Source organism: Pelophylax lessonae, assembly GCF_965119305.1.
Source record: "Pelophylax lessonae genome assembly, chromosome: 7".
Classification (NCBI taxonomy): Eukaryota; Metazoa; Chordata; class Amphibia; order Anura; family Ranidae; genus Pelophylax; species Pelophylax lessonae.
Window position 1 is genome coordinate 291,901,633 of NC_138774.1, and position 120,095 is coordinate 292,021,727.

The 120,095-nt window shown below is 45.8% G+C and overlaps 3 protein-coding genes across 7 annotated transcripts; 2 read left to right on the top strand and 1 right to left on the bottom strand.

Annotated features, from left to right (window-relative positions):
* The first annotated feature begins 4,608 nt into the window (after positions 1 to 4,608).
* On the top strand, positions 4,609 to 68,212 carry ARL13A (ARF like GTPase 13A). 4 transcript variants are annotated; one of them, XM_082263351.1, is made up of 11 exons: positions 25,853 to 25,933; positions 27,585 to 27,687; positions 30,950 to 31,018; positions 33,583 to 33,653; positions 36,067 to 36,316; positions 38,992 to 39,097; positions 40,226 to 40,410; positions 41,523 to 41,637; positions 54,976 to 55,195; positions 62,354 to 62,449; positions 67,986 to 68,212. In XM_082263351.1, coding segments are annotated over exons 2-11 (1,182 nt in total). In that variant the 5' UTR covers positions 25,853 to 25,933; positions 27,585 to 27,685; the 3' UTR covers positions 68,054 to 68,212. The 4 variants fall into 4 exon arrangements, with proteins under 4 accessions (XP_082119478.1, XP_082119476.1, XP_082119479.1 ...); XM_082263352.1 differs by lacking the exons at positions 25,853 to 25,933; positions 27,585 to 27,687 and adding an exon at positions 4,609 to 4,666; XM_082263350.1 differs by lacking the exon at positions 27,585 to 27,687 and having other exon boundaries at positions 25,690 to 25,933.
* Positions 68,213 to 73,312: 5,100 nt separating this feature from the next.
* ZBTB26 (zinc finger and BTB domain containing 26) lies at positions 73,313 to 74,730 on the bottom strand. Its single transcript, XM_082264341.1, has one exon. It carries the CDS (start codon positions 74,666 to 74,668, stop codon positions 73,442 to 73,444), a length of 1,227 nt encoding a protein of 408 aa, XP_082120467.1. The 5' UTR covers positions 74,669 to 74,730; the 3' UTR covers positions 73,313 to 73,441.
* A 7,442-nt stretch (positions 74,731 to 82,172) lies between these two features.
* Positions 82,173 to 104,655, top strand: ZBTB6 (zinc finger and BTB domain containing 6). Of its 2 annotated transcripts, XM_082264667.1 has the most exons (4): positions 82,236 to 82,392; positions 92,698 to 93,021; positions 97,134 to 97,328; positions 100,164 to 100,341. In XM_082264667.1, the coding sequence occupies exons 2-4, from the start codon at positions 92,721 to 92,723 to the stop codon at positions 100,319 to 100,321; spliced, it is 654 nt and encodes a 217-aa protein (XP_082120793.1). In that variant the 5' UTR covers positions 82,236 to 82,392; positions 92,698 to 92,720; the 3' UTR covers positions 100,322 to 100,341. The 2 variants fall into 2 exon arrangements, with proteins under 2 accessions (XP_082120792.1, XP_082120793.1); XM_082264666.1 differs by lacking the exons at positions 92,698 to 93,021; positions 97,134 to 97,328; positions 100,164 to 100,341 and adding an exon at positions 103,321 to 104,655 and having other exon boundaries at positions 82,173 to 82,392.
* Positions 104,656 to 120,095: the final 15,440 nt, after the last annotated feature.

Consider the following 120,095-nt stretch of genomic DNA (forward strand, 5'->3'; position numbering starts at 1 on the left):
GACAGCCGAGCGGCTGCTCAGCCACATCGGTTGTCATTACAAGACAGCCCACCGTTGGCTATGGACGCCGGTACCGGGGTGATGCCTCTAGCTGCAGGAATCACTCCGGTACAGCACTTTCCTGAAATATCAGCAATATCGGTAACCTCAGTGGCCGATTCCGATATATCAGGGAAAGTGCATAGCGGCCCCCCGATATATTGGCTTTGCCGATAATCGACCGATCCCTACTATGAACCCCTGCCTGTAAAATAGTTACCTATTGATTCTCAACTTTCTAAAACAGGGTGACAACATTGTTTGTTTTTCAGTAAAATGTCTGCAACGTTGTCCATGCACACATAGGCTTTTATCAGCGTGGTTTGGCTGGGCCGTTTTCTGGCTGTAAAAAAAAAAAAAAAAAACCCAGAATTAGTGGGGTTTGAGAGGAGTTTTTGAGCAATAAAAATGCTCCAACACCGATAAACGTAGTAAACCGCGGCTAACTGGCATTTGTGAGCGTTTTTAATCCCGTAGCTTTTTTTTTAATAGAAATATTATATTACCGGAGACTGACAAATTTCTACATTAAATTCCCACATTTCCCAGTCTGCTTTGCTGACTGACAGCGGCCCTTTACCATGTGATCAGCTGTGTCCAATCACAGCTAATCACAGTGTAAAACAGAATTGTTCAGAATTGATCCTAACACATTACCCAGTCCATACCAGTATAGATCCTAACATATTACCCAGTCCATACCAGTATAGATCCTAACACATTACCCAGTCCATACCAGTATAGATCCTAACATATTACCCAGTCCATACCAGTATAGATCCTAACATATTACCCAGTCCACACCAGTATAGATCCTAACATATTACCCAGTCCACACCAGTATAGATCCTAACACATTACCCAGTCCATACCAGTATAGATCCTAACACATTACCCAGTCCATACCAGTATAGATCCTAACACATTACCCAGTCCATACCAGTATAGTTCCTAACACATTACCCAGTCCACACCAGTATAGATCCTAACACATTACCCAGTCCATACCAGTATAGATCCTAACACATTACCCAGTCCATACCAGTATAGATCCTAACACATTACCCAGTCCATACCAGTATAGATCCTAACACATTACCCAGTCCATACCAGTATAGATATCCAGCATGATATTTTTCCCCATTGAGATCTGATGTGTTTTCAAAGTGTTCCTTTCATTTTTTTGAGCAGTGTATTTATTTAAAACACATATAATGTGGTCATTAATGGTTTGGTGACAGGGTCTCTTTAAAACAGTGTTGTAGTAACTGTTGATGGCTACCTGGTAATAATAAAAGGCATAGTAGTTGGAGCAGTCAGAGCTGCTAATTAGGATAACAAGGTTTTCTGATGTATTTATGTGCCGCAAACCTGAAAATCAAGTTTTCTTTGTTTACCTAAACGCTTTCCTATGTAACCCGTGATTAATCCCCACCGATCCCTAAACAGCATGAATACCTTCTTTCTTCTTCCAACCTTTCTTTCGATTTTCTTTTTTCAAATAAAAAAGAAATATATAAAAACATAACATATATATATATATATATATATATATATATATATATATATTTTTTTTTTTAAAAAACAGGAGTGCTTTATTTAATTATAAAAACATTACATAAAGAACCAGAAACGTATTATATTTACATTATATAATATATATTTACAGTATATACCCACATTCTATAATATATATATTTACACTATAATATAATGTATTTATTTTTATTTATAATTATAAAATGATATAATATGTAAATAAAAATATTTAATTTATATATGTAATATAAGGCTGCATTCACATGTCAGTTTATAATCGCGGGCAGAACCGCCGCGGTTCCGCTCGCGATTCGGAGATTTATTGCAAATCGCGGGACGCCTAGCGTTGCCCGTTGATTTGCAATAGCCCCCCAAACGCCGAGCGATGTTGCCGCGATTTACGCCCGCCGAATCGCGGCAACATCGCGCAAACAAAATCGCGGGACGCAATACGCTCCAAAAAAGTACAAGAGCTTCTTTGGTGCGTATTGTGTCCCGCGATTTTGTTTGCGCGATGTTGCCGCGATTCGGCGGGCGTAAATCGCGGCAACATCGCTCGGCGTTTGGGGGGCTATTGCAAATCAACGGGCAACGCTAGGCGTCCCGCGATTTGCAATAAATCTCCGAATCGCGGGCGGAACCGCGGCGGTTCTGCCCCGCGATTATAAGCTGACATGTGAATGCAGCCTAAATGTATCAGGGCCAGATTAGGAGCCTCGTGGGCCTCGTGTTGAGGATTTTGGTGGGTCTTTTTATGAAAATAAATAAAATGAAAAACGCAAACAATTTGTTAAAACAAATTAAATTAAAGAGAGAGGGGGGAGAGAGAGGGGAGGGTGAGAGAGAAAGAGGGGGGTGAGAGAGAGAGAAAAAGAGGGGGCTGAAGGAGGGGGTGAGAGAGAGGGAGCAGGATGAGAAAGGGAGAGGAGGGCGAGAGAGAAAGGGGGCAAAAAGAGGTAGTGAGAGAGAGAGGGAGCTGAAAGAGAGGGGGGTGAGAGAGAGAGAGAGGGGGCTGAAAGAGAGAGGGGTGAGAGAGAGAGGGCTGAAAGAGGGGGGTGAGAGAGAGAGAGAGGGCTGAAAGAGAGAGGGGTGAGAGAGAGAGGGGTGAGAGAGAGAGGGGGGCTGAAAGAGAGGGAGGTGAGAGAGAGAGAGGGAGGTGAGAGAGAGAGAGGGAGGTGAGAGAGTGGGGGTGAGAGAAATGGGGCTGAAAGAGAGGGGATGAGAGAGAGTGGGGTGAGAGACGGAGACGGGGATGAGAGAGAAGGGGATAAAAGAGAGGGTGAGAGAGAGGGGGGCTGAAAGAGAGGGGGTGAGAGCAAAGGGAGGTGAGAGAGTGGGGGTGAGAGAGAGAGGGGGCTGAAAGAGAGAGGGGTGAGAGAGAGAGAGGGGGCTGAAAGAGAGGGGGGTGAGAGAGAGAGGGGGCTGAAAGAGAAGTGGATGAGAGAGAGAGGGGGCTGAAAGAGAGGGATGAGAGAGAGGGGGCTAAGGGAGGGGGGGGAGAGAGAGAAATGGGGCTGAAAGAGAGGGGGTGAGAGAGAGTGGGGTGAGAGACAGAAACGGGGATGAGAGAGAAGGGGCTGAAAGAGAGGGGGAGGGGGAGAGAGAGAGAGAGAGAGAGAAAGGGGGGGCTGAAAGAGAGGGGGAGGGGGTGAGAAAAATTGAGATAGAGAGAGGGTGTGAGAGAGAGAAGGGGATGAGAGAGCGCATGGTAAGAGAGGGGGGTGAAATGAGTGAGAGAGTGGAGGGTGAAGGGGCTGGAAGAGAGAGAAGTGGGTGAAAGAGAGGGGGGGGGTGAGTCTATGGGGTGTAACAGCGTAGTATATTACATTGGGGGGGGGGTAATAACACAATACATTACATGGGTGGCACAGCAGATTATGTTACATAGGGGAAGTGGGGTGAGGGGGGGCAAAGCACAAAACATTACATGGTGGGTACTGCACTGCACATTACATGGTGGGTACTGCACTGCACATTACATGGTGGGTACAGCACTGCACATTACATGGTGGGTACTGCACTGCACATGACATGGTGGGCACAGTACATGATATGGTGGGCAAAGCACAGCAAAATACATGGTGGGCACAGCACCTTCCATTACACTGCCACCGTTACAGTGCAGCACGGCAGATATTATACCACAGGCCTTATGCGGCGGGCATCACTGTCGCCAGATGCACCCTATTAAAGTGCGCGGGCACCACAACAACGGCGTGGTTGTGGTATTGCAGGTTTTTCAGGGGCTACAGGTGGCGGGGAAGCCAGTCTATGTGTCAAAAAAAACCCCACAGCCAGCGCGTCCACGAGCAGCAGCGCTTTGGCTGAAAAAACGCTTGATGCGTGAAAAACGCGCGTTAACTCTAGATGCGTTTAGCGCTTGAGCGTTAATTCATTTTAATGGCCAAAATAAAGTAACATTTTGGCAAACAAAATGAATTAACGTCCAAAAAAACGTCTAAATGCGTTACCCGTGCTTACAAGCGTCAAGCGTTTTTTTTCTGACGAAATACTGTTCCCGGGAAAAAGGGCGTCTATAAAAGATAAAGCGCACACACCAGCGAGCATTCTGCACACATTAATGCATGCGCTGTGATTGGGCCTATAAATATGTATAATGTCATAAAGCTTAAGATAATTTTTAATTAAAAACCTGATTATTATCAGATGATCGCTATTATTCCCATCAGACGTGGAAGGTGAAGTGGTGTCACGGTGATACACTCACACATTTGAATACTGGTAGAACTGATCAGGTGGCGTCTAGCTGGTGTGAATCACTTTTGCATTATGCAAAACTACCAACTTCTATTAACCCTTCTCCTGCTGGGTGCTGCCTCCTGATTGGAGGAACCCTTGAAACAACTTTCCGGTCTAAGGAAATCCCCGCTGGAAATTACTAAAACTACAACTCATGGTACATTAGTATAATGGTAAGTGGGAAGAATGCTCCTTACATTGGTGGTCAGTGGGAAGAATGTCCCTTACGTTGGTGGTCAGTGAGAAGAATGTCCCTTACATTGGTGGTCAGTGGGAAGAACGTTCCTTACATTGGTGGTCAGTGGGAAGAATGTTCCTTACATTGGAGGTCAGTGGGAAGAAGGAGGAGGACACACCCAAAGAGCTCTCTGTGAGAACCAGCCCTTTTCAAGCCTGGGCCTTGCTTGCTAGCTTGGCCCAGGAACAATGCCTGATCCTGGGGGAGGCCCTGGGAGGGATCCCCCTGATGACACGGGGCCTAGTGAGGAGGAGGTGGAGGACCTGTCTGTGGGTCCAGGCCCTGGTGAGAATGCAGATGTCTTCAGCCAGAAGATTATCAATCGTTTTAGGGCGATTGGGAGAGCGGAAGAAAAGAAAGTTTTGAAGGCTGAACACAAATCCTTCAAAACCAAGTATTTCCAGGCCTGGAGTAAAAATCCCACAGCCATGAAGCCTGAGTTACAGGAATTGGAAGAAAAGGTAAAGGAACAATCTTTATTACTGGAAAGGCTGAAAGACAGAAGTGGAGCATTTAAAGAAAAGTTTGACAATGAGAGGCGTTTTACCAGCCAAGCATCAGCAAGTTCTGTGGATCAGCAGCCTCAGTTAATGGATGACCCGGCTCCATCTGCCTCTGCACCTCTCCCCCCATGCCAGAACTGGGAATCACCAGCGGCAACCAGCCAGGGGGTTGAGAGTGGACATGGATCCCTGACATTCATCCAGCAGATGGAGTCACCCCTGAAAGCAATATTGCCTACCAGCATTTGCGGAGGAAGCTTGATCGTCTTGTCTCGTATGGAGGAGATCCAGGGGAGATCTCGGAGGTAAAGCTTCTTCTTAGGAAGTGTCAATACGACCGGCATGCCTCCTTGGTTCTGGAGAGAGATTATGGGAAATATCACTCGCCTGATCCTTACCAGAACTGTAAGCAAGGCATAGCAGTTAAGACGGTCATAGGTCTGAGGGATAGTACGGGTTCCCTGGTGAAGTCCAGATCAGGGATCCTGGAGATCTTCAGGTCATATTACGCAGACCTTCTGGGAAGAAAGGACCTTAGTCGGGACAGGATGGAAAGCTTTCTGGATTCTACTCCAGGATTGGGAAATGATACATTGCCTTTGATGGATTTGACAGAACCAATTTCAGCGGATGAGGTAGTTCGTGCTATAGAGAAGCTGGCTACCAAAAAGTCGCCTGGGCCAGATGGGTTGACAGCTGAATTTTACAAGTGTTTTAAGTCCATTCTGGCTCCCTTTTTAGCGGAGGTTTATAACAGCTGTTTAGAAGAGGGTTCTCTCCCTCCCTCCATGAGGCAATCCGCTGTGATTCTTCTGTCAAAAGGTAAAGACCCCTCAATAATTGAGAACTGGCGCCCCATCAGTCTTCTCAATGTTGATAGAAAGATCTTGGCGAAGATTCTTTTTTGGCGCTTGTCGTCAGTAGCAGGCGATTTGTTGTCCAATCATCAGCACTGCTCGGTCCAGGGCAGAAGTACCTTTTCAGCAATTTTAGCTGTCCGGGAGGCTTTGGAGCGATGCAGGGCTGCTGGATGGAGAAAGTACTTGCTGGCATTGGATCAGGCGAAGGCTTTTGATCGAGTCAATCATGAGTACCTGTATTTGCTACTTGGTAGATACGGCCTGCAGGGGAGGTTTATTGATTGGCTGAAAACATTATATAAAGGGGCTGAGAGCTTCCCACTTGTTAATGGTTGGGTTGGACGGCCTTTTGAGGTTGGCTCTGGTGTGCGCCAGGGGTGTCCTTTGAGCCCCCTGCTATATGTATTCGCAATCGACCCCTTCATAAGAAGGTTAGAGAGTGGATCGTTGTGTGGGGTGCCTTTGGGCATTGCTGGTGTGCCGCCTTTGAAGGTCGTGGCCTATGCCGATGATGTGTCTGTTATTATCTCTGGGATGGAGGAGGCGCAGGAGGTGGTCTCTGTGATAGAGCAGTACACTGAGGCTTCTGGCTCTAAGATCAATCATGAAAAGAGTGAAGTTTTCTGGATGGGCGAGGAGGGTGAAAGCTTCGAACTTCCGGATGCCTTCCCAGAGCCCCAGCAGGAAATTAAAGTGTTGGGCATCAAATTTGGTCCTGGTGACTATGGTCATCGAAATTGGGAAAGCAGGTTGTTGAATGCCAATGCCAAGGTGGCAAGCTGGAAGAAATGGAAACTTTCCTTGAGGGAAAGGGTTGACTTGATTAAAACTTACCTGATCCCAATCTTTTTATATGTCAGCTTTGTCTGTATCTTGCCGGAATCTCTCTATGCAAGGGTGTACAGCTGCTTTTTCCAACTGTTATGGGGAAATAGGCTGAACCTGATCAAACGCAATGTAACTTACCTGTCCAGGCGGGAGGGTGGTCTAGGAATGGTCAACCCTATAGTTTTCTTTTCTCTGCTTTTTTTAAAGTATAATCTTGGTAATATGTTAGCAGAGACCCCGCCGGGATGGGTGGGTATTTTTCAATCTTGGTTTAGGCCTTTTCTGCGGTGCTGGGAAGATGGCGGGCCAGTGAAAAGTCTGAGAGTCCGACATGGCAAGCTTCCGGCTTATGTTGCCCCGTGTCTGAAAATACTTAGGCAGTGGCAGGTGACAGTGGGGGATATCAAGTCCCTCCCCAGAAAGCTTCTGGAGAAGAGGATTTTGGGCTCTGCTTTCAGTGTGTCGCTGACCTTAAGGGATTGCCCAGGCCCCGTAATGAGGGAGGGGTTGCGTTTAATTAACTTAGGAAGAATCCCTTTGAAGTTTAGGGATCAAGCCTGGCTCGCTTTCCATGGAAGGCTCTATGTGAGAGGGAACCTGAAGCATCGCCCTGTGGATGATCGGGATTGTCCTAGAGCGGAGTGTGTTGGTAAAGTGGAGTCTATGGACCACTTTTTGCTCCAGTGTCCCTTTAACATAGAGGTGTATAAAAGGGTGGGGAGGGCTCTAGGCATCCCCTTTCTCTATCACATGAGTTATGCGGAGTGGGTGTACGGGGCATTCCCGACTCGCTGGGATTTTGATTTGGATACACTTTTTCTAGTTAGTATAGTTGTCCGTTACTTCACGTGGAATGCACGGTGCCAGATTACCCTGCGGAAGAAAGTTCTCCCTGTCGAGGTGGTGGTGTACGATATTCTGGGTGAGGTTGGGAAGATTCGGGGTCTTGAGAAGGGCAGGGAGCCTCTAGCGGTCTGGATAAGGGCGTGGAGGAATATCAGACCTGCTTTTGGGGAACTGTCCATCTCTGGGTGAAAAGCTTTTTTCCTATGCTATTTCTTTCACACCCTTAGCTTTTGTTAGTTAATATCTTCATTTTTGAAGAAGGGCTGCATGCATAATGGGAGTGGTTTTTGTTTCTTGACCTCGCAGGTTTGATGTCTGGTGTGGTGGTGTGAGTCTTTTAAGATTATTTTTCCCGGTAATGATGTGTTTCATGATGTGAGTTTTGTTTTTGCTGTAAAGCCATTCTTTATTTGAGAGCAGAAGTTGCTATGTATTTTTTTCCCTTTTCATGTAAATATGTATATATTTATTTATATATATTGTTTTTATGCTTATTGATTGCAAGACTTTTAATAAACAAAAATTGGGAAGAATGTCCCTTACATTGGTGGTCAGTGGGAAGAATGTCCCTTACATTGGTGGTCAGTGGGAAGAATGTTCCTTACATTGGTAGTCAGTGGGAAGAATGTCCCTTACATTGGTGATCAGTGGGAAGAACGTTCCTTACATTGGTGGTCAGTGGGAAGAATGTCTCTTACATTGGTGGTCAGTGGGAAGAATGTCCCTTACATTGGTGATCAGTGGGAAGAATGTTCCTTACATTGGTGGTCAGTGGGAAGAATGCAAGCAGGCCTGGTAGATGTGCACATTGAGCACTGCCCTGGCAGCACGGGATTCACGTTTCAGAGAGGGAATAGTCAGAGTAGGATAGATAGTTTTTTTTTAAAGGAGAACTCTGCTTTCTCGGCTCCTGAGTTGAGGGCGGTGGAGTTTTCTGACCACTGTATGCTGTCTGTGACTCTGAATGCCTCAGACACTCCACCCAGGGGAAGGGTTTCTATTCTGGACTTTTGCAGCAGTAAGTCAGAGTGGTGGGAGCTTGTGAAACAAAGGGCGATTGGACTTTTCAAGGCCATAAGTAAGAAGAAGCAGCTTGGTATGTATATTGCCTACCAGCATTTGCGGAGGAAGCTTGATTGTCCTGTCTCGTATGGAGGAGATCCAGGGGAGATCTCTGAGATAAAGCTTCTTCTTAGGAAGTGTCAATACGACCGGCATGCCTCCTTGGTTCTGGAGAGAGATTATGGGAAATATCACTCGCCTGATCCTTACCAGAACTGTAAGCAAGGCATAGCAGTTAAGACGGTCATAGGTCTGAGGGATAGTACGGGTTCCCTGGTGAAGTCCAGATCAGGGATCCTGGAGATCTTCAGGTCATATTACGCAGACCTTCTGGGAAGAAAGGACCTTAGTCGGGACAGGATGGAAAGCTTTCTGGATTCTACTCCAGGATTGGAAAATGGTACTTTGCCATTTGATGGATTTGACAGAACCAATTTCAGCGGATGAGGTAGTTCGTGCTATAGAGAAGCTGGATGCCAAAAATCGCCTGGGCCAGATGGGTTGACAGCTGAATTTTACAAGTGTTTTAAGTCCATTCTGGCTCCCTTTTTAGCGGAGGTTTATAACAGCTGTTTAGAAGAGGGTTCTCTCCCTCCCTCCATGAGGCAATCCGCTGTGATTCTTCTGTCAAAAGGTAAACACCCCTCAATAATTGGGAACCGGCGCCCCATCAGTCTTCTCAATGTTGATAGAAAGATCTTGGCGAAGATTCTTTTTTGGCGCTTGTCGTCCAATCATCAGCACTGCTCGGTCCAAGGCAGAAGTACCTTTTCAGCAGTTTTAACTGTCCGGGAGGCTTTGGAGCGATGCAGGGCTGCTGGATGGAGAAAGTACTTGCTGGCATTGGATCAGGTGAAGGCTTTTGATCGAGTCAATCATGAGTACCTGTATTTGCTACTTGGTAGATACAGCCTGCAGGGGAGGTTTATAGCTTGGCTGAAAACTTTATATAAAGGGGCTGAGAGCTTCCCACTTGTTAATGGTTGGGTTGGAGGGCCTTTTGAGGTTGGCTCTGGTGTGCACCAGGGGTGTCCTTTGAGCCCCCTGCTATATGTATTCGCAATCGACCCCTTCATTAGAAGGTTAGAGGGTCGATTGTTGTGCGGGTTGCCTTTGGGCATTGCTGGTGTGCCACCTTTGAAGGTCGTGGCCTATGCCGATGATGTGTCTGTTATTATCTCTGGGATGGAGGAGGCGCAGGAGGTGGTCTCTGTGATAGAGCAGTACACTGAGGCTTCTGGCTCTAAAATCAATCATGAAAAGAGTGGAGTTTTCTGGATGGGTGAGGAGGGTGAAAGCTTCGAACTTCCGGATGCCTTCCCAGAGCCCCAGCAGGAAATTAAAATGTTAGGCATCAAATTTGGTCCTGGTGACTATGGTCATCGAAATTGGGAAAGCAGGTTGTTGAATGCCAATGCCAAGGTGGCAAGCTGGAAGAAATGGAAACTTTCCTTGAGGGAAAGGGTTGACTTGATTAAAACTTACCTGATCCCAATCTTTTTATATGTCAGCTTTGTCTGTATCTTGCCGGAATCTCTCTATGCAAGGGTGTACAGCTGCTTTTTCCAACTGTTATGGGGAAATAGGCTGAACCTGATCCCTGATTGATGTCTGGTGTGGTGGTGTGAGTCCTACTAAGATTATTTTCCCTGGTAATGACATGTTCATGATGTGAGTTTTGTTTTTGCTGTAAAGGCAGTCTTTATTTGAGAGCAGAATTTGCTATGTATTTTTTTTCCCTTTTCATGTAAACATATATATATTTATTTACGTATATTGATTATATGCTTATTGATTGCAAGACTTTTAATAAACAAAAATTGGGAAGAATGCTCCTTATAGATAACTGAAAAGATCATTGGTGTCAGTGGGAACTTATTTGAGAGGCAGAAATTGTTCACGGAACCCCTAGTAACCTCTGGAGAAACCTTAGAGTTCCATAGAACCCTGGCTGAGAAACCCTGTACTATATAACAGCTACATATAAAAGCAAACTGCAGCACCGCAGATGGAAAAATATTTGCTCATGGCTGTGTAAACATAAAACTGGAACGTGGTTTATTTTGGTTTCCATGGTTTTAAAAACAATTATGGCGATTTCTATTTGTGCGCACTTAATAGCAGGATGCCCGATCGTCTTCTGTCCTATAAGACTTGGATATCTGAGCATTACCCCAATGTATGTAGTCACAAAAAATCAAGGGCGGATAGGAAAAAACAATATTGGGGAGTGGAGTATGTTCTCCTTAAAGAGGATGTAAACCTCCAAAAAAAATAAATAAAACCTAAAAGACAAAGGCATAATGAGCTGGTATGTATCACATACTAGCTCATTATGAAATACTTACCTTGGAAAGAAGCCCCCGCAGCGCCACCCGCTCACCGCTGGCACGGCTAACATGTTAACCCGTCTTCCTTCTGGGTTCGCGTCCTCCATCTATCTGATTGGCCTGAGCCGCGATGACGTCACTCCCGCGCATGCGCACGGGAGCTGCCAATTACTGCACAGGGCTCTGAAGGAACGGCACGGGCGGCCATTGCTTCAGAGCGCATGCGCCAGGGAGGTCACTGGCTGAATGCAAAGGAAATATCTCCTACACCAGCCTTTCTCAACCTTTTCAACACAGAGGAACCCTTGAAATTAATTTCTGGTCTCGGGGGAACCCCTGCTAAAAATTTAAAATCTACAACTCATAACACATTAGTGTGACAGTCAGTGGGAAGAATGCTCCTTACTCTTGTCATCATTGGGAAGAATTACCCCCTTACAAATAGCTAAAAGGAACAATGGTGTCATTAGGAACTTATTTGAGAGGCAGAAATTGCCCATTGCACAAGGAACCCCTAGCAACCTCAGGAGGAACCCCGGTTGAGGAACCCTGTCCTACCAGGAGCATGTTTAGGAGATACACTACCTATAGGTAAGCCTTATCATAGGCTTGCCTATAGGTACAAGTTACAGAGGAGGGTTTACTTCCTCTTTAAATGTATGGTGACACAATGGTGTGTAGGACCTGGTACAGATCCTAGGCTGCTGTGTCAACGAGTCTGTGGTAGTGAGCCCTTATAGATCCCCAACTCAGGATTCCCCAGGGCGCGGAGTCTAAGCCCCAGCCTGCTTCTTCACCAGGGCCCCTGATGGTGGGGATGGACTTGCAGCAGACTGGAACCAGGTCACGGCCCCCAGGTAGGCCCAGCTGAGGATGTGGAGACCGCTGGCGTGTGCAGGGTAAACAGGAGACTATAAGGAGATCCAAGAGACAAGCCGAGGTCAGGACAGGCAGCAGACGAACCTAGACGGAGAAACAAAGCCGGGTCGGTACACAGGAGATCAGATACAATAGCCAAGGGATACACGGGTAGGAGCTCAGAGAACAGCGATGTTGCTCAAGCAAGGAACAGTGCACTGAGCATGTGTATATATAGGGAAGCATACAGGGAGGTGACCCAGGAAGTAATTGACAGGAACAGGATATAACCCACAGTGGAGCAGGCGACGCCCATAGAAGCCCAAACACCACATGTGAAGGGAAGCAAGACAGAAGCACTGCAGCAAGGAGGTAAGAATATACAGACAAAACTATAGGCTAACTTGTGACATGCTGTCTCTAAACAGGATGAACAAATTGCTCAACAAATGCCCAACTCTTGGATGTGTGTTAAGGAAGGTCTAGCACCTCTTCTGCAGCTGCACCCCCCCCCCCCCTTTCATCTCTGCCCCCACCTCGTCTCAGCAGTTGGAAGCAGAGGGAACAACAGAACTCCCTCCACCAGATCCAGACGAGGGAGGCTCGTTTCTGGCCCGTGTCTCAGCAGTCAACAGCAAAAAAGAGGACAGAACTTCTCCTACAGTTCCTGCACCTCTCTGTGCAGTTGCAGCACCACCTTGTCTCCGCCTCACCGGTCTCAGCATTCAGCAGAATCCTGCCCTCCTCCGATCCTCAAGACCCTGCACTTTCTGCTGTCTAGCTCCAGACCAGCGTCTTCCCAGCAGCAGCACAAAGTATTGGGGGGGACTCTTGGCTTCTGACCGTGGGGCAGCTTGCTCTGGACATCCAGCCTCATGGAGTTCAACCGGTTCATTGAGGTCAACCGTAATGCTGATGTGGCCCACGATTAAATAGAGTTCGACACCCCTGGTCTAGTCTATTTGTACTTGGAACATTTTAGGGTAGCCTAAGGAGTTTTCACTGATAAACCTTTTTAAAAGATTTTGTACTAGGCGCTCATTACTACATATCATTGTATTGGAATGCAGAAACTGCCTGATGAGAAAAAGAAAGCCCGTCAACACATTGCTGCACCTTTTCTCGGAGTTGGGTGGAGTGATCTTAGTAGGTCAGCTCAGAAATTGTTGCTCACGTGCTTTTTGAGCCATCTATGGAAGCCTAGAATTGTCTATCAACATACAAGCAGTACAGGATGAGTCGGGGCAGCAGGAACATGGAGGAGATACCAGATGCAGATCAGTGCAGGTTTCATGGTGACTTCGGGGAAGGCGGCTGAAGGCCTTGTAAACCAGATTTTCATTAAGCTTCCTCTCCAGAAAAGAAAATATGTTCAGATCTTTAAATTCAATCATTCTTTAGATTGGTCCCTTCTTTTGAAGACCGCACACTTGTAAATAGGCTTACGGTGCCTTTTGCTGACGAAACGCGCCCGGATTAGCCTCTATGTGACGTCATCATGCACCGGAATGGAGTCAGAAATACGATCGGATTGTCGGCTGGGATTTTTTTACAATGCGCATTGTTCACCTATTCATGCATGTGGTATTTTAATACAATACATTTGGATTTTAACCATTTGACGACCAGCCGCTGCCTATGTACGGTGGTTCGCGGGAGCGATTCTGGGGGCGTGCTCGCGCGGTCACCTACCAACGGGGAAGCCGATCCATGGGGCAGATTCACGATTGCCGCCAGGCACCCGGCAAAGAGAGAACAGCGGTTTGCTGTTGTAAACACAGCAGACCGTTGTTCTCTCAGGAATCAATAGAGAGCTCCTTTGATCCTCCTATTTAGGATCACAGGTCTTTGTGTTGATCTCACAACAGTAGTGACGTCACGTGCCGCGCGGAGTAACGTGGCGCCGATGCGCTGTGGCCACGACCGAGCCCCCCGCCCTCACCCAGACTCAAGGCCGAGGCAGGGGGGGAAGGAGACGGGAGAGGACGAGGCGCATTGCAGTTCCCAAAATGGACAGTCCGGGAAATGCAGCGCAGCCCCAGTAGCAGTGAAACTAGAAAAACATATAATATTAATTGGATCCAAGGTAATGGGAAAACCCCAGTTATATAAATGATGTAAACATTGAGAGTAGAAATAAATGAATTGGGATAGACATATTACGAAAGAACGCTGGTTCTGAGATTGTCAATGGACAATTTATTTCACCTTTTATTCATATTTATATGCGTTTTTTGCACTTTACATACATTTTTTAATGATTTAAGAAGAATTTTTATCTCCTTTGGTTTTTAGCGCAACACTTTCACAATAGAGGTAAGTGTTCCAATGGGGAGAGAGAGGTTTCCTCACTTTGGAAGGGATTTCCTTTCACTTCCTGTTTTGGCTATGGGACAGGAAGTTAAGGGAAATCTCCCCAATGGGGCATGGATGGAAAAAAAACTGAAATGGGCTACAACCCTATCTTACTCTACCCTAAATGAAGAAAAAAAGTTTTGCTTTTAAGTATAGGGTATAAGGAAAAGCCAGTAGTTCTTACCTTATTCCACCTTATTGGAGTCCACCTGTGGTCAATTCAGTTGATTGGACATGATTTGGAAAGGCACACACCTGTCTATATAAGGTCCCACAGTTACCAGTGCATGTCAGAGCACAAACCAAGCCATGAAGTACGATGAATTGTCTGTAGACCTCCGAGACAGGATTGTATGGAGGCACAGATCTGGGGAAGGGTACAGAAAAATGTCTGCAGCATTGAAGGTCCCAATGAGCACAGTGACCTCCATCATCCATAAATGGAAGAAGTTTGGAACCACCAGGACTCTTCCTAGAGTGGGCTGCCCGGCCAAACTGAGCGATCGAGGGAGAAGGGCTTTAGTCAGGGAGGTGACCAAGAACCCGATGGTCACTCTGACAGAGCTCCAGCATTTCTCTGTGGAGAGGAGAACATTCCAGAAGAGCAACCATCTCTGATGCACTCCACCAATCAGGCCTGTATGGGTGTGGTCAGACGGAAGCCACTCCTCAGTAAAAGGCACATGACAGCCCGCCTGGAGTTTACCAAAAAGCACCTGAAGGACTCTCAGACCATGAGAAACAAAATTCTCTGGTCTGATAAAACAAAGATTGAACTCTTTGGCATGAATGGCAAGCTTCATGTCTGGAGGAAACCAGGCACCGCTCATCACCTGGCCAAAACCATCCCTACAGTGAAGCATGGTGGTGGCAGCATCATGCTGTGGGGATGTTTTTCAGCGGCAGGAACTGGGAGACTAGTCAGGATGGAGGGAAAGATGAATGCAGCAATGTACAGAGACATCCTTGATGAAAACCTGTTCCAGAGCGCTCTGGACCTGGTAATGATTAAGCATAGTTGCACTGTGTGAAACGCGTCTACCTGAACTGCTTGGTGTTTTGTTGTGCCACCTTGGAAATCACAATAAAGGCATTTGGAACTCCAGTGATGTGCAGCCATTTCTTATCTTTATATCGCTCTGGACCTCAGACTGAAGCGAAGGTTCATCTTCCAACAGGACAAAGGACCCTAAGCACACAGCCAAGATAACAAAGTAGTGGCTATGGGACAACTCTGAGTGGCCCAGCCAGAGCCCAGACTTGAACTCAATAGAACATCTCTGCAGAGATCTGAAAATGGCTGTGCACCGACCCTCCCCCATCCAACCTGATGGAGCTGGAGAGGTCCTACAAAGAAGAATGGGAGAAACTGTCCAAAAATAGGAGTGCCAAGCTTGTAGCATCATACTCAGAAAGACTGGAGGCTGTAATTGGTGCCAAAGGTGCTTCACCAAAGTATTGAGCAAAGGGTGTGAATACTTATGAACATGGGATTTTTTTTTTCTATTTTTTAATAAATTTGCAAAGATTTCAAACAAACTTCTTTCACGTTGTCATTATGGGGGATTGTTTGTAGAATTTTGAGAAAAATAATTAATTTAATCAATTTTGAAATAAGGCTGTAACATAAATGGTGGAAAAAGAATACTTTCCGGATGCACTGTAAACCCCCCTCCGAAAAACATAATATACATAATTGCAGCTTCCCAGTCCTGCATTCCCACATGGAAGAGAAATACGTTTCCAAAATATTTAGAAAAACAAATAAAAAAAATATATATATATATATATATATATATATATATATATATGTGTCACATATATAATTGTTTTTCTAATTATAATGCAAATATATTTCTCTTCCATGCGGGTAGTTTTGTCTCAGCTACATCTTAATTTCTTTTTAACAATGGTAATAAAACCATAAAACTTGTCCTGTGCGATAAGGTTGACCATATTGGATTGTTAAACTGACTATGCAAACCTACAAATGAATCATTGACGCGCGTTGTTGATCAGATGCAGATACAGTCTGGATATGAGTCACCGCTGCCGCCGATCGAGATAAAGTAGGCGACGGAGGAAACGTCTGATTATTATTGCTCACGTTGGTAAATACCGTCATTGGGTGTATGTTATGGTGAAGTACGGTTTAGGGGAAGGGAGTTGTCTGTCCTCATATGCCCTACACCAGGGGTCTCCAAACTACGGCCCTCCGGTTGTTGCCCTACACCAGGGGTCTCCAAACTACGGCCCTCCGGTTGTTGCCCTACACCAGGGGTCTCCAAACTACGGCCCTCCGGTTGTTGCCCTACACCAAGGGTCTCCAAACTACGACCCTCCGGTTGTTGCCCTACACCAGGGGTCTCCAAACTACGGCCCTCCGGTTGTTGCCCTACACCAGGGGTCTCCAAACTACGGCCCTCCGGTTGTTGCGGAACTACACATCCCATGAGGCATTGTAAAACTCTGAAATTCACAGACATGACCAGGCATGATGGGAATTGTAGTTCCTGAACAACTGGAGGGCCATAGTTTGAAGACCCCTGCCCTACACATTGATCAATCATGACTTTAACCACTTAAGCCCCGGAAGATTTTACCCCTTTCCTGACCATGGCCTATTTTGCGATTCGGCACTGCGTGAATTTAACGGACAATTGCGCGGTCGTGCGACGCTGTACCTAAACAAATTTGATGTCCTTTTTTTCCCACAAACAGAACTTTCTTTTGGTGGTATTTCATCACCTGTGCGATTTTTACTTTTTGCGCTATAAACAAAAAAAAGAGCGTCAATTTTGCAAAAATAACAATATTTTCCACATTTTTTTATATGAAATTCACAAAAAAAAAAAATGTAAAAATCTAAATTTTTTAACATTTTAGGCCAATTTGTTTTATGCTACATATGTTTGGTAAAAAAAAATTGCAAAAAGTGTATTTTGATTGGTTTGCGCAAAAGTTATTGCGTTTACTAATTAAGGGAAAGATTTTTGTCATTTTTGTTGTTTTTTTTTTTTTTAACGCGTAATGGCGGCGATTTGCGATTTTTTTTGCAGGACTGCGACATTGCGGCGGACAGATCGGACCCTTGACTGACATTTTTGACACTTTTGGGGTCACCAGTGACATTTCTACAGTAATCAGTGTTATACATATGCACTGTTACTGTAAAATGACACTGGCAGTGAAGGGGGTTAACTTTTTTTGAGAGGGAGGGGTTATGTGTGTCCCTAGGGGTGTGATTCTAACGGTGATTGGCTGTGGCTTGAGGTGTAGGAACAGTGATCAACGGTCCTACATAGTAGAACCGTATGATCACTATTCTTACACAGGGGAGAATGACAGGTGGCTTGTTTACATTAGCCGCCTGCCTTTCTCCTGCTCTAACGGACAATCGCGAGTGACCGGCGGACATCGGGTCCGCCGGGCACATGCGCGGGGGGGGGGGTCCGTGACCGCGTGGGAGCGCGCCCGCTCCCTAGACCCTCACAGGCTAGTGATGTAGCCCTACGTCGCTTTGCCTGTAAAGGGCTGACTGCCGACGTAAATAGTCGTGCGGCGGTCGGCAAGCGGTTAAGGGCCTATTCAAATATACGGGGTGTGGCAACATGTGCCAAACATGTGCATTAATGTGCACTACCATAATCCATGGGAAGTTGGCAATGCACCTGCACTTTGTTGGGTGCAAGTCCTCATATTGGTTCCCCCAGGGTTACCTGCTTGTCTTTTCTAGAGGATGATGTATAAGAAGATTTACTTACCTTATTCTTTGTTACTGCAGGTTTCCTCCTCCTCCCCAGGCGACTGGTCGCCCGAATCATCTTCCCTTCCTTGTCCAACAGGTCCTAGCTCTCTGACGTCTCAGTTAAGACTGAGTGGGCCCTCAGGCATATCATTTTGAAAAAAAAAAATTGGTTTTGGCTTAAAGTAATTATTAAAAAGTTAAAAAAAAAAACTTTGTCTGGCACGTGTTGGGCACCGATGGCAATGATCTCTATTATCTGGATGAAGGAACTACAGAAGTACGTTTTGGACATTGTACGTACCAGCTTGGATCATTGTGTAGACCTACGTTTCTCTACCTCTTTTACAGTGGTGGCACTCATTAAAATGTATGCAAAATTTGGAGGCACCCCCGGTCTAAAATGTAAAAAATTAAAATGTTACTTATTAATGGGAAACCTGAGCCTGGCATGATGCACGCAACACAACACACCCCCTTCATATTAGAGGTCTACCCGTCACATCGGAGGTCCACCCATCACATCAGAAGTCCACCCATCACATCAGAGCTCTACTCATCACATCATAGATCCACCCATCACATCAGAGGTCTACTCATCACATCAGAGGTCCACCCATCACTTCAGAGGTCCACCCATCACATCGGAGGTCCACCCATCACATCGGAGGTCCTCCTTCACATCAGAGATCCATCCATCACATCAGAGGTCCACCCATCACATCAGAGGTCCACCCATCACATCAGAGGTCCACCCATCACATCAGAGGTGCACCCATCACATCAGAGGTGCACCCATCACATCAGAGGTCCTCCCATCACTTCAGAGGTCCTCCCATCACTTCAGAGGTCCTCCCATCACTTCAGAGGTCCATTCATCACTTCAGAGGTCCCCCATCACTTCAGAGGTCCACCCATCACTTCAGAGGTCCCCCCACCACATCGGAGGTCCTCCCATCACTTCAGAGGTCCACCCATCACTTCAGAGGTCCTCCCATCACTTCAGAGGTCCACCCATCACTTCAGAGGTCCCCCCACCACATCGGAGGTCCTCCCATCACTTCAGAGGTCCACCCATCACTTCAGAGGTCCACCCATCACTTCAGAGGTCCTCCCATCACTTCAGAGGTCCACCCATCTCTTCAGAGGTCCCCCATCACTTCAGAGGTCCACCCATCACTTCAGAGGTCCACCCATCACTTCAGAGGTCCCCCCACCACATCGGAGGTCCACCCATCACTTCAGAGGTCCACCCATCACATCGGAGGTCCTCCCATCACATCAGAGGTCCTCCCATCACTTCAGAGGTCCACCCATCACTTCAGAGGTCCACCCATCACTTCAGAGGTCCACCCATCACATCAGAGGTGCACCCATCTCATACTGAGCACAATGAGCAGACCTCACTAACAGATCCTGCTCTCTGGTAGGCAGAGAACAATATAGATTTACCTGCAGCCCCTCTGGTAAGCAGACAGAGCTCCAAACTATACTCTCTCACTAGTACCTACCTAGGAGGTTACTACATTAGAAATCAGGGACAGCCCCTAGAAATCAGGGACAGCCCCTAGAAATCAGGGACAGCCCATAGAAATCAGGGACAGTTCTTAGAAATCAGGGAGAGCCCCTAGAAATCAGGGGCAACCCCTCGAAATCAGGGACAGCCCCTAGAAATCGGGGATGGTTCCTAGAAATCAAGGGCGTTCCCTAGAAATCAAGGGTGGCCCCTAGAAAATTGGGGGCAGCCCCTAGAAATGGGGACAGCCCCTCGAAATTGGGGGAAGTACCTAGAAATCAGAGACAGTTCTTAGAAATCAGAGAGAGTCCCTAGAAATCGGGGGCAGCCCCTAGAAATCAGGGCAGTCCCTAGAAATCAAGGGCAGCCCCTAGAAATCAGGGCAGTCCCTAGAAATCAAGGGCAGCCCCTAGAAATCAGGGACAGCCCCTAGAAATCAGGGAGAGCCCCCTAGAAATCAGGGACAGCCCCCTAGAAATCAGGGACAGCCCCTAGAAATCAGGGACAGTCCCATAAAATCAGGGACAGCCCCTAGAAATCAGGGACAGCCCCTAGAAATCAGGGAGAGTCTCTAGAAATCAGGGAGAGCCCCTAGAAATCAGGGAGAGTCTCTAGAAATCAGGGAGAGCCCCTCGAAATCAGGGGCAGCCCCTAGAAATCAGGAACAGCCCATCCCCTAGAAATCAGGGACAGTCCCTCAAAATCAGGGACAGCCCCTCGAAATCAGAGATAGTTTGGAGCTAGGCATTCTGCCTCTCCTGAGAACAATCGACGGGTCCCAGCGGACATTGTGTCTGCCGGACCTGCCGATATGACACGGTATATCTGCGTAGGGCAGTCCATAACAGGTTATAGTGTATTTTTTAATTTAAAAAAAAAATGCGTTTGCAAATACCGCGTGACATAAAAATTGCAACAAATTGCCATTTTATTCTCTAGGGTCTCTGCTAAAAAAAAAAAAAAAAAAGTATAATTTTTGGGGGTTCTAAGTAATTTTCTAGCAAAACATGGATTTACACTTATAAATAAAAAGCTCCAGAAAAAGCCGGGTTCTCAAGTGGTATCAAGATATTAAAAATTAATTTTAAAGAGACATTACCGTAATAAAGTTGTTGTTTTTTTAAATAATAAAGTATTTTTTTTAGATTTTAGTGATTTTGTTGACATCTACTTTAAGGGTCTCTTTTACCGGAGTGCGATATTTCTTCATAGCTATGAAAATAAAATTCCTTCTAGCAAACTGGGAGCTCCTTCTGTGCCGGTTGTTGTGTTCTGAGATCCTGCAGACAAAAGAGACTTCTATAATAGGATTGGTGTGCAGCTGCCGGCTGACTATATTAGGACACGACGTGAACGGCGAATCAGAGGCCAGGTCACCGCGCCTGGGAAATATTCCAAGCCAAGGCAGCAGAATGGCGAGGAGAGTGACTACACTGGATAAACAGGGAGGCTCTGCAGGCTTTGTGAATGTTTAACCGCTTCTGGACCGCAAGATTTTCCCCCTTAACCATTTGTAGACCAGAAGGATTTGCCCCCCTTAATGACCAGGCCATTTTTTGCGATTCGGCACTGCGTTACTCTAACGGAAAAGTGCGCGGTCGTGCGAGCGTTAATTTAACTGAAAATTGCGCAGTTGTGCAACGCTGTACCCAAATAAAATTTATGTCCTTTTTTTCCCCCAAATAGAGCTTTCTTTTGGTGGTATTTTATCACTTCTGCAATTTTGTTTTTTTTGCACTATAAACAAAAAAAAAAAAAAGTGACAATTCTGAAAAAAAGAAAAATGTATTTTATATATATATATATATATATATATACAGTGGGTACGGAAAGTATTCAGACCCCCTTAAATTTTTCACTCTTTGTTATATTGCAGCCATTTGCTAAAATCATTTAAGTTCATTCTTCTTCCTCATGAATGTACACATAGCACCCCATACTGACAGAAAAACACAGAATTGTTGACATTGTTGCAGATTTATTAAAAAAGAAAAACTGAAATATCACATGGTCCTAAGTATTCAGACCCTTTGCTGTGACACTCATATATTTAACTCAGGTGCTTTCCATTTCTTCTGATCATCCTTGAGATGGTTCTACACCTTAATTTGAGTCCAGCTGTGTTTGATTATACTGATTGGACTTAATTAGGAAAGCCACACACCTGTCTATATAAGACCTTCCAGATCACAATGCATGTCAGAGCAAATGAGAATCATGAGGTCAAAGGAACTGTCTGAAGAGCTCAGAGACAGAATTGTGGCAAGGCACAGATCTGGCCAAGGTTACAAAAAGATTTCTGCTGCACTTAAGGTTCCTAAGAGCACAGTGGCCTCCATAATCCTCAAATGGAAGACGTTTGGGACGACCAGAACCCTTCCTAGAGCTGGCCGTCCGGCCAAACTGAGCTATCGGGGGAGAAGAGCCTTGGTGAGAGAGGTAAAGAAGAACCCAAAGATCACTGTGGCTGAGCTCCAGAGATGCAGTCAGGAGATGGGAGAAAGTTGTAGAAAGTCAAACCATCACTGCAGCCCTCCACCAGTCGGGGCTTTATGGCAGAGTGGCCCGACGGAAGACTCTCCTCAGTGTAAGATACATGAAAGCCCGCATGGAGTTTGCTAAAAAAACACCTGAAGTACTGCAAGATGGTGAGAAATAAGATTCTCTGGTCTGATGAGACCAAAATAGAACTTTTTGGCCTTAATTCTAAGCGGTATGTGTGGAGAAAAACAGGCATTGCTCATCACCTGTCCAATACAGTCCCAACAGTGAAGCATGGTGGTGGCAGCATCATGCTGTGGGGGTGTTTTTCAGCTGCAGGGACAGGACGACTGGTTGCAATCGAGGGAAAGATGAATGCGGCCAAGTACAGGGATATCCTGGACAAAAACCTTCTCCAGAGTGCTCTGGACCTCAGACTGGGCCAAAGGTTTACCTTCCAACAAGACAATGACCCTAAGCACACAGCTAAAATAACGAAGGAGTGGCTTCACAACAACTCCGTGACTGTTCTTGAATGGCCCAGCCAGAGCCCTGACTTAAACCCAATTGAGCATCTCTGGAGAGACCTAAAAATGGCTGTCCACCAACGTTTACCATCCAACCTGACAGAACTGGAGAGGATCTGCAAGGAGGAATGACAGAGGATCCCCAAATCCAGGTGTGAAAGACTTGTTGCATCTTTCCCAAAAAGACTCCTGGCTGTATTAAATCAAAAGGGGGCTTCTACTAAATACTGAGCAAAGGGTCTGAATACTTAGAACCATGTGATATTTCAGTTTTTCTTTTTTAATAAATCTGCAACAATGTCAACAATTCTGTGTTTTTCTGTCAGTATGGGGTGCTATGTGTACATTCATGAGGAAGAAGAATGAACCTAAATGATTTTAGCAAATGGCTGCAATATAACAAAGAGTGAAAAATTTAAGGGGGTCTGAATACTTTCCGTACCCACTGTATATATATATATATATATATATATATATATATATATATATTTTTTTTTTTTTTTCCCCCACTTTCTGCTATATAACATTCCCAATAAAAAAAAAAAGGGAAAAATGTAATTTTCTTTTATCATTTTTTATTTATTGTGCAATAAACAAAAAAAAAAAAAAACACAACAATTCTGAAAAAAAAAATAATATATATATTTATATATATATATAATTTTTTTTCCACTTTCTGCTATATAACATTCCCAATAAAAAAAAAAAGGGAAAAATGTAATTTTCTTTTATCATTTTTTATTTATTGTGCAATAAACAAAAAAAAAAACCACAACAATTCTGAAAAAAAAAAAATTATATATTTATATATATATATATATATATATATATATATATATATATATATATATATATATATATATATAATTTTTTTCCACTTTCTGCTATATAACATTCCCAATAAAAAAAAAAGGAAAAATGTAATTTTCTTTTATCATTTTTTATTTATTGTGCAATAAACAAAAAAAAACACAACAATTCTGAAAAAAAAAAAAAAATTATATATTTATATATATATATATATATATATAATTTTTTTCTCCACTTTCTGCTATATAATATTCCCAAAAAAAAAAAAAAGGTAAAAATGTAATTTTTTTTTCATAATTTTTTATTTTTTGTGCTATAAACAAAAAAAGAGCGACAATTCTGAAAAAAATATATATATTCTTATATATATATATATATATATATTTTTTTTTTCACTTTCTGCTACATAACATTCCCAATAAAAAAAAAAAAAGGTAAAAATGTAATTTTTTTTCATAATTTTTTATTTTTTTGTGCTATAAACAAAAAAAGAGCGACAATTGTGAAAAAAATATATATATTCTTTTATATATATTTTATTTATTTTTTTCACTTTCTGCTATATAAAACATTCCCAATAAAAAAATTTAAAAAAGTAAAAATTTTATTTTTCAACCTTATTTTTTGTGCTATAAAAAAAAAAAAAAAAAAAAAAGCGACAATTCTGAAAAAAAAAAAAAAAACAATATTTCTCACATTCTGCTATAAAAAAAAAAATTCTAAATCAAATGTATTCATCATTTTAGGCAAATTTATATTCTGCTACATATTTTTGGTAAAAAAAAAATAAAAAAATAATAAAAAGCGTATTTTGATTGGTTTGTGCAAAAGTTATCGCACCTTCAAACTAGAGGAAAGATTTATGGCATTTTTATTTATTTATGTTTTTTTACTAGTAATGGCGGTAATCAGCGATTTTATTGCAGGACTGCGGCGGACAGATCGGACCCCTAACTGACATTTTTGACAGTTTTGGGGGGACCGGTGATATTACTACAGTAATCAGTGCTAAAAATATGCACTGTTACTGTAATAATAACACTGACAGGGAAGAAGTTAACACAAGGGCAATCAAAAGGTTAAGTATGAGCCTAGGGGGTATTTTCTAACTGTATGGGGGGATGGGCTTGTAAAAAAAACACAGAGACCTGTGTTTCTAAGTAGCACATAACACTGTGTTAGGAATGACACAATGACACTGGCAGGGAAGGGGTTAACCTAGGGGTGATCAAAGGGTTAAGTGTGAGCCTAGGGGGTGTTAACTAACTATATGGGGGCGGGGCTTGTGAAATGACCATAGAGACATGTGATCCTATATAGAAGGATCACAGGAGCACTGTGATCATTCAAGAGAGAAGAACGGTCAGCTGTGTTTACAAAAGATGACCATCCTTCTCTCTTAGCGGGGAGCAATTTGCGGCTGCCAGCCCCATGCATTGGCATCCCCGCTGTCTAGTGGGGGTGGGAGGGCAGTGGCGGCGCGCACTCGCTCCCCAGCACCATGCGTGCGCGCGTCCGACGTAGGGCTATGTTGGTTCGCCCAGCAGAGGCAGCCTGCCACAGTAAATGTGCGGCGGGTGGTCTTAATGTGGTTAAACAGGTTTCACGACATGTAGACATGTGCGACGCGTTTCGTTACAAATCAAAAAACGTCCGGCATTCTGAGATTCGGTTGTATTCGAATTTCTGAATCACAATAGTAACAAATTTAAACGAATCTGAAATTATAACAAAATTAATTATTTGAATTCTAATTTGAAATTGAATTTGAAATGGAAACATATTGGAAGAAATGCAGGAAGGTATAAAAGTGAAATAAGAGGATGATTCCACCTTAGGCTGCTGAAAAGAATAGAATAAAATAGAATAAAACAGAATAGAAAAAAAAATAGAATAGAATAGAAAATAAAAGAATAGAACAGAACTGAGTAGAAAATAAAGGAATTTAAAAAAAAAGAAGAGGTCTTATAAAATTCAAATTTCATATAAACTCAAATTTTGAATTATTAAATTAAATTTAAATTACATGAAAAATGAATTATATTATTAAATTTAAACATTTTAAATTAAAATGATTATTATTAAAAAATTATAAATTCAAAAATTCATATTTTGAATAGAAAATTTAAAATAACTAAATATATAAAATAAATCTGAATATACAAAACAAATTCTGAAAATGAATCATTCTAACATAACAAATATGACGAAACGAAAAAATTAACTTAATGAAGGAATCTGAAAGGAATTTTTTTTCCGTTATGCACATCTCTAATTACAATATTTAATAATTTCGTTTTAGGAACTCCCCCCGCCACCAACTATTAGAAAATCCAACTTTCGGAAGATGAAAATGTGTGCAGGAAATTCTCCCGGTGTGGGGCGGCTCCTCCTTGTGTGGAGTTCCGTTGCTCTCTAGAACGGAGCTGAGCAGATGTTGTTTAGGAGACTAATTAGGTCACCCATTGGCAGCCAGGTAAACCAACACATTACCTCCCCCCTTCTTCAGACCTTGGAGCGCCCATGATCCTCTTATCTCCTTCTGCCAGATTATCTGTAAACTAAAGGAATCAGGATTCCGGATTACAGGGAGACGCCATGGAGGGAGCCGAGTGGACGGCAGCAACACAATTCAAGTAAGTTACATTGTAGATCTTTTCTTGAGTTACGTTATAACCGTCCATCCAACGGTCAATGTCATAACTGTCCATCCATCCAACTATCGATGTCATACCCATCCAACCATTGATGTCATACCCTCCATCCAACCATCGATGTCATACCCTCCATCCAACCATCGATGTCATACCCTCCATCCAACCATCGATGTCATACCCTCCATCCAACCATCGATGTCATACCCTCCATCCAACCATCAATGTCACACCCTCCATCCAACCATCAATGTCACAACCGTCCATCCATCCAACTATTGATGCCATATCCATCCATCGATGTCATACCCTCCATCCAACCATTGATGTCATACCGGTCCATCCATCCAACCATCAATGTCATAACCGTCCATCCATCTAACCAACCATCGAGGTGATAACCGTCCAGCTATCAAACCATTGATGTCATACCCATCCAGCCAACCATTGATGTCATAACTGTCCATCCATCCAAACAAACATCGATGTCATGACCATCCATCCATCTAACCATCAACGTCCTAACCCTCCATCCAACCACTGATGTCATAACCGTCCAAACATCAAAGTGATAAACCTCCATCCAACCATTGATGTCATAACCATCCATAAATCCAACCATCAATGGCATAACCGTTCATCCATCCAACCATCGATGTGATAACCATCCATCCATCTAACCAATGATGTCATAATGGTCCATCCATCCAATCATTGATGTCATAGGAATCGATTCACCCAACCATCAATGTCATAACATCCATCCATCAATGTTATACCCGTCTATCCATCGATGTCATAACCATCCATCCATCCATCCATCATAACCGTCAAGCCATCCAACCATCAATGTCATAACCGTCCATCCATCCATCCAATCATTGATGTCATAACCATCCATCCAGCCAACCAACCATCAATGTCATAACTGTCCATCCATCCAGCCTTCAATGTCATACCCGTCCATCCATCCAACCATCGATGTCATAACTGTCCATCCAGCCAAACAACCATTGATGTCATAACCATCCATCTATCGACGTCATAACCGTCCATCCAGCCTTCAATGTCATACCTGTCCATCCATCCAACCATCTAGGTCAGGGGTCTTTAAACTATGGCCCTCCAGTTGTTTAGGAACTACAAATCCCATCATGCCTAGTCATGTCTGTGAATGTCAGAGTTTTACAATGCCTCATGGGATGTGTAGTTCCGCAACAGCTGGAGGGCCGTAGTTTGAGGATCCCTGATATAGGTCATAACCCTCCAGCTATCAAACCATTGATGTCATACCCATCCATCCACCCAACCATTGAGGTCATACCCATCCATCCACCCAACCATTGATGTCATACCCATCCATCCACCCAACCATTGATGTCATACCCATCCATCCACCCAACCATTGATGTCATACCCATCCATCCACCCAACCATTGATGTCATACCCATCCATCCACCCAACCATTGAGGTCATACCCATCCATCCATCCACTGATGTCATAACCGTCAATCCATCGATGTCATAACTGTCCATTCATCTTTTGATCTCGTTGACGTGTCCTTCTGATGGTTTGGGGGGTTTAATTGTTTGATTGTAGAAGAATGAATATGGGAATATCCTTTTATACAGGACACGACTTCCTCCCGAAACTGGGGAGTGGATTCTTCAAATGACGGTTAAAGAAGTGCAAGGAGCAACTCTTGTGTGAACATCTCCCTCATAACTACCAAATGTATGCAAGTTACCGTATCTGCGCTGTGTATAATATTGTGTTATAATGGAATTCTGCAGCTGATGCATAAGGCCTCTCTAGGGGGGCAGTAAAGTCACGAGGTTGAGCTGCGGTTTTACTGCCCCCTGGCCCCTCATCTAAACTCTACTATACAGCCGGAGGTGGCTAGTGACATGCCATAGCCGTATTGCCTATGCCACAAATTTTTCATGTTGAGAGACGGCAATGCCTGTCCAGCTAGGTTCACATCTATGCGTGTCAGGAAAATCGCACAGAAACGCGTTACTCTTTGGCAGACGTGCGGTGGTGCCATTAATTGTTATAGTGATTACGTGCCCGCACTTGATCACCCTTGTAGGGGGTAACCCAAGCCTCAAACTCACCCATGCAACCCCATAAGTGCCCCTTTTCTGAGATAGCATTGCGGGAAACAAGCGTTCCTGGTTGCGATTCTGAAAGCCTGATTTACACGCGTTACGGCGCGTCACGCATAAGGCAGCCAGTTCACTTCAATGGGGTTCAATGGGCTGCCTGATGTGTGCTTGTCGCCCAAAAGATGCTCCTGCTCCTTTTGAGGTGGCGAGCTTGGCGCGATTTTTCAAAACGCGTTTTGCTGCGACTGCCGGGTAATTATAACGAGCGGCAATCGCTGCAGGGTCGCACTGCATTTGGGAGGTGCCATTCAGCAGATTTGCACCCAAACGTGTGTCATGCCTTTTGGCGTGATTCTGCCGGCTACAGGGATCCAAAGAGATTATTTGTTTCCTGCCTAAATTATACCCAGGATATGTATGTGAGATGGAGACCTTAGATTGTAAGCTCCTAGGAGCAGGAATGTACAATATGTAAAGTTCTGTAAATTGTCGCCGCCATATAATTTACCTGGAATAATAATCACGGTGTCAGTCGCATTGTAAAATCAAATTATTTGGGTGCATCAGTCATAAGCTTTTACTAAAATTTGATAGAGAATAATAATAATAATATTATGAATCATAAAAATAAAATACAAAAAAAATGATAATAATAATAATATTATGCATAATATTACAAATAATGAAAATGTTGATAAGAATATTAATTTAAAAATAAATAAATAATATTAATAATAATAAAAATAATAATAATGATATCGATAATAATAGTAATAATAAGAAAATTAATAAACTGAATAATAATAAAAAAAACAACAGCAATATTAATAATAATGCAAAATAATATTAATGCAAAAAATAAAAATGCAAAATAATGCAATATATTGTAATGCAATACTATAATATTATCATTATTAATATTAATACCAATAACAATAAAAATACTAAAGCAAAATAATGTGAAAAAATAATGAGAAAATAATGCAATATACTATAATGCAATACTAAAATAATCCGAAATAATGCGAAAAAAATAATGCATAATAATATTAATAATAATAATGCGAAAAAAATTATGTGAAATACTTATAATGCAAAAAGATAATATGAAATGTTGCAATATACTATAACGCAATACTATAATAATAATAATAATAATAATGATAATATGAATGTAAGAAATTGCGAAAAAAAATGATGCAAAAAAGTAAGAATTGCAAAATAATGCAAAAAAATGCTAAATATTTATACAAAATAATGCGAAAAAATGATGTGAAATATATTGCGAAATAATGCAATACTATTATAATAATAAAGCGAAAAAAAATGCAAAATAATAATAATAATGCAAAATAATGCAAAAAAATGCTAAATATTAATAATATGAAAAAGAATGATGAGAAAAATAATGATAAATGATGCAATATACTATAATGCAATACTAAAATAATCAGAAATAACGCAAAAAAAAATAATGCATAATAAAAATAATAATAATGCAAAAAAATAATATGAAATGTTGCAATATACTATAATGCAATATTATAATAATAATAATATGAATGTAAAAAAATGCGATAAAATAAGAATTGCAAAATAACGCAAAAAAATGCAAAATATTTATGATGATAGATAGAAATGATGTGAAAATATATTGCGAAATAATGCAATATACTATAATGCAATACTATAATAAAAATAATATAATAATAATAATAATGCAATATACTATAATGCAACCCTATAATGATAATAAAAATACTAATGCAAATATTAGTAATGTGAAATAATGCAAAAAAAATAATGCAAACAATAATGCAATATACTAGAATACAATACTATAATAATGCGAAAAAATGTGAAAAAAATAATGCATAATAAAAATAATAATAATGCAAAAAAATAATATGAAATGTTGCAATATACTATAATGCAATATTATAATAAAAATAATATGAATGTAAAAAATTGCGAAAAAATAAGAATTGCAAAATAACGCAAAAAAATGCAAAATATTTATATAAAATAATGCGAAGAAATGATGTGAAATATATTGCGAAATAATGCAATATACTATAATGCAATACTATAATAATAATAATATAATAATAATAATGCAATATACTATAATGCAACACTATAATGATAATAAAAATACTAATGCAAATATTAGTAATGTGAAATAATGCAAAAAAAATAATGCGAACAATAATGCAATATACTAGAATGCAATACTATAATAATAATAATATAATAATAATAATAATAATGCAATATACTATAATGCAACACTATAATGATAATAAAAATACTAATGCAAATATTAGTAATGCGAAAAAATGTGAAAAAAATAATGCATAATGATAATATTAATAATAATGCAAAAAAATAATGTGAAATACTAATATTGCAAAGAAAAAAAAAATAAGATGAAATAATGCAATATACTATAAAGCAATACTATAATAATAATAATAATAATAATAATAATAATGCAAAATAATTATACAAAATAATGCGAAAAAAATCATGTGAAAAATATTGCAAAATAATGAAATACCGGTATACTATAATGCAATACTATATCAAAAATAACGCCGGGAAAAAAATGCAAAATAATAATAATAATAATAATATGAAATAATGTGGAAAAAAATGATGATGAAAATAATGCTAAAGCGGGGGGAATGCAATAAGAAAATAAAGAGAAAAATAATGTTAAATAATGCAAAATATTTTAATGCAATACTATAATAATAATAATAATAATAATGTGAAAAAAATAATGTAAAGTAATAATAATACAAAATGTGAAAAATAATGGTGAATGATGCGATGTGCTCTATGCAGCACTCTAATGATTATAATTTGTTGCTTTCTCTGATCAGGTATTGGAAGATGTTCCATCTCTTCTCCCATTGCTGGCACTGTATACAGAAGAAGCAAGAACCAATCAGGTGAGGCCAACACCAGGATAGGACCCGCCTTTTATATGACCCCATCTGAGACTCCTAAATCCCACACCCTCCCCATGAGGTCTCCTGAGTGAGACTGGGGGTCCCATAATAAAATGACTGGCCATGATCACGACTCCTGTCACCATAAATACAGAGATGGCTTCAGATGGGCCGTCAACTTTCTTGATAAGGAAGGCCTCAGGTGTGGCCCCTGACACCCCCAAGGGCCACCTGTTCTCATTGCGTGTCTCCTCTGCAATCACGAGTCTACCTGTTCACAGTTCTATTATTTATTACATTTGGTTGCACATGGAGGGGGGGGGGAAGGGCTGCCTAATCATGTGACCACATTTTGGGTTGCCCCCAGCTGACTAGCTCTGGAATTCCCTCACTTTAGAAGGATTTCCTCTCACTTCCTGTTTTGGCCATGGGGCAGGAAGTGAAGGGAATTCTCCCCTAATGGGGACATTAATGGCAAAAAAAACAAAAAAACAGACAGGGGTTATAACCACAGCAGACATGGCTGTGTAGCAGAGCTTTGCAAATCTCAGGACTGGATGAGAAAAACAAAAGAAAAAAAAAATATATATATATATATAGCTTTTTACTTACCTGTTGCCATAGTGATGTGGTATTTAGGCCTGAAGTCTTTCATATTCTGTTTACTTCCTGGTTAGGGTCCTTTTTCAGATGCCTGCCTGACATAGACGCTTCCTCTTCTGGGTCCTTCTTCAGGTCTTTATTTCAGTGCCTGCCTGACATTGACACTTCCTGGTTTGGGTCCTTCTTTGGGTGACCATATCATTGCCTGCCTGACATTGACACTTCCTGGTTTGGGTCCTTCTTTCAGGGGCTCTGTCAGTGCTTATGTGACATAGACACTTCCTGGTTTGGGTCCTTATTTGGGTGACCATATCAGTGCCTGCCTGACAGACACTTCCTGGTTTGTGTCCTTCTTTGGGTGTCCATATGAGTGCCTGCCTGACAGACGCTTCTTGTTTGGGTCCTTCTTTGTGTGTCCATATCAGTGCCTGCCTGACAGACGTTTCCAGTTCTGGGTCCGTTTTCGGGGTTTCCATATCAGTGCCTGCCTGACAGACGTTTCCCGTTCTGGGTCCTTCTTCGGGTGTCCATATCAGTGCCTGCCTGACAGACGTTTCCCGTTCTGGGTCCTTCTTCGGGTGTCCATATCAGTGCCTGCCTGACATAGACACTTCCTGGTTTGGGTTCCTCTTTGGGTGTCCATATCAGTGCCTGCCTGACATAGACGCTTCCTGTTCTGGGTCCTTCTTCGGGTGTCCATATCAGTGCCTGCCTGACAGACGCTTCTTGTTTGGGTCATTCTTTGGGAGTCCATATCAGTGCCTGCCTGACATACGCTTCTTGTTTGGGTCCTTCGCCGGGTGTTCATATCAGTGCCTGCCTGACATAGCCGCCTCCTGGTTTGGGTCCTTCTTCAGATATGTATATCAGTGCCTGCCTGACATAGACGTTTCCCGTTCTGGGTCCTTTTTTTAGGTGTTCATATCAGTGCCTGCCTGACATAGACACTTCCTGGTTTGTGTCCTTCTTGGGGTGTTCATATCAGTGCCTGCCTGACATAGACGCTTCCTGGTTTGGGTCCTTCTTTGTCTGTCCATATCAGTGCCTGTGTCTAACATGGAAGCTTCCTGTTCTGGGTCCTTCTTCAGGTGTCCATATCAGTGAATGCCTGACATAGACACTTCCTGTTTTGGGTCCTTCTTCGGGTGTTCATATCAGGGCCTGCCTGACATAGATGCTCCCTTTTTAGGGTCCTTCTTTGGGTGTCCATGTCAGTGCCTGCCTGGCATTCATAGTTCCTATTGGATGAGGCCCAGCACACCTCCCCATTTTTCAAACTTGCCAAAGAGGGACATGCTTTAAGTGGGCAAAACGTGGCGGGCTATGCGGTGAAGAGTGGGTGTGACCTTTAAAAAATGGGTGTGGTCTAACCCATTTTGCTGCCAATGTGTGTAAGTCTGACAAGCTGGCTGTCATCTGTCAGATGGAAGCGATCCAGTGGGCCAAATAGCCACCCGATCGCTTCCACACACCCAGGCAGCAGCTCATATCCTAACTCCACCCCTCTGGTGTGCCAAGTCTCACTTTTGCTGTGGAAAGCTACAGGATTAGAACCCCTGTCAGGTTTTTATTGCTTTCTGTGCCCCAGTTAGGGTGATGCACCCCCTCTATTTGTCATGTTTACCACTGCCACTGAGAGCAAAAGAACATTTTAGGGTGTCACCAGAACAGGAAGAGAGGGGAAATCTACCAATGGGGACACTAGTTCCGGGATTCCCTCACCTTAAAGGTATCTTCTCTCACTTCCTGTTTTGGCTATTGGACAGGAAATGAAGGGAACTCTTCCCAATGGGGACACACATGGCAAATAAAACCTGACTGGGGTTAAAAGCCTCAGAAAACTGATTTTGCTAAATGTGGTGTTTTTGGTTGCTGTGAGTGATAATCACCAATAGGGGTCTATGATGAATGCTCTGATCCATAGAATGTGCTGTATGTAATGGGGTGACTTTGTCTTGCAGGAATGTGACGATTCTCTTCATGGGGCTGGAAGGTGCTGGAAAAACATCGGTGATCAGAGTCATCAAGAGAGGTGAGAGTATAGAATTCTCCAATCAGAGAAGAGCTTGCCTTTCCCGAAAATCCATCCAATAGATTTCCTACTTAGCACAGCCGGTATAATACAGATTGGAATTGTATCTGATATTTTTGGGTCTGGTGTCAGGGATGGTTGGTATGTACCATGCAGGGACTGTGGGGGGGATCAATTGCCCTGAGGTCAGTGTGTGTGTGTGTGTGTGGGTGGGGGGCAATTGCCCTGGGTTCAGTGTCTGTGTGTGTGTGTGTGGGGGGGGGGGGCAGGAGGGGAAGTTGCCCTTGGTTGAGTTTCTTTATATGTGTGTGTGTATGTGGTAGAGGGGCAATTGCCCTGGGTTCAGTGTGTGTGGGGGGGGCATGAGGGGAAGTTGCCCTTGGTTCAGAGTCTTTATATGTGTGTGTGTGTATATGTGGTAGAGGGGCAATTGCCCTGGGTTCAGTGTCTGTGTGTGTGTGTGGGGGGGGGGGCAGGAGGGGAAGTTGCCCTTGGTTGAGTGTTTTTATATGTGTGTGTGTATGTGGTAGAGGGGCAATTGCCCTGGGTTCAGTGTGTGTGTGTGTGTGTGTGGGGGGGGGGGGGGCAGGAGGAAAAGTTGCCCTGGGTTCAGTGCCTTTTTGTGTGTGTATGGGAGGGGAGCAGGAGAGGCAGTTGTCCTGGGTTCAGTGTCTGTGTGTGTGAGGGAGGGGGGGGCATGAGGGGAAGTTGCCCCTGGGTTCAGTGTCTTTGTGTGTGAGGGGGGCATGAGGGGAAGTTGCCCTGGGTTCAGTGTCTTTATATGTGTGTGTGTGTATGTGGTGGTGGGGCAATTGCCCTGGGTTCAGTGTCTGTGTGTGTGTAGGGGGAGAGAGCAGGCGGGGCAGTTGCCCTGGGTTCAGGGCAGGGCTGGACTGGCCTACCCGGAAATTTCCCGGTAGAACGGCAAGTTCCCCCTGCCCTGGGGCTGCTAATTAAGTACCTGTAAAAATAAATGGCCGCGGCCGGCCCGACATGCGCTCTGCACATGCGCTGCCGCTGCTCGGGCCAGACCGTGCACATTCGGCTATTCCCGGGCAGACGGCGCATGCGCGGTGACGGATTTTTAAATGTAAGGCGCCTCACCAAAAGGTAAGTGAGACTCCTCCGCAGCCCCTGCATCACCTCAGGAGATGCAGTGCTGCGGGCATGGTACAGGAGATTCTCCTGTACCATGCCCACAGCACTGCATCTCCTGCACTATACCCGCAGCCCTGCATCTCCTGTACTATGCCCACAGCCCTGCATCTCCTGTACCATGTCTGCAGCCCCTGCATCTCCTGCATCATGCCCGCAGCCCCTGCATCTTTTGTACCATGTCCGCAGCCCCTGCACCATGCCCACAGCCCCTGCACCATGTCCACAGCCCAGCCCCTGCACCATGCCCACAGCCCTGCATCTCCTGCACCATGCCCGCAGCCACTGCATCTCCTGTACTATGCCCACCGCCCTGCATCTCCTGTACCATGTCTGCAGCCCCTGCACCATGCCCACAGCCCCTGCATCTCCTGTACCATGTCTGCAGCCCCTGCACCATGCCCACAGCCCCTGCATCTCCTGTACCATGTCTGCAGCCCCTGCACCATGCCCACAGCCCCTGCATCTCCTGTACCATGTCTGCAGCCCCTGCACCATGCCCACAGCCCCTGCATCTCCTGTACCATGTCTGCAGCCCCTGCACCATGCCCACAGCCCCTGCATCTCCTGTACCATGTCTGCAGCCCCTGCACCATGCCCACATCCCCTGCATCTCCTGCACCATGCCCGCAGCCCCTGCATCTCCTGTACTATGCCCACAGTCCTGCATCTCCTGTACCATATCTGCAGCCCCTGCATCTCCTGCACCATGCCGGCAACCCTGCATCTCTTGTACTATGCCCACAGCCCTGCATCTCCTGTACAATGTCTGTAGCCCCTGCACCATGCCCGCAGCCCCTGCATCTCCTGTACTATGCCCACAGCCCTGCATCTCCTGTACCATGTCTGCGGCCCCTGCATCTCCTGCACCATGCCGGCAACCCTGCATCTCTTGTACTATGCCCACAGCCCTGCATCTCCTGTACCATGTCTGCAGCCCCTGCACCATGCCCACAGCCCCTGCATCTCCTGTACCATGTCCGCAGCCCCTGCACCATGCCCGCAGCCCCTGCATCTCCTGTACCATGTCCGCAGCCCCTGCACCATGCCCACAGCCCCTGCATCTCCTGTACCATGTCTGCAGCAACTGCACCATGCCAACAGCCTGTCAAAGACTGTCAGGTAGAGGAGAAAAGATCTAGATGATGCTGGTTGCACTGCCCTAGGTAAGGCTCATATGCAAAGCTGAGCTGCTATGTTTGAGAGAAATGAAATCCAATGGAAAGGGGCAACCTGAATTAATTTTTTTCTTTTCTAGTGTACCCATCTCAGGTCTTTCCTTCATCTGATCCTCTGAAGACTCGCCTTCGACTTGACCACTTTGATCTCACTCTTCTCGAGCTGCCCAGTGGACAAAAGGCGAGAGCCAATTGGAGATTATATTATCCCCAAGCCCACGCATTTGTCTTTTTAGTGGATTCTAGCGACCCAGGAAGCTTACAGGAGGTGGCGAGTGTCCTCCCGTGTATCCTTAAACACCCGAAGGTGGCTGGGAAGCCACTTTTAATGTAAGTTCTTCAAACCTGTAACGCTGTTATGTATTATGTACACTGTATGGGCAAACGTTTGTGAAAACCTGACCATCGCACCCTATCTGAGCTTGTTGAACATCCCATTCCCAAACCATGGGCAATTAATATGGAGTTGGTCCCTCTTTATAACTATGACATCCCCCACCCTTCGGGGAAGGCTTTGCACAAGATTGGAGGGTGTCTGTGAAAATTTGTGCCAAATTGTGAGGTCAGGTACTGATGTTGGATAAGAAGATCTGATTCACCATCAGTGTTTAGTAGGGTTAAGTTCAGGATTTTTTTGTGGGACATTCGAGTTCCTGCACACCAAACTGGTCAAACCATGTCTTTAAGGAGCTGTCTTTGTACACAGTGGCACAGTCATGTTGGAACAGAAAAGGGTGTTTAGTAGGGTTAAGGTCCATAGATATTCAGTAGGGTTGAGGTCCAAAGGTGTTTAGTAGGGCTGAGGTCCAAAGATGTTTAGTAGGGCTGAGGTCCAAAGGTGTTTAGTAGGGCTGAGGTCCAAAGGTGTTCAGTAGGGCTGAGGTCCATAGGTGTTTGGTGGGAATGAGGTCCAAAGGTGTTTAGTAGGGCTGAGGTCCAAAGGTGTTCAGTAGAGTGAAGGTCCAAAGATGTTCAGTAAGGTGGAGGTTCAAAGGTGTTCAGTAGGGCTGAGGTCCAAAGGTGTTTAGTAAACTTTGGATCCATAGATGTTCAATAGGGTTAAGAACTAAACATGTTTAGTAGGGTTGAGGTCCAAACATGTTCAGTAGGTTTGAGGTCCGAAGGTGCTCCCTAGGGCTGAGATCCAAAGGTGTTCAATAGGGTTGAAATCCAAAAGTGTTCAGTAGAACTAAGGTCCAAATATGTTCAGTAGGGTTAAGGTCCAAAGGTGTTCAAAAGAGTTGAGATCCAAAAGTGTTAAGTAGGGTTGAAGCTCAAAAAGGTGTTCATTAGGGTTAAGTTCAGGATTTTTTTGTGGGACATTCGAGTTCCTGCACACCAAACTGGTCAAACCATGTCTTTAAGGAGCTGTCTTTGTACACAGGGGCACAGTCATGTTGGAACAGAAAAGGGTGTTTAGTAGGGTTAAGGTCCAAAGATGTTTAGTAGGGTTGAGGTCCAAAGGTGTTTAGTAGGGTTGAGGTTCAAACGCGTTTAGTAGGGTTGAGGCCCAAAGGTGTTTAGTGGGAATGAGGTCCAAAGGTGTTTAGTTGGAATGAGGTCCAAAGGTGTTTAGTGGGAATGAGGTCCAAAGGTGTTCAGTAGGGCTGAGGTCCAAAGGTGTTCAGTAGGGCTGAGGTCCATAGGGCTGAGGTCCAAAGGTGTTTAGTGGGAATGAGGTCCAAAGGTGTTTAGTAGAGCTGAGGTCCAAAGGTGTTCAGTAGGGCTGAGGTCCAAAGGCATTTTATTAGGGCTGAGGTCCATAGATTTTCAGTAGGGTTGAGGTCTATAGATTTTCAGTAGGGCTGAGGTCCAAAGGTGTTCATTAGGGCTGAGGTCCAAAGGTGTTCATTAGGGCTGAGGTCCAAAGGTGTTCATTAGGGCTGAGGTCCAAAGGTGTTCATTAGGGCTGAGGTCCAAAGGTGTCCATTAGGGCTGAGGTCCAAAGGTGTTCAGTAGGGTTAAGGACCATAGATTTTCAGTAGGGCTGAAGTCCAAAGGTGTTCAGTAGGGCTAAGGTCCATAGAGTTTCAGTAGGGCTGAGGCCGATAGATTTTCAGTAGGGTTGAGGTCCATAGATGTTCAGTAGGGTTGAGATCCAAAGATGTTGAGTAAGATTGAGGTCCGAAGGTGCTCAGTAGGGTTAAGGTCCAAAGATGTTCAGTAGGGTTGAGATCCAAAGGTGTTTAATAGGGTTGAAATCCAAAGATGTTCAGTAGAACTGAGGTCCAAATATGTTCAGTGGGGTTAAGGTCCAAAGGTGTTCAAAAGGGCTGAGGTCCAAAGGTGTTTAGTAGGGTTGGGGTCCAAAGATGTTTAGTAGGGCTAAAGTCCAAAGGTGTTCAGTAGGGCTGAGATCCAAAAGGTGTTCAGTAGGGCTGAGGTCCATAGATTTTCAGTAGGGTCGAGGTCGATAGATTTTCAGTAGGGTTGAGGTCGATAGATTTTCAGTAGGGTTGAGGTCGATAGATTTTCAGTAGGGTTGAGGTCGATAGATTTTCAGTAGGGCTGAGGTCTAATGGTGCTTCGTAGGGCTAAAGGCCAAAGGTGCTCAGTCCATAGATTTTCAGTAGGGCTGAGGTCCATAGATGTTCAGTAGAGTTGAGATCCAAAGATGTTCAGTAGGGCTGAGGTCCAAAGATGTTCAGTTCAGTAGGGTTGAGGTCCAATAGTGCTTAGTAGGGCTAAAGGTGTTTAGAAGTGATGAGGTCAGGGCTCTGCTCAGGACACTGAAGTTCCTCCACACCAAACTGGTCACACCGTGTCTTTATGAAGCTGGCTTTGTACACAGGGGCACAGTCATGCTGGAACAGAAAAGGGTCTTCACCATACCAGAAGGTTGGAATTGTCTACAATGTCTTTGTATGCTTTAGCAGAGGGGTAGAACAAGGGTCGGTAACCCGTGTGAGTTGGCACCTCAGTTAAAAAAAACATTAAAATTATTGTAATTTCTAAACCCCACATTTTTTCACTGCCTATACTAAATCCGTTTTATTTTTTTGCAGATTCGCTAATAAACAGGACAAAGCATACACGCTTCTACCCAGTGAAATTATTGAACTGCTGTCGCTGGAAAAACTGGTGAATGAGAATAAGACGCTTTGCAAAATTGTACGTCATTTTTTTATTTCATTGGAAGTGTACAGGATTTGAGTTCTTAATGGCTATGATGTGGTCGCGTTTTAAGGGCCTGTGGAATTTTTATTTCAAGGAGCACTTGACAATAAGTGGTAGCCTAGTGCCAAGATCAAATAGACTGAGCACATCGACCTACACTATATATCCAAAAGTATTGGGACGCCTGCCTTTACACACACATGAACTTTAATGGCATCCCAGTCTTAGTCCGTAGGGTTCAGTATTGAGTTGGTCCACCCTTTGCAGCTATAACAGCTTCAACTCTTCTGGGAAGGCTGCCCACAAGGTTTAGGAGTGTCTATGGGAATGTTTGACCAATCTTCCAGAAGCGCATTTGTGAGGTCAGGTAGGGAGGGCAATGTACTGGGGGTTGCATAGAGACGATTGGGTGCCTGTACAGCCGACAGTTGGCTTGCCAGATTTGTGTGTGAAATAGCCCACTGCTGCCAACATATGACATACGTCGGTGGCGGTGAAAGGGTTAAAGGAAAGAAAAACTCAATAAAAAAAAATATGTATATATATATATATATATATATATATATACTAGACCCTGTTCTACTAATTTAAATTGATTCCATTTTTTTTTTTTTTTTTAAGAACTGTATATTGTCATTTTCAATTCTTCAGCCAAATGTTGTGGCCCCCACGTTGTTAAATGCATTCTCACCTAAAATATAAAAAAAAAAAAAAAAAAATATATAATATTATTATTATTAATAATAATAATAATAATTATATATATATATATATATATATATATATATATATATATATATATATATATAAAGGCTATAAAATTGGCACACAAGACACTTTTAATTTATTACAATTTCGCTTTTCATTTCAATCTGCTGCCACTGTAATTTTTAAAAAATTTAAATTTTAGAAAACTGAAAAAAAAAAAATAAAAAAAATAAATAAAAATAAAAAAATAAAAAAAAATTAAAAATTGAAAAAAATTAGCAGGTACGCGTTTGTAAAAAAAGAAAAGAAAAAGAATACAAAAAAATTCAATAATACATTTTAAATAATATTTAATAATCTTTAAATAATAGAACCCCCATTGATTGATAATCTCCTGTGTCTTTCATTGGACAGGAACCGTGCTCCGCAACTACAGACCTCCGTTCCCATTACGACTGGGCGATTCTGAAGGGACTGCGGTGGATTTTAAAGTCTGTAACCCTCAGCTACTCTACGCTCAACGCTAGCGTATTACAGGAGACCACAGAACAGAAAGAGAGTGTACATTACAGAACTGCTGTAAAACCGTGGAATAACAGGTATTAATTTTTAAAAAATCAGTCTAATTAGAGGAATTGAACTAAGAAATTGAGAGTCCTAGAGACATAGCAAGCTTGAAAGGTGGGACAATGTGAGAAGCAACCTGACCCTGGGTCAAGCGGTCCTTAAGTGGAGGACCCTGAAGGAGGAACAGAACCTGAATATGGGCCCATTAAGAAATAGCAAGCTTGACAGGTGGGGCAATGTGAGAAGCAACCTGACCACAGGCCAAGTGCTCCTCAAGTGAAGGACCCCGTAGGAGGAACAGACCTGAATATTGGCCTATAAAGACATAGGAAGCTTGACAGGTGGGGCAATGTGAGTAGCAACCTGAGCAAAGGTCAAGTGGTCCTCAAGTGGAGGACCCTGAAGGATGGGTAGAACCAGAAAATTGGCCTATTAAGACATAGCAAGCTTGACAGGTGTGGCAACGTGAGAAGCAACCTTTACACAGGTCAAGTGATCCTCAAGTGGAGGACCCTGAAGGATGGACATAACCTGAATATGGGCCTATGAAGACACCACAAGCTTGACAGGTGGGGCAATGCGAGTAGCAACTTGTACATAGCTCAAAAAACGTTATTCTTTATTCTGGAAAGCCAGGACATTTATTGCCTGTGTCAACCTTTGTAGTATGAACCTGGAAGTTCTCAGCTCTGAGCACTTCAAGGTTCAGTGCTGTAAAACACTGGCCAGCGTTGCTGGGAAAAAAGCAGATTGGGCACAATTGCTGCTCGATCAACTTCAACATTTAACAGAGTGCTGGGATGACATTAGGGGTCTAAGAAACCCTTGATCTCTTCCTAAGGAGAACCTGTTATCTGCACTATACTATCACATGTGATAGCAATAAAATCGAAATCTAAAGGACTAAAATCTGAGGACTGCAGACATAGTGGGTAGTTTAGTTATGGATACCGGATACTGTAGCATTACTAATTATCTCAATGTAAATACCGACCACTAGAGGGAATGTTTGCCCTTTCCAACCACCCCTCTGTATAAGAGTAAAAGAAATAAGAAGAGTAATTGAATAATATTATGGGACATAAATACTAGAATGTAGATATCATGGGACACCTTATTTCAATAGATAAGTTTTGTTTTGCAGTGATCTGCCAAAATGGAAGGTGACCGATGAGGAAATCACAAACCTCGTAGAGTACAAACCATTCCCGTGTGGCAAAAAAAGAGCCCTGAAGCCCATCCAGAATATACTGACACAGGTAATATATAGCCAAAAAAATTACATTATTATTCCCCATTATATGAAGGGAAAATGTCTTCTAGTAGTTTAGATCAGTGGTCTCCAAACTACGGCCTGCATGTCATTTGAGGCCCTTTGCTTGCCTATATCTGGCCCTTGATTGGGGCACTATTCCTCCCACTGACACCAATGATGGGGCACTATTCCTCCTACTGATACCAATGATGGGGCACTATTCCTCTCACTGATACCAATGATGGGACACTATTCCTCCCACTGATACCAATGATGGGGCACTATTCCTCCCACTGACACCAATGATGGGACACTATTCCTCCCACTGACACCAATGATGGGACACTATTCCTCCAACTGACGCCAATGATGGGACACTATTTCTCCCACTGATACCAATGATGGGGCACTATTCCTCCTACTGACACCAATGATGGGACACCATTCCTCCCACTGATACCAATGATGGGGCACTATTTCTCCCACTGATACCAATGATGGGACACTATTCCTCCCACTGATACCAATGATGGGACACTATTCCTCCCACTGATACCAATGATGGGACACTATTCCTCCCACTGACACCAATGATGGGACACTATTCCTCCCACTGATACCAATGATGGGGCACTATTCCTCCCACTGATACCAATGATGGGGCACTATTTCTCCCACTGATACCAATGATGGGACACTATTCCTCCCACTGATACCAATGATGGGGCACTATTCCTCCCACTGATACCAATGATGGGACACTATTCCTCCCACTGATACCAATGATGGGACACTATTCCTCCCACTGACACCAATGATGGGACACTATTCCTACCACTGATACCAATGATGGGACACTATTCCTCCCACTGACACCAATGATGGGACACTATTCCTCCCACTGACACCAATGATGGGACACTATTCCTCCCACTGATACCAATTATGGGGCACTTTTCCTCCCACTGACACCAATGATGGAGCACTATTCCTCCCACTGATACCAATGATGGGACACTATTCCTCCCACTGATACCAATGATGGGGCACTATTCCTCCCACTGACACCAATGATGGGACACTATTCCTCCCACTGACACCAATGATGGGACACTATTCCTCCAACTGACGCCAATGATGGGACACTATTCCTCCCACTGATACCAATGATGGGGCACTATTCCTCCCACTGACACCAATGATGGGACACTATTCCTCCCACTGATACCAATGATGGGGCACTATTTCTCCCACTGATACCAATGATGGGACACTATTCCTCCCACTGATACCAATGATGGGACACTATTCCTCCCACTGATACCAATGATGGGACACTATTCCTCCCACTGACACCAATGATGGGACACTATTCCTCCCACTGATACCAATGATGGGGCACTATTCCTCCCACTGATACCAATGATGGGGCACTATTCCTCCCACTGATACCAATGATGGGGCACTATTCCTTCCACTGATACCAATGATGGGACACTATTCCTCCCACTGATACCAATAATGGGGCACTATTTCACCCACTGATACCAATGATGGGACACTATTCCTCCCACTGATACCAATGATGGGGCACTATTCCTCCCACTGATACCAATGATGGGACACTATTCCTCCCACTGACACCAATGATGGGGCACTATTCCTTCCACTGATACCAATGATGGGACACTATTCCTCCCACTGATACCAATAATGGGGCACTATTTCACCCACTGATACCAATGATGGGACACTATTCCTCCCACTGATACCAATGATGGGGCACTATTCCTCCCACTGATACCAATGATGGGACACTATTCCTCCCACTGATACCAATGATGGGACACTATTCCTCCCACTGACACCAATGATGGGACACTATTCCTCCCACTGATACCAATGATGGGACACTATTCCTCCCACTGACACCAATGATGGGACACTATTCCTCCAACTGACGCCAATGATGGGACACTATTCCTCCCACTGATACCAATGATGGGGCACTATTCCTCCCACTGACACCAATGATGGGACACTATTCCTCCCACTGATACCAATGATGGGGCACTATTTCTCCCACTGATACCAATGATGGGACACTATTCCTCCCACTGATACCAATGATGGGACACTATTCCTCCCACTGATACCACTATTCCTCCCACTGACACCAATGATGGGACACTATTCCTCCCACTGATACCAATGATGGGGCACTATTCCTCCCACTGATACCAATGATGGGGCACTATTCCTCCCACTGATACCAATGATGGGACACTATTCCTCCCACTGATACCAATGATGGGACACTATTCCTCCCACTGACACCAATGATGGGGCACTATTCCTTCCACTGATACCAATGATGGGACACTATTCCTCCCACTGATACCAATAATGGGGCACTATTTCACCCACTGATACCAATGATGGGACACTATTCCTCCCACTGATACCAATGATGGGGCACTATTCCTCCCACTGATACCAATGATGGGGCACTATTCCTCCCACTGATACCAATGATGGGACACTATTCCTCCCACTGATACCAATAATGGGGCACTATTTCACCCACTGATACCAATGATGGGACACTATTCCTCCCACTGATACCAATGATGGGACACTATTCCTCCCACTGATACCAATGATGGGGCACTATTCCTCCCACTGATACCAATGATGGGACACTATTCCTCCCACTGACACCAATGATGGGGCACTATTCCTTCCACTGATACCAATGATGGGACACTATTCCTCCCACTGATACCAATAATGGGGCACTATTTCACCCACTGATACCAATGATGGGACACTATTCCTCCCACTGATACCAATGATGGGGCACTATTCCTCCCACTGATACCAATGATGGGACACTATTCCTCCCACTGATACCAATGATGGGACACTATTCCTCCCACTGACACCAATGATGGGACACTATTCCTCCCACTGATACCAATGATGGGACACTATTCCTCCCACTGACACCAATGATGGGACACTATTCCTCCAACTGACGCCAATGATGGGACACTATTCCTCCCACTGATACCAATGATGGGGCACTATTCCTCCCACTGACACCAATGATGGGACACTATTCCTCCCACTGATACCAATGATGGGGCACTATTTCTCCCACTGATACCAATGATGGGACACTATTCCTCCCACTGATACCAATGATGGGACACTATTCCTCCCACTGATACCACTATTCCTCCCACTGACACCAATGATGGGACACTATTCCTCCCACTGATACCAATGATGGGGCACTATTCCTCCCACTGATACCAATGATGGGGCACTATTCCTCCCACTGATACCAATGATGGGACACTATTCCTCCCACTGATACCAATGATGGGACACTATTCCTCCCACTGACACCAATGATGGGGCACTATTCCTTCCACTGATACCAATGATGGGACACTATTCCTCCCACTGATACCAATAATGGGGCACTATTTCACCCACTGATACCAATGATGGGACACTATTCCTCCCACTGATACCAATGATGGGGCACTATTCCTCCCACTGATACCAATGATGGGGCACTATTCCTCCCACTGATACCAATGATGGGACACTATTCCTCCCACTGATACCAATAATGGGGCACTATTTCACCCACTGATACCAATGATGGGACACTATTCCTCCCACTGATACCAATGATGGGACACTATTCCTCCCACTGATACCAATGATGGGGCACTATTCCTCCCACTGATACCAATGATGGGACACTATTCCTCCCACTGACACCAATGATGGGGCACTATTCCTTCCACTGATACCAATGATGGGACACTATTCCTCCCACTGATACCAATAATGGGGCACTATTTCACCCACTGATACCAATGATGGGACACTATTCCTCCCACTGATACCAATGATGGGGCACTATTCCTCCCACTGATACCAATGATGGGACACTATTCCTCCCACTGATACCAATGATGGGACACTATTCCTCCCACTGACACCAATGATGGGACACTATTCCTCCCACTGATACCAATGATGGGACACTATTCCTCCCACTGACACCAATGATGGGACACTATTCCTCCAACTGACGCCAATGATGGGACACTATTCCTCCCACTGATACCAATGATGGGGCACTATTCCTCCCACTGACACCAATGATGGGACACTATTCCTCCCACTGATACCAATGATGGGGCACTATTTCTCCCACTGATACCAATGATGGGACACTATTCCTCCCACTGATACCAATGATGGGACACTATTCCTCCCACTGATACCACTATTCCTCCCACTGACACCAATGATGGGACACTATTCCTCCCACTGATACCAATGATGGGGCACTATTCCTCCCACTGATACCAATGATGGGGCACTATTCCTCCCACTGATACCAATGATGGGACACTATTCCTCCCACTGATACCAATGATGGGACACTATTCCTCCCACTGACACCAATGATGGGGCACTATTCCTTCCACTGATACCAATGATGGGACACTATTCCTCCCACTGATACCAATAATGGGGCACTATTTCACCCACTGATACCAATGATGGGACACTATTCCTCCCACTGATACCAATGATGGGGCACTATTCCTCCCACTGATACCAATGATGGGACACTATTCCTCCCACTGATACCAATGATGGGACACTATTCCTCCCACTGACACCAATGATGGGACACTATTCCTCCCACTGATACCAATGATGGGACACTATTCCTCCCACTGACACCAATGATGGGACACTATTCCTCCCACTGACACCAATGATGGGACACTATTCCTCCCACTGATACCAATGATGGGACACTATTCCTCCCACTGACACCAATGATGGGACACTATTCCTCCCACTGACACCAATGATGGGACACTATTCCTCCCACTGATACCAATGATGGGGCACTATTCCTCCCACTGATACCAATGATGGGGCACTATTCCTCCCACTGATACCAATGATGGGACACTATTCCTCCCACTGATACCAATGATGGGACACTATTCCTCCCACTGACACCAATGATGGGGCACTATTCCTTCCACTGATACCAATGATGGGACACTATTCCTCCCACTGATACCAATAATGGGGCACTATTTCACCCACTGATACCAATGATGGGACACTATTCCTCCCACTGATACCAATGATGGGGCACTATTCCTCCCACTGATACCAATGATGGGACACTATTCCTCCCACTGATACCAATGATGGGACACTATTCCTCCCACTGACACCAATGATGGGACACTATTCCTCCCACTGATACCAATGATGGGACACTATTCCTCCCACTGACACCAATGATGGGACACTATTCCTCCCACTGACACCAATGATGGGACACTATTCCTCCCACTGATACCAATGATGGGACACTATTCCTCCCACTGATACCAATGATGGGGCACTATTCCTCCCACTGATACCAATGATGGGACACTATTCCTCCCACTGACACCAATGATGGGGCACTATTCCTTCCACTGATACCAATGATGGGACACTATTCCTCCCACTGATACCAATAATGGGGCACTATTTCACCCACTGATACCAATGATGGGACACTATTCCTCCCACTGATACCAATGATGGGGCACTATTCCTCCCACTGATACCAATGATGGGACACTATTCCTCCCACTGATACCAATGATGGGACACTATTCCTCCCACTGACACCAATGATGGGACACTATTCCTCCCACTGATACCAATGATGGGACACTATTCCTCCCACTGACACCAATGATGGGACACTATTCCTCCAACTGACGCCAATGATGGGACACTATTCCTCCCACTGATACCAATGATGGGGCACTATTCCTCCCACTGACACCAATGATGGGACACTATTCCTACCACTGATACCAATGATGGGGCACTATTTCTCCCACTGATACCAATGATGGGACACTATTCCTCCCACTGATACCAATGATGGGACACTATTCCTCCCACTGATACCACTATTCCTCCCACTGACACCAATGATGGGACACTATTCCTCCCACTGATACCAATGATGGGGCACTATTCCTCCCACTGATACCAATGATGGGGCACTATTCCTCCCACTGATACCAATGATGGGACACTATTCCTCCCACTGATACCAATGATGGGACACTATTCCTCCCACTGACACCAATGATGGGGCACTATTCCTTCCACTGATACCAATGATGGGACACTATTCCTCCCACTGATACCAATAATGGGGCACTATTTCACCCACTGATACCAATGATGGGACACTATTCCTCCCACTGATACCAATGATGGGGCACTATTCCTCCCACTGATACCAATGATGGGACACTATTCCTCCCACTGATACCAATGATGGGACACTATTGATCTTTTATTGAAAAGAATCAAGCAACATATTTTATACAAAAGTAAAAAACAGAACTATAGTACAATATTCCAACAAAAAAAACAAAGGAATTCACATCCATGTGCAGAATATATACAATATATACATAATCCACTTCCAACATTCTTAGAAAACTATTTACATAAAGCAGCAGAGAGGGCCTAAGAGGCACAACCCATCACCTATGTATGCAGCCATTTATCAAAAACTGAGCATTAAGAAAAAATCTAGGGTGATAAGAGACAGAAAGCCACACCCGGGAAAGAGACTCCTGGCAGTCAGGGAGGCTTGAAACCCCTCCACGCCTTCAGCCAAGCCCTCTGACCCCACTTGTCTCTCTCAAGCGCCCGAATCTTCCCCACCTCATGCAGAATGTCACACACCACCACCTGAACAGGAAGGATTTTACGCCGAAGGGTGACCTGACACCGTGCGTTCCATGTGTAATAACGGACTACTAAACTAACTAAAAAAAGTGTATCCAAACAAAAGCCCCCACCAGTATTGAATGCTCCGTACACCCACTCAGCATAACCCAGCCTGGAGAGGAAAGGAACACCGAGGGCCCGCCCAACCTGTTTGTATACCTCTATGTTAAAAGGGCAACGAAGCAGAAAATGGTCCATAGTCTCCTCCTCACCTGCACATTCCTCCCGAGGACAACCACGATCCATCCCACTGCGGAATTTCAAATTGCCCCGAACATAGAGCCTCCCGTGGAAGCACAACCAGGCCAGATCCCTGAATTTAAGGGGGACTCTAGCCAAATTAATCAATCTTAACCCTTCCCTCAAAATTGGGCCTGGGCAATCCCTTAAGGCCAGTGGGTCATGAAAGACTTCACTCAAGACTCGGCTCATAAGGACTTTCCTCGGAGCGGATCTGAGATCTTCAGCCGACAGTCGCCACTGCCGCAGCAACTTCAGACACGGAGCGACATAGGCTGGGAGCTGACCACGATGACCCCTGAGATTCTTCACTTGGCCACCTTCTTCCCAAAGTCGCAGAAAAGGCCTAAACCAAGATCTAAACATGCCTGCCCATCCAGGAGGTTCCACTGCAAGCATACTACCAATGTTAAACTTGAGAAATAGCAGTGAAAAGAAAAGAACGGGGTTGACCATACCTAAGCCACCCTCCCTCCTGGATAGATAGGTGACATTCCTCTTGATGGGGTTCAGTCTGTTCCCCCACAGCATCTGGAAGAACACACTATAGATCCTAGCATAGAGAGACACTGGCAAGATGCAGACAGGGCTGACATACAAGAAGATCGGTATCAGGTAAGTCTTAATCAGATCAACCCTTTCCCTCAGAGATAACTTCCATCTCTTCCAGCTGACCACCTTAGTATTGGCAACTTCCAGCCTGCCCTCCCAGTTTTTGAGGCCATAATCGCCAGGTCCAAATTCAATGCCTAATATCTTAATTTTTTCCTGGGGCACTGGAAAAGTGTCCGGGAGATCAAACCCCTCACCTTCCTTTCCCATCCAAAAAACTTCACTCTTTTCCTGATTGATCTTGGAGCCTGATGCTTCAGAGTACCGTGATGTCAGAGAGACCACCTCCTCCGCTTCATCTGTCCCAGTGACAATCACTGACACATCATCCGCATAGGCAACAACCCTCAAAGGCGGCTCACCCGGGATTCCCACTGGTACCCCACACAACATGCTGCTCTCTAGCCTCCTGATGAAGGGGTCGATTGCAAACACATAGAGCAGGGGACTCAGCGGACAACCCTGGCGCACCCCAGAACCAACCTCAAAGGACTGTCCAACCCAACCATTAACAAGAGGGAAGCTTTCTGCCCCCTTATACAAAACTTTTAACCAATCGACAAAACCACCCGGCAGACCGTACTTACTAAAGAGCAACCACAGGTACTCATGGTTGACACGATCGAAAGCCTTTGCCTGATCCAATGCCAGTAGATACTTTCCCCAGCCTGCAGCCCTGCACTGCTCCAAGGCCTCCCGGACAGCTAAAACCGCTGTGAAGGTGCTCCTACCCTGGATCGAACAGTGCTGATGGCGAGAAAGCAAAGACTCTGCTACTGCCGATAGGCGCCAGAAAAGTATCTTCGCCAGCACCTTTCTATCGACATTGAGAAGGCTGATGGGGCGCCAATTCTCAATCATCGAAGGATCTTTACCTTTTGAAAGAAGAATCACAGCTGAGTGTCTCATGGAAGGGGGAAGCACCCCCTCAGCAAGACAACTGTTAAAAATCTCTACCAAATGTGGGGCCAGAATAGACTTAAAGGCTTTGTAAAACTCAGCCGTCAGACCATCCGGTCCAGGTGACTTCTTGATGGCAAGCTGTTCAATTGCCCTCGTCACCTCTTCAACTGTGATCTCTTCTGTCAAATTTATCAAAGGGACATCTCCACCATTTAGACCTGGAATAGAGTCCAAAAAGCTTTCCATCTTGTCTCGGTCAAGCTCCTTCCTCCCAAGAAGTTCAGCATAAAAAGACCTCACGACCTCCAGGATCCCTGACCTGGACTTTGTCAAGGAACCTGTACTATCCTTAAGGCCAACGACCATCTTAACAGCTACACCCTGTTTGCAGTTCTGGTAAGGGTCAGGCGAGTGGTATTTCCCATAGTCCCGCTCCAGAACCAAAGAGGTATGCCGGTCATATTGACACTTCCTGAGGAGGATTTTCACTTCAGAGATTGCCCCAGGATCTCCTCCTCTCGAGACAAGAATATCCAGCTTCCTCCGCAAACGTTGGTAGGTCATGTATCTATTAAACTGTTTTTTATTGGCTAGGCCCCTGAAGAATCCAGCAATCCTCTTTTTGGTCAGCTCCCACCACTCAGCCTTGCTGCTACAAAAGTCCAGGATGGTCACCTGTGCCTGAAAGAATTCCTCAAAGGATTGTCTAACATGTTCTTCCTCAAGGAGAGTCGAATTTAATCTCCAGATGCCTTTGCCCCTCTGAGGGAAATCTGAAGCATTCAAGACCACAGATAGCATACAGTGATCAGAGAACTCCACCGCCTGCACCACTGGGGGTGAGAAAGCAGAGGCCTCCTTCAAAAAAAACCTATCTATCCTACTCTGACTATTACCTCGATGAAAGGTGAACCCTGTGTCATCCGGGAGGTGCTTAATGTGCACATCCACAAGACCAGCATCCCTAACCATACTATTTAAAAAAACGCTATCATATCCCAGCCGGTCATTGAAGTCCTTCCTGTCCTTGGGCCTAGTCACAGTATTAAAGTCACCTCCAAAAACCACTTGCCGGGATGTAAAAAGAAATGGCTTGATCCTTGTAAAAAGGCATTTCCTGTCCCACTTTGTGTGCGGCCCATAAATATTAATTAGGCGCAGGTCCTGCCCTCCCACAAGAACGTCTAAGACCATACATCTCCCAATCTCCACCTCAATAACCCGCCGGACAGTTACCATGCCGGTTTTAAACAACACCGCCACCCCGCCGTAAGGCTCGGCCGCAAGAGACCAGTAAGATGGACCATACCTCCACTCTCTCTTGGCCATATGAATATCTGCCAAGGAGGTGAGCCTAGTCTCCTGCAAAAATAAAATTTCAGCATCTAATTGGCTGAACAAAAAGAAGGCCATAGAACGAGCTCTTACTGACTTAATACTGGCGACATTTATTGTCACCACTTTTAACGGAGGGGGAACCGCCATTTGGGTTATTGAGTGGATTGCTTCTTAGCTCCCCTCTGCTGCTCATCACCAGAAGCCTCTCTCTTTCTTGAGGCCTCCTCCAATTCCATTTCTGAATCAGAATTTTGCTCAGAAGAAGCTCCAGATGTGGAGATATCCCATGCAGAAGCCCTAGAACGGTTGGGGACAGACACTGGGGCATCCTGTCCCTGTTCCGTCCTCACCGCCTGTCTCTTCCGCCTCACAACCTTCCTTCTCTCCTCCAGGTACTGCAGGTCAGATTCAGAGATGTTATCTCTTGTTTTCTTCTTTTTTGAAGTCTTCACAGAAGACTTCTTTACAGAGGAAACCGCAGCACCCTTTTTGGTACCCTCTACCACTCCTGGTGGGGGGGGACCTTCCCTTAAGTCAGACCTAGGAGGGGATGACTCATGGGGCAAGACTGACTCGGGGGGGACAGACTTAGAAGGTTCTGACACAAGAGGAGCGGGTACAGTAGGCTGGGGGGACACAGAGACAGTCACAGAAGGAATACCTACAGACACAGGAGGGTTGGCCACAGAAACTGGGGAGGGATCCTGAACAGGACCTGGGGGGTCAGTCACCGCTGAGGAGGATGGTACACCAGGGGCCTCATCCTCCATCCCGTCCAGCCTCAACAGTTCATCTACTACCTCCTTCTCCATGTTGTGCCAGGCCTCTGGACATCGGCTGTAGGGGTGGCCAAGGCGCAGGCACAGGTTGCACCTTATCGCCTGGGTACAGTCCCTGGCCACATGACCCTGTCCCCGACATACTGAACATATTAAGGCTGAACAGGAGGAGCTAAAATGCCCCTTTTCTCCACAGCGGTGACATAGCTTTGGCTGACCAGGATAAAAAATAGTCATCCTATCCCTCCCTATGAAAGCCGAGGAGGGCAGGTGACGGACAACATTCCCATCCCTGGCCAACCTAACCGTTACTGACCAACCCCCGGTCCAGATGTCACGTTCATCAAGGATTTTTTCTAGCCTTGTCAAAACCTCACCATAGTTCCTTAACCAGACCTCTAGGTCCCGAGCAGGAACACTCTCATTATTGAGGATGATGGTTATTTTTTTAACCGTTGATCTCTGCGAAACAGCAACTGGTGCCAGATCTTCCCATTCGGGTCTTGACCTGCACCGAGCTTCATATCGTTCCCAGAACAGGTCAAGACCCTCCGGCCTGGTGAAGCTGATTGTGTACTCCCGGCTCCCAGCTACATGTATTAGGGCATAAAGGTCATTCGCCCCAAAGCCCATCTCCAAAATCATATCCACCACCACACGCCGTGCTGGAGAGACTGCACCACCTTCCCATTTAAGTATAACGACATTACGTCTTGGACCCCCAGCAGAAGCCAGAGACCCAAGACCGGAACCAGGGGTGCTCAAAGTGGCAGTTTGTGGTGTAAATCTCTGCCTGGAAGCAGGGTTCCTCATTGGCTGCAGCCCTGGCTTAATAATATTACCAGGAGCAGAGCGTACCACCTGAGCAAAAGAAGGCTTATCAGGGCCAAGACCCCACACCGATGTAACTTTAGCTGGTACATTATTATTATTATCCTTATTATTAACTGCTTGTACTGAGCCAGCAGGATTGTCTATTACACAAACATTAGTAGGATTATTCAGAACACCTGTGTTGGAAGTAATGTCAGAACAATCAGTATTCACTATCACAGTTTCTGCTGTAGTACCACAGGTGTCCTGATGCTGCAGTATAGAGACAGCAGCTGTGACTGGACAAACAGCCTTTGACTCAGCAAAAGGGGGGTTAACTGGTTGTTCTGGCTCTTGTAGTTCCTTTGCTGCAATGTCATTTTTTAAACGCAATTTTTCCTCAGTGGAAACATCAGCAGCTGAAGTATTGCTGGATATAATATTACCAGCCTGGGTGTCATTGGGCAAAACATCAGTATTAGCCAAGGTGTTAAATGGCACAAAAATAGTTTTATCAGTCACTTGTGACTTGCTAGGCTTTACCTTATCAGGCACATTATCAGGAAAGTTCTCCTCACCAAACACCAGCTGATCCGCCCGTAATGGAGACTCCACTGCCTGGATCACTGTCAGCATGCCTCCTGAGCCCTGAGAAGGCAACGGGTTGCTTACCTCACCTTGGGGGGTCAGGGGGTCAGAACTGGGGGTCTCCTCGTCCACCTCCATCTTTGCCATCCTTGCAAATCTGCGGTCATTGCAAAACTTTTCCTTAAAGGGCCCCTCTTTACCTTCCATCATGGCCACAATGGTTTCCTGGTGTTGAACCCGGACCTTTGCCAACTGGATTTCCGGATCCATAGATCCACGGTTGCGGCTGTACAAACCTTCACGTTGCTTTCGCAGACGCTTCAACTCCGCTCTCAGTTTGTAGAGCTGGTCTCTCTCCCTATTCAGGACCTTGATCCCGGCCACCACTCGCTCCCGAATGGACTCGGTATCCTCATCCTCACCAGGGGCAGAGAGATCCCCAGCCATGGCTTGTCCAGGAGCAGGTATGTCATCCATCTGCCCAGGGGATGGCTGAGAGCTTCCAGCAGGAGAGGCCCTGCTGGCCTGCATGGCCTCCCCAGATAGGGGCCAGCAGAGCTGGGAGAGATTTTACCAGACTCCCCTCTCAAACAGATCACCTGGAGCAGCTCCAGACACACAGCCAGAGAACCTTCCTGCAGCCACACCCGAAGCTGAATGATGGGAAACTACTCCTCCCACTGACAGCAATGATGGGGCACTGTTCCTCCCATTGACACCAATGATGGGACACTATTCCTCCCACTGATACCAATGATGGGACACTATTCCTCCCACTGACACCAATGATGGGACACTATTCCTCCCACTGACACCAATGATGGGACACTATTCCTCCCACTGATACCAATGATGGGACACTATTCCTCCCACTGACACCAATGATGGGACACTATTCCTCCCACTGACACCAATGATGGGACACTATTCCTCCCACTGACACCAATGAGATTTATTTGTAAAAAACATTGAAAACCATTTATCATTTTCCTTCCAGGTCACAATTATGGCCACTTTGTGTCGGTCTATCACATAAAATCCCAATAAAATACATTTACGTTTTTGGGTGTAACATGACAAAATGTGGAAAATCTCAAGGGGTGTAAATACTTTTTCAAGGCACTGTATATAAGCCTATTCTGCTATCGCTTCAATTCCACATCAGTTCATTGAGTACATTTTATTTCCTCTTCTCTTTATAGACGGGTTACAGTCTGCAGAGAACACAGAAGAGGAAAAGGAAGAAGGTGAAGGTTCTAGAAGGCAGCGTTTCCCAAATTTCAAATGGCGATGAAAATAAAGCTCACCAACATAAGTCCGATCCACAAGTATCTCCTGCTGGGGAATCTCGCCACCACCATACGGACTCCAGAATGGTCGTCACCCCGGAGACCCTGGAGAAAATTCCATCAACTCATGAAGGTAAAAATACGACACATTAAGAAAAAAATTAGACTATAATAAAAGGAGCATTCTTCCCACAGACCACCAATGTAAGGGACATTCTTTCCACTGACCCCCAATGTAAGGAGCATTCTTCCCTCTGACCACCAATGTAAGGGACATTCTTCCCACTGACCGCCAATGTAAGGGACATTCTTTCCACTGACCCCCAATGTAAGGAGCATTCTTCCCTCTGACCACCAATGTAAGGGACATTCTTCCCACTGACCCCCAATGTAAGGAGCATTCTGCCCTCTGACCACCAATGTAAGGAACATTCTTCCCAATTTTGTTTATTAAAAGTCTTGCAATCAATAAGCATAAAATCAATATACATAAATAAATATATACATATTTACATGAAAAGGGGAAAAAAAATACATAGCAAATTCTGCTCTCAAATAAAGACTGCCTTTACAGCAAAAACAATACTCACATCATGAAACACATCATTACCGGGAAAAAATAATCTTAATAAGACTCGCACCACCACACCAGACATCAAACCTGCGAGGTCAAGAAACAAAACCACCCCCATTATGCATGCAGCCCTTCTTCAAAAATGAAGATATTAACCAACAAAAGCTAAGGGCGTGAAAGAAATAGCATAGGAAAAAAGCTTTTCACCCAGAGATGGACAGTTCACCAAAAGCAGGTCTGATATTCCTCCACGCCCTTATCCAGACCGCTCGAGGCTCCCTGCCCTTCTCAAGACCCCGAATCTTCCCAACCTCACCCAGAATATCGTACACCACCACCTCGACAGGGAGGACTTTCTTCCGCAGGGTAATCTGGCACCGTGCATTCCACGTGAAGTAACGGACAACTATACTAACTAGAAAAAGTGTATCCAAATCAAAATCCCAGCGAGTCGGGAATGCCCCGTACACCCACTCCGCATAACTCATGCGATAGAGAAAGGGGATGCCTAGAGCCCTCCCCACCCTTTTATAAACCTCTATGTTAAAGGGACACTGGAGCAAAAAGTGGTCCATAGACTCCACTTTACCAACACACTCCGCTCTAGGACAATCCCGATCATCCACAGGGCGATGCTTCAGGTTCCCTCTCACATAGAGCCTTCCATGGAAAGCGAGCCAGGCTTGATCCCTAAACTTCAAAGGTATTCTTCCTAAGTTAATTAAACGCAACCCCTCCCTCATTACGGGGCCTGGGCAATCCCTTAAGGTCAGCGACACACTGAAAGCAGAGCCCAAAATCCTCTTCTCCAGAAGCTTTCTGGGGAGGGACTTGATATCCCCCACTGTCACCTGCCACTGCCTAAGTATTTTCAGACACGGGGCAACATAAGCCGGAAGCTTGCCATGTCGGACTCTCAGACTTTTCACTGGCCCGCCATCTTCCCAGCATCGCAGAAAAGGCCTAAACCAAGATTGAAAAATACCCACCCATCCCGGCGGGGTCTCTGCTAACATATTACCAAGATTATACTTTAAAAAAAGCAGAGAAAAGAAAACTATAGGGTTGATCATTCCTAGACCACCCTCCCGCCTGGACAGGTAAGTTACATTGCGTTTGATCAGGTTCAGCCTATTTCCCCATAACAGTTGGAAAAAGCAGCTGTACACCCTTGCATAGAGAGATTCCGGCAAGATACAGACAAAGCTGACATATAAAAAGATTGGGATCAGGTAAGTTTTAATCAAGTCAACCCTTTCCCTCAAGGAAAGTTTCCATTTCTTCCAGCTTGCCACCTTGGCATTGGCATTCAACAACCTGCTTTCCCAATTTCGATGACCATAGTCACCAGGACCAAATTTGATGCCCAACACTTTAATTTCCTGCTGGGGCTCTGGGAAGGCATCCGGAAGTTCGAAGCTTTCACCCTCCTCACCCATCCAGAAAACTTCACTCTTTTCATGATTGATTTTAGAGCCAGAAGCCTCAGTGTACTGCTCTATCACAGAGACCACCTCCTGCGCCTCCTCCATCCCAGAAATAATAACAGACACATCATCGGCATAAGCCACGACCTTCAAAGGCGGCACACCAGCAATGCCCAAAGGCACCCCACACAACGATCCACTCTCTAACCTTCTTATGAAGGGGTCAATTGCGAATACATATAGCAGGGGGCTCAAAGGACACCCCTGGCGCACCCCAGAGCCAACCTCAAAAGGCCGTCCAACCCAACCATTAACAAGTGGGAAGCTCTCAGCCCCTTTATATAATGTTTTCAGCCAATCAATAAACCTCCCCTGCAGGCCGTATCTACCAAGTAGCAAATACAGGTACTCATGATTGACTCGATCAAAAGCCTTCGCCTGATCCAATGCCAGCAAGTACTTTCTCCATCCAGCAGCCCTGCATCGCTCCAAAGCCTCCCGGACAGCTAAAATTGCTGAAAAGGTACTTCTGCCCTGGACCGAGCAGTGCTGATGATTGGACAACAAATCGCCTGCTACTGACGACAAGCGCCAAAAAAGAATCTTCACCAAGATCTTTCTATCAACATTGAGAAGACTGATGGGGCGCCAGTTCTCAATTATTGAGGGGTCTTTACCTTTTGACAGAAGAATCACAGCGGATTGCCTCATGGAGGGAGGGAGAGAACCCTCTTCTAAACAGCTGTTATAAACCTCCGCTAAAAAGGGAGCCAGAATGGACTTAAAACACTTGTAAAATTCAGCTGTCAACCCATCTGGCCCAGGCGACTTTTTGGTAGCCAGCTTCTCTATAGCACAAACTACCTCATCCGCTGAAATTGGTTCTGTCAAATCCATCAAAGGCAATGTATCATTTCCCAATCCTGGAGTAGAATCCAGAAAGCTTTCCATCCTGTCCCGACTAAGGTCCTTTCTTCCCAGAAGGTCTGCGTAATATGACCTGAAGATCTCCAGGATCCCTGATCTGGACTTCACCAGGGAACCCGTACTATCCCTCAGACCTATGATCGTCTTAACTGCTATGCCTTGCTTACAGTTCTGGTAAGGATCAGGCGAGTGATATTTCCCATAATCTCTCTCCAGAACCAAGGAGGCATGCCGGTCGTATTGACACTTCCTAAGAAGAAGCTTTACCTCCGAGATCTCCCCTGGATCTCCTCCATACGAGACAAAACGATCAAGCTTCCTCCGCAAATGCTGGTAGGCAATATACATACCAAGCTGCTTCTTCTTACTTATGGCCTTTGTTTCACAAGCTCCCACCACTCTGACTTACTGCTGCAAAAGTCCAGAATAGAAACCTGTGCCTGAAAAAAATCCTCAAAGGATTGTCTTACCTCTACATCTTCCAGGAGAGCCGAATTCAGTTTCCAGGTACCCCTTCCCCTGGGTGGAGTGTCCGAGGCATTCAGAGTCACAGACAGCATACAGTGGTCAGAGAACTCCACCGCCCTCAACTCAGGAGCCGAGAAAGCAGAGTTCTCCTTTAAAAAAAACCTATCTATCCTACTCTGACCATTCCCTCTCTGAAACGTGAATCCCGTGCTGCCAGGGCAGTGCTTAATGTGCACATCTACCAGGCCTGCTTGTCTAACCATATCTCTAAGAAAAACGCTATCATAACCCAGCCTGTCTATGGAGACCCTCCTGTCTTCAGGCCTAATTATGGTGTTAAAGTCACCTCCAAAGACAACCTGCTGGGATGTAAAAAGGAAGGGCTTGATCTTTGTGAAGAGGCATTTCCTGTCCCATTTTGACTGCGGTCCATAGATATTGATCAGGCGCAGGTCCTGCCCCCTAACAGAGACGTCTAAGACCATGCATCTCCCCATTTCTACCTCAATTACCCGCCGGCACGTTACCATATCGGTTTTAAAAAGAACCGCAACTCCGCTGCAAGGCTCAGCCGCAAGAGACCAAAAGGAGGGACCGCATCTCCACTCCCTTTTTGCTAGATGGACATCGGCCAAAGTATTGAGCCAGGTCTCTTGCAAAAATAAAATCTCAGCATCAAACTCACTGAGCAAAAATAAGGCAATATCACGAGCTCTTGCAGATTTCACGCTGGCGACATTAATGGTCGCCACCTTTATCAGAGCGGGCACTGCCATCAGGATGATTGGGGTAGTCGTTTCTTAACCTCCACCACACTCTCATCACCCGAAGCAGCTCTCTTTACACTATGTGACTCCCCCTCATCCATAGATGATAAAGAAATGGATAAATCGGATACTAACTCCTCCCCTGATAAAACCGAAAATGTGTTGCCAAGAGGAACCCCTCCTGGCTCTAACTGTAAGGAGGAAACGACCGCTTTACTGGTTTTCCTCTTTTTCTTTTTCTTCCTCCTTGTCCTCTCCCACCCCTCCTCATCCGAATCCTCCACAACAGAGGGTGAGACATGGGACATGGACACCCCTCCCTCAACCCCATCGACCCCACCACCATCCAGCACCCCTGCACCCTCTTGGCCGCGTTTGCGGTGTCGAGAGACAGGGACTGGAGGTGGAGTAGGCCGAGGGGGGAAGATCCACTATACCCGCCCCCCCAGCAGCTTCCGCTAGTCTGGAGGATCTACGCACAGTAGATGTAGGAACAACCACAGGAGGGACAGACTCAGGGACCACATCACCAGGGGAAACAAAATCTGACACAACAGACACAGGAATGATAGACTCAGGGACCACCTCACTAGGGGAAACAGAATCTGACACAACAGACACAGGAGGGGCAGCAACAATTTCCTCTCTAACTTCAGCTGCTTCATCTTCTTTATCAAGCCTCTGCAGCTCAGTCTCCAATCCTGGCAAGTTATGCAGTGCCTCTGGGCACTGGCTATATGGATGACCCAGCTGCTGGCACAAATTGCAACGAATCTGGGTGCATTCTCTGGCCAAATGGCCTAAATCCTGGCACAGTGAGCACTTCTTGTGGGTGCAGGACGATGCAAAGTGGCCTTTATCACCACATTTATTGCACACCTTAGGCTGACCTTGGTAGAAAATGGTCAGCCTATCCCTACCCAGAAAGGCTGAGCAGGGAAGGTGCTGAACTACATCGCCCAGCACCCCCAATTTTAGTGACACTGTCCAGGCCCCTGTCCATATCCCATGCTCATCAAGGACCTTCCGCAGTGGAGTGAGGACCTCGCCATATCGGCGTAGCCATACTAATAAATCAGCCTCTGGTATGGATTCGTTACGCACCAAAATGGTCACTGATTTTATCAGAGACTGCCTTGAAATCACCTTTGGCACCAAACCACTCCACTGCTGAAGGCCCTTGCACCTCCTATATCTCTCCCAGAAGAGATCCAAACTTTCAGGTTTTACAAACGACAAATCAAATTCATAACTCCCCACCGGGCAAATTAAAGCAAAAATATCACAGGCTTTAAACCCCATTTCCAAAATCAACTCAGCCACCCTCCCCCTTACTAGTGGAGTTCCATCCCCCACCCACCTCAACTGTACCACATTCCTCCTCCTATACCCACCAAACCTCCCTGAATTTTGACTAATAACAGAATTCCCACCACCCACCCTGGTGCGACTCCCCAAAGCTGAAGCATAGCTTCCAACATTCCTCCCAGCAGAAAATCCATCAGTTTTTTTTAAATTATCTGACACACACTTAGCAGATAACGATTGCACAGATTCGGGATTGATCTGTGCAATCGAATCTTTCCTCTGCTGAGCAGGAGGAGAAATGTCATTTTTATTTTTCCCAGCATTACTAACCCATTCACCACCACCCACCACATTCATTGCTTTAACATTAATGTCATTTTTTATACTTGCTGGGATATTTATTATTGCTGTTGTCTTCACAGCAGAATCCATAGTTGCTGCTGCACTGGTAAGAACTCCAGCTGTCATCTTCTCTTCCACTAGGACAGGGTTTTCAGCTGTGGAAATAGCATTCTGTTTTAACACAGCAGCAGGTAAAGCATTGCAGGATACTTCCATTGCTACTTCCATTCCACTTCCAGAACCATGTTGATCCCCTTCCCCATCAGCAATCAGCTGGTCAATCAGCACTGGAAGACTGGGAGGCTCAGGTGAACATGAAGCAGGCTCTTTGGAGCTGGCAGCCATTTTGCTTGCCGTGGGACTACTGGTCTCAGCCAGACCAGCAAAATCCATGCCTGGTGTGTTTAATGCAGGTCCATCCACATTCATCTGATGGTCCGGGGATTCCACGGTCAGGGATTTTCCTTGCATGTCTGCACTCGGTTTCTCCACAGCGGTAACTCCAATAGGTAGCTGTATGCAGAGCTCCTTCTCACCTGGGACACCATCCACTACAGCAGATGGGGCAGACATGTTGGATGGCAGCATGGTGTACTGGGATTTCTCTACCATTACTGGCTTTGCTGGCTTGTATCTCCTCTGCCCATCCTCAGGGATTTCTGATGGATCATCAGAAAAGACAAACTTGTCTGCTTTCAGGGGTGACTCCATCTGCTGGATGAATGTCAGGGATCCATGTCCACTCTCAACCCCCTGGCTGGTTGCCGCTGGTGATTCCCAGTTCTGGCATGGGGGGAGAGGTGCAGAGGCAGATGGAGCCTGGTCATCCATTAACTGAGCCTGCTGATCCACAGAACTTGCTGATGCTTGACTGGTAAATCGCCTCTCATTGTCAAATTTTTCTTTAAATGCTCCACTTCTATCTTTCAGCCTTTCCAATAATAAAGATTGTTCCTTTACCCTTTCTTCCAATTCCTGTAACTCAGGCTTCATGGCTGTGCGATTTTTACTCCAGGCCTGGAAATACTTGGTTTTGAAGGATTTGTGTTCAGCCTTCAAAACTTTAAGTTTTTCTTCCGCTCTCCCAATCGCCCTAAAACGATTGATAACCTTCTGGCTGAAGACATCCGCATTCTCACCAGGGCCTGGACCCACAGACAGGTCCTCCACCTCCTCCTCACTAGGCCCTGTGTCATCAGGGGGATCCCTCCCAGGGCCTCCCCCAGGATCAGGCATTGTTCCTGGGCCAAGCTAGCAGGCAAGGCCCAGGCTTGAAAAGGGCTGGTTCTCAGAGAGAGCTCCTTGGGTGTGTCCTCCTCCTTCTTTCCACTGACCTCCAATGTAAGGGACATTCTTCTCACTCCCCATACATTTTTAGTAGGAGTTCCATGAGACCTGAGAATTATTTTCGGGTTCCTCCGGAGTCAGAGGTTGGGAAAGGTTGATGTAGAAGAATATCTAATCGTTTTGTTCTCCAGGTTCCAAGAGAAGAAGGAAAAGAAAGCCAATTCCAAAGCAACAAATGAAACCTCCGGGAGGCCTTCACTCTGCAGGAGACATGGGCCAAACCTTTGGTATGTTAAAGTGGAACTCCGATGTATTTTATTGAGATTATATATTGGAAGATATCTTCAGTGATTGTAATCATTTCTTATATGAAGCAATTACAGATCATAACTGAATGCTCATTGGACCAACTGTGCCCCCAGAACTTCTGGATTACAACGCACATAGGAGGTCGTATCTGTGTTATGAATCACCAGCTCTGGATGTAGCGCAGTGGTGTATTTTGGTTTTGTGCTGCCCTAGGCAAGACTAAAATAGCCCCCCCCCCCCCAATGTAAATTTGCCCCACTCCTTCCTTTTAGACAGATGTGACTCCCTCCAAAATGTAAGGACTATAAGTCCAACCCCTGAGATCTCATGAGAAGGGGGGGGGGGGTGAGAGGGGGTGGGAGAGAGAGGGGGGTGGGTGAGGGAGAGAGAGGGGGGTGGGTGAGGGAGGGAGAGAGAGAGAGGGGGGGTGAGAGAGAGGGGGGGATGAGAGAGAGAGGGGGGATGAGAGAGGGGGTGAGAGAGAGAGAGGGGGGGGTGAGAGAGAGAGAGAGAGAGGGGGAATGAGAGAGAGAGAGAAGGGGTGAATGAGAGAGAGGGGGGAATGAGAGGATGAGAGAGAGAAGGGGGGGGGGGTGTGAGAGAAAGAGAGAGGGGGGGTGAGAGAGAGAGAGGGGGGATGAGAGAGAGGGGGGATGAGAGAGAGAGAGAGAAGGGGGGGATGAGAGAGAGAGAGAGAAGGGGTGGATGAGAGAGAGAGGGGGGAATGAGAGTATGAGAGAGAGAGGGGGGTGAGAGAGAGGGGGGGATGAGAGAGAGAGAGGGGGGTGAGAGAGAGAGAGAGGGGGGGGGGTGAGAGAGAGAGAGGGGGGGTGAGAGAGAGAGAGAAGGGGTGAATGAGAGAGAGAGAGGGGGGAATGAGAGGATGAGAGAGAGGGGGGGGGGGTGAGAAAGAGAGGAAGGGGTGAGACGAGAGAGGTGGCTCTAGCAACCAGTGGCCAATAGAGTCTCAGGTGAAGGGGGGGTGGCTTTTTTGCTGTCCCCCTGCAAAGTGCTGCCCTAGGCCTGGGCCTTGTCAGCCTAGGCCAAAATACAGCACTGATGTAGCGGTGACCCAGTCGGGGCTGCTGATAGAGGGGTAAATACCCTCTCAGGTCAACAGGGGGCATAGGTCAGCTGCCCCCTGCTGCTCTGCACTGCTCCTCTTTAATGTCCTCTTCCTCTTGACATTAGAATAGTCCAGTGGTCTTCAAACTACGGCCCTCCAGTTGTTCAGGAACTACAATTCCCATCATGCTCAGTCATGCCTGGGCAAGTCAGAGTATTACAATGCCTCATGGGATGTGTAGTTCTGTAACAGCTGGAGGGCCGTAGGTTGAGAATCTCTGGGATAAACCTTCAAGGTGCCTCGTGTTGGCTTGGTTCACCACTTCCCTCATCATGCTTTTTGATTATTAGTGTGACACCTTGATGCATTTATAATTTTGGGGTCACATCCAGCCCGGGTAAACATGAACAAGAAGAACACGGACAACAAGAAAGGGCACTATGCTACCTTCAGCCCACTTACCTCCCCCCACCTCCCAGCAAAGTTGGGCTTCTCTTAGTCTCTGGACTCTCAGTTTCACCCTGCTTAGAGCTGGGGAGGCCTCCAGAGGCAGTACGTTGGGTGGGTCAAATCCATAGGGGATTCTGATGTAAGGGGGGGACTCTGATGGGGACCCTGATGTAAGGGGGGACTCTGATGGGAATCCTGATGTAAAGGGGGACTCTGATGGGGACCCTGATGTAAGGGGGGACTCTGATGAGGACCCTGATGTAAGGGGGGAGTCTGATGGGGACCCTGCTGTAAGCGGGGGACTCTGATTGGGACCCTGATGTAAGGGGGGACTCTGATGGGGACCATAATGTAAGGGGGGCCTCTGATGGGGACCTTGATGTAAGCGGGGGAACTCTGACTGGCACCCTGATGTAAAGGGGGGGGGCTCTGATGGGGACCCTGATATAAGCAGGGGGACTCTGGTGGGGAACCTGATGTAAGCAGGGGACCCTGATGTAAGGGGGGACTCTGATCGGGATCCTGATGTAAGGGGGACTCTGATGGGACCCTGATGTAAGAGGGGACTCTGATGGGCACTCTGATGTAAGGGGAACTTTGATGGGGACCCTGATGTAAGGGGAACTCTGATTGGGACCCTGATGTAAGGGGGGACTCTGACGGGGGGACCCTGATGTAAGCAGGAGTCTCTGATGGGGAAACAGAGGTCCTGTTGTAATGAGGAGCTTTTATAGGAACTCTGATGTAAGGGGGGACTCTTATGGGGACCCTGATGTAAGTGGGGAAATCTGACTGGGACCCTAATGTAAGGGGGGGGACTCTGATGGGGACCCTGATATAAGTGGGGAACTCTGACTGGGACCCTAATGTAAGGGGGGACTCTGATGGGGACTTGATGTAAGGGGGGACGCTGATGGGGACCCTGATGTAAGCAGGGGACTCTGATGTAAGGGGGGACTCTGATGGGGACCTTGATGTAAGCTGGGGTCTCTGATGGGGACCCTGATGAAACAGAGGTCCTTTTGTAATGAGGAAATGTTATAGGAACTCTGATGTAAGAGGGACTCTGATGTAAAGGGGACACTCTAATATAAGGGGGGACCCTGACCGGGTTTTTTTTTGGTACACAAATATTTGTAAAATCTGCAATGTAGCCCCTGATAATGAACAGTTCGGGGACCCCGCATGTATAACGAGGTGTTCAATGTTCATTTGAGAAGCATCTCCCCTCGTAGAGTTTGCTTTCAAAAATATAATTTTAGTGCCATCTAGTGGCTGTTTGTGATATTAAATATATACACCAAAAGTATTGGGACGCCTGCCTTTACACACACATGAACTTTAATGGCATCCCAGTCTTAGTCCGTAGGGTTCAATATTGAGTTGGCCCACCCTTTGCAGCTATAACAGCTTCAACTCTTCTGGGAAGGCCGTCCACAAGGTTTAGGAGTGTCTATTGGAATGTTTGACCATTCTTCCAGAAGTGCATTTGTGAGGTCAGGCACTGATGTTGGACGAGAAGGCCTGGCTCTCAGTCTCTGCTCTAATTCAACCCAAAGGTGTTCTATCGGGTTGAGGTCAGGACAGTCAAGTTCCTCCACCCCAAACTCACTCATCCATGTCTTTATGGAAGGAAAGGATGCCACATCCTTTGGTGGAAATGAGAATTATCACCCTACAGAGGGCTGCATTCAGAGACACCCCGAAAATCAAAGTGAAAAAATTATGCAGCAGGCTCGTCCATTTTGCTGAAATCTTATTGCAGCAACTCAGAATGGTTCTCAGTAGTTTGTATGGCCCCCATGTGCTTCTATGCATGCCTGACAACATCCTAATGCTCCTAATGAGACGACGGATGGTGTCCTGGGGTATTTCCTCCCAGATCTGGACCAGAGCATCACTGAGCTCCTAAACAGACTGAGGTGCAACCTGGCGGCGTCAGATGGACGAAACATAAAGTCCCAGAGAAGTTCTATTGGATTTAGGTCAGACGAGTGTGGGGGCCATTCAATGGTATCAATTTCTTCATCCTCCAGGAACTGGCTGCATACTCTCACCACATGAGGCTGGGCTTTGTCATTCACCAGGAGGAACCCAGGACCCACTGCACCAGTGTAGGGTCTGACAATGGGTCCAAGGATTTCATCCCAATACCTAATGGCAGTCAGGGTGCCATTCTCTAGCCTGTAGAGGTCTGTGCGTCCCTCCATGGATTTGCCTCCCCAGACCATCACTGACCCCCCACCAAACCGAATATGCTGAACGATGTAAAAGGCAACATAACGTTCTCCACGGCTTCTCCAGACCCTTTCACGTCTGTCACATGTGCTCAGGGTGAATCTGCTCTCATCTGTGAAAAGCACAGGGTGCCAGTGGTGGGTCTGCCAATTCTGGTGTTCAATGGCAATTGAGCTCCACGGTGTCAGGCAGTGAGCACAGGGCCCACTAGAGGACATTGGGCCCTTAGGCCACCCTCATGAAGTCTGTTTCTGATTGGTCAGAGACATTCACACCAGTGTCCTGCTGGAGGTCATTTTGTAGGGCTCTGGCAGAGCTCATCCTCTTCCTCCTTGCACAAAGGAGCAGATACCGGTCCTGCTGATGGGTTAAGGACCTTCTATGGCCCTGTCCAGCTCTCCTAGAGTAACTGCCTGTCTCCTGGAATCTCCTCCATGCTCCTGAGACTGTGCTGGGAGACACAGCAAACCTTCTGGCAATGACACGTATTGATGTGCCATCCTGGAGGAGTTGGACTGCCTGTGCAACCACTATAGCAGGTGTGGGGAACCTTTTTTCTGCCGAGGGCCATTTGGGTATTTTTAAAATCATTCGGGGGCCGTACAAAATTATCAACTTAAAAATGTGCCTGTTATATTTCATCAAACATTTAATTAACTCACCCCTAATGTGATGACTGCAACTGCTTCTCTTTGGTGAGGTGTGTGATGTTAGCTGGTATTGATGATGTTGCTACTAGCAACTGGTTTTCCATGTTTGCCCCCCTTAATGCAGAGTAATGAGTGCCCCCACATATCAATGCAGAGTGATGAGTGCCCCCCCCCCCCCAATCAATGCAGAGCAGGGTTCTTCTACTTACCCGGCGCGGGCGCTCGCATACGAAGTCACGCCTCCTGGACCGACTCCTATGATCCGGAGGCAGCCCAATGGCAGGGCCGGATCAGATGGCTTCGGGGGCCGCATACGGCCCGCGGGCCGTAGGTTCCCCACCCCTACTCTATAGGGTCCAGGTATGGCCTCTTACTACCAGAAGGAACACCAACCCCCTCTATAGGGTCCAGGTATGGCCTCATACTACCAGTAGTGACACTGACCCCCTCTATAGGGTCCAGGTATCTCCTCATACTACCAGTAGTGACACTGACCCCCTCTATAGGGTCCAGGTATGGCCTCATACTACCAGTAGTGACACTGACCCCCTCTATAGGGTCCAGGTATGGCCTCATCCTACCAGTAGTGACACTGACCCCCCCTCTATAGGGTCCAGGTATGGCCTCATACTACCAGTAGTGACACTGACCCCCTCTATAGGGTCCAGGTATGGCCTCATCCTACTAGTAGTGACACTGACCCCCCTCTATAGGGCCCAGGTATGTCCTCATGCTACCAGTAGTGACACTGACCCCAGCCAAATGCCTAGCCAAAATAGTGACAAACAGTCAGAAAAGATGAGTAGCAAAAAAATGTCAGTGGCCTCCAACTGTAAAACCATTCCTGTTTTGTAGGTCGTCTCATTGTTGCCCATCTAGTGCACCTGCTGTTAATTTCAATAACACCAAAGCAGCTGAAACTGATTAACAACCCTCTCTGCTACTTAACTGACCAAATCAATATTCTAGGAGTTTAATTGACTTGATGGTATACTCTGATTAAAAAGTGTTCAATTAATTTTTTTGAGCTGTGTGTTTATTTATTTATTTATTATAATTATAAGTATTTATTATAAGTATTATAATAATTTTTGTTATTTCCGCACGCAGATCTTTACAGAAGAGCGATGGACGCGCTAAAGCTGAAACAAGAACCGCACAGGAAGGTCAATCCGTAACCAGCGAGGACTTTGGTGCAGAAATAAGATGGTCCCTACGCTCCCTACATAGCGGATCTCACCAATCAGCATTGCAGACCGGACTGGAATAACGTTACGGGTGTAAATAAGGATAAAGGGTCGTTTGTACAACACCACAGCTTATGTCTTAGCATTTGGAGTAAGAGGTGGTATAATAAAATTCTTATATTGTCACGTGAGAATTATCTGTGTCAGCAGTCGTCTTCCCATACCATAACCCCACCGCCCCCATGGGCCACTCCATCCACAACGTACGCCTGCCCATACTATAACCCCACCGCCCCCATGGGCCACTCCATCCACAACGTACGCCTGCCCATACTATAACCCCACCGCCCCCATGGGCCACTCCATCCACAACGTACGCCTGCCCATACTATAACCCCACCGCCCCCATGAGCCACTCCATCCACAACGTACGCCTGCCCATACTATAACCCCACCGCCCCCATGGGCCACTCCATCCACAACGTACGCCTGCCCATACTATAACCCCACCGCCCCCATGGGCCACTCCATCCACAACGTACGGCTGCCCATAGCATAACCCCACCACCACCATGGGCCACTCCATCCACAACGTACGCCTGCCCATACCATAACCCCACCGCCACCATGGGCCACTCCATCCACAACATACGCCTGCCCATACCATAACCCCACCGCCACCATGGACCACTCCATCCACAACGTACGCCTGCCCATACCATAACCCCACCGCCACCATGGGCCACTCCATCCACAACATACGCCTGCCCATACCATAACCCCACCGCCACCATGGGCCACTCCATCCACAACGTACGCCTGCCCATACCATAACCCCACCGCCACCATGGACCACTCCATCCACAATGTACGCCTGCCCATACCATAACCCCCACCACCACGATGGGCCACTCGATCCACAACGTACGCCGCCCATACCATAACCCCACTGCCACCATGGACCACTCGATCCACAACGTACGCCTGCCCATATCATAACCCCACCGCCACCATGGGCCACTCCATCCACAACGTACGCCTGCCCATACCATAACCCCCACCGCCACCATGGGCCACTCCATCCACAACGTACGCCTGCCCATACCATAACCCCACCGCCACCATGGGCCACTCCATCCACAACATACACCTGCCCATACCATAACCCCACCGCCACCATGGGCCACTCCATCCACAACGTACGCCTGCCCATACCATAACCCCCACCATGGGCCACTCCATCCACAACGTACGCCTGCCCATACCATAACCCCACCGCCACCATGGGTCACTCCATCCATAACGTAAGCCTGCCAAGAGTGGGTGGCTACATTCCTACATGCAGTGGGACCAAGAGAGGGTGGCTACGTTCCTACATACAGTGGGACCAAGAGTGGGTGGCTACGTTCCTACATGCAGTGGGACCAAGAGAGGGTGGCTACGTTCCTACATACGGTGGGGCCAAGACCGGGTGGCTACGTTCCTACATACAGTGGGGCCAAGAGAGGGTGGCTACGTTCCTACATACAGTGGTGCCAAGACAGGGTGGCTACGTTCCTACATACAGTGGGGCCAAGACCGGGTGGCTACGTTCCTACATACAGTGGTGCCAAGACAGGGTGGCTACGTTCCTACATACAGTGGGGCCAAGACCAGATGGCTATGTTCCTACATACAGTGGGGCCAAGACCGGGTGGCTATGTTCCTACATACAGTGGGGCCAAGACCAGGTGGCTACGTTCCTACATACAGTGGGGCCAAGACCAGATGGCTATGTTCCTACATACAGTGGGGCCAAGACCGGGTGGCTATGTTCCTACATACAGTGGGGCCAAGACCGGGTGGCTACGTTCCTACATACAGTGGGGCCAAGACCAGATGGCTATGTTCCTACATACAGTGGGACCAAGACCGGGTGGCTACGTTCCTACATACAGTGGGGCCAAGACCGGGTGGCTATGTTCCTACATACAGTGGGACCAAGACCGGGTGGCTATGTTCCTACATACAGTGGGGCCAAGAGAGGGTGGCTATGTTCCTACATACAGTGGGGCCAAGAGAGGGTGGCTATGTTCCTACATATAGATGGTCCAAGAGAGGGTGGCTACTTTCCTACATACAGTGGGGCCAAGATCGGGTGGCTACGTTCCTACATACAGTGGGACCAAGAGAGGGTGGCTACGTTCCTACATACAGAGGGTCCAAGAGAGGGTGGCTACATTCTTTCATACGGTGGGTCCAAGACAGTGTGGCTACATTCCTACATACGGTGGGACGATGGAGAAGAAATGTAGCTTCCCTCTAACAGGGAGTCAGATCACAGCAGCAAAAAAAGGGGAATTTGGCGATTTGGAGGCGTGGTCTTTGTCGTGATTGGATGCCAGGAATACACAGACCTCTTAAAACGACGACTATCTTTATTGTGTAACAATGGAATACACTCGGAAATGTTTGTGCCGCCACAAAGATACTTCTTCTAGTGGGTAAAAAAAGAGATACAATGTACAATCTACACCAGGAAGGGTTTATGATTGGCTGACCCGAGGTGTTGGATGGGACGTTTTCATTGGATGGTAGGATTACGGGATGTTTAGGTGATTGGCAGCGAGGAGCTCTTTCCCCTCTAAAGGCAACCATTTAGAGAGGGCTTTGCATTTTCTCAATTAATGCGAGGTGTTTTCCGATTGGATGAGGTGGAGAAGAGTGTGACGTAACCACGCAACCTCTCCTTCTCATCCATCCAACTGATGGAAAATGAACCATGGAATGTGGAGGTATCACTAGGTGGCGCTCTCTTATCTCTGACCCACTTAGTTTGTCCATGACATGGATGGGAGATGAATCAGTGGACATTTCCTCTAAGGCTGACGTTTAGGTATTTTTTTTCCCCCATCAGCACAAGGGATGGTACAATGAATGAGGGGTGTCCCTTGTACTGGTGGCTGCCATGTCCATATTCTGTCCTCTGACCCCACAGCTGTGACCTTCCTATGCTACGGGGTGGGGGGGGGGAGAAGGCATCAAGGGTGCTGATTATGCCCAGCTGCAGGGGTATCTGGGGTGAGGGTGGATTTTCAGCCTGTGTGAATCTATCTTTGGGCTTCTGCCTTGTGGCACCCCCCCTTTCCCCAACGCATAAGGACACTGTGCCCAGGGCAGCTTCCCCTTTTGCCCCTCTCCCCTTGTCTCAGGCCTTGCCCACAGAACTAAAAGATCACAGCTACAGGGGTATCTTGGTTGAGGGTGGATTTTCAGCTTGGTTGAAGGTCTATGGGATCCTGACTTGTGGCACCCCTCAGAAGGACACTTTGCCCAGGGCAGCTTCCCCTCCTGCCCCCCTCTCGGCTTTGCCCATAGCACCAAAAGATCACAACTGCATCTGGGGCGAGTCTGGACTTTCAGCTTGGGTGAATGTATCTATGGGCTTCTGCCTTGTGGCACCCCTTTTCCCCCAACACATAAAGACACTGAGCCCAGGGCAGCTGCCCCTCCTGCCCTCCTTTATAGTCCAAGCCCTGCCTGTAGCACTGGAAGATCACAGCTGCAGAGGTATCTGGGGTGAGTTTAGACTTCCAGCTTGGTTGAATGTATCCAAGGGATCATGCCTAGTGCCCCCTTTTCCCCCGAACACATAAGGACACTGTGCCCAGGGCAGCTGACCCTCCTGCCCTCCTTTATAGTCCAAGCCCTGCCTGTAGCACTGGAAGATCAAAGTTGCAGGGGTATCTGGGGGTGAGGGTGGATTTTCAGCTTGGGTGAATGTATCTCTGGGCTTCTGCCTTGTGGCACCCCCTTCCCCCAATGCATAAGGACACTTTGTTCAGGGCAGCTTCCCCTCCTGCCCCCCTTTCAGCCTTGCCCACAGCACCAAAATATCACAGCTGCAGGGGTATCTGAGGTGAGATTGGACGTTCAGTTTGGGTGAACGTATCTATGGGCTTCTGTGCCCTTTCCCCAACACATAAGGACACTGTGCCCAGGGCATCTTCCCCTCCTGCCTTCCTTTATAGTCCAAGCCCTGCCTGCAGCACTGGAAGATCACAACTGCAGAGGGTATCCAGGGTGAGAGTGGACTTTCATCTCCACTGAATGTATCTATGGGCTCCTGCCTCATGGCACCCCCATTACCCCAACACAGAAAATCACTGTGTCCAGGGCAGCTTCCCCTCTTGGAAGATCACAGCCGCAGGGGTATCTGGGGTGAGCTTGGACTTTCAGCATGGTTAAATGTATCTATGGGCTCCTGCCTCATGGCACCCCCCTTCCCCCAACACCTAAAGACACTGTTCCGGGGGCAGCTTCCCCTCTTGCAACCCCCCCCCCCGTTAGTTCCAGCCCTGCCCGCTGCACTGGAAGATAACAGCTGCAGGGGTATCTTAGGTAAGGCTCGGCCTTGCCCACAGCACCAAAAGATCACAGCTGCAGGAGTACCTGGTGTGAGTTTGGACCTTCAGTTTGGTGGAACGTATTTATGGGCTTCTGTCTTGTGGCAACCCCCAACACAAAAGGCCAATGTGCCCCCCCCCCCCCCCCGTTAGTTGCAGTCCTGCCTGCAGCACTGGAAGATCAAAGCTGCAGGGGTATCTGGGGTGAGTCTCGGCCTTGCCCACAGCACCAAAAGATTACAGCTGCAGGGGTACCTGGTGTGAGTTTGGACCTTCAGTTTGGTGGAAACTATCTATGGGCTTCTGCCTTGTGGCATCCCCCTTCCCCCAACACATAGGGCCAATTTGCCCGGGGCAGCTTCCCCTCCTTAATTCCAATCTTGCCTGCAGAACTGGAAGATCACAGCTGCAGGAGTACCTGGTGTGAGTTTGGACCTTCGGTTTGGTGGAACTTATCTATGGGCTTCTGTCTTGTGGCATCCCCCTTCTCCCAACACATAAGGCCAATGTGCCTGGGGCAGATGTTCCTCCTGCCCCATCTTAGTTCCAGCCCTGCCTGCAGCACTGGAAGATCAAAGCTGCAGGGGTATCTAGGGTGAGTCTCGGCCTTGCCCACAGCACCAAAAGATCACAGCTGCAGGGGAACCTGGTGTGAGTTTGGACCTTCAGTTTGATGGGCTTCTATCTTGTGGCATCCCCCTTCCCCCAACACATAGGGCTGATGTGCCCAGGGCACCTGTCCCTCCTGGGCCCCCCCCCCCTTAGTTGCAGCCCTGCCTGCTGCACCAGAAGATATCTGGGGTGAGTTTGGGCTTTCAGCTTGGATGAAGATGTCCATAAATGAAGATGTCAATGAGCTCATCAGCACATGGGACCCTTTTTATTCATGGTAAGTACCATCCCTTGTGCTGATTTATATAACAAAAATAATTTTACCCAACGTCAGCGTTACAACGTAACGAAAAAAACCACCTCCTTCTCATTTGTGCCGACTCTACGAAATCAGTTCGTCATGGGCGCCGGCGTAAGTCTCATAGTCCAGGCCGACGTCCTGCGCGCCCCTTTCGTGCGCGTTGTCGAAACTGTTCTTGCCGTGCAGCTGTTTGAGGTGCTTCCTCAGCACGGGTTTGTGCGCGAACACCATGTCGCAGTAGTTGCACTTGTGCGGCTTGTCCCCGCTGTGCAGGTTGAGGTGGTCCTGTAGAGAACACTTCTGGGAAAAGGTCTTGCCGCAGATTTTGCACTGGAAGGGTTTGATGCCGGCGTGGACCCTCATGTGCCGGTGCAGGTTGCCCTTCTGCGTGAAGGTCTTCCCGCACAGCAGGCACATGAACAGCTTGTGCATTTTTAAGTGGTTGGCGTAGTTCTCCAGGTGCCGGAAGACTCGGGTGCATTTGGGGCACTGGTGGTGCCATTGGAGGGTCTTGTCCAAAACCCTACTGCTGGGCCCGAAGAGTTCTTTTGGGGAGGGTCCCATGTTATCGCTGCTGTTATCGGACACGGCGTAGTTGTGGATTGGGTTGGTGTCCGTATCTCCAGCTCGGTTTTCTACGGTGGAATTGATGAGGGAGTGTTGGGGCTCCAGGGAGTGGAGGGCAGTCTGGTCCGAGGTCATGAACTGGCTTTGGCTGACCTTGGCCTTGTCGTTCGGGACCTCACTTATAGACTCAACCTTGACAATCTGAATATCATCATTGTCTATGCTATCTTCTGAGTTGGAGGCCGCTGGAGAGTCCGGCTTCAAAGGATCCTCTACGTCCTCTTCCGGTTCTTCAACCTCCGGTGATGGTTTGGTCTCTTCTTCATCCGTGGTCCTCGCGGCGGCGGCTTGCTGCGGCTTAATGAACTTCCACAAGGCTTGAGTGCATCGCTCCACCACGTGGCTCATCTGCAGGAAGCTGGCCGCCGTCAGGTAGTTGACGAGGTCCATCTCGGGGAATTCCAGGACCCCCGTGTAACAGGACATGAGCAGATGCTTCCCGGCTTCGGAGTTCTGCAGTATGGAGATGTGGACTTCTTGGGAATCGCTGAGCAAGAATTGGTCCCTTAAGTAGGGCGAACCGGCGGCAAACACCACCTTGTGTCCCGGGACTTCGGCGTCATCGATGTATACGGTGACATCGCAGAACTTGTTCTGTTCTCTTAAGGTGTTCATCCGTCCCAGCATGGAGTCTCCATGGTTGTCCAGCTTGAAGTGGAGCACTCCCGTTCTTTCACACATTTTTGGTTCTGAAGTGCTGAAGTTCTATAAAGGATCATTACAGATGCTGGGAGGGGACATCAACATCTGGAAAACAAGGAACATGTTACGTTACATCCTTATCTTCAGTAATTACGTACCTAAAATAGAATATACAGAGCTAAGAAGAGCCATAGAACTTTTCATGAACTTCACGGTGTGTATGAATGCTGGCTCCACTGGCCAACCTTTTTCCAAAACGGGGTTCCAATGATCTCTAGGGTTTCTCCAGAGCTTTCCACAGAGCCTTCTCTAGGGTTCCCCTAGAGTTTATTTTTAGGGTTCCTCACAGGGCTCCCTCCTCTAGGGATCCTCACAGAGCCCCTCCTTTAGGGATCCTCACAGAGCCCCTCCTCTAGGGATCCTCACAGAGCCCCTCCTCTAGGGATCCTCACAGAGCCCTCCTCTAGGGTTCCTCACAGAGCCCTCCCCTAGGGTTCCTCACAGAGCCCTCCCCTAGGGTTCCTCACAGAGCTCCCTCCTCTAGGGATCTTCACAGAGCCCCTCCTCTAGGGATCCTCACAGAGCCCCTCCTCTAGGGATCCTCACAGAGATCCCTCCTCTAGGGTTCCTCACAGCTCCCTCCTCTAGGGTTCCTCACAGAGCCCCCCTCTAGGGTTCCTCACAGAGCCCTCCCCTAGGGTTCCTCACAGAGCTCCCTCCTCTAGGGATCTTCACAGAGCCCTCCTCTAGGGTTCCTCACAGAGCTCCCTCCTCTAGGGATCCTCACAGAGATCCCTCCTCTAGGGTTCCTCACAGAGATCCCTCCTCTAGGGTTCCTCACAGAGCCCCTCCTCTAGGGATCCTCACAGAGCCCCTCCTCTAGGGTTCCTCACAGAGATCCCTCCTCTAGGGTTCCTCACAGAGATCCCTCCTCTAGGGTTCCTCACAGAGCCCCTCCTCTAGGGTTCCTCACAGAGATCCCTCCTCTAGGGTTCCTCACAGAGCCCCTCCTCTAGGGATCTTCACAGAGCCCCTCCTCTAGGGATCTTCACAGAGCCCCTCCTCTAGGGATCTTCACAGAGCCCCTCCTCTAGGGATCCTCACAGAGCCCCTCCTCTAGGGATCCTCACAGAGCCCCTCCTCTAGGGATCCTCACAGAGCCCCTCCTCTAGGGATCCTCACAGAGCCCCTCCCCTAGGGTTCCTCACAGAGCCCTCCTCTAGGGTTCCTCACAGAGCCCCTCCTCTAGGGATCCTCACAGAGCCCTCCTCTAGGGTTCCTCACAGAGCCCCTCCTCTAGGGATCCTCACAGAGCCCCTCCTCTAGGGTTCCTCACAGAGCTCCCTCCTCTAGGGATCTTCACAGAGCCCTCCTCTAGGGTTCCTCACAGAGCTCCCTCCTCTAGGGATCCTCACAGAGATCCCTCCTCTAGGGTTCCTCACAGAGATCCCTCCTCTAGGGTTCCTCACAGAGCCCCTCCTCTAGGGATCCTCACAGAGCCCCTCCTCTAGGGTTCCTCACAGAGATCCCTCCTCTAGGGTTCCTCACAGAGATCCCTCCTCTAGGGTTCCTCACAGAGCCCCTCCTCTAGGGATCCTCACAGAGCCCCTCCTCTAGGGTTCCTCACAGAGATCCCTCCTCTAGGGTTCCTCACAGAGATCCCTCCTCTAGGGTTCCTCACAGAGCCCCTCCTCTAGGGTTCCTCACAGAGATCCCTCCTCTAGGGTTCCTCACAGAGCCCCTCCTCTAGGGATCTTCACAGAGCCCCTCCTCTAGGGATCTTCACAGAGCCCCTCCTCTAGGGATCTTCACAGAGCCCCTCCTCTAGGGATCCTCACAGAGCCCCTCCTCTAGGGATCCTCACAGAGCCCCTCCTCTAGGGATCCTCACAGAGCCCCTCCCCTAGGGTTCCTCACAGAGCCCTCCTCTAGGGTTCCTCACAGAGCCCCTCCTCTAGGGATCCTCACAGAGCCCCTCCTCTAGGGATCCTCACAGAGCCCCTCCTCTAGGGATCCTCACAGAGCCCCTCCTCTAGGGATCCTCACAGAGCCCCTCCCCTAGGGTTCCTCACAGAGCCCTCCTCTAGGGTTCCTCACAGAGCCCCTCCTCTAGGGATCCTCACAGAGCCCTCCTCTAGGGTTCCTCACAGAGCCCCTCCTCTAGGGATCCTCACAGAGCCCCTCCTCTAGGGTTCCTCACAGAGCCCCTCCCTGAGAAGCGATTCACAGTCTGCAGCCCATAGACTCTGCATGGGTGGGGTCCAGTAGAGGTAACGCCCCTAACTCCCAGGATTTGGGGGAGGGGGGCAGACAAATCTGTACGTGGAGCTTGTCCTCCCTTTTACTGTCTATGGGGTGCAGGTCCCTGACTCCACCCACAGCCTTAATTTTCTTTGCTCCTCACTGCCTTTTTATGAGTCTCACAGTGCCTCGTGCCTCATTTTGCAACTACATCTAGCTTTTGCCCCTTAGTTGGAGGCGTTTTACTGTATACCTCATTTATATAAATCCCCCATGTTAGCTACTTTTTACTGCGAGCTTCCGGGTGCCTCCTTTATTTATATTCGGTGCCTCATTTATGTAACTGGTGCCTAGTGCCTCCTTTAATTATATCCAGCGCCTCAATTATTCCCCCCCCCCCATTTCTTTCCCCCTTATTTAATTATTTTTACTGTGAACCTCCAAATGCCTCATTTAGTTATATCCCCCATTTCTTTCACCCCTTATTTAATTATTTTTACTGTGAGCTTTGTGCCTCATTTAGCAACTTTTCCTTGTTTTTGTCTCCCTATTAGGTGCTAATGTACTGGGAGGTTTCAGGTGCCTCACGCCTCATTGATTTATTAAGTGCAACTTTTTTGCCCTTTGTTTTTTTTTCTTTTTTCTTGCAAGCTTCCTGGTGCCTCGAGTCTCATTCAGCAACCTCGTTTTAGTTAGGCCGCATTAGTGTTTTTTTCTGCATGTCCTACTTCGCAACCTCATTTGATTACATCCATTTTTTTTGCCCCTTGTTCAATTTTTTTTTTTAAGAACCATGGAGCAAAAACAAAATGAAGTTTTCTAAATGAGGCACCTGGAGGATCACAGAAAAAGAAAATCCCCCAAAAAATGTACTAAAAAAAAAAAAAAAAAAAAGAAAAAAAAAAGAGGCACGAGGTACCTGATGGCTCACAAAAAAAAAAACACAACATGGAGACAGAAAAACGGTTGCTAAGGAAGGCATGCAGGGGGAAAAAAATCACCTAACAAGGGGCAAAAACAAAATGAAGTTTCTAAACTAGGCATGAGGCACTTGGAGGCTCACAGGATAAAAAAAATAATAACAAGGGACAGAGAGAAATGAGACATGAGGCACTTGGAAGCTCACAAAAAAATTCCCAAAACAATATATTAAAGAAAAAAAAATAAAAATAACAAGGGACAAAGAAATGAGGCACGTGGAGGCTAACAGAAAAAAATTCCCAGGAAAAAAAAAAAAAAGGAGGATTGTATAAATAAATGAGGTACGAGGCACCTTGAAGCTCACAGTAAAAATCATCTAACAAGGAGCAAAACAAATGCCAAAAAATATATACATGTCAAAAAGGGAGGAGGCACGAGGCACCCGAAGTCTCACAATTATGCCTAATGAGAAATGAAACAAATTGATGGAAATAAAGGGGGATGTGCCAAAGTGTAAAAAAAAAAAAAAAAAAAAAAAAAAAAGCAAAATGAGGCATGAGGTATTTGATGGCTCACAGCAAAAAAATTTAACAAGGGGCAACATTTTTTTTGGACATAACCAGATGAGGCACGAGGCTGCATAGTAAGAAATTCAGAAAGAAAAAAAACTGACACAGGGCAAAACTAAACTGAAGTTGCTGAATGAGGCACGAGGCAACTAGAGGCTCACTAAAATCTACAAAAAAAAAATACATGAGGCATCTGGAGTCTCAGAGCGAAAAGCCCCTAACAAGGGTGCAAAAAAGCATGCAACAAGCAAAAAATGGACATTATTAAACATGGGGCACCTGGAGGCTCACTGAGGCGCTCGGTGCCTTGTGCCTCATTTATATCCTTTTTTTTGTGCATTCTATTAGAATTTATTTTCTTTTTATTGTAAGCCTCCCGATGCCTCAATTGTTATATTGTCCATTTTTTTCTCCCTCCCTTATTAAATGTCCTTTATGATGAGCCTCCCGGTGCCTCATTTAGCAACCTCCCTTTGCTTTTTCTCCTGTTAGCTTATTATTTGCATGTCTTGTACAGCAACCTCGTGCCTCATTTGGTTCCATCTATTTTTTTTAACTTCTAGCTAGATTTGGGTTTTTTTTTGGTGAGGCTCCAGGTATCTCATGCCTCTATCCAAATTTTCCACCCCTTGCTAGATTTAGCAATTTTGTTTACAAAAAAAAAAAAAAAAAGTGAGGCTCCAGGTGCCTCATGCCTCCATCTGTTTTTTCCTTACCCCCTGCTAACTTTTTTTTTTATTCTGAGGCTTTAGGTACCTCGTACCCCATCTGTTTTTTTTTTTTCACCCCTTGCAAAATTTTTTTTTTTTTGTGAGGCTTCAGGTGCCTCCATCCAATTTTCTTTCATGCTTTGCTAGATTTTGCAAATTTTTTTTTAAACTGTGAGGCTCCAGGTGCCTCATACCTCCATCTGTTTTTTTTTTTACCCTTGCCAATTTTTTTTGTTGTTATTATGAGGCTTCAGGTGCCTCATGCTTCCATTTTTCATTCCATTCTAGATATTTTTCCCTACTGTGAGGCTCCAGGTGCCTCATACCTTCATATGGTGTTTTTTTTTTTTTTGTTCACCCCTTGCTAGATTTTTTTGTGAGGCTCCAGGTGCCTCATGTCTCATGCATTCTTGTGCTCCATTTTTTTTATCTCTTTGTTGGATGCTTTTAAGTGAGCATCTGGGTGCCTCGTGCCTCATGCATGTTCCCCCACCATCCCCCCCTCCCCCTGCTGTCCTGATGTGAAGTCTCCGGTTCTCTGTGTGAAATCTCGGCTCTTCCTGCCCCAACCCTTTTCTTTCCTATTATAAACTGACCACACTGGGCAGGGGAGCACAGCGAGGTCAGTTCTGTAGCTGTGCTGGGAGCTCTGACTGCTCTCCTCCAATCATCAGTCAGGTCCTGACACGCCCCCCCCAGCTGTACAGCCAATCACTGGGAAGATCGGTGAGCTGAACACAGAAACCGCTCAGAGACTTCAATGCTGGATTTACCCTTCTTATAGGGGGGGGGCTAAGGAGGGTGCAGGGTGTGTGGGGGAGGAGGGGGATACAGAGGTATTGGGGGGGGTAAAGAGGGGTTGGGGGAGGGGTAAAGAGGTATTGGGGGTACAGAGGTGTGTATAGAGGTATTGGGGGGAGGGGTATTAGGGGGTACAGAGGTGTGTTGGGGGGAGGAGGGAACAGAGGTGTGTTGGAGGGGGGTACTGGGGGTACAGAGGAGCGGGGTATAGACGTATTAGGGGGTACAGAGGAGCGGGGTATAGACGTATTAGGGGATACAGAGGTATCGGGGGGTACAGAGGTGTATTGGAGGGGGGTACAGAGGTGTATTGGGGGGAGAGGCATGTTGGGGGAGGGGAGAGGTATTGGGGTACAGAGGTGTGCTGGGGGAGGGGAGAGGTATTGGGGTACAGAGGTGTGCTGGGGGAGGGGAGAGGTATTGGGGTACAGAGGTGTGCTGGGGGGGGGAGAGGTATTGGGGTACAGAGGTGTGCTGGGGGAGGGGAGAGGTATTGGGGTACAGAGGTGTGCTGGGGGAGGGGAGAGGTATTGGGGTACAGAGGTGTGCTGGGGGAGGGGAGAGGTATTGGGGTACAGAGGTGTGCTGGGGGAGGGGAGAGGTATTGGGGTACAGAGGTGTGCTGGGGGGGGGAGAGGTATTGGGGTACAGAGGTGTGCTGGGGGAGGGGAGAGGTATTGGGGTACAGAGGTGTGCTGGGGGAGGGGAGAGGTATTGGGGTACAGAGGTGTGCTGGGGGAGGGGAGAGGTATTGGGGTACAGAGGTGTGCTGGGGGAGGGGAGAGGTATTGGGGTACAGAGGGGGGAGGGGAGGGGTATTGGGGGAGGGGGAGAGGTATTGGGGTACAGAGGGGGGGAGGTATTGGGGTACAGAGGGGGGGAGAGGTATTGGGGAGGGGGAGAGGTATTGGGGTGCAGAGGTGTGTATAGAGGTATTGGGGGGAGGGGTATTAGGGGGTACAGAGGTGTGTTGGAGGGGGGTACTGGGGGTACAGAGGAGCGGGGTATAGACGTATTAGGGGGTACAGAGGTATCGGGGGGTACAGAGGTGTATTGGAGGGGGGTACATAGGTGTATTGGGGGGAGAGGTATGTTGGGGGAGGGGAGAGGTATTGGGGTACAGAGGTGTGCTGGGGGAGGGGAGAGGTATTGGGGTACAGAGGTGTGCTGGGGGAGGGGAGAGGTATTGGGGGGAGGAGAGAGGTATTGGGGTACAGAGGGGGGAGGGGAGAGGTATTGGGGGAGGGGGAGAGGTATTGGGGTACAGAGGGGGAGGGGAGAGGTATTGGGGTACAGAGGTGTGCTGGGGGAGGGGAGAGGTATTGGGGTACAGAGGGGGGAGGGGTATTGGGGGAGGGGGAGAGGTATTGGGGTACAGAGGGGGGGGAGGTATTGGGGGAGGGGGAGAGGTATTGGGGTACAGAGGGGGGGGGAGAGGTATTGGGGGAGGGGGAGAGGTATTGGGGTACAGAGGTGGGGGAGGGGAGAGGTATTGGGGGAGGGGGAGATGTATTGGGGTACAGAGGGGGGAGGGGAGAGGTATTGGGGTACAGAGGTGTGCTGGGGGAGGGGGAGAGGTATTGGGGTACAGAGGGGGGGGGAGGTATTGGGGGAGGGGAGAGGTATTGGGGTACAGAGGGGGGGGAGGTATTGGGGGAGGGGGAGAGGTATTGGGGTACAGAGGGGGGGGGAGGTATTGGGGTACAGAGGGGGGGAGAGGTATTGGGGGAGGGGGAGAGGTATTGGGGTACAGAGGTGGGGGAGGGGAGAGGTATTGGGGGAGGGGGAGAGGTATTGGGGTACAGAGGTGGGGGAGAGGTATTGGGGTACAGAGGGGGGGGGAGAAGTATTGGGGTACAGAGGTGGGGGAGGGGTACAGATCACCTCCTATAAGTGGCTCCTCTACAGCCCTCTATAAAGTGACTCATCAGAGGGGGGGGGGATGGGTATTTCAGCCCTCAGTGAGGTGACTTCACTGGCTGCATGCTTGTCACCTGTGCTGAGTGCAGGGAGAGGAGGGTGTATAGGGGGGGGGGACTCAGACCCCTCCACAGATCACAGTCACCCCTCCCCCCTCTGTTATCCATGCTGTGACCCCCCCATACTCATCCTCTTTAGCAGACACACTGGGGGTGCCAATATAATCCCCCTCCCCCCCATACCTCAGGTAGGAAATCTCTGTTGTTGCTCCTCCGCCGTCGCACAGGAAGTGACGTCATGGCTGTGTGAGAAGGACAATCCATAGACAGGAGGATTTCCGCCCTCACTTCCCACTTCCCCCCGGAGTCCTCTCACCCAATGGAGGACTCTGTAACCCGGATGTAGAATCCTCTCTCGGGTTCCCATCTTCTTCCGGTGTTTCCGGGTGGAGAGGAACAGGAAGTGATCTTCTCACAAGCTGGAAGATCACCAAAGAGGAGAGGCGACTTCTCAACGGAGAGGAAGAGCCGAAATCTCCGGAGGACTGAGCTGAGGAATGAGGATTATTGTATGACGAGGAATAGAAAGATCTGACATCGCCGGTAAGACCTTTTATTTTTATTTTATTATGGTTATGCAAGATTTTTTTTAATATTATTATTATTATTATACATGATTTATTATTATAGAGGAGTTATATGGCACCAACAGTTAGCACAGCGCTTTACAATATGAGGACAGACAATACAATTCAATACAGGAGGAATCGGAGGGCCTTGCTCATGAAGCTTACAATTTAAAGGATTTTTTTTTAATATTATTATTATTATTATTCTACATGATTTATTATTAACCACTTCACCACCGGAGGATTTTGCTGTCTTACGTCCAGGCCACTTTTTGCGATTCGGCGCTGTGCGACTTTAACTGACAATTGCGCGGTCGTGCAACGCCGTACCCAAACGAATTTGACGTCCTTTTTTTCCCACAAACAGAGCTTTCTTTTGGTGGTATTTGATCACCTGTGCGATTTTTACTTTTTGCGCTATAAACAAAAAAAAGAGCGTCAATTTTGAAAAAATAACAATATTTTTCACATTTTTTTTTATATAAAATTCCCCCAAAAAAAATGTAAAAATCAAAATTTTTTTAACATTTTTGGCCAATTTGTTTTCTGCTACCTATGTTTGGTAAAAAAAAAAATCACAATAAGCGTATTTTGATTGGTTTGCGCAAAAGTTATTGCGTTTACTAACTAAGGGAAAGATTTCTGTAATTTTTGGTGGTTTTTTTTTTTTTACGCGTAATGGCGGCGATCTGCGTTTTTTTTTTTTTGCGGGACTGCGACATTGCGGCGGACAGATCGGACCCTTGACTGACATTTTTGACACTTTTGGGGGTACCAGTGACATTACTGCAGTAATCAGTGCTATATATATGCACTGTTACTGTAAAATGACACTGGCAGGGAAGGGGTTAACTTTATTGGAGAGGGAGGGGTTAATGTATGCCTGGTGCTTACTGACGTGTGTGGGGGGAGGGGACTGTGTGACACAGGGACAGATCGCATGTTGAGCTATGCTGAATCCTGTAATCTGTCACTGCCTGTCACTTAGGAGATCCGCCCGCTTTGTTTACACAAGCGGGCGGATCTCCAGACTCGATTCCCCGACGATCGGGGAAGAGCAGCGGCGATCACCGCCTCTCCTCCCCTGGCCCGACTCCCGCTGTGACTGAATACAGCAGGAGCGCGCCTCCCGCGGCACGCGAGCGCCACCTACAGGGGGAGGAGTCCAGCGACGTAGGTCTACGTCGCTAGACGATAACGAGCCACATTGCTGCATTACGTGAGCAGACATTATGTGGTTAAAGGATTATTTTTACACATCATTATCATTATTATTATTATTCTACGGAATTCATTATTATTCAGGATTTATGTAGTGCCAACAGTTTGCACAGCGTATTACAGATATAATGCAATACAGGGGGAATCGGAGAGCCTTGCTCATGGAGCTTACAGTTTAAAGGATTATATATTAGAGCTGCACGATTCTGGCCAAAATGAGAATCACGATTTTTTTAGCTTGGAATAAAGATCACGATTCTCTGTGTAACAAAAAAAAAAATTGGGATAACTTTACTGTTACGTTTTTTTTTTTTTTTTTTATTCATTAAAGTCTATTAATTGCGTTTGAAAGACTGCTGTGTGACATAAAATATTACAACCATCGCCATTTTATTCTGTAGGGTCTCTGCTAAAAAAAATATATAAAATGTTTGGGGGTTCTAAGGACTTTTCTAGCAAAAAAAAAACTGATATTAACTTGCAAGCAACAAGTGTCAGAAAAAGGTCCAGTCTTTAACCACTTTACCACCGCCCACAGTAATATTACTGCGGCAGAGTGGCTCATTATCGTCTGACGACGTAGTACTACGTCGTCAGACACTCCCCCTTCTGGGCGGCGCTTGCGCGCCGCCGGAGGCTCGCTCCCACTGTTTTCAGTCACAGCGGGAGTCGGGCCAGGGGAGGAGCAGCGGCGATCGCCGCCGCTCATCCCCGATCGTCGGGAATCTAGTGTGGAGATCCGCCCGCCTGTGTAAACACAAGCGGGCGGATCTCCCAAGTGACAGGGAGTGACAGATCGGACTGTTCAGCATAGCTGAGCCTGGATCTGTCCCTGTGTCACTCAGTCACCTCCCCCCACACACGTCAGTAAGCACCAGGCATACATTAACCCCTCCCTCTCCAATAAAATTAACCCCTTCCCTGCCAGTGTCATTTTTACTGTAACAGTGCATATGTATAGCACTGATTACTGTAGAAATGTCACTGGTAACCCCAAAAGTGTCAAAAATGTCAGTCAAGGGTCCGATCTGTCCGCCGCAATGTCGCAGTACCGCAAAAAAAAATCGCCGATCGCCGCCATTACGCGTTAAAAAAAAAACACCAAAAATCTTTCCCTTTGTTAGTAAACGCAATAACTTTTGCGCAAACCAATCAAAATACGCTTATTGCGATTTTTTTTTTTTTTTTTTTTTTTTTTTTTTTTTTTTTTTTTTTTTTTTTACCAAACATGGATAGCATAAAACAAATTGGCCAAAAATGTAAAAAAAAATTGTTTTTTACATCTTTTTTGGGGGGAATTTCATATAAAAAAATGTTAAAAATATTATTTTTTAAAAATAAACGCTCTTTTTTTGTTTATAGCGCAAAAAGTAAAAATTGCACAGGTGATCAAATACCACCAAAAGAAAGCTCTGTTTGTGGGGAAAAAAAGGACGTAAATTTCGCTTGGGTACGGCGTCGCACGACCGCGCAATTGTCAGTTAAAGTCACACAGCTCCGAATCACAAAAAGTGGCCTGGACGTAAGACAGCAAAATCCTCCGGTGGTAAAGTGGTTAAGAGGTTAAACTTCCTTTCTCCCTGGCAGAGGGAAGGAAAAGATACAATGTAATAATTTTTGTTTATAGTTACTGGGAGACTTAATGCTGATAGGCTTTGCCAGGAAAAGATACAATGTAATCATTTTTGTTTATAGTTACTGGGAGACTTAATGCTGATAGGCTTTGCCAGGAAAAGATACAATGTAATCATTTTTGTTTATAGTTACTGGGAGAATGCTGATAGGCGTTTGCCGGGAGGCTTTTTTTTTTTTTTTGTCCCCACAGCTAGGTTTAGATCGTCAGGGGGGGGGGTGAATCGAGATGGTGATTTTCATACGATTAATCGTGCAGCTCTAATTATATTATTATTATTATTATTATTATTTATTATTCCACATGATTTATTATTATATAGGATTTATATAGTGCTAAGAGTTTGCACGGTGCATTACAGTTACAATACAATTCAACATAGGGGGATCTGAGGGCCTTGCTCATTGAGCTTACAGTTTAAAGGATTATTTTTTAATTATTATTTAATAATAATAATATTTATTCTACAGAATTTATATTGTGCTAAGAGTTTGTACATGTATTATAGATACAATTGAATACAGGGGGAATCAGAGGGCCCTGCTCATGGAGCTTACAGTTTAAAGGATTATTTTTATATTATTATTATTATAATATTATTATTATTATTTTACATGATTTATTATACAGGATTTATATTGTGCACAGCGTATTACAGATACAATTCTATACAGGAGGAATCAGAGGGCCTTGTTCATTGAGCTTCCAATTTTAAATGATTGTTTTTTGAGGATTTATATTATAACCACAAAATATGAAATCCCGTATAATAGTAATAATAATAATAAATAAATAATAAATAATAAAAAAAAAAAAAATATATATATATATATATATATATATATATATATATATATATATATATATATATATATATATATATATATATATATACACACACACAGGATTTATATAGTGCTAACAGTTTGCACACTGCTCTACAGTACAGTTACAATACACTTCAATACAAGGGGACCGAAACCGAAAAAAATCAGAATGCATTTGGCCAAAAACCGAAATGGTCAATTAAAAAAAAAGAAAAAAATGTATTCCATTTTACTTTTTAATAATATTGTGTATTTATTTATATTTACCGTGAATTATTCATGAATGTGAATTTATTTCCTGGCGCCTTTTTGGCCGATTTTGGCAGTTTTTGAAGCGATTTGCATTAAAAAAAAAAAAAACTCAAGAAAAACGCATTACACCCCCTCCTATTTTTGTAAATATTTTATTCTATCTTTTCATGTGACAACACTGAAGAAATGACACTTTGCTACAATGTAAAGTAGTGAGTGTACAGCTTGTATAACAGTGTAAATTTACTGTCCCCTCAAAATAACTCAACACACAGCCATTAATGTCTAAACCGCTGGCAACAAAAGTGAGTACACCCCTAAGTGACAATGTCCAAATTGGGCCCAATGAGCCATTTTCCCTCTCCGGTGTCGTGTGACTAGTTAGTGTTACAAGGTCTCAGGTGTGAATGGGGATCAGGTGTGTTACATTTGGTGTTATCGCTCTCACTCTCTCATACTGGTCACTGGAAGTTCAACATGGCACCTCATGGCAAAGAACTCTCTGAGGATCTGAAATAAAGAATTGTTGCTCTACATAAAGATGGCCTAGGCTATCAGAAGATTGCCAAGACCCTGAAACTGAGCTGCAGCACGGTGGCCAAGACCATACAGTGGTTTAACAGTACAGGTTCCACTCAGAACAGTCCTCGCCATGGTCCACCAAAGAAGTTGAGTGCACGTGCTCAGCGTCATATCCAGAGGTTGTCTTTGGGAAATAGACGTATGAGTGCTGCCAGCATTGCTGCAGAGGTTGAAGGGGTGGGTGGTCAGCCTGTCAGTGCTCAGACCATACGCCGCACACTGCATCAAATTGGTCTGCATGGCTGTCATCCCAGAAGGAAGCCTCTTCTAAAGATGATGCACAAGAAAGCCAACAAACAGTTTACTGAAGACAAGCAGACTAAGGACATGGATTACTGGAACCATCTCCTGTGCTCTGATGAGACCAAGATAAACTTATTTGGTTCAGATGGTGTCAGGCGTGTGTGGGGGCAACCAGGTGAGGAGTACAAAGACAAGTGTGTCTTCCCTACAGTCAGGCATGGTGGTGGGAGTGTCATGGTCTGGGGCTGCATGAGTGCTGCCGGCACTGGGGAGCTACAGGTCATTGAGGGACCATGAATGCCAACATGTACTGTGACATACTGAAGCAGAGCATGATCACCTCCCTTCAGAGACTGGGACGTAGGGCAGTATTCCAACATAACGACCCCAAACACCTCCAAGACAACCACTGCCTTGCTAAAGAAGCTGAGGGTAAAGGTGATGGACAGGCCAAGCATGTCTCCAGACCTAAACCCTATTGAACATCTGTGGGGGATCCTCAAACAGAAGGTGGAGGAGCGCAAGGTCTCTAACATCCACCAGCTCTGTGATGTCATCATGGAGGAGGGGAAGAGGACTCCAGTGACAACCTGTGAAGCTCTGGTGAACTCCATGCCCAGGAGGGTTGAGGCAGTGCTGGAAAATAATGGCGGCCACACAAAATATTGATACTTTGGGCCCAATTTGGATATTGTCACTTAGGGGTGTACTCACTTTTGTTGCCAGCGGTTTAGACATTAATGGCTGTGTGTTGAGTTATTTTGAGGGGACAGCAAATTTACACTGTTATACAAGCTGTACACTCACTACTTTACATTGTAGCAAAGTGTCATTTCTTCAGTGTTGTCACATGAAAAGATAGAATAAAATATTTACAGAAATGTGAGGGGTGTACTTACTTTTGTGAGATACTGTGTGTCTTCACACTGGTCTGTTGCGGTGTTAAAAAAAAAAAAATCCTGCTTGCCGCATATTTGGTCAGAAAAAAAAAAAAAAAATGCTCCTTATTTAAATGCATTGAAAAACGCACTTGTGTTGCGTTTTTTTTGGATGCGGTTTTGAAGTCGCAGTAAAATCGCGGCAAAATCAAACGAATAAACCGATAACGATATTTTCAGCTGCTGATATATGCATCCCTGAATTCAGGGGGGTCCGACCAATCTACAGGACTATAGGTGCCATTACTGTGCTATGGACATGCAAACACTCCCTGCAGGGACTTCACCACTAACCACATAAAGTATATTTTAAAACATTAACATTTTATTTAATCGGCATAAATAAAAGCATTAAAGATTAAAAAAAAAAAAAAACCTTACAAATCAAGGGACTCTATAAGGCTGCCAGGCTGGAGTTGGCCACACACAAGAAACATTTTGTTTAAAAATGTTTTGTTTTTGGAACATTCATTTATTTTTTATTTAAAAAAAAAAATATATATATATTTTTTTTTTTTTGGCTGATTAATTTTCCACATTTCAAATTTTGGTGCATCGCTACAATCACTTCTTGGGAAAGCTGTAGTTGTCACCCTTGCTGGACTTCTTCCTTCATTTTCAATAAATGGTGGAATAATGGGACTAGCAGATTGTACAAAACAAAGTTTTTTTTTTTTTTATTTATTTTATAATTCCCAGGAAGTGGCAAGGACACGGCATTTCTGGCAGGATCAACAGGAATTTTTTTGTGCTTGCTGAAAGTGTTCTTGGCTTAAGAATTAAAATCTAATGCAGCTGTCACATCTAGGCTGACAACTGTACTGGGCAGTGATGGACAGGAAGTATTGTAGGACTACATAACACTAAATTGGGACTACATAGCACCTCCACTCTGCTTTATAGGGGGGGGGTTGTAGTACATGGAGATAACTTCCTGTCCTGTTAGCAGTGCTATCAGCTCACAAGAGCAGTCATAGATTGTGGGTGTGTTTACTTTTGTTTGTAGGTTGTTTTTTTTATTTATTTTTTGTTCTTTGTGTTTTTTTTTTTATTGTGTTTTTTGTTTTTTTGGGGTTTTATCTTTTTTTTTTTTATTTTTTTTTGTTTGTGTTTATTTTTGATTGTAGTTTTTGTATGTTGTGTTTCATTTTTTTGGGTACTTTGTGTTTTTTATTTTTGATTGTAGTTTTTGTTTTGTTTTTTATTTTTTTGTAGTTTGTGTTTATTTTTGTTTGTAGGTTATGTTGTTTTTTTATTATTTTTTTGTTGTTTGTGTTTATTTTTAATTGTAGTTGTTTTTTTTTTTTTTTTTTTGTAGGTTGGGGTTTTTTTTTTGTTTCTTTTAGGTAGTTTGTGTTTATTTTTGATTGTAGTTTTTGTATGTTGTGTTTCTTTTTTTTTTTTTTTGGTAGTTTGTATTTTTATTTTTGATTGTAGTTTTTGTTTTGTTTTTTATTGTTGTTTGTGTTAATTTTTGTTTATAATTTTTGTGTTTTTGCTTGAAGGTTGTGGTGTTTTTTTTTTGTAGTTTGTTTATTTTTGTTTGTAGGTTGTGTTGTTGTTGGTTGTTTTTTTGTAGTTTTTGTGTTTGTAGGTTGTTTTTCTTTTTGCAGTTTTGTATTTATTTTTGTTTTTGTAGTTTTTAGTTTTTTTTGTTTGTAGGTTGTGTTGTTGTTTTTTTTCTTTTTGTAGTTTGTGTTTATTTTTGTTTGTAGTTTTTGTGTGTTTTTGTTTGTAGGTTATTTTTTTGTTGGTAGTTTGTGTTTTTATTTCTGATTGCAGTTTTTGTTGCTTTGTTTTTAATTTTTTTGTTTGTTTTTTGCTTGTAGGTTGTGGTGTTTTTTTGGTAGTTTGTGTTTATTTTTGTTTGTAGTTTTTGTGTTTGTAGGTTGTGTTTTTTTTCTTTTTTTGTAGTTTTTGCTTTTAGTGCTGGTTCACACTGCCGCTACCACTAAAGTAGCGTCGCTTCCAGCGCGACTTTGACGCGACTTTGACGCGATTTTGACGCGACTTTGACGCGACTTTGGCGCGACTTTGGCGCGACTTTGGCGCGACTTTGGCGCGACTTAGCGCGACTTAGCGCGACTTTGACGCGACCTAATCGCGAGGCAACTTTTTATTTGGCCAATCACAGAGCTGAAAATTGACAGGTACACTCAGACCCCCCAGACACTAAATACAAAAAAATGACATGCCTGCCTAAAAAAATGCCCGCTAAATGCCTGCAAGAAAAAAAGACAGCTGGTAAGACACTACAAAAAATTATAAGAAAAATGATTTTTTTTTTAGGGGTTCTGGACATGCTACATAGCTGAAACTTGACAGGGACCCTTTTTGACCCCCCAGACACTAAATCCAGAAAATGATATGCCTGCCTAAAAAAATGCCCGCTAAATGCCTGCAAGAAAAAAAGCCAGCCGCAGAGAAGCCGTATCCCTGAAAATATAGTAAAAATGCTGTTTTTTAGGGGTTCTGGACATGCTACAGAGCTGAAAATTGACAGGTACACTTTTTAGACCCCCCAGACACTAAATACAAAAAAATGACATGCCTGCCTAAAAAAATGCCCGCTAAATGCCTGCAAGAATAAAAGACAGCTGGTAAAACACTACAAAAAATTAAAAGAAAAATGATTTTTTTTAGGGGTTCTGGACATGCTACATAGCTGAAACTTGACAGGGACACTTTTTTGACCCCCCAGACACTAAATCCAGAAAATGACATGCCTGCCTAAAAAAATGCCCGCTAAATGCCTGCAAGAAAAAAAGCCAGCCGCAGAGAAGCCGTATCCCTGAAAATATAGTAAAAATGCTGTTTTTTAGGGGTTCTGGACATGCTACAGAGCTGAAAATTGACAGGTACACTTTTTAGACCCCCCAGACACTAAATACAAAAAAATGACATGCCTGCCTAAAAAAATGCCCGCTAAATGCCTGCAAGAATAAAAGACAGCTGGTAAAACACTACAAAAAATTAAAAGAAAAATGTTTTTTTTTAGGGGTTCTGGACATGCTACAGAGCTGAAACTTGACAGGGACACTTTTTAGACCCCCCAGAAACGAAATCCAAAAAATGACATGCCTGCCTAAAAAAAATGCCCGCTAAATGCCTGCAAGAAAAAAAGACAGCTGGTAAGACACTACAAAAAATTAAAAGAAAAATTATTTTTTTTTAGGGGTTCTGGACATGCTACAGAGCTGAAACTTGACAGAGACACTTTTTAGACCCCCCAGAAACGAAATCCAAAAAATGACATGCCTGCCTAAAAAAATGACCACTCATGAATGCCAGCAAGAATAAAAGACAGCTGGTAAAGACACTACAAAAAATTAAAAGAAAAATGATTTTTTTTTAGGGGTTCTGGACATGCTACAGAGCTGAAACTTGACAGGGACACTTTTTAGACCCCCCAGAAACGAAATCCAAAAAATGACATGCCTGCCTAAAAAAATGACCGCTGATGAATGCCAGCAAGAATAAAAGACAGCTGGTAAAGACACTACAAAAAATTAAAAGAAAAATGATTTTTTTTAGGGGTTCTGGACATGCTACAGAGCTGAAACTTGACAGGGACACTTTTTAGACCCCCCAGAAACGAAATCCAAAAAATGACATGCCTGCCTAAAAAAATGACCGCTAATGCCTGCAAGAAAATTATGCTCTTTTCTTGTTCACTACCATTTTTTAGCAAAGTCGGATGACAAGTCGGATTACAGGTCGCTTCAATTAAGATAAGGAGGCGACTCCCATTGAAGTATATGGGACAGGTCGGATCACTGGTCGCCTGAAAGTAGTACAGGACCCTTTTCTGAAGTCGGAGCGACCTTAATAGCGGCAATTAAGACGGCACTGATTCATTTACATTGGTTTGGTCATGTCAAGCGACCTGGGGCGACACAAGTCGCCTCGTGAGTCGCCCTAGTGTGAATGGGGGCTTAGGTTGTGTTGTAGTTTTGTGTTTATTTTTGTTTGTAGTTTTTGTGTTTTTGTTTGTAGGTTATGTTTTTTTATTTATTTTTGAGTTGTTTGTGTTTATTTTTGTTTTTAGGTTGTAGTTTTTTTTTTTATTTTGTAGTTTTTGTGTTTTTGTTTGTAGGTTGTGTTCTTGTTGTTTTTTTTTTGTAGTTTGTGTTTATTTTTGATTATAGTTTTGTGTTTTTGTTTGTAGTTTTTATTTTATTTGTGTTTTTTTTTTTCTTGCACTTGTCGATCAGTTTGATTAAAAACACTTTTCAGAGTTATATTTACCAGACCAAAAGTGAGCAAATAAAGATCTATTTGTGGTTAGAGGTTACATACACTTTTCAAACGCCTCCAATGGGGGCCCCTCTCCTATCCCAGGCCCCCCAGCAGCCGATTGGACTGCTATGGCTGTTGTCACACCCCTGGGCAGGGCTAAAATTCTTCTGGCCATACACAGTTCTAATTTAATTTCAATGTATGACTGAACAATCGGGCAGAAATCCTTCGGCTCAGCATTTTGATGTTACCATCGTTCAACAGAGAACTTTTGTAAGAAAGTTACGAAAAAAAAAAAAGCTTCAGATTTTGACTCTCGCCCCCCTCCTCTTTGGGTTGCACAGGCGCCATTAAAGTGCAGACCAGGATGTCGGACGAGTGGGTGGCTGATGGTGGCCAAAGAGGCCGCAAGGCGAAGGCCTCCGCCATGACATTTCAGGAGATGACGGACATGGTCCAGGTTCTGGATGAAAAGGATTATGATGGCCGACTCGCCCATTATACAAGGCCCAACACCCGCAAGGACCGGATTTTGGAGAAGGTGGTGCGTCGGCTGCGGCGCCGTTACAGCGTGGAAAGGTCCAAGGACCAGCTGCGCAAGAGGTGGTCGGATCTGAAGCACAGAGAGGAGGAGCAGCTACGCAAGATCCGGAAACTCATTAAAAAAAGTAAGTGCGCCATTTACTAAGATTGTTGCATGTTCAGCATTGCCGTTCCTTTTCATGTCTTGCTCTGATAGGCCCGGGTACCCAGGCGTGGGTTCGGTCCAAACCCAGAAGTTAGCTGTCATTGGCCGGCCAATGAGCTGTTTGCAGGAGATTCCCCATAAGGGAAGGGGATGGTCATGACAACATTGACCTTATATGGACATATGGTATTGAAGATGACCATGACCACATTAGGTCAATGACCTGATATGTCCATATAAGGTCAATGACGGGGCTCAACAAATCCCAGGCACCAGGACACAATTTCTTGGCGCCTGGGATTTGTTGATGCCCAAATGCTTCACACATCCCGGGCTCAGCTTGTCTATCTGCGGGTCCAGGACCAGCATAGAGGGTGCCCCCGGGTAGAGGACCTCTCCTTCCCATTTTGTTGCTGAACTGGGAAGTGACGTTTATGATGTCACTTCCGGGTCCCCATCGACAGTTTCCCCAGTCATTAAAATCGGGAAAGAATGTAATGCAGTGCGATGTGGAGCACATGGGAGACCTGCACTAGACATGTGCAGAACAAAAAAATTTGTTTCGATTCATTATTTGCAAAAATTTGATTTGGTCAAATTTAATTAAATTAATTTCATTCGTTTTCTGAATTTTTTTTTTTCGTTTTTGATTTAAAATTTCTGAAATCAGTCAAATTGAACTCAATTCAACCGAATTTGGAAACATTTGAATCGAATTTGAATCAAATTCAAAATGTATTCTGTTCGAAATTAGAATTTTAGAACATGGTTATATATAATAATTCTATTCCGTTCTGTTCTATTCTCTATTCTTTTCTATTTTAATATATTTTTATTTTTTATTCTATTCAAATTTTATTCTATTTGAAATTTTAATTTCAAAAGATTTTTTTTTTTTATATTCTTTCTGTTTTTTTTTATTCTATTTTTTTTTTTTTTTTTCTATTATACATTCTTTTTATTTTAATTTTGGAAAATGGTTCTTTTCTTTCTATTTTAATTTTATTCTGTGGTTGGTTCTATTCTTTCTATTTTAATTTTATTCTGTGGTTGGTTCTATTCTTTCTATTTTAATTTTATTCTGTGGTTGGTTCTATTCTTTCTATTTTAATTTTATTCTATGGTTGGTTCTATTCTTTCTATTTTAATTTTATTCTATGTTTTTTTCTATTATATTTTATTTTCTATTCACATTCAAATTTATTCTATTCGAAAGATGATTGTACTGTATTCTTTCTATTTTATTCTATTGTAATGTTTTTCCAATTTTTTTTATTTTTTTATTTTTTTTTTTTATATTCCATTGCAAATTCTATTTGAAAATCAAATTTCAGAAGATAATTGTGTTCTTTCTACTCCTATTTTTTTTTTATTTATTTTTTTATTCCTTTATTTTCTATTTTATTCTATTCAGAAATTCAAATCAAATTTCAAAACGTTTTGAATTTCATTCAAAATTTGGTTCGTTATTGTTGGATTCATTTAAATTTGTTACTATTGTAATGTATCCGAATTTCTGAATAATTAATAATTTGGCCGGATCTCGATTTTTGAATGAAATGAACTGCACATGTCTAACATGCACCCTGGATGTCTCATGAAAGAATACCTGTCACTTATAAAAAATACAATCATCACAAAAAAAAAAAATGCAAGTAAAATAAAGATAGAGAGAGATGTGTGTGTATCCCCTCTTTTTGGGGAGAGGATTTTATGTGCTTGCGTGTAACAACAAAGTTTTTTACATAAAAAAAAAAAAAAAATATATATAATATAATTTTTTACTGTGTGTTTTTAAATTTGTATGTGCGTATATGTGGTGGTTGGGCCCTGTTTTTGGGGAGGGAATTTTATGTGCTGGGGTGCAGCTATTTTTTTTTTACAAAAAATAAATAATTATTTATATATATATATATATATAAATATATATATATATCATATAATTTTTTGTATATAAAATAATTTTTTAAATGTATATTGTATATTTTATATATATATATATATATATATATATATATATATATATATATATATATATATATATATATATATATATATATAATATATATATATATATATATAATATATATATATATAAATTTATTTTATTTTTTATTGTGTGTGTGTGTGTGTGTGTGTGTATATATATATATATATATATATATATATATATATACACCCAAGCACATAAAATCCCCTCCCAAAAAGAGGGCCCACCCCCACATATACGCACGTACAAACGTAAAAACACACAGTAAAAATGTTATATATGTATGTGTATGTATGTTTGTGTGGGGTTGGGGCCCTCTTTTTGGGAGGGGATTTTATGTGCTTGGGTGCAGCTATTTTTTTTACAAAAAATAAATAATTTATATATATATATATATATATATATATATATATATATATATATATATATATATATATATATATATATATATATATATATATTATTATTAATTTATTTTTTTTACACCCAAGCACATAAAATCCCCTCCCAAAAAGTGGGCCCCACCCCCACGTATGCGCATGTACAAATGTAAAAACACACAGCGGGGGGCGCCTACGCCTAAAAACATTGATTACGATACACGTTGCATATAGCCGCACACTCTGAAATGAGAGCGATAATTCTAGCACCAGACCTCCTTCATAACGCTAAAACTGATGAACCTAGGGGGAATTTTAGAGCATCGCCTATGGAAAATACAAGGTACTGAAGTTTGTCGCCATTTCACGGGTGTGCGCAAAATTTTACATGGTGGTTTGACATGTTGGGTATAAATGTACTCGGTTCAACCTTGGCTTTAACATTTGACCAAACAATTTGGTAATTTTTATTGCGTTTTTGTGCCTCCTAAAATTAACTTTTTACTGAAATATTGTGTTTTCCTAGACCTTTGCGGTGATACCATTATTTTATTCTCTAAGGCTGTGATGGTGAACCTTGGCACCCCAGATGTTTTGGAACTACATTTCCCATGATGCTCAACTACACTGCAGAGTACATTAGCATCATGGGAAATGTAGTTCCAAAACATCTGGGGTGCCAAGGTTCACCATCACTACTCTAGGGTGTCTGCTTTTAGAAAATAGATCCTGTTTTGAGGGTTTTATCTCATCTTCAGGCCTATTTTTTGAACGTGTGCAAAAACGCGAAGACACCTGGCAGCGAAAGGGTTAAACCATGGGGTGTCCAACCTGCTGCCCTCCAGCTGTTGTGGAGCTACAAGTCCCATCATGCCTCTGCCTTTGAGAGCCATGTTTGCACCTGTTAGCCTTGCAATGCCTCATGAAACTTATAGTTTTGCAACAGCTGGAGGGCCACAGGTTGGACACCCCATGGTTGACCATGGGTGCATGGTCAACCATGGGGTGTCCAACCTGTGGCCCTCCAGCTGTTGTGGAGCTACAAGTCCCATTATGCCTCTGTCTTTGTGGAGTCATGCTTGGAACTGTCAGCCTTGCAATGCCTCATGGGTCCTGTAGTTCCACATCAGCTGAAGGGCCACAGGTTGGACACGCATGGGTTCACTTTCGGGAACATGTTACATGTTCTACCCTTAAGCTTTGTTGGTTGATAAACAAAACTGGCTCCTAACTTTTTTTTAGATGGCTCCTAAATACAAAGCAAATTTGCCAAGCCTTGGTCAATGATGTCACCGACATCCTCACCCCTCTACATATGTCAGCTCATTGACTGTGGATGGCTAACTTCTGGATTTGGCCCAAACCCAAGCCCGATCCCAAGCTCATCACTACTGATAGCCCTACTGCATTGATCCTTCCTCCTTTCATCTTATGTTTCTGATTGCTAATCCTACTTTGTTGAGTGTACGAGGGGTCTTCAAAAAGTTTCTGCTAGCATTGGTACACTAGTGCTGTGGTAGTGAACTAGACCTCTGGGGGCGATCCGGGTTCGATTACTGGCCAATGCACCAAAAAAAAAAAAAAGTTTCTGCTATTTTTTTTTTATATTTAATTGAGTTAAAGTGTGGAAACTTTTTGAAGAACCCTCGTATGTTGCTGTGATATATTTTTTTATTTTTTTGCATCAAACTTATTTTAAAACCATATTTGTGTAATCCACAGACAAAAAGAGAGAGCGAGCTGCAGAAGAACAGCAGGCAGAGGGTGAGGATGCGGTTGGTCAAGACGAACAAGGGTCCCAAGAGCCCGCGGCAGACATAAAAGTCGAGGCTGAAGAAAGTTCATATCCAACAGTGGACATCCCTGTGATAAAGATGGAGGAAATACCTGTATGTCTGCAGGAGATTTCAAGCACAGGTATGTTATGAGTAGTGGTAAACTTTTTGGTTCAGTCTGAATTTGAGTTCAACCAAACCAAGGAGGCAGATGTCATTGTTGGGCCAATGAGCTGCAGGGGGGATTCCCCACTTCATAGCTGCATGTACAAAGGGCAGGAATGCTCATGGCTTCATTGACCTAATATGGCGGCATGGCCTCCGTTGACCCAATATGGCGACATGGCCTTCGTTGACCCAATATGGCGGCATGGCCTTCGTTGACCCAATATGGCGGCATGGCCTTCGTTGACCCAATATGGCGGCATGGCCTTCTTTGACCCAATATGGCGGCATGGCCTTCTTTGACCCAATATGGCGGCATGGCCTTCGTTGACCCAATATGGCGGCATGGCCTTCGTTGACCCAATATGGCGGCATGGCCTTCATTGACCCAATATGGCGGCATGGCCTTCGTTGACCCAATATGGCAGCATGGCCTTCGTTGACCCAATATGTCGGCATTGCCTCCGTTAACCCAATATGGTTGCATGGCCTTCGTTGACCCAATATGACGGCACGGCCTTCGTTGACCCAACATGGCGGCAATGCACCCGTTGTCCCAATACGGCGGCATGGCACATGTTGACCTAACATGGCCCCATGGCCTTCGCTGACGTAACATGGCCTTCGCTGACATAACATGGCCCCATGGCCTTCGCTGACGTAGCATGGCCTTCGCTGAAGTAACATGGCCCCATGGCCTTCGCTGAAGTAACATGGCCCCATGGCCTTCGCTGACGTAACATGGCCCCATGGCCTTCGCTGACATAACACGGCCCCATGGCCTTCGCTGATGTAACACGGCCCCATGGCCTTCGCTGATGTAACACGGCCCCATGGCCTTCGCTGACGTAACACGGCCCCATGGCCTTCGCTGACGTAACACGGCCCCATGGCCTTCGCTGACGTAACACGGCCCCATGGCCTTCGCTGACGTAACACGGCCCCATGGCCTTCGCTGACGTAACACGGCCCCATGGCCTTCGCTGACGTAACACGGCCCCATGGCGGGTCAGTGATGCCACAAGCATCCCAACTCCTTTGTGTACATGCAGCTAGGGGATGGGGAATCCTCCCCCCCCCCCCCCCCCCCACAACTCATTGACCTGGTACTGACTCTTCTTTTCTGAGGCACCATTTGACCTAAGGTGGCATTTATTAAGGTGGCATTTATTAACCTAATATGGCCACATATAGGAGTGATGAGCTTTGGTTCTGTCTGAACTTGAGTTCAACCAAACCCAGGAGGGAGCTGTCCTTGCTGGGTCAATTAATTGTGGAGTGGTGGGGGCATTTCCCACCCTACCCCACCTCACCGCTGCACCAAGGAAAAGCATGCTCATGACTTTGTTGAGCTAACATGGCCCTTGCTGATCTATCATGGCCCGTGGCCTTCCCTGAGCTAACATGGGTCCCGTGGCCATCGCTGAGCTAACCTGACCCCGTGGCCATCGCTGAGCTAACCTGGCCCCGTGGCCATCGCTGAGCTAACCTGGCCCCGTGGCCATCGCTGAGCTAACCTGGCCCCGTGGCCATCGCTGAGCTAACCTGGCCCCGTGGCCATCGCTGAGCTAACCTGGCCCCGTGGCCATCGCTGAGCTAACCTGGCCCCGTGGCCATCGCTGAGCTAACCTGGCCCAGTGGCCATCGCTGAGCTAACCTGGCCCAGTGGCCATCGCTGAGCTAACCTGGCCCAGTGGCCATCGCTGAGCTAACCTGGCCCCGTGGCCATCGCTGAGCTAACCTGGCCCCGTGGCCATCGCTGAGCTAACCTGGCCCCGTGGGCCCTTTGGCTGAGCTAACCTGGCCCCGTGGGCCCTTTGGCTGAGCTAACCTGGCCCCGTGGGCCCTTTGGCTGAGCTAACCTGGCGCCGTGGGCCCTTTGGCTGAACTAACCTGGCGCCGTGGGCCCTTTGGCTGAACTAACCTGGCGCCGTGGGCCCTTTGGCTGAGCTAAGCTGGCGCCGTGGGCCCTTCGCTGTGCTAACCTGGCCCCATGTCCATATTAAGTGAATAACATTGACCTAATATGGCCATGGTAGGTCAATAATGTCACAAGCATCCCAACAACTTGTGAACATACAGCTACAGGATGGGGAATCCCCTGCCCACAGCTCATTGACCCACCACAGACTGTTATTTTCTGTGCCACTATTGACCTAATATGGCAACTTGGCCGTATTTGGTAAATTATGTAGACCCAAAATGGCCATGTTAAGTCAACGATAACACAAGCATCCCAACCACGTTGTATACTTCCTGATGCGGGATGTGGAATCCCATAGCTGATGCTTGTGACCTCATTGACCTATTATGGACATTGCTGAACATAATACGGTAGAATAGGATATAGACCTGCTACAGAAGATGGACAGAGAGTGCCTCCATGCAACAGGAGATGGTCAAAGACTATAGGTATGCTACGGGAGATGGGACAGAGAGTGTAGAGAAGCAACAGGAGATGGTCAAAGACTATAGGCATGCCACAGGAGATGAAAAGAGAGAGTAGAAGGCTTATAGGAGATGGTCAAGGGTTATAGAGATGCTAGTGACCTAGACCTAAAATGGCCATGTGGCCTTATAAGGTCAATGATGTCACGAGCATCCCAGCCTCTTTTGCCTAAGTGTAGCTGCAAGGTGGGGAGTCCCTCGCTTGTAGCTCATTGGCCCAGCACAGACAGTTGAGTTATGGGATTCTGACGAACCCAAACTCACCCCTAGTGAAGAGTCACATGTTTGGGGACATGAAGGGGCCTTTATGACTGTACAATTTAAGTGGTGTTTTTTTGTTTTTTTGTTTTTCTATTCCTAATAGTGCAAATCACACCGGAAACCGCCATGAATAACCTCACGGTGCACCAACTCAGTGCCGAACTGCAGCAATGCAACGCAGAACTGGAATACATGAGACAGCGTATACCTGAGATACAAAGCAGAATTTGTGTCGTTTTACAGACTCTTCAGAAAATGTAATGTTTATGTTTTAAAAAATGTTTGGCTTTTTTTTTTTTTTTTTTGCCTATGTTGGCTGTTTTTTAAAAAAAATAAAATTAATAGTTGTTCCAAAAACTAAAAAAAAAAAAATGTGTTTTGCACATTTTGAAATAAAACTATTGGTCGAAATTTGGTGTCTGTTATTTATTTGATGTCCTGCTGTAGCTTTGATGATGCGGAAACAGCAATATAGTAACCAAAAAAAAGTGTGTTTTTCCTGAATTGCTAAAAAACGCAGGCCACTGGCACCGGCTGTCAGAATGTAATAGTTGAAGCAGTTTGAGTTGATGCTGTTTAGCATGGATGGGGGAATCTGTTAGGGTTTTTTTTTTTTTCTTTTATTGTAGTTCTGCCACATAGGGAGCTGCTGAGTGTGGATTCCCTTGGGTTACCCATAGCAACAGTCTATTAAAATGTATTGCTTTAAGTCCTTGGCTCAGTCAATGAACAGTCCTGGGGATTTGTTTATTTTTTGTATTTTATTTTAGAACTTGGATGGGAGAAGGGATGAGTGGGAAACTCCAACTTATGAACTATGCACAATCCTGAGGACCTCTAGCTGTAGTGTATGCGGCAAGGCCGCTGCTTCACCTTGCCACTGAAGTGAAGATATAAAAAGTGAACTCTGCTTTAGGTTACTCTTCAGGGTTTAACTTGGCACCCCCTTTTTCACTTGCCGTGTGTGCTAGCTCCTGTCCACTGACTCTCACCGGAGTGGTCCCCTTCCTGGGCAGACCCCTGGCAAGCTCCCTGTTGGTACTCACGGACACTGTTTTTCCTCAGGTTGCTCTGCCACTTGTTCCACAGTCAGTATCCTCTGGACCTCCTGGCTCAGCACCACAATTCTGGTCTACTAGGCCGACTGCCTGTGACCACTTTCCACGCTGACAGGAGGAGAGACAGCCGTCACCCTCCTCCTGGCTTCCCGCCCAAAGACGCCCTGTCACTTGTGCCCTTGGCTTTTATGACCAATCCCAGGATGCACCACTGTTGTGCCCACCCACAAAAGTGTGTGTGTCACTGGCTGGGTTCCCTCCACTGTCCAACTGGCTCCCCTATTGGATACAGTGGGGACACTCCCTCAGACCAGGTGAATCACACGTGGACACATGCAACAGGCAGAACTATTGATCAAACTCTCCTGATGAACAGGCAGAGCAAAACTATGTTTTTCCTAGCACCTATCTAGGAGGGTGCTACATTATATTTCAGTTTAAAAAAAATAAATAAATCTGTGTGTATGGCTAGCATAACACACTATAGCCAAAAAAAAAACCCAAAACGTTCATACCTTTTATATCCGTAGTGGTCAATTCTCCTGATAAAGGGGGCTTCAAATGTGGCCCATGACCTCACCAAAAGGCTGTACATAATTGTGAATGTAATGCAACATAAACCCTTCAGAGACTGCAAACACATTCTACAGGAAATGGTCAAAAAACCACAGGCATGCTACAAGAGATGGTCAGAGAGTGTAGACCTGCTACAGGAGATGTTCAAAGACTATAGGCATGCTACAGGAGATGGGCAGAGAGTGTAGACATGCAACGATAGTCCTAGACTATAGGCATACCACATGAGAAAGAAAAAGAGTGTAGAAGAGTATAGGAGATGGTCAAAGATTATAGACATGCTACAGGAGATGGTCAGAGAGTTTAGAAGGCTACAGAAGATGGACAGAGTGCTTCCATGCAAAAGAAGGTGGTCAAAGACTATAGGCATGCCACAGGAGATGAAAAGAGAGAGTAGAATGCTATAGGAGATGGTCAAAGGTTATAGAGATGCTACAGGAGAGGGTCAGAGAGTGTAGGTCTGCAACGGGAGCTGGAGAGAGAGTTTTGCTATGTAACAGGCGATGGTCCAAAGACTATAGGAGTGCTAAAGGAGATAAAGAATGCAAAATGCTACAGGAGATGGTAAAAGACTATAGGCATGCCACAGGCGATGGAAAGAGAGAATACAAGGCTATAGGAGATGGTCAAAGACTTTAGGAATGCTACAGGAGATGGGCAGAGAGTGTACAGATGCAACAGGAGATGGTCCTAGACCAGGGATTCCCAAACTATGGCCCTCCAGTTGTTTAGGAACTACAATTCCCATCATGCCTATGTATGTGAATGTCAGAGTTTTCCAATGCCTCATGGGATGTGTAGTTCTGCAACAGCTGCAGGGCCGTAGTTTGGGAATCCCTGTCCTAGATTATAGGCATACCACAGGAGAAAGAAAAACAGTATAGGACAGTGATGGCGAACCTTGGCACCCCAGATGTATTGGAACTACATTTCCCATGATGCTCATGGACTCTGCAGTGGAGTTGAGCATCATGGGAAAGGTAGTTCCAAAACATCTGGGGTGCCAAGGTTCGCCATCACTGGTATAAGAGATGATCAAAGATTACAGACATGCTACAGGAGATGGTCAGAGAGTGTAGAAGGCTACAGAAGATGGACAGAGTGCTTCCATGCAAAAGGAGATGGTCAAAGACTATAGGCATGCCACAGGAGATGGACAGAGTGTAGAGATGCAGCAGAAGGTGGTCAAAGACTATAGGCATGCCATAGGAGATGAAAAGAGAGAGTAGAATGCTATAGGAGATGGTCAAAGGTTATAGAGATGCTACAGGAGATGGTCAGAGAGTGTAGGTCTGCAACGGGAGCTGGAGAGAGAGTGCTGCTATGTAACAGGCGATGGTCAAAGACTATAGGGATGCTAAAAGAGATGGTAAAAGACTATAGGCATGCCACAGGAGATGGAAAGAGAGCATAGAAGGCCATAGGAGATCAACAGTATAGGAGATGATCAAAGATTACGGAGTACCGTCACATGGGGCAATAGGGAAACATAGATTACTATCTGAAGGGGTCCCAAGAGGGTGGCACACAACATGTGGCCCAAGGGTAGCCGGTTGATCATCCGGGCCTTATATGCACTTTATCCTCTGCATATTTCGTAACCATGTTTTATTCTTGTTCTTTCAGGGTTGTACACCATGACTGACTCCGAGGTCCTTCACTTCCGCTTTGAGCAGCAAGCAGATAGAATATTACACAAGATGAACATTCTCCGAGAGCAGAATCTGTTCTGCGACGTGTCAATATATATTAACGATACCGAGTTCCATGGACACAAGGTGGTCTTTGCCGCCTGCTCCACCTTCATGAGGGATCAGTTTCTGCTGAACCAGTCCAGGCAAGTTCACATCACCATACTCCAAAATGCAGACGTGGGTCAGAAGCTGCTGCTCTCTTGTTACACCGGGATCCTGGAGGTAAGAAGAAAAGAACTCTTGAAGTACCTAACAGCGGCCAGCTACCTGCAAATGGTCCATATTGTGGAGAAATGCACAGAAGCTCTCTCTCGGTACTTACAAAACGAGACATGCGACAACGCGATGACCCTGAAACCAGAAGAAAATCCTCATAGTGAGCCTCAGATGGACACCGCCAATAGTCAGGATAAAGATTGCGAGATCATCGAATTGTCAGAAGACAGCCAGTTAAACATGGATTACCAGATTAAGAAAGAGGAGAATGACCAGGAACCGTTGCAGAGCCCTGGGCCCAAAAACGAAGATCTCTCAGCTGTGGACATCGACTACAAAGAAAGCGATATCTGTGTTTTCCAAATGGGATCCATGTCTGATAACGCAAATAACGCCGATAACGACCAGTTCCCTCAACCTTGCACCTCGTCCAAGTCAAATCTCTACTTCTCTGACACGCAGCACTCAATAATCAACTCTACCGTTGAAAACCGCGTGACTGACGTACAAGGCGGTCCATATCCGAGCTACCAAGAAGGTGGGGAATCATCCGCCGGCGCCATGCAAGGCCTTCAGAGCACAGCAGAATGGGCTTGTTCCTGGAGACATCAATGCCCAAAGTGCCCCCGCGGCTTCCTCCACTTGGAGAACTACCTGCGCCACTTGAAGATGCACAAGTTGTTCCTGTGCCTGCAGTGCGGGAAGACGTTCACCCAAAAGAAGAACTTGAATCGGCACATCCGTGGACATATGGGCATCAGGCCATTCCAGTGCTCGGTGTGCCTGAAGACTTTCACGGCCAAGAGCACCTTGCAGGACCACCTTAACATTCACAGCGGGGACCGGCCTTACAAGTGCCATTGTTGCGACATGGATTTCAAGCACAAGTCCGCTTTGAAAAAGCATCTCAATTCGGTTCATGGGAGAAGTGGGGGAGATAAGTCAGGCTTGGACATCACAAAAGTCACCATAGATTATGACTAGGGTAGAAGGCTGAAGAAGATTGAGGTGCATTTTACTGAACCGTGCTGGACTTCAAGTGACCCTTTACTTTGCCCAATAATGATGACGTACCACCACCCCCCCCCCCCCCCCCGCACCCACACCTCCACTCAGTTGCTTGGAACAAAGAAAGATAACCCTGTGGAAGCTTTAAGAACCCCACTTATTCATGGCACTTTTCCACTGCAAGTACCGGCTCGGCTCTACTTGGCCCTGCTTGGCCCGGTTTGCTTTTCCACTGCTGGTACCGCATGGTACGGTGTTGGAACGGTTCGGTACGGTATGGTTTGCTTTTCCACTAAAGTAGTACTAAAGTTAAGTGGGTGGCATAACAACGATTCTCTGACCAATCAGTGGCTAGTAGTGACTGCATGCAAAGGATTGTGGGATATGGTACCGGGGTATGGTACCTCTTGGAACCACAATCGAGGTGGTACTGTTTTAGAGAGCCGTACAGTTCGGTTCCATGCAGTGGAAAAGCGCCGCCGTACCGCACCGTACCGAACCGTTCCTACACCGTACCATGCGGTACCAGCAGTGGAAAAGCACAAAAGCGAGCCGAACCGTTCGGTTCCATGCAGTGGAAAAGCACCATAACATTTAAAAAAGTGAAAATCTTTATTTGTTTTTGCTAGAAAATTACTTAGAGTCCCCAAACATTATATATTTTTAGCAGAGGCCCTAGAGAATAAAATGGCGGTCGTTGCAATTTTTTTTGTCACACAGTAGTTGCGCAGCAGTTTTTCAAACGCAATTTTTTTGGGGATATAATACGCTTTTAATGGACAAAAAAAAAACAAACAAAAAAAACCCATATTTCTTTTTGTAAAATCTGAAGGATGATAATATGCCGAGTAAATACACTTTATTACCAAAAGTATTTGGACGCCTGCCTTTACACTCACATGAACTTTAATGGCATCCCAGTCTTACTCCGTAGGGTTCAATATTGAGTTGGCCCACCCTTTGCAGCTATAACAGCTTCAACTCTTCTGGGAAGGCCGTCCACAAGGTTTAGGAGTGTGTCTATTGGCGCTTTTCCACTGCATGGAATCGAACGGTTCGGCTCACTTTTGTGCTTTTCCACTGCTGGTACCGCATGGTATGGTGTAGGAACGGTTCGGTACGGCGGCGCTTTTCCACTGCATGGAACTGAACAGTACGGCTCTCAAAAGTTCCACTTCGATTGTGGTTCCAATGGCACTTTTCCACTGCAAGTACCGGCTCGGCTCTACTCGGCCCTGCTTGGCCCGGTTTGCTTTTCCACTGCTGGTACTGCATGGTACGGTGATGGAACGGTACGGTACGGTACGGTATAGGTTTGCTTTTCCACTAAAGTAGTACTAAAGTTAAGTGGGTGGGATAACAACGGGGTGGGTGGGATCCTCTGACCAATCAGTGGCTAGTAGTGACTGCATGCAAAGGATTGTGGGATATGGTACCTGTTGGAACCACAATCAAGTAGGTACTGTTTTTTCAGAGCCGTACCGTACCATTCGGTTCCATGCAGTGGAAAAGCAAACCTATACCGTACCGTACCGAACCGTTCCGACCCTATACCATGCGGTACCAGCAGTGGAAAAGCACAAAAGCGTGCCGAACCGGTACGGTTCCATGCAGTGGAAAAGCGCCACAAGAGGTACCATACCCAGTACCATATCCCACAATCCTTTGCATGCAGTCACTACTAGTCACTGATTGGTCAGAGAATCCCACCCACCCCGTTGTTATCCCACCCACTTAACTTTAGTACTACTTTAGTGGAAAAGCAAACCATACCGTACCGAACCGTTCCAACACCGTACCATGCGGTACCAGCAGTGGAAAAGCAAACCGGGCCAAGCAGGGCCGAGTAGAGCCGAGCCGGTACTTGCAGTGGAAAAGTGCCATATGGGAATGTTTGACCATTCTTCCAGAAATGCATTTGTGGGGTCAGGCACTGATGTTGGATAAGAGGGCCTGGCTCACAGTCTCCGCTCTAATGTTGTTCTATAAGGCTGAGGTCAGGACTCGGTGCAGGGCAGTCAAGTTCCTCCACCCCAAACTTGCTCATCCATGTCTTTGTGCCCTGGTCCAATTCAATTGGTGGAGGGGGGATTATGGTGTGGGGTTTTTTTTCTTTCAGGGGTTGGGCTTGGCCCCTTAGTTCCAGTGAAGGGAACTCTTAAGGCGTCAGCATACCAAGACATTTTGGACAACTTCATGCTCCCAACTTTGTGGGAAGAATTTGGGGATGGCTCCTTCCTGTTCCAACATGACTGCGTACCAGGGCACAAAGCAAGGTCCATAAAGACATGGATGAGTGAGTTTGGGGTGGAGGAACTTGACTGGCCTGCACAGAGTCCTGACCTCAACCCCATAGAACACCTTTGGGTTGAATTAGAGTGGAGACTGCGAGCCAGGTCTTCTCATCAAATGCGCTTCTGGAAGAATGGTCAAACATTCCCATAGACACTCCTAAACCTTGTGGACAGCCTTCCCAGAAGAGTTGAAGCTGTTATAGCTGCAAAGGGTGGGCCAACTCAATATTGAACCCTACGGACTAAGACTGGGATCCCATTAAAGTTCTTGTGTGTGTAAAGGCAGGCGTCCCAATACTTTTGGTAATACAGCGTAGATACCTAACATGTCATGCTTTTACACCTCCCCTTTTTATTTTTATTTTTTTATCACTTTTATTGATAAAGCAAATGCAAACAAGCAGGGCTGTCACAAGAAATGTAAACGTCTCTCATATACATTTGCTTCTTTTTACGAGCATTTGGGGATGAAGGCGCTTTAAAAAAATAAAATTATGTAATTATTTTTTTTTTTTACCTATTATCTTTACACTGTCCCTTTTTAATTATTTATTTTAATTGCTGTCACAATAAATGTAAACATCTCTTGCATGCAGGGCCATCTTTAACACAGGGCAAAAGGGGCAGCTGCCCTGGGTCCAGTCATTGTTGTGGGGCCCAAAGCAGCTGCCCCTTGAGCCCGCACTGCCTGCAAATAGTTAAAAAGCGGTTTTGGGAGGGCCCAAGAAAATATTTGCCCAGGGTCCAATTAATATTAAAGATGGCCCTGCTTGTTTGCATTCGCTTCTAGCATGACAAGTCCTCTTTATGGAGAGATCCGGGGTCAATAAGACCCCACATCTCTCCTCAATGGAAAGCATCATATCAAAAAGGAAAACAAATATTGAGCTAATGCATTCCAAAAAAAAAATATAGGCCTTGTTTTACATCGGCCGTGAACCAGAAGTGACGTCATGACGCAGCTCTGGGCCTCCTAGGCCATAGATCAGCGGAGGCCATCTTTCCCCTGTTAAACTCTATGGCCACTGCCGGATGAGTTCCTGGGCTTCACTATGAACCAGGTAAGACGAGGGGGGCGACCCCTGACCCCCTCCCTCTGCTTCTAATCTGCCTCTCTGGTCACTTCTATTAGTCATGACGCATTTTCCCAGTTAGATGGTCAGCAAGTGGTTAAACCGATGTGTCAAAGCTTACACAGGGCTGAGGACCTACTCCGTGTCCCATGTGACAACACTGAGACAAGAAGCACCAATGTTGTCACATGGGAGAAAGCAAGTGGGTTCCATGTCCCCATACTCGTAGTGCCAGCTGTTATGCTTCATTTTTAGTCACTGAACAGAGCAGTGGAGACCATGCTGGGGCAACGTCCTTCAACAGCCAAGGTGGCAATTCAAAAAGGTTTCTCATGAACAACTTAAGCGGCAAAGGTGGCAGGTTCTGCTCTTTTAGCACCCCCCTCTTGCTGAAGAACCCATAGCGGCTATCTCTTATCCCCTCCACTTCAGCCCAGCCTTGGGTGGGGACAAAAGTAAAGATAAGTATATGCTACTGGGGTGGGGGGGAAACTGAAGGGACCCTGTTTTTTTTTTTTATCTACGTGGGCAAAGTAAAAGGTCACTTTTATCCACCTAAAACAGGGGTCTCCAAATCTTCTAAACAAGAGGCCAGTTTACTGTCCTTCAGAATTTTCGGGGGTCCAACTCCAAACTGTGGCCGTTGGGAGTAGAAATGGTCTTGACGTCAGCAGGAAAGAACAGTGCCCAATCTTTGGTGTCAATGGGAGGAATTGTGCCCCATCATTGGTGTCAGTGGGAGGAATAGTGCCCAATCTTTGGTGTCAATGGGAGGAATTGTGCCCCATCATTGGTGTCAGTGGGAGACATTGTGCCCCATTGTTGGTGTCATTGGAAGGATTCATGCCCCATCATTGATGTCCTTGGGCCCAATTGTTGGTATCATTGGGAGAAATTGTGCCCCATTGTTGGGTGTCTTAGGACCCAATTGCTGGTGTCATTGGGAGGAATTGTTCCCCATCATAGGTCACTTTTATCCACATAACACAGGTCTCCAAACCTTTTAACAAGGGGCCTGTTTACTGTCCTTCAGATTTTTGGGGGTCCAGACTGTGGCCATTGGGAGCAGAAAAGGTCTTGACGTCAGCAGGAAAAAAACTGTGCCCAATCTTTGGTGTCATTGGGAGGATTCATGTCCCATCATTGATGTCCTTGTGCCATATTGTTGGTGTCATTGGGAGAAATTGCGCCCCGTTGTTGGGTGTCTGAGGGCCCAATTGTTGGTGTCATTGGGAGAAATTGCGCCCCGTTGTTGGGTGTCTTAGGGCCCAATTGCTGGTATCATTGGGAGGAATTGTTCCCCATCATAGGTCACTTTTATCCACCTAAAACAGAGGTCTCCAAACCGTCTAAACAAGGGGCATCATTTGGGCCCAAGGACATCATTGATGTCCTTGGGCCCAAATGTTGGTGTCATTAGGAGAAATTGTGCCCCATTGTTGGGTGTATTAGGGCCCAATTGTTGGTGTCATTGGGAGAAATTGTGCCCCATTGTTGGGTGTCTTAGGGCCCAAATGCTGGTGTCATTGGGAGGAATTGTTCCCCATCATAGGTCACTTTTATCCACCTAAAACAGAGGTCTCCAAACCTTCTAAACAAGGGGCCTTTTTACTGTCCTTCAGATTTTTGGGGGTCCAGACTGTGACCATTGGGAGTAGATAAGGTCTTGACATCAGCAGGAAAAAACAGTGCCCAATCTTTGGTGTCAATGGGAGGAATAGTGTCCCATCATTGGTGTCAGTGGAAGGAATAGTGTCCCATCATTGGTGTCAGTGGAAGGAATAGTGTCCCATCATTGGTATCAGTGGGAGGAATAGTGCCCCATCATTGGTGTCAGTGGGAGGAATAGTGCCCCATCATTGGTGTCAGTGGGAGGAATAGTGTCCCATCATTGGTGTCAGTGGGAGGGATCATGCCCCATTGTTGATGTCATTGGGAGGATTCATACCCCATCTTTGGTTCACTGGACCCAAATCTGGTGTCATTGGGAGAAAGTGTGCCCTATTATTGGGTGTCTTAGGGCCCAGTTGTTGGTGTCAGTGGGAGGAATTTGCCCCATCGTTGGTGTCAGTGGGAGGGATCGTGCCCCATTGTTGTCATTGGGAGAATTCATACCCCATCAATGGTTTTATTGGGCCCAATTGTTGGTATCATTGGGAGGAATTGTTCCCCATTGTTGGTGTTACTGGGAGGAATTGTTCCCCATCAATGGTGCTATTGGGCCCAATTGTTGGTGTAATTGGGTGGAAAGTGCCCCTCCACTGATGTGAGTGGGATGGGCAAACAAAGGGCCACAGTTTGGATACATAAAGGGTCCTAACCGCCAAACCATTTATTTCAATAACATTCTTTCTATTGTTTACATGTTATTTACCTGTAAAATCCTCCCTTGTGTAAGGGAAATTGAAATGATCTCTTTTACAATGGCTGCCAACAAATGGGGGGATTCACCCCCGAACCCCAGCAAAAGGAGTCACTTTACCACTAGCCACTCTGTATATGCCAGACAAACCACTGCCCCTTGTGCAAGCTGTGCTGTACAATATACAGTCCTGATCGCTGTACTCTGCAAGCTGTGCTGTACGTTACAAACCCCTGATTGCTGAACTTTGCGAGCTGTGCTGTATATTACACACCCCTGGCCACTGCGCTCTTCAAGCTGTGCTATACATTACACACCCCTGATTGCTGCACCCTGCAAGCTTTGCTATACATTACACACCCCTGACCACTGCACTCTGAAAGCTGTGCTGTGCACTACACACCCCTGATTACTGCACCCTGCAAGCTGTGCTGTACATTACATTCCCCTGACCACTGCACTCTGCAAGCTGTACTGTAAATTACACACCCCTGGCCACTGCACTTTGCAAGCTTTGCTGTACATTACATACATACTCCTGACCACTCTACTCTCCTGCAAATTATACTCCTGACCATTGCACTCTGCTGTACATTACATATATACTCCTGACCACTGCACTCTGCTGTACATTATACTCCTGACCATTGCACTCTGCAAGCTGTGCTGTACTGTACAATACACACCCCTGGCCACTGCACTCTGCAAGCTGTACTGTACATTACACACCCCTGACCACTGCACTCTGCAAGCTGTGCTGTGCTCTACACACCCCTGATTGCTGCACCCTGCAAGCTGTGCTGTACATTACATGCCCCTGACCACTGCACTCTGCAAGCTGTGCTGTAAATTACACACCCCTGATTGCTGCACTTTGCAAGTTGTGTTGTACATTAGAAACCCCTGACCACTGCACTCTGCAAGCTGTACTGTACATTACACACCCCTGGCCACTGCACTTTGAAAGCTTTGCTGTACATTACATACTCCTGACCACTGCACTCTGCTGTACATTACATACATACTTCTGACCACTGCATTCTGCTGTACATTATACTCCTGACCACTGCACTCTGCTGTACATTACATACATACTCCTGACCACTGCACTCTGCTGTACATTATACTCCTGACCATTGCACTCTGCTGTACATTACATACATACTCCTGACCACTGCACTCTGCAAGATGTGATGTACATTACATACTCCTGACCAGAATGCTCATGGTCTTACAGTTGCCAGTTGTTAAGTATTTCTCAACCATTTAATTTAATTTAGTGACCGTACTAATTTTGTCTATATTCTGTGTGCAGAAAGATTTATATATATAATGGAAATGTTTTGTTGTTTTTTTTTTTTTTTCTTTTAAATGCTCCTTTGTTCTGAGGTTTACATGTGTCTGTGAGACTCTCTGGCATATTATTTGGATACAAGTACTGTGGTGTATGGGTGAAGTATACACAGAGAGAAGGATCAGCTTGGCCCTTTAAGCCATGATGCTCTACATGCATGGAGCCATTTCTTCCTTCCAGGCTACCAAGGGTGCCCCAGGCCTTTCGCGTTTGAAGCCACACCCCCATCTAAAACATTTACAAGTCATTCCCTTTATTTAAAAGAAGAGGTAGAACCTCTGCAAGGTTTTTTTTTAATTTATTTTTTTGACCCCAGTTGGGAGATTTAACCTCTATTGGTCCTGATGACCATTGTCTCCAATACAGAGAATACTGGGAAATCCCAAATTTGTAGGTTGTCACAGAAGCAGGAAATGAGAGGAAACCTCGTCTGGTGCCAACTGCTTAAGAGTGGATATTCCCTCGCTTGGGCCTCTTTGACAGACTTTACCGCCCCCTTTGGAAAGCCATGGTGCACGCCTTTCAGAGTTGTTGGTTTGCACATGTTCAGGTGGTGACACCAATTTTTTTTTTTGTTTCCCCAAACTCAAGGGAGATTTTACAATCGTAATACCGACTGGCATGAGGTTTTGGCGCGGTCCCATTGATTTTAATGGGTGATTTGGCAGGCGTAATGCAAATGTTTGCCTTGGCTGATGCCTCAGTCTTTCACAAACGAACCCATGGGTGTTTCTTCTTCATACTCCAACACGGGTGCTTAACCTGTGGCCCTCCAGCTGTTACAGAACTACAAGTCCCATCATGCCTCTGCCTTTTGGGAGTCATGCTTGTAACTGGTCAGTGACTTGCAATGCGTCATGGGACTTGTGGTTCCGCAACAGCTGGAGGGCCACAGGTTGAGCACCCATGTCTTACAACAGGGATCCTCAAACTACGGCCCTCCAGCTGTTGCAGGACTACACATCCCATGATGCATTATAAAACTTTGACAATCACAGATATGACTAGGCATGATGGGAATTGTAGTTCCTGAACAACTGGAGGGCCACAGGTTGAGCACCCATGTCTTACAACAGGGATCCTCAAACTACGGCCCTCCAGCTGTTGCGGAACTACACATCCCATGAGGCATTGTAAAACTCTGACATTCACCGACATGACTAGGCATGATGGGAATTGTAGTTTCTTGAACAACTGGAGGGCCACAGGTTGAGCACCCATGTCTTACAACAGGGATCCTCAAACTACGGCCCTCCAGCTGTTGCGGAACTACACATCCCATGAGGCCTTGTAAAACTCTTACATTCACAGACATGACTAGGCATGATGGGAATTGTAGTTCCTGAACAACTGGAGGGACACAGGTTGAGCACCCATGTCTTCCAAGATCAAGGAGAGCTAGGAGAAGTGGGCAAAATGATATCTTCTACACCTTTTTATTTTATATTCGAGGTTTTGGCACTGACCCGTGCAGCTTATTTTTCCTCTCCAGGTACGGATGGTATTTTTTCACTTATTTAAAGAATTATATTGGTCCCAGAAGTGGGAATATGGTACGTAGTCTTAATGACAAGTAAGCACAATGCGGCATTATGTAGGAACCTCAGCATTAAACAGGGACAAGGCCACAATGCAAACCTAACGCTGTGAACTGAGAGTTCAACAAATCTTTATTTGACTCTTGAGAACTTGGCAAGCATTGATAATGGTATATTTGTCTTGCTGCCCTGCAATGTTTTTAGCACCTGCATGTAATCGCCTTCTGTCAACACTATAATAAAAAAAATAATTGGGTTGGGTCGTCTGCCAGCCTCTTGAAATATCCCCACACCTTCAAGGAGAAGTCTTTTGTCTATGCACTTTAACTCCAGGCCTCACTTGAACTCAACGTCAAGCAGTTCGGTCTCCACTGGGTGTATCTTTCTTCATTCCTATGAAGAAACTAGCGAAGTTGCTTGCCATGAAACCGAGAGAGGGCAAGATTGAGGTTGAACCTGAGAGTTCAGGAGAAGACTGAGGTTGTAGCTGAGAGTTTAGGGCAAACTGAGGTCAGACTTGAGAGTTCAGGAGAAGGCTGAGGTCGGACCTGAGAGTTCAGGAGAAGGCTGAGGTCGGACCTGAGAGTTCAGGAGAAGGCTGAGGTCGGACCTGAGAGTTCAGGAGAAGGCTGAGGTCTGACCTGAGAGTTCAGGAGAAGGCTGAGGTCTGACCTGAGAGTTCAGGAGAAGGCTGAGGTTGGACCTGAGAGTTCAGGAGAAGGTTGAGGTCGGACCTGAGAGTTCAGTAGAAGGCTGAGGTCGGACCTGAGAGTTCAGGAGAAGGCTGAGGTCGGACCTGAGAGTTCAGGAGAAGGCTGAGGTCGGACCTGAGAGTTCAGGAGAAGGCTGAGGTCGGACCTGAGAGTTCAGGAGAAGGCTGAGGTCGAACCTGAGAGTTCAGGAGAAGGCTGAGGTTGGACCTGAGAGTTCAGGAAAAGGCTGAGGTCGTACCTGAGAGTTCAGGAGAAGGCTGAGGTCGGACCTGAGATTTCAGGAGAAGGCTGAGGTTGGACCTGAGATTTCAGGAGAAGGCTGAGGTCGGACCTGAGAGTTCAGGAGAAGGCTGAGGTTGGACCTGAGAGTTCAGGAGAAGGCTGAGGTCGGACCTGAGAGTTCAGGGCAAGGTTGAGGTCGGACCTGAGAGTTCAGGAGAAGGCTGAGGTCGGACCTGAGAGTTCAGGAGAAGGCTGAGGTCGGACCTGAGAGTTCAGGAGAAGGCTGAGGTTGGACCTGAGATTTCAGGAGAAGGCTGAGGTCGGACCTGAGAGTTCAGGAGAAGGCTGAGGTTGGACCTGAGAGTTCAGGAGAAGGTTGAGGTCAGAACTGAGTGTTCAGGAGAAAGCTGAGGTCGGACCTGCGAGTTCAGGAGAAGGCTGAGGTCGGACCTGAGAGTTCAGGAGAAGGCTGAGGTCAGACCTGAGAGTTCAGGAGAAGGCTGAGGTCGGGCCTGGGAGTTCAGGAGAAGGCTGAGGTCAGACCTGAGAGTTCAGGAGAAGGCTGAGGTCGGACCTGAGAGTTCAGGAGAAGGTTGGGGTCGGACCTGAGAGTTTAGTAGAAGGCTGAGGTCGGACGTGAGATTTCAGGAGAAGGCTGAGGTCAGACCTGAGAGTTCAGGAGAAGGCTGAGGTCGGACCTGAGAGTTCAGGAGAAGGTTGGGGTCGGACCTGAGAGTTTAGAAGGCTGAGGTCAGACCTGAGAGTTCAGGAGAAGGCTGAGGTCGGACCTGAGAGTTCAGGAGAAGGCTGAGGTCAGACCTGAGAGTTCAGTGCAAGGCTGAGGTCGGACCTGAGAGTTCAGGAGAAGGCTGAGGTCAGACCTGAGAGTTCGGGAGAAGGCTGAGGTTGGACCTGAGAGTTCAGGAGAAGGCTGAAATCGGACCTGCGAGTCCAGGAGAATGCTGAGGTCGGACCTGAGAGTTCAGGAGAAGGCTGAGGTCGGACCTGAGAGTTCAGGAGAAGGCTGAGGTCGGACCTGAGAGTTCAGGAGAAGGCTGAGGTCGGACCTGAGAGTTCAGGAGAAGGCTGAGGTCGGACCTGAGAGTTCAGGAGAAGGCTGAGGTCGGACCTGAGAGTTCAGGAGAAGGCTGAGGTCGGACCTGAGAGTTCAGGGCATGGCTGGGGTCGGACCTGAGAGGTCAGGGCAAGGTTGAGGTCAGACCTGAGATTTCAGGGCAAGGTTGAGGTCGGACCTGAGCGGTCAGGGCAAAGCTGAGGTTGGACCCTGGAGTTTAGGGCAAAGCTGAGGTCGGACCTTAGAGCTCAGGACGAGATTTAGCTCGGACCTGAGAGTTCTCGGGCCAGTCCTAGCAAGACCGTGGTGGGACCTTAGAGTTCAGGGCCTTATGCCAGAAGATAACTGAACCTCCCCATGTTCTCCTAAAACAGGGTTTGCATTTTTTTGTGGACTTTTTCATCTGTTTGTAGATTTTGTAGCTTAAAGCAAGAAAGAAAAAAAACACTATTTTGATTTCAATGTATCTTCTTTGTATAATATATATGAAGCGTTCTCTGTGCTGCCACTAACTTGATCCTACATTTGCCAGTGGTGACAATAAATCTATGTGGTGGCATGAAAATGCTGTTGATAAAAAAGTAATTATTGTGAATTATATTTGTCATTGTGAGTATAAAGAAAACTTTAACAATATAATAAAAAGTGGTTCTAATAAAAAAAAAAATTGTTTTTGCAACTTATTATTATTGTTATTACTTCTGTATTATGGCAATTTTAAACTACACTGCTCAAAAAAATGGAATTAAAACTTTGAAAACACATCAGATCTCATTTGGGAAAAATCTCATGCTGGATATCTATACTGGTATGGACTGGGTAATGTGTTAGGATCTATACTGGTATGGACTGAGTAATGTGTTAGGATCTATACTGGTATGGACTGAGTAATGTGTTAGGATCTATACTGGTATGGACTGGGTAATGTGTTAGGATCTATACTGGTATGGACTGGGTAATGTGTTAGGATCTATACTGGTATGGACTGGGTAATGTGTTAGGATCTATACTGGTATGGACTGGGTAATGTGTTAGGATCTATGCTGGTAAGGACTGGGTAATGTGTTAGGAGGATCTATACTGGTATGGACTGGGTAATGTGTAAGGATCTATACTGGTATGGACTGGGTAATGTGTTAGGATCTATACTGGTATAGACTGGGTAATGTGTTGGGATCTATACTGGTATAGACTGGGTAATGTGTTGGGATCTATACTGGTATGGACTGGGTAATGTGTTGGGATCTATACTGGTATGGACTGGGTAATGTGTTAGGATCTATGCTGGTAAGGACTGGGTAATGTGTTAGGAGGATCTATACTGGTATGGACTGGGTAATGTGTAAGGATCTATACTGGTATGGACTGGGTAATGTGTTAGGATCTATACTGGTATAGACTGGGTAATGTGTTAGGATCTATCCTGGTATGGACTGGGTAATGTGTAAGGATCTATACTGGTATGGACTGGATAATGTGTTGGGATCTATACTGGTATGGACTGGGTAATGTGTTAGGATCTATACTGGTATAGACTGGGTAATGTGTTGGGATCTATACTGGTATGGACTGGGTAATGTGTTGGGATCTATACTGGTATGGACTGGGTAATGTGTTAGGATCTATACTGGTATAGACTGGGTAATGTGTTGGGATCTATACTGGTATGGACTGGGTAATGTGTATGGATCTATACTGGTATGGACTGGGTAATGTGTTAGGAAGGAAAGGATGCCACATCGTTTGATGGAAAAAAAATTATCACCCTACAGAGGGCTGAATTCAGAGACACCCCGAAAATCAAAGTGAAAAAAATTATGCAGCAGGCGAGTCCATATTGCTGAAATTTTATTGTAGCAACTCAGAATGGTCCTCAGTATGTTTCGTATCAGGGCCGGACTGGGAATAAAATTCAGCCCTGGAAATAATTTCATACCAGCCCCGTAGCATTATTATACCGGCCCAACAGCATAACGCCATTTTGTTTCTTGTTCATAAAAGGGAAAACCATGCATTTTAAAGCACATATGAAGAGTGTATTATATATAGATAAGACAGATATGAAAGCGCACAGGGCTTTATATATATATATATATATATATATATATATATATATTTATGAGAAAATTTGGGTTAAAAGTGGTAAAAGTGCGGACCTCGTACAGGAGGTGGTCATAGGCTGTGCGGAAATGGTACAGGAGATGTCATAGGCTGTGTGGGCATGGTACAGGAGATGCAGAGGCTGCGGACGTGGTACAGGAGATGCAGGGGCTCTGGACATGGTACAGGAGATGCAGGGGCCGCGGGCATGGTACAGGAGATGCAGGGGCTGCGGGCATGGTGCAGGAGATGCAGGGGCTGCGGGCATGGTGCAGGAGATGCAGGGGCTGCGGACATGGTACAGGAGATGTCAGAGGCTGCGGACATGGTCCAGGAGGACATGTCAGAGGCTGCAGGCATGGTCCAGGAGGACATGTCAGAGGCTGCAGGCATGGTACAGGAGATGCAGGGGCTGCGGGCATGGTACAGGGGCTGCGGGCATGGAGCAGGAGATTCAGGGGCTATGGGCAAGGTGCAGCGGCTGCGGGCATGGTGCAGGAGATGCAGGGGCTGCAGGTATGGTGCAGGGGCTGCAGACATGGTACAGGAGATGCAGGGCTGTGAGCAAAGTACAGGAGATGCAGGCTTGCCGGCATTGTGCAGGGGCTGCATACATTGTACAAGAGATGCAGGGCTGTGGGCATGGTACAGGAGATGCAGGGGCTGCAGGCATGGTACAGGAGATGTCAGAGGCTGCGGACATGGTACAAGAGATGTCAGAGACTGCGGGCATGGTACAGGAGATTCTTGGGCTGCAGGTATGGTGCAGGAGATACAGGGGCTGCAGGCATGGTTTAGGAGATACAGGGGCTGCATGCATGGTACAGGAGATGTCAGAGGCTGCGGGCATGGTACAGGAGATGCAGGTATGGTGCAGGAGATGCAGGGGCCGTGGGTATGGTGCAGGGGCTGCAGACATGGTACAGGAGATGCAGGGCTGTGGACATGGTACAGGAGATGCAGGGCTGCGGGCATAGTGCAGGAGATGCAGGGGCTGCGGGCATGGTGCAGGGACTGTAGGCATGGTACAAGAGATGCAGGGCTGTGGACATGGTACAGTCGATGCACGGCTGTGGGCATAGTGCAGGAGATGCAGTGCTGCGAGCATGGTACAGAAAAATCTCCTGTACCATGCCCGCAGCACTGCATCTCCTGAGGAGTCTCACTTACCTTTTGGTGTGGCGCCTTACATTTAAAAATGGCGCCGCCCGGCTCTAACACGTCACTGCGCATGCGCAGTACGCATGTCGGGCCAACCGCGGACATTTTTTTTTTTTTACAGGACTTTAGCAGCCCCAGAGCAGGGGGAGTTTGCCGGCCTACCGGAAATTTCCCGGTATCCCGGTAGGCCAGTCCGGCCCTGGTTTGTATGGCCCCCATGTGCTTGTATGTATGCCTGACAATGTCCTAATGCTCCTAATGAGAGGCCAGATGGTGTCCTGGGGTGTTTCCTCCCAGATCTGGACCAGGGCATCACTGAGCTCCTGAACAGACTGAGGTACAACCTGGTGGCATCAGATGGACCGAAACATAATATCCCAGAGGTGTTCTATTGGATTTAGGCCAGATGAGCGTGGGGGACATTCAATGGTATCAATTTCTTCATCCTCCAGGAACTGGCTGCATACTCTCACCACATGAGGCCATTGTCATTCACCAGAAGGAACCCAGGACCCACTGCACCAGCGTAGGGTCTGACAATGGGTCCAAGGATTTCATCCCGATACCTAATGACAGTCAGGGTTCCATTGTCTACCCTGTAGAGGTCTGTGTGTGCCTCCACAGACCATCACTGACCCCCCACCAAACCGATCATGCTGAACGATGTTACAGACAGTGTAAAGTTCTCCAAGGCTTCTCCAGACCCTTTCACGTCTGTCACATGTGCTCAGGGTGAACTCTGCTCTCATCTATGAAAAGCACAGGGTGCCAGTGGTGGAGCTGCCAATTCTGGTGTTCAATGGCAAATGCCAATCGAGCTCCACAGTGCCGGGCAGTGAGCACAGCGCCCACTAGTGGATGCCAGGCCCTCAGACCACCCTCCATGAAGTCTGTTTCTGATTGTTTGGTCAGAGACATTCACACCAGTGTCCTGCTGGAGGGATCCTCAAACTACGGCCCTCCAGCTGTTGCAGAACTACACGTCCCATGAGGCATTATAAAACTCTGACATTCACAGACATGACTAGGCATGATGGGAATTGTAGTTCCTTAACAACTGGAGGGCCATGGTTTGGACACCCCTGGTTTAAACCCACAAGTGTTTTACTTGCTGCAGCTGTTCCTTTATATCGGTTTTTGGGATATGAAAATGCAACAATTTGTAAATTGGAAGACCAGTTGAGTGCCGTGAAACACTTTTTGGTAGATAATACATGTTTTATACAAGTCAGACCAAAAAGTGGGTCTAATGAGGACACAGAGGGACTTAATTTTAAAGGGACAATCCTACAAATTAGAAACAGGTGGGTAATACCCAGTATTAGTCATTCCGATACATACAGTGCCTTGAAAAAGTATTCACACCCCTTGAAATTTTCCACATTTTCTCATGTTACACCCAAAAACGTAAATGTAATTTATTGGGATTTTATGTTATAGACCGACACAAAGTGGCCATAATTGTGAAGTGGAAGGAAAATGATAAATTATACAAATAAATCTGTGAAAAGTGTGGCTGCATTTGTATTCACCCCCTTTTACTCTGATACCCCTAACTAAAATCTAGTGCAGGAGTCTTCGAACTATCCCA

Bases quoted from the DNA above. Each gene is read 5' to 3' on its own strand.
- ARL13A (XM_082263350.1), top strand. From the start codon at position 25,896: ATGGAGGGAGCCGAGTGGACGGCAGCAACACAATTCAA. The intron at 36,317-38,991 runs GTAAGTTCTTCA...ATTTTTTTGCAG, and splicing joins GCTGGGAAGCCACTTTTAAT to ATTCGCTAATAAACAGGACA. The intron at 40,411-41,522 runs GTATTAATTTTT...TTTGTTTTGCAG, and splicing joins GTAAAACCGTGGAATAACAG to TGATCTGCCAAAATGGAAGG.
- ZBTB26 (XM_082264341.1), bottom strand. From the start codon at position 74,668: ATGTGTGAAAGAACGGGAGTGCTCCACTTCAAGCTGGACAACCATGGA.
- ZBTB6 (XM_082264666.1), top strand. From the start codon at position 103,332: ATGACTGACTCCGAGGTCCTTCACTTCCGCTTTGAGCAGCAAGCAGAT.